The sequence below is a fragment of the Vigna umbellata genome, chromosome 11 (assembly GCF_029865625.1).
Source record: "Vigna umbellata cultivar VRB3 chromosome 11, Vumbellata_1.0, whole genome shotgun sequence".
In the NCBI taxonomy this organism is placed as follows: Eukaryota; Viridiplantae; Streptophyta; class Magnoliopsida; order Fabales; family Fabaceae; genus Vigna; species Vigna umbellata.
This window is the reverse complement of record NC_142175.1, coordinates 13440578-13584756: the sequence shown is the minus strand read 5'-3', so window position 1 is coordinate 13584756 and position 144179 is coordinate 13440578. Positions and strand designations below refer to the sequence as shown.

General features: G+C 36.5%; 1 protein-coding gene and 4 pseudogenes across 2 annotated transcripts; all 5 read left to right on the top strand.

The window, feature by feature from the left end:
* The first annotated feature begins 29814 nt into the window (after positions 1-29814).
* LOC148191012 (uncharacterized) lies at positions 29815-34898 on the top strand (annotated as a pseudogene).
* Positions 34899-64992: 30094 nt separating this feature from the next.
* Positions 64993-65595, top strand: LOC124847372 (gibberellin-regulated protein 12-like). The gene is made up of 3 exons (XM_047324853.1): positions 64993-65058; positions 65219-65249; positions 65414-65595. The coding sequence occupies exons 1-3, from the start codon at positions 64993-64995 to the stop codon at positions 65593-65595; spliced, it is 279 nt and encodes a 92-aa protein (XP_047180809.1).
* Positions 65596-68547: 2952 nt separating this feature from the next.
* On the top strand, positions 68548-71495 carry LOC124847370 (uncharacterized; annotated as a pseudogene).
* A 15151-nt stretch (positions 71496-86646) lies between these two features.
* On the top strand, positions 86647-127448 carry LOC148191011 (uncharacterized; annotated as a pseudogene). The gene is made up of 4 exons (XR_015782849.1): positions 86647-87311; positions 87485-87535; positions 89640-92349; positions 126950-127448. The product of XR_015782849.1 is annotated as an uncharacterized LOC148191011 (transcript).
* Positions 127449-128594: 1146 nt separating this feature from the next.
* Positions 128595-131671, top strand: LOC148191010 (uncharacterized; annotated as a pseudogene).
* Positions 131672-144179: the final 12508 nt, after the last annotated feature.

Genomic DNA, 144179 nt, shown 5'->3' with positions numbered 1-144179 from the left:
GACCTGTTGTATTTCCTGTGGTATTTGAGAAAGTTTCATAGTTACCTCTTCAAGCTGTTGAGAGATAATTCTATTTTGAATAAGCAAAGCCTCATTTGATTGTAACAACTCCTTCTGACTAAGATCTCCTTTTTCAATGTTGAGTTCGTTGTCACTAGTAGCCATATTTTCAATAATTTCAGTTGCTTCCTCTAGAGTTTTCCATTTAATGTTTCCTCCTACTGAGGCATGAAGCATGATCTTAGTTTGTGAACCAAGACCTCCAAGGAAAGTTAGGACTACTTCTTCTTCTTTGAAACCATGCATAGGAGTTTTTCGTAACAGGCTTTTGTATCTATCCCATGTATGCCCCAGTGATTCTTCCATGCTCTGCTTAAATGAAGATATCTCTTGCTTGCCTTTTGTCACCTTTGATTGTGGAAAGTACTTGTTTAAAAACTTTGTTACCACCGCTTCCCACTTTGTGAAACTTCCTTCTGGGAAAGAATTTAACCAAAGTTTACCATTGCCTCCCAATGAGAAAGGAAACAAACTAAGTTTGATCGCTTCATCTGGCACCCCATTAATTTTGACTGTGTTGCAAATTTCATTGAATGTAGTAAGGTGCTCATATGGGCTTTCATGAGATAACCCATTAAATTGGTTACTTTTCACCAGTTGGATCAGTGCTGGTTTGACCTCCATGTTAGTTGCATTGACTCTTGGTCTAGCTATGCTGTTAAAGTGCTGAGGTCCAGCTATATTGGTGTAATCAGCAAGAGTTCTTCTAACATTGTTATTCTCCATATTTTCTGTGCTATTGTCAGAACCTTGTGGTGATGGTTGTAACAGAGTTTCCGGAGGAGGGAAAAGTTCTCTAGATGTTCGGATTCTTCTCCTCCGTCTACTGTCTTCTAATCCTTCAAGAAGAGGTTCTGTTGTTTTCTTGCTCCTAGTTCGAATTGCCTCCTGCATACACAAGAACACAAAACCCTAGAATATTTGGTTAGCACAAAAAGATATAGGAGAAGATAAAAACAGAAAATAGAAAATAAAATAAAATAAAATAAAATAAAATAAAAAAATCGAAAAAATAAAAACAGAAAATAAAAACAGAAATTCAAAATTAAAGTCAAAGATAATCAATAATCACACAAATTAACCAGTTAAACCACGAGTCCCCGGCAACGGGGCCAAAAACTTGATGGACAAATTTATGAACACCAAAATATGATGTCACAAACTTGTTTTTCAATCGGCAAGTGTGACCGAATCGTTCAAGTAATAAACTTGGTAAGACCAAGTATCGTTCTTCCCAAAGGACTCACGGCCTAGTTTAGTTGTGTGGTTTGTTGATTAGCTAAGACTTAAAGACGAAATATTTGGATTTTATATGCAAAAGACGAAAATTAAATATGTATGCATGAAATTTTGATCAATGGCAAAAAAAACAAAAGATAAACACTTTCAATGAAATATATGTATGAATATGTTGTTGGGGGTCAATTTCATCTTATCCACTCTCATATATTTTAGGAATTCAACATTCAAATCATCATTGTTAATGCCACTCTCTAAAGTACCTTTCAAGAAGGCTTCTCCCTAATCACGAGTTCATACAATTCCTAGCATTCCTAATGATCAGTTCATAAGTGCAGGAGCTTAACGACAACCAATATAATATTGGGAGAAATTCCCCGGATCTAGACTTCCCCGTACGTGCCCGTATCGACAAAACCAATAATCATGCATCGAATGAGTTAAACAATGCAAGCATTAAGCAAAGAGGAAAAACCCTAACTAATGATGAAAGGAAAGCATAAGTCTTAATTAAAAGATGTAAAAACAGATTCCATATATTAGAGTTTCACAAGATTACATTGATTCCCCAACAAACATACAGAGTTTAGTTCACCATATTCATGGTGAACCTAGATGAATTACAATGAAAGAATGAAAGAATAAACCCTAAAAAGGTGAAGAGGAAGCCTCAGCATCCAAGATCCTCCTTCAAAGGGGTGGAAGAGAGAGTGTTTGCTTCGTTCCAGCCAAAGATACCTAACCCTAGGAAACCCTAAAGCTTAAATACCATTCGTAAATTACAAAAACTTAGGTCCAAGCCCATTAAAGTGCCGCTCAGCGGTAAAATACCGCTCAGCGATAAGTGCGTGTCTTGCTTTCTCCCCTCAGCGGCCATTTTGCCCCTCAGCAGATCTCCCGTGAGTGCCTGAGTGCCGCTCAGCGGTAAACTGCCGCTGAGCGGTGACTTCGGCTTCTCCTTTTGCACTTTTTGATGTCTTTTCTAATTTCATCTCTCTCCTTCTTCACTTCTTTCACCAAATTCATCTTAAAACCTGCACAAAAACACTGAAATCAAGCATAAACCTGTCCAGCTCTCTTATTTCCAAAAATATGAAGAAAAGCATGATTTCAAGCTAGTTTCTAAGTATAAAGGTTGCTTTTAGTGTCAATTTTTATCATAAAAATAACAGTTTTTCAACTGTTATCACAACCCCAAACTTAAAACTTTGCTTGTCCTCAAGCAAATAAAATGTAACTCAATCTTCAACCAATTCATATGATGGTTCACTCATTCAAAAATCTTCTTTTTCAAGATAAGTAACAACTTCACTCAAACTTATGACCCAGAGTTTAATCAAGATGTGTACTTGCTTTAGTGTTCACAAAGTCATTTAAATTCCAACAAATGCTATTTTCATGAATGATCAATCAATTAAGCATGGATGTTCATGTGTTCATGTAATATTTCCTCACTAAGTCAAGTGTTTCACTCACACTCAAGTGTATAAGAGATGATCACTCATTCACTCTACTATCACAATGTCATATGAATCAACTTTGCCTTTCATTTTACCACAATCAAAAACATTCACAAGCATGCATCATCACAAGGACTTTTCTATTACTTATAATGTGGCTGGGCTAACAAGAAAATTGGTTTTTCTGGATCACAAAATCCTTGAGTTAAGAGAATCATAACAACACAATCATCTTATTCATTCCCAACTTTCTTTTGCCTTTGCATTGAGCTTTGCTTCTTTTTCTTTTCTTTTCTTTTTCTATGCATATTCTTACTTTTTAGCTCTTAGCTCAATGCTTTTCATGTTTTCCCAACAACCCCAAACTTGAACATTTAACAATACCACACAAGATCTTCTACTTAACTCAAGGTAAAGATTTTTCAATCAAAGGTTTCAGTGTATGTTCAAGGCTAAGGGTTCAAAAGGATTGAACACAAAGTGTTCTCTTTTAGTGGGCTAATTTTTACAAATTTGGCCAATAAAAAGGTTTCCAACAAACGACCTTGATCATATGATGCAAAACAAGCAATTGATTCAATCATAGAAAACCTGGGCAAAACCATTCATGCTTTCAAAGTAATAACATTCAACAATAACAACTCTGGAGCTCAAAATCTCACATATAAGCTCATTCAAATTTGACATACACATCCTGCTTAATTTCACAATCACAATCATGATATCATGCATTTGTTCACAAAGCTTGTGAATCACCTGTATAAGCATTTTAATGTGCACATCATCTCAACATCAATTAATCATAAGCATCATTCAGTATTACTTATCACACAATCACAGTTAATAGCAAACCATCACAAGAAACCAGGTTTCAAATAGAGTACATCAAACCCTAATCTAAAAACAAAAACAAATAAGTTCAGAAAACTTAAACCACAAAAGCATAATCATATGATAGCATTTATCAGTAAATGCTATCTCAACTCCTCATCAGTCTGAGCTGTCCTCTGTATCTTCCTCTTCCTCTTCATCTTCATCATCTTCAAATGCATCATCATCATCAGCTTCATCTTCTTCCATCTCTCTAGCTGAAGCTTCAGCTGCTCCAGCTCCTCCTCCATGCACTGGCTCCTCTGGCCAAGCTACCACATTATGGAATTCATCCATAGTCCACCTGTGGGCTGGAGGTGTATCATACATCCCCACAATCATCTCAGCAGTGGCCACCTGCCCTCTGTGAATGGACTGCAACTGAGCACCTATAAGAGACATGTACATGTCCCTCATCTGGAATGGTTGTGCTTCATGTGTATCAGCAGATGTCTGGCTCTGTGCTGGCCCTCTCTCTCTACGAGCCTGGCGTGGTGGAACTGGCTGAGCTGCATCATCACCTCCACAGTACTGTCTATAATAGGCCTCATCAATAGCTTTTCTTGGCCTCTCAAATGGTGGAGCAGAAGTGTCCACCCCAGCTATCTTGCAAAGGTGTGTGATCAAAGAAGGATGTCCCAATGGTGCTTTGTTGTTTGAAGTATTGGCGCACACACTAATCTCATCAGCTTTCACCTGCCCAATATTAACATTCAAGTTTCTGATAGCACAGTAGATGAAGAATGCCCTGCTGAGAGTAATATCTGACACATGTGAACATAGCTGAATGTTGGCATGAGAAAACGCCATCCAATACTTTGCAAGAGGAGTCAAATCTGTCCTCCTAATGTTAACCACTGAGCCAGATCGATTCCTTTGGAAGTGTCCTCCAGGTATACACAGTACTCTCTCCACATCCTCATAAGCAGCACCTTCCTCCATGCAAAGAGCAAACTGGCACTGCTCACCAGCCCATACAGTGTCCAGAAAGTTATTAATTGAATCAGGATCATACCTGATAGCATGGCCTCTGACATAGCCCAAATAATTCTCAGCTGGATAATCACCAATCTTCTTTGCATTGGTGTAAAATTCCTTAACCACAGCTATGTTGGCAGGTGCAGGATAAGTGGCTAGCTTTCCCCAGTCATTCCCTAAAACTTGCTCTCCAAATTGAGGAGCAAGGTTAGGTATCATTCCAACCTTTCTCTCCATCAGAAGTCTCCTGTCCTGAACCACTTTAAAGTGCTTCTCATGTTTCCTAGAGAGGAACCTGCTAGAGTGGGGTTGCTCTGGTTCCTTTTCCTTTCTCTTGGTTGCCATGGTTTTCAATCTTTTTCCTGAAGAGGATGCCATTCCTACATTCAGAACACAAACAAAACCACATAACATGATGTTAATCATTAGTAAAACACAGAACACAACTCCTTTCGAAGCTAAACCACCGCTGAGCGCCAGAATTCCCCCTCAGCGCCACCAGTACCACATTCCATATCACAAAAAACCAGAAAAATCAAATCTGGCAGAGTGCCGCTCAGCGGCAGTTTACCCCTCAGCGGTAACTCTGCAGATTTTTGAAAAACCTATTTTAAAGCTTTCCTAACTACACCCAAATGCAATTTTCAGTTTTCCAGTTCATAATCATGCAGTTTAATCGGTTCAAACATCAAATATATCATCAAATCATGCAAAGAAATCAAAACCCCTAAATCTTCATGCTTTGACAATCATATTCAAAATCAAAAACCCTAGAATGAACAAAATGCATGTTACTTACTTGGGTGGAGATACTAGATGCAATGAGAATGCTTCCAAGCTAGAATGCTCTCTTCCAACCCCAAACTTTGATGGCACACTAGTGAAAAAGTGAGTGGAAGAGAAATTTTCTTAAGAGGGAAGAGTGAAAAGATGTGGAAAACCTTGGAGAAGGTATGTGGGAGTGTTTGTGCAGAGAAAAATATGAAAGTATGAAAGAATACGCAGCTTAGGGTTTAAAAATACCCTAATGGGCTCAGGTCCCGCTAAGGGGAACTAAAACCCAATCTGCGAGAGTACCGCTCAGTGATTGACAAATTTGTAAGCACCAAAATATGATGTCACAAACTTGTTTCACAATCGGCAAGTATGACCGAATCGTTTCAAGTAATAAACTTGGTAAGACCAAGTATCGTTCTCCCAAAGGACTCACGGCCTAGTTTAGTTATGTGATTTGTTGATTAGCTAAGACTTAAGAACACAATAATTGAAGTTTAATATGCAAAGACGAAAATTAAATATGTATGCATGAATTGATCAATGACAAAGACAAGAGATAAACACTTTCAAGGAAATATATGAATGAATATGTTGTTGGGGGTCAATTTCATCTCATCCACTCTCATATATTTTAGGAATTCAACATTCAAATCATCATTGTTAATGCCACTCTCTAATGTACCATTCTAGATGGCTTCTCCCTAATCAAATAGTTCATACAATTCCTAGCATTCCTAATGATTAGTTCATGAGTGCAGGAGCTTAAAGGCAACCAATATAATATTGTCAGTATAATATTGGGAGAAATTCCCCGGATCTAGATTTCCCCGTACGTGTCCGTATCAACAAAACCAATAATCATGCATTAGAATGAGTTAAACAATGCAAGCATTGAGCAAAGAGGAAAAACCCTAACTAATGATGAAAGAAAGCATATGTCTTAATTCAAAGATGTACTCAACAAATCCATATATGAGAGCTTCAAGAGATTACTTTGATTCCCCAACAAACATACAAGGTTTAGTTCACCATATTCATGGTGAACCTAGATGAATAACAATGAAAGTATGAAAGAATAAACCCAATAAAGGTGAAGAGGTAGCCTGAGCATCCAAGATCCTCCTTCAAAGGGGTGAAAGAGAGAGTGTTTGCCTCGTTTCTGCCAAAGATCTCTAACTAAAGGACGTGCAAGCCCTTATATACTAATCTAGAGTTACAAAAGATTACAAAAGCCCAAGCCCAAAAAGTGCCGCTCAGCGCCATTTACCGCTCAGCGGTGGTTACGCGTCTTCTTTCTTCCCCTCAGCGGCCATTTGCCCCTCAGCGGTTCCAACGCCACCTCTTGAGTGCCGCTCAGCGGTAGTTTGCCGCTGAGCGGTGCCTTCGACTTCTCTTTTTACACTCTTTCTTGTCTTTTCTAATGTCCTCTCTCTCATTCTTCACTTCTTTCACTAAATTCACCTCAAAACCTGCACAAAAACACTCAAATCAAGCATAAACCTGTCCAGCTCTCTTATTTCTGAAAATATAAACAAAATGCATGATTTCAAGCTAGTTTCTAAGTCTAAAGGTTGCTTTTAGTATCACTTTTAAGCATGAAAATAACAGTTTTTCAACTGTTATCACAACCCCAAACTTAGAACTTTGCTTGTCCTCAAGCAAACAAAATGTAACTCCATCTCCAACCAATTCATATGATGGTTCACTCATTCAAAATCCTCTTTTCAAGATAAGTAATAACTTCACTCAAACTTATGACCAAGAGTTAATTCAAGATGTGCACATGCTTTAGTGTTCACAAAGTCATTTAAGTTCCAACAAATGCTATTTTTCATGAATGATCAATCAATTAATCATGGATGTTCATGTGCTTATGGAATCTTTCCTCACTAGGTAAAGTGTTTCACTCAACACACAAGTGTATAAGAGGTAAAGTGTTTCACTCATTCACTCCACTATCACAATGTCACATGAATCAACTTTGCCTTTCATTTTACCACAATCAAAAACATTCACAAGCATGCATCATCACAAGGACTTTTCAATGGCTTATAATGTGGCTGGGCTAACAAGAAAATTGGTTTTTCTGGATCACAAAATCCTTGAGTTAAGAGAATCATAACAACACAATTATTCTTATTCATTCCCAACTTTCTTTTGCCCTTTTTTTTTTGCATTTGCATTGAGCTTTGCTTCTTTTTCTTTTCTTTTCTTTGCATATTCTTACTTTTTAGCTGTTAGCTCAATGCTTTTTCCTTTTTCATGTTTCCCCAATAACCCCAAACTTGAACATTTAACAATACCACACAAGATCTTCTACTTAACTCAAGGTAAAGATTTTCAATCAAGGGTGTTCAGTGTATATTTAAGGCTAAGGGTTCAAAGGATAGAACACAACGTGTTCTCTTTTAGAAGGCTAACTTTATGAATTTGGCCAATAAAAAGGGTTTCAAAAACACGGCCTTTGATCATATGATGCAAAACAAGCAATTGATTCAATCATAGAAAACCTGGGCAAAGTCATTCATGCTTTCAAAGTAATAGCATTCAACAATAACAACTCTGGAGCTCAAAACCTCACATATAAGCTCATTCACATTTGACATGCACATCCTGTTTAATTTCACAATCACAATCATGATATTATGCATTTGTTCACAAAGCTTGTGAATCACCTGTATAAGCATTTGAATGTGCACATCATCTCAACATCAATCAATCATAAGCATCATTCAGCATTACTTATCACACAATCACAGTTAATAGCAAACCATCACAAGAAACCAGGTTTCAAATAGAGTACATCAAACCCTAATCTAAAAACAAAAACAAAAACAACTTACAAGGTACTGGGTTGCCTCCCAGTAAGCGCTTGTTTAACGTCCCGAGCCTGACCCAAACTTTCAAGGATCCACTAACAACATCATGGTGGACAATTGTTGCACCTCTCCCCCTAGATAAGGCTTGAGACGTTGACCATTTACCACCCAACTTCTCTGCGGATCATCAGATGGATTAAAGATTTCAATTGCTCCATGCGGATGCACTTCTTTTATCACAAATGGTCCTGTCCATTTTGACTTCAGCTTCCCAGGAAATATCTTCAATCTTGAATTGAACAATAATACCTGTTGTCCTGGATTGAAGACTCTATTCACCAACTTCCTGTCATGATAAAATTTCATTTTGTCTTTGTAAGCCTTGGATGAATCATATGCATGTAAGCGCATTTCTTCAAGCTCCAAAATCTGCCGTCTGCGGGTGCATTGAGTGTCATAAGGATCAAAATTCAAGAATTTCAAAGCCCATAATGCTCTATGCTCCAGTTCAACTGGCAAATGGCATGCTTTCCCATAGACTAGTTGAAATGGTGATAATCCCATAGACGTCTTCATTGCTGTCCTATAAGCCCAAAGAGCATCATCCAATTTGAGAGACCAATCCTTTCTGGATGAAGTCACAGTCTTTTCCAGGATTCTTTTTATCTCCCGGTTAGACACCTCAGCTTGGCCATTGGTTTGTGGATGATAAGGTGCAGCTACCTTATGCTTTACTCCATAGTGTTTGAGTACTTTCTCTAGCTGATAATTGCAAAAATGAGATCCTCCATCACTGATCAACACTCTTGGAGTGCCAAAACGTGAGAATATCTGCCTCTTCAGGAATTTAATTACCGTGCTAGCATCATTTTTAGGACAAGCCAATGCTTCCACCCATTTACTCACATAATCCACTGCTACCAGAATATATTCATTGTTGAAAGATGGAGGGAAGGGTCCAACAAAGTCAATACCCCAACAATCAAAGACCTCAACCTCTAAAATACCTTGTAAAGGCATCTCATGACGTTTAGTGATTGTCCCTGCTCTTTGACATTTGTCACAATTCCTTAAATAAAGTTGGCCAATAGAATCCTGATTGAAGGACTTTTGCTGCTGTTCTTTCTCCATTAAAATGTCCTCCATAAGGTGAATCATGACAATGCCAGAGAATTCCTTCTGCTTCTTCATTTGTAACACATCTCCTTAGAAGATTATCCGCTCCAATTTTGAACAAATATGGATCATCCCATACAAACTGCTTGGCATCATGTAGAAATTTCTTTCTCTGTTGCCAAGTTAAATCTTCTGGCATGACTCTTGCAGCTTTGAAATTGGCCATATCAGCAAACCAGGGCCTCTGCTGAATATACATGAGTGATTCATCTGAAAAAGATTCCCAGATTGCAGACTCCTTGCTAGTGACCTCATTGTTGACTAACCGTGACAAATGATCAGCAATTAAGTTCTCACTTCCTTTCTTATCACGGATTTCTACATCAAATTCTTGTAATAGTAGTACCCATCTAATCAGACGTGGCTTAGAATCTGGTTTTGTCAACAAATATTTGATAGCTGCATGATCTGTATAGACAATCACCTTAGACCCAATAAGATAGGGTCTAAATTTCTCTAGAGCATATACAATGGCAAGAAACTCTTTCTCTGTAGTAGCATAATTCAATTGAGCATCATTCAGCACCTTGCTAGCATAATAGATTGGATGAAACTTTTGTTCCTTCCTTTGGCCGAGAACAACTCCCAATGCATAATCACTTGCATCACACATTAATTCAAAATTTTGATTCCAATCTGGTGCTACAATTACTGGAGCTGACACTAGCTTCTTCTTCAATATATCAAAAGCTTTCAGACAATCTTCGTTCATCACAAAAGGCGCATCCTTCATCAAAAGATTACTCAATGGTTTAGCAATTTTTGAGAAATCTTTGATGAATCTTCTATAGAACCCAGCATGACCAAGAAAACTCCTAATCCCCCTTACATCTGTTGGGGGAGGCAGTTTCTCAATGACTTCTACTTTGGCTTTATCTACCTCAATTCCTTTAGCAGAGATTTTATGCCCCAGTACAATCCCTTCAGTTACCATGAAATGACATTTCTCCCAATTCAGAACCAGATTTGTCTGAACACATCTTTTGAGGACAGTGTTCAAATTAGCTAAACATCTTTGGAAAGAATTTCCAAAAACTGAGAAGTCATCCATGAATACTTCAATGCATTTTTCTAAAAGATCAGAAAAGATTGCCTGCATACACCTCTGAAACGTAGCTGGAGCATTACATAATCCAAAAGGCATCTTTTTATATGCAAAGATACCAAAAGGACAAGTAAAAGCCGTCTTCTCCTGGTCTTTTGGATCTACCACAATTTGATTATATCCAGAATATCCATCCAGAAAACAATAGAAAGCCTGCCCTGATAACCTTTCTAGCATCTGATCCATGAAGGGAAGAGGAAAATGATCTTTCCTGGTAGCTTTATTCAGCTTCCTGTAATCAATGCACATGCGCCAGCCAGTAACTGTCCGAGTAGGAATAAGTTCATTCTTATCATTATAAATTACTGTCATCCCTCCTTTCTTTGGAACCACCTGTACTGGACTCACCCATTCACTGTCAGAGATTGGATAGATGATACCAGCTTCTAGCAGTTTCAACACTTCTTTTCTGACCACCTCCTTCATGATAGGATTTAACCTTCTCTGCGGTTGAGCACTTGGTTTATAGTCCTCTTCCATAAAAATCCTGTGCATACAATAAGTTGGGCTAATACCTTTGAGATCTGATATTGACCACCCAATTGCTTCTTTGTTGGCTTTCAGAATTTCTATCAACTGCTCTTCTTCTTGTAAAGATAAAGAGTTGTTGATGATGACTGGCTTTGTTCCACCCTCTTCTAGAAACACATATTTCAAATGTGATGGCAATCTTTTCAATTCTGGCGACTGTGCTTTGATTGTTTCTTCCTTATCAATTGTTTCAAATATTGGATCTTCCTCTGGACCCTTTTTCAATGTTTCCAAGTCCATCAGACATTCATCGATCAATTTCTCTTCTTCTTCATCCAAATCTTCACATGCATCAATGAGCGTTTTTTCCAATGGTGAAATATTACGCACCATTCTTTCTTGAACCATACAAACTTCATCAAGTTCATCAAATTGAAAGCATGCTTTGTCATCATTTGGATACGTCATGGCCTTGGATACATCAAAAGTAACTTCCTCATCATCAACTCTCAGTTTAAGCTTACCATTCTCCACATCAATCAAAACTCTAGCAGTCTTCATAAAAGGTCTCCCCAGAATAAGAGGAACATCACTAGCTCCTTCCATCTGCATCACAATGAAATCTACTGGGAATACAAATTTGTCAACCTTCACTAGAACATCTTCAACCACTCCATATGGATATTTAAGAGACCTGTCTGCCAATTGAAGAGCCATTCTGGTTGGTTTAATTTCCAACCCCTGAATTGTTCTGCACATGGATAGCGGCATTAGATTAATGCTAGCTCCCAAATCAATCAATGCTCTTCCAACTTTCACATCTCCTATGGTACATGGAATGGTGAAGCTTCCTGGGTCTTTAAGTTTAGGAGGTAGTTTCTGTATGATTGCACTGCAATTGCCCTGTATATTGATAGTTTCCTTCTCAATGTACTTGTGTTTCTTTGTGAGAAGTTCCTTCAAAAATTTTGCATATGCTGGCATCTGTTGCAATGCTTCAGAGAATGGTATAGTGATCTCCAACTTCTTAAACAGTTCCATGAATCTTTCCAACTGCTTTTCTTTCTCCTTCCTTGAATAACTCTTTGGATAAGGAAGTGGCTTTTCATACTCTTTTTCTTTCTGTCTCTCTTCTCTCTCATTTTTTTCTCTCCTCTCCTCTTCTTCTTTTCTCTTTTTCTCTCTCTCACATGTTTCTTTTTCACTCTCACTCTCATTTTGTCTCTCCTCTCTCTCTTTTTGTCTCTCCTCTAACACTCTACCACTTCTAGTCACAACAGTTTTGCACTCCTTTCCAAGATTATCCTGTTTAATTTCGTCAACTATTCTCTCAACATGAACCTCCATTTTTTTAAATGCAACATCCACATTATGACAATAGGACGCATTTGTCTTCAAGAATCTCTAGAAAGTCTCTTCAAGCTTTGTTGTTTTCTCAACTGGAGTAACTTGCATCTGCCATTTTTGTCGTTCTTGAACCATTGAGACCTGTTGTATTCCCTGTGGTATTCGAGAAAGTTTCATGGTTACTTCCTCAAGCTGTTGAAAGAGAGTTTTATTTTGTTCTAGCAGAGCATCATGTAATGGTAACAACTCCCTCTGATGAAAGTCTCCTTTTTCAATATTGAGTTCGTTGTCACTAGTAGCCATATTTTCAATAATTTCAGTTGCTTCCTCTGGAGTCTTCCATTTGATATTGCCTCCAGCTGAAGCATTCAGTATCATCTTGGTTTGTGAACCAAGCCCTCCAAGGAAAGTTAGGACTACTTCTTCTTCTCTGAAACCATGCATAGGAGTTTTACGTAACAATCCTTTGTATCTGTCCCATGCATGTCCAAGTGATTCTTCCATGCCCTGCTTGAATGAAGATATCTCTTGCTTGCCCTTAGTCACCTTAGATTGTGGGAAGTATTTGTTTAAAAACTTTGTAACCACTGCTTCCCACTCTGTGAAACTTTCTGCTGGAAAAGAGTTCAACCAAAGCTTAGCATTGCCTCCCAATGAAAAAGGAAACAAGCTAAGTTTGATAGCTTCGTCTGGCATCCCATTAATCTTGACCGTATTGCAGATCTCATTAAAGGTTGTAAGGTGCTCATATGGGTTTTCATGTGATAACCCATTAAATTGATTACTCTTCACCAGTTGAATTAATGCTGGTTTGACCTCCATGTTGGCTGCATTGACTCTAGGCCGAGCTATGCTATTGAAGTGCTGAGGTCCAGCAAGATTAGTGTAATCTGCAAGAGTTCTTCTAGCATTATTATTGTTCTCCATACTCCCTGTGCTATGAACAAAACCTTGTGGTGATGATTGTAGGAGAGTTTCAGGAGAAGGGAAAAGTTCTCTGGACGTTCTGATTCTTCTCCTCCTTCTACTCTCGTCTAGCCCTTCAAGTAGTGGTTCTGTTGTTTTCTTACTTCTAGTTCGAATTGCCTTCTGCATGCACAAGAAAACAAAACCCTAGAACAGATTTGTTAGCACAAAAAGATATAGAAGAAAATAAAGATTGAAAAGATATAAGAAGATAAAAGATTTAGAAGATAGAATCAAATAAAATAGAATAAAACCTAATCTAAAAAATAAAATCTAATCTAAAAGATAAAATAAAATAAAATCTAACCTAACCTAAAAGATAGAATAAGAATAAAATAAAATCTAACCTAAAAAGATAAAAAAAATAAAATCTAATAAAATAAAATAAAATCTATCCTAAAAAGATAAAAAAAAAAAAATCTAATAAAATAAAATCTAATCTAAAAAGATAAAATAAAATCAAATAAAAACCGAAAAATAAAAAACAGAAAACAGAAAAACAGAAAACAGAAAAATAAAATAAAAATTCGAAATTAAAATAAAATCTAATCTAAAAAGATAAAAATAAAATCTAACCTAAAAGATAAAAATCAAATCTAAAAAGATAAAAAAATAAAAACAGAAAAAATAAAAACAGAAATTCAAAATTAAAGTCAAAGGTAATCAATAATCACACAAATTAACCAGTTAAACCATGAATCCCCGGCAACGGCGCCAAAAACTTGATTGACAAATTTGTAAGCACCAAAATATGATGTCACAAACTTGTTTCACAATCGGCAAGTATGACCGAATCGTTTCAAGTAATAAACTTGGTAAGACCAAGTATCGTTCTCCCAAAGGACTCACGGCCTAGTTTAGTTATGTGATTTGTTGATTAGCTAAGACTTAAGAACACAATAATTGAAGTTTAATATGCAAAGACGAAAATTAAATATGTATGCATGAATTGATCAATGACAAAGACAAGAGATAAACACTTTCAAGGAAATATATGAATGAATATGTTGTTGGGGGTCAATTTCATCTCATCCACTCTCATATATTTTAGGAATTCAACATTCAAATCATCATTGTTAATGCCACTCTCTAATGTACCATTCTAGATGGCTTCTCCCTAATCAAATAGTTCATACAATTCCTAGCATTCCTAATGATTAGTTCATGAGTGCAGGAGCTTAAAGGCAACCAATATAATATTGTCAGTATAATATTGGGAGAAATTCCCCGGATCTAGATTTCCCCGTACGTGTCCGTATCAACAAAACCAATAATCATGCATTAGAATGAGTTAAACAATGCAAGCATTGAGCAAAGAGGAAAAACCCTAACTAATGATGAAAGAAAGCATATGTCTTAATTCAAAGATGTACTCAACAAATCCATATATGAGAGCTTCAAGAGATTACTTTGATTCCCCAACAAACATACAAGGTTTAGTTCACCATATTCATGGTGAACCTAGATGAATAACAATGAAAGTATGAAAGAATAAACCCAATAAAGGTGAAGAGGTAGCCTGAGCATCCAAGATCCTCCTTCAAAGGGGTGAAAGAGAGAGTGTTTGCCTCGTTTCTGCCAAAGATCTCTAACTAAAGGACGTGCAAGCCCTTATATACTAATCTAGAGTTACAAAAGATTACAAAAGCCCAAGCCCAAAAAGTGCCGCTCAGCGCCATTTACCGCTCAGCGGTGGTTACGCGTCTTCTTTCTTCCCCTCAGCGGCCATTTGCCCCTCAGCGGTTCCAACGCCACCTCTTGAGTGCCGCTCAGCGGTAGTTTGCCGCTGAGCGGTGCCTTCGACTTCTCTTTTTACACTCTTTCTTGTCTTTTCTAATGTCCTCTCTCTCATTCTTCACTTCTTTCACTAAATTCACCTCAAAACCTGCACAAAAACACTCAAATCAAGCATAAACCTGTCCAGCTCTCTTATTTCTGAAAATATAAACAAAATGCATGATTTCAAGCTAGTTTCTAAGTCTAAAGGTTGCTTTTAGTATCACTTTTAAGCATGAAAATAACAGTTTTTCAACTGTTATCACTCAGCGGTAAAGGACCGCTCAGCGGCACTTTCGTGATGTGTTCTTCTCCTTCTTTTCTTAACCTACGTGCCTCCTAGACATGCCCCTCACTGGCTCCCTGCAATTCAATGTTCAAAATGCTTATGCAAACCCTAACTAAAACAAATCAACAAAAATATTCAATCAACTGGGTTGCCTCCAAGGTAGCGCTTGTTTAACGTCACGAGCCTGACCCAAAATCCACCAACACCCTTCAGTAGGTGCAAAATTTTCTTACCAACACCCATCAGTAGGTGTTACAAACTTAGTATCCTTCAGTAGATACTTAACCACCTAGCATCCTTCAGTAGATGCTATTTCCAACAAAATAATTACAAAAATAATGTCCACAAATTAAAAATTACAAAACCAAAATAAAATCAAAAGTTCTTAAATCAACTGGGTTGCCTCCCAGCAAGCGCTCTTTTAACGTCATTAGCTTGACCCAAGCTCAAGTTCCTTCTTCTTTTTCTTCTTTCTACTAAACTTCTTCAAAAATTTGATCAAACCAGGAACCTGTTGCAATGTCTCAATCATAGGAACTTTAATCTCCAATTTCTTGAAGATTTCCATAAAGCACTTGAATTTCTTTTCCTTCCTATGATTCTTCTTTAGATGAGGATGGGATTTTTCATATGATTCCTTCTTCTTTCCTCTCATCTTCTTTTTCTTCCTTTTTCTCTCCCTAAATTTTCTCTTTTTCTTTTCTTTTATTTTTTTCTTCCCTTTTCTTTTTCTCCTCAACTTCTTTATTTTCACACAAATTTTCTTTCTCTCTTCTCTCTCAACCACTTCTTTTTCTTTTTCTTCATCTTTATCTTTCTCACTCAACTCTTCTTTCTCTTTTCTCTCTACCCTTTCCTCATCTCCCTCTAATTTTTCCTCATCAAGAATCTTGTCACTTTCAGTGATAATGACTTGCCCTTCCTCCTTAAGGTTAACTTCAGTATTAACATCATCATTCAATCTTTGATTGATGTAACGAAGTTGCATCTCCATTCTTTTACATGATTCTTCAATGCTTTTCTGAGTAGAGTCGGAATTTTTCAAAAATCGTTGAAGGGTGTCCTCCAACCTATCCAAACTTCCTGATATAAAGGGTTGTTGCTGCCATTGTTGTTGTGGTTGGTTCTCAAATTGTCCAGCAGCTTGCCAAAATTGGCTTTGATCCATGCTTGAGTGAGGTTCCCACCAGTGGTTGAGATTACTTTGGTGGAATTGAGTGCCCATATAGTTAAATTCTTGACCAAATTGCATTCTGCAGACATTAGGCACAAAACCCTAAAAACAATTGTTAGCACAAAAAGATAGAGAAAAAAAAAATAAAATAAAAAATCAAAGGATATAATTGAAAAGATAAGAAGATAGGAAATAAAAACAGAAAAATAAAATAAAATAAAATAAAATACAAACAGAAAATAAAATAAAATAAAATAAAATCTAATCTAATCAAATAAAATAAAATCAAATAAAAACCGAAAAATAAAAAAACAGAAAATAAAAACAGAAAACAGAAAAAATAAAATAAAATAAAATCAAATAAATAGAAAACAGAAAAACAGAAAACAGAAAAATAAAATAAAATAAAAAAAATTCGAAATTTAAATTAAAAATAAAAAAAATAAGGCGAAGATAATCAATAATCACACAAATTAACCAGTTAAACCACGAGTCCCCGGCAACGGCGCCAAAAACTTGATGGACAAATTTATGAACACCAAATTATGATGTCACAAACTTGTTTCCAATCGGCAAGTATGACCGAATCGTTCAAGTAATAAACTTGGTTAGACCAAGTATCGTTCTTCCCAAAGGACTCACGGCCTAGTTTAGTTCTGTGGTTTCTTGATTAACTAAGACTTACAAACGAAATATTTGGGGTTTAAGATGCAAGACAGAAAATAAACATGTATGCATGAATTTTGATCAATGGCAAAAAGCAAAAGATAAACACTTTCAATGAAATATAGATATGAATATGTTGTTGGGGGTCAATTTCATCTTATCCACTCTCATATATTTTAGGAATTCAACATTCAAATCATCATTGTTAATGTCACTCTCTAATGTACCTTTCTAGAAGGCTTCTCCCTAATCACGAGTTCATACAATTCCTAGCATTCCTAATGATCAGTTCATAAGTGCAGGAGCTTAACGACAACCAATATCATATTGGGAGAAATTCCCCGGATCTAGACTTCCCCGTACGTGCTCGTATCGACAAAACCAATAATCATGCATCGAATGAGTTAAACAATGCAAGCATTAAGCAAAGAGGAAAAACCCTAACTAATGATGAAAAGAAAGCATAAGTCTTAATTAAAAGATGTAAAAACAGATTCCATATATGAGAGTTTCACAAGATTACATTGATTCCCCAACAAACATACAGAGTTTAGTTCACCATATTCATGGTGAACCTAGATTAATTACAATGAAAGAATGAAAGAATAAACCCTAAAAAGGTGAAGAGGAAGCCTCAGCATCCAAGATCCTCCTTCAAAGGGGTGGAAGAGAGAGTGTTTGCTTCGTTCCAGCCAAAGATACCTAACCCTAGGAAACCCTAAAGCTTAAATACCATTCGTAAATTACAAAAACTTAGGTCCAAGCCCATTAAAGTGCCGCTCAGCGGTAAAATACCGCTCAGCGGTAAGTGCGTGTCTTGCTTTCTCCCCTCAGCGGCCATTTTGCCCCTCAGCGGATCTCCCGTGAGTGCCTGAGTGCCGCTCAGCGGTAAACTGCCGTTGAGCGGTGACTTCGGCTTCTCCTTTTGCACTTTTTGATGTCTTTTTTGATTTCATCTCGCTCCTTCTTCACTTCTTTCACCAAATTCACCTTAAAACCTGCACAAAAACACTGAAATCAAGCATAAACCTGTCCAGCTCTCTTATTTCCAAAAATATGAAGAAAAGCATGATTTCAAGCTAGTTTCTAAGTATAAAGGTTGCTTTTAGTGTCAATTTTTATCATAAAAATAACAGTTTTTCAACTGTTATCACAATCCAATGGCTCTGATTTCATGACTTTTTACCTACCCCAGAGGCGGGAAACCCTAAAGCCTTACACCAAAACGGTGCGTAGCGCTATTCCCGTAAATATACACTCACCGTCCTACAGTAAATTCTCGTGCTCAAACCGCGCTCGTTTACTCGGACTCGGGGGGCATTATGTATGGTAGATTACCTGAGCCGATCGACTAATAACACAGGCGACCACTAAAGATAAGCAGTTTACGGACGACTCCAAACGATCGTCTACTTATTAAGAGGAACGATCGTTTAGAGATATCTCATGTGGCTCGTCATTGCCCTTGACATCAATCATTATAAGCGATCATTGTCTAACGATTGTCTAATAATTGAACTTAAGGGTGCTCGGTCAATGTTATCATAAATCATCATAAACGATCGTTGTATTACGATCGTCTAATGATTGAACTAAAAGGCACTCGGTCAATTTTAGTCAAAACTGACACCGTAATCCTGAGAAGTTAAGAAGCAAGCGGTTGGATGTATCCGGTTATAACGCCGCGGATCACGGAGTCAACTAACCCATTATCAAGTACGACTTAACGGTTGTATTTTCCAGAAAGTCAGATTCTCAACCAACCGGATTTTAAGGTAAACGATTTATTTTTGATTACTAGGATAAATATGAAAAGACTGAAAGAAGAAAGGTACGTTTTTCCCATAGAAAGAAATTAAGAAAGAGAATATTAATCTTCTTCTTCCTTTTTGAACTGAAAGAGGTTCGATCCACCATTTTCTAACTTGAGCGTCGGAGTGCCTTTGCAGGTACCCAGCCCATTTTCCTTCAAAGAGCTTCATACAAGAAGGATAGGCGACAACAACAGCACAACTGGAAGGAGCGGTGAAGATTCAGTACGCTCGTATCTCGGCCTCAAATAATTTACCGAAACAATATCCTTATCATAAGTAAATGTGTTAAATACTATTATATATTTGTATTATGTATTTTGTAAAAACTATCCTTAAATATTTAATGGACTTATGAAAAATTGGTGTAGAACTCTTCAATTTTTAAATAAAAGACAATAATTTCATGTAGTATATAAAAAGACAAAGTTGTAAAAGATTTGATTCAACGCAATTATTACAGTTTTTCAACTTGTTATAATACAAGCACAAATAATGATTGTGATAATAGTTGAAAAACTGTTATTTTTATACTTGAAATTTACCTTAAAGACAACCTTTATGACTTAGAAACTAGCTTGGAATCGTGCTTTTGTTTATGTTTTGGAAAAAAGAGAGTTGGATGGGTTTTATGCTTGGTTTTCCTTGTTTTTGCAGGTTTTAAGATGAATTGGAAGAAATAAGTGAACTAGGAAGAAGTTGGAATCAGAAAAGGAAGTGAAAAGTGCACAAAAAGAGAAGACGCAAGTACCACTCAGCGGAAATTACCGCTGAGCGGCAGTCTTGATCCCGTAGTCACCGCTGAGGGGAAAATGTAGCTGAGCGTCAAATCTAAAGTGTCGCGCTTATCGCTGAGCGGTATTTACCGCTGAGCATCATTTTTATGGGCTTGAGCTTACTTTTTTGTAATTTTTAGAATACTATATAAGGTCTTAGTCGACCTAGGTCAGTCATCTTTGTCTAGAACGAAGTAGAAACACATTCTTTCACCCCTTGGAGGAGGATTTTAGATGCTACAGCTCCTTTCTCACCTTTCTAGGGTTTTATCTTTCACTCTTTCATTGCATTTCATCTAGTTTCACCATGAATATGGTGAACTAAGCTTCTTTTGTTGTTGAGGAATCAATGTAATCCTTTTAAAACTCTCATGTATTGAATTTGTTCTTTAATATATATGCTTTTTTCATTAATTGTTAGGGTTTTTCTCCTTTACTTAATGCTTGCATTGTTTAACTCATTCATAGCATGATAATTGATTTTGTCGATATGGACACATACGGGGAAATCTAGATCTGGAGAATCTCTCCCAATAGTAGCATAAACCTAGACATAGGAATATGATGGTTGGTTGCCTTTAAGCTCTTGTGCTTTATAATGCAGGAATAATTGCTAGGGAGACAAGACATTGTAAACTAGTGATAATGAGTAGGCTCTCTTCGTCGATACATCGGGTTTAAGGTAAATTAGAAAGTGACATTAACATTAATGAAGAAAGGTGAATTCTTGAATACATGAGATTGGATAGGATGAATTGATAAACCCCAACAACATAATCATTCATATATTTCAAATCACGTGTTTTGCTTCTTCTTTTCCATTGATAAATACATGCATTCATATTTACTTTTCAGTAATTTGCATTTAAAATATCAAAGAATTGGTTTTATAAGTCTTAGATAATCAACAAATCACATAATTGTCTAGGCCGTGAGTCCTTTGGGAGAACGGTACTTGGTCTTACCAGTTTTATTACTTGATACGATTCGGTTACACTTGTCGAGGGTTAACAAGTTTTTGGCGCCGTTGCTGGGGATCAAAATTTTTTTTATCAGATTGTCATTCAACTAGTTATCGACGACCAGATTACCGTCGGTAAATTCCTTGTCGCTAACATTTATCGACGACCTTTGCCTTTCGGTAAATCTTTCGGTATGATCTAGGCAAAACTAAGTCATATTTGTATTTCTTATCCAACCAAATAAACCTGCATAAAATGTTCACAACACAGACAAAACTGCATAAAATGTTCACAACACAGACAGACTTGCATAATATTTTCAAACCACAAATAGACCTCCTTAATATGCATCCCAAAATCATCCAATCATTAATGACAAAAACAACAATATAACATCATTTGTAGTCTTCAAATTTAAGAACTTCTATTTATAAATGAAACGTGAAACATAAAACAATATCATCTAGACATGAAACATAATGTTCTAACTACTATGTTCAATAACAAAATAAATCTAATAATCTACAGAGTCATCATCAGAATGATCTTCATCATCTTGCTCTCTATAGATGGCTGGACTGGTGTGGGCTGGACTGGTGTGGGTTGGACTGATGTGGGTTGGACTGATGTGGGCTGTTGAGGGACGACGGGTGACGGGAAGGGTCGTGGCTGGGTCGGAGGGATGGTGGAATGAATGTCTAAAGCATCAAGCAACGCTCTCATGACTAGGAACCGTAAGTTTGTAAACTCGTTTCTCAAGTCACTGTAATTTTCTCTCAAATCACGATTTTCCTGGTCACGTTGTTGTAGTAGCTGTGTCAAGCGCTCGATGACCTCGTCAGCAGTAGTGGTGGAAGAAGAAGGTTGGTGCTTTGATAACAGTTGAGAAACTGTTATTTTTATACTTAAAATTGACTTCAATTACAACCTTTATGACTTAGAAATTAGCTTGAACTCATGATTTTGTTGAATTGTTGGAAATAATAGAGATGGACAGGTTTTATGCTTGATTTCCTTGTTTTTGCAGGTTTTTAGATGAAATTGATGAAAAGAGTGAAAAGGGATAGATATGGAATCAGAAAAGGACACAAAAAGTGCAAAAGAAGAGAAACCGCAAGTACCGCTTAGCGCCAATTACCGCTGAGCAGCACTCTCAAAGACCCGTTGGCACCGCTGAAGGGAGAAATGTCGTTGAGGGGAAGAATGGACCACGCGCTACTACCGCTAAGCGACACTTTTCTGGGCTTGGGCTTACATTTCTGTATTTTTTAGAATATTATATAAGGTTTTAGTTAACCTAAGTCAGTCATCTTTGCCTGGGACAAAGAAAAACGCACTCTTTCACCCCTTGGAGGAGGATTTTGGATGCTAAGGCTCCTTTCTCAACTTTCTAAGGTTCTATCTTTCACTTTTCCATTGTATTTCATCTAGTTTCACCATGAATATGGTGAACTAAACTTTTATTGTTGTTAGGGAATCAATGTAAATCCTTTGAAACTCTCTTGTATGGAATTTGTTCTTCAAGATCATTTTTATGATACATGCTTTCTTTCATTCGATGTCATGATTATTGGTTTTGTCGATATGAGCACATACGGGGAAATCTAGATCTGGGGAATCTCTCCCAGCAGTATATTAAGAACCTAGACATAGGAGTATGATGGTTGATTGCCTTTAAGCTTCTGTTCACTATAATGCATGATTAATTGCTAGGGAAACAAGACATTGTAAACTAGTGATTATGATTAGGCTTTCTTCGCCGAGACATCGAGTTTAAAGTAATTTAGAAAGTGGCATTAACATTAATGAAAAGAATGATGAATTCCTAAACGCAAGAGAGTGGATAGGATGCAATTGATAAACCCCAACAACATATTTATCCATATATGTCACTTCACGTGTTTTATTTCTTCTTGCCCATTGATCATCAATGCATACATATTTACTTTTCAGTCTTTTGCATTTGAAACTTACAACAATTTGTTCTCAAGTCTTAATTAATCAATAAATCACATAACTCTCTAGGTCGTGAGTCTCTTGGGAAACGATACTTGGTCTTACCAGGATTATTACTTGATACGATTCGGTTATACTTGCCGAGGGGTAAATAAGTTTTTGGCGCCGTTGTTGGGGACTCGTGGTTTAACTAGTCTATTTGTGTGATTTTGGATTACTTTTGACTTGATTTTTGAATTTTATATTTTCTGTTTTTATTTTTTTGTTTTTCAATTTTTTTGTTATTATTTTCGGTTTTTATTTTCTATCTTCTTATCTTTTCAATTATATCCTTTGATTATTTCTTCTCTTTTCTATCTTTTTGTGCTAACAAAATTTTTCTAGGGTTTTGTTTCCTTGTGTATGCAGGGTAATATTCGGACTAGAAGCAAAAAGATTTATGAACCTCTTCTTGAAGGCCTGGACGAAAGTAGAAGGAGGAGGAGAGTTCGAACTTCAAGAGAACTATTCCCTTCTCCTTAGACACTCTTACAACCTTCACCACCAAGGTCTTACCATAGCACTGAAAATATGGTAGAGGAGAATAATGGTAGACGAACTCTTGCAGATTATACCACTGTGGTTGGCCCTCAACATTTTAACAGTTTAGCAAGGCCGAGGGTCAACGCTGCAAACATGGAGGTGAAACCGGCACTGATACAATTGGTGAAAAGCAATCAGTTTAATGGGCTATCACATGAAAGCCCGTATGAACATCTCACCACCATTAATGAAATTTGTAACACCGTGAAGATAAATGGAGTGTCGGATGAAGCAATCAAGCTTAGCTTGTTTCCTTCTCATTGGGAGGTGATGACAATATTTTTAACACCGAACGGCGCCAAAAACTTGTTAAACCTCGGCAAGTGTGACCGAATCGTATCAAGTAATAAACTTGGTAAGACCAAGTATCGTTCTCCCAAAGGACTCACGGCCTAGTTAGTTATATGATTTGTTTGATTATTTAAGACTTGTAAAAACAATTACTTTAGGGTTTCTAATGCAAAATACAAAAAGTAAACATATATGCATGAATTTGATCAATAGAAAAGAAGAACAAAACACTTGGAATGAATTATATGGATGAGTATGTTGTTGGGGTTTATCAATTTCATCTTACCCACTCTCATATATTTAGGAATTCATCATTATTTTCATCAATGTTAATGCCACTCTCTAAATTAGCTTAAACCCGATGTCTCGGCGAAGAAAGCCTAATCATAATCACTAGTTTAGAATGTCTTGTCTCCCTAGTAATTAATCATGCATTATAATGAACAGAAGCTTAAAGGCAACCAACCATCATACTCCTATGTCTAGGTTTATACTACTGTTGGGAGAGTTTCCCCGGATCTATATTTCCCCGTATGTGTCCATATCGACAAAACCAATAATCATGACATCGAATGAGTTAAACAATGCATGCTTTGAGCAAAGAGGAAAAACCCTAACTATTAATGAAAGAAAACATGTATCTCAAATAAGATGTTTAAACACAAATTCCATATATGAGAGCTTCAAAAGATTACATTGATTCCCCAACAACAATACAAGTTTAGTTCACCATATTGATGGTGAAACTAGATAAAAAATAATGAAAGAGTGAAGGATAGAACCCTAGAAAGTTGAGTAGGTAGCCTTAGCATCCATAATCTTCCTCCAAGGGGTGGAGAGGTGTGTGTTTGCTTCGTTCTCTACCAAAGATACTAACCCTAGGTCACCTAAAATCTTATATAGAGTTCTAAAAATTACAGAAAAGTAGGCCCAGGCCCAAAATAATGGCGCTCAGCAGTAAATACCGCTCAGCGGCACTAGTGCATCATCAATTCTTCCCCTCAGCTGCATTTTTACCCCTCAGCGGTGCCAACGGGTCTTCAGAAGTGCCGCTTAGCGGTAAATGGCGCTGAGTGGTACTCGCGGCTTCTCTTCTTTTGCACTTTTTGAGTTCTTTTTTGATTCCATCTTTGTCCTATTTCACTTCTTTCATCAAAACCTGCATAAAACAAGGAAATGAAGCATAAACCTGTCGAACTCTCTTATTTCCAAAAATATAAGCAAAAGCATGATTCCAAGCTAGTTTCTAAGTCTTAAAGGTTTCTTTTGGTATCCATTTTAAGCATAAAAAAGACAGTTTTTCAACTGTTATCAGGAGGCAATGCTAAGTTGTGGTTAAATTCTTTTCTAGAAGGTAGTTTTACACAATGGGAAGCTGTGGTTGCAAAGTTTTTGAACAAATACTTCCCATAATCTAAAGTCAACAAAGTGAAGCAAAAGATCTCTTCTTTCAGACAATGCATGGAGGAGACATTAGGTCAAGCATGGGACAAGTACAAAAGCTTATTAAGAAAGACTCCCATGCATGGTTTTGATGAAGCAGTTGTAGTTCTACTTTTCCTTGGAGGTCTTGGTTCACAAACCAAGATTATGCTAGATGCCTCAGCTAGAGGTGATATTAAATGTAAGACTCCAGAGGAAGCAACAAAATTGATAGAGAACATGGCTACTAATGACAATGAAATGTATAGTGAAAGAGGAGCTCCTATTCAGCAAAAAGGGGTTCTACAATTGCAGTCAAATGATGCCTTGCTTGCTCAGAATAAGATAATAACTCAACAGTTAGAGAATCTAACAAAGACACTTGCTCAATTGCCGAAAGAATTAAAAACTATTGCTCAAGTTCAACAAAAGATGTGTGAACTATGTGGTGGTGACCATATTAATGGTCAATGTGCTTTTCCAGTGGAGGCCCTAGAAGATGTAAATTTCATGAACAATCGATTTCCATACTGCCAAGGTAATTTTAACCAAGGGTGGAAACCTCACCCAAGCATGGGTCAAGGTCAAGGACAATTTGGACAAGCTGGGAAATCAGGACAATTTAATAGGTCACAACAACAACCATCATTATGGCAACAGATGTCTACACTCACTGAAAAACATACTAAGTTGGAAGAAACTCTTCACCAGTTTATGCAGGTAACCATCTCCAATCATAACAACACTCAAGAATCCCTTAGAAATATGGAGATGCAAATCAGACAATTAACTAAGCAGTTGGAAGAAAGGCCTGATTAGAGTTTTAGGGCTAATACTGAGGTTAACCCTAGAGAAGAGTGTAAAGTTTTAGTGAGTGTAAATGTTGAGAAAGTTGAGTTAGAGAGAAAAGAAGAAAAAGAAGAGAGAGTAGAGGTAAAAGAAAAGAGAGTAGAGAGAAAAGAGAAAGAAGAGAGAGAAGAGATAAAAATTGAAGATATTCTTCCTTTTCCAACAGATTATGAGAGATTAGAGAAAGAGAGACAATTTCGGCATTTTACAGAAATATTCAAACAATTGGAGGGTGATTTACCTTTGAAGGAGATATTGCAACAAATTGCAAATTATACAAAACCCATGGAACAAGTCTCCACAAAGAAAAGACATAGAGAAGAGGAGACAAATGATTACAAAGCAGTCAAGAAGAAACTACTCCCTCCAAAAGAGAAAGATCCAGGAAGTTTCACTATTCCATGTGTCATAGAAAAGAAAAAGGTAAATAAAGCCCTACTTGATTTAGGGTCAAGTGTTAATTTAATGCCTTATTCTTTACTTGAACAAATGGGTGATCTTAAAATCAAGCCTATAAAGATGAACTTTTTAATGGCGATGGCTCTTCAAAGAATTTGTATGGTATAGTAGAGGATGTTATGGTTTGTGTTGGAGAACTAAAATTCTTGGTGGACTTTGTGGTGATGGAGATAAATGATGAAAGAGTTCCTATTATTCTTAGAAGACCGTTTATGAAAATGGCTAAAGTCATCATTGATGTAGATGAAGGAATAATGGTGTTTCAAGACCGAGAAAAAAATATGGTTATTGATGTCTTCAAAGAGTAACAACAGACAGAGACTAGTTATAAAGCTACATATCAAGTTGTACTCATGACTAGTCCTCAAGATGCAAAGCTGAGCTGTACAGGTAAAAATTGTTTTTTGTTTCAGGATAGGGAAGAAGAACAAGATAGCAAAGGAAGGATGGTTGGTGTCCACGGCCACGTAAGAAAACCAAAGAAGCACAAATGGATGGTTGGTGTCCACGGCCTTTGCACTACGTCAACGCCCAAAGACAACAACTCCATCTTCTTCATATGCTTTGTTGAGTTGGCAACTATAGCTTGCCCCCCAAGCTTCCTCCATCTGTTTTACAGCATGTGCATCTTTAAAATAACTTGCACAATACGTTTTAGAAGCTCTCCTTCTATATATAGAGAGTTTCATCACTTGTAAATGTAACTTGATTTGAAGTAAGGAAATGCTGCCAATTTTCAGCTTTTACTCTTAAGTTCACCCTTGTGCATTGTTATCTTGCACCTCCTCTAGCTTCTTTCCCCTTTGGAAAGCTTGCTGAGCTAGAACTCTACCAAACAGCCACTCCAAAACACTTCCAGCATATTCACGAATACCTTGCATGCGTCCATAAACTCCACTGCATTTCATTCAATCCGCTGCTAGTTCTCTACTTCAGGAAGCTTCTTCTGCATTTCCTGGAGTTGCTTCCATCATTTGGCATCAAGAGCCAGCCGTTGCATTCACGCTCCAAGAGCTAAGTCACTCTCATCTTCATTTTTTTTCATTTCCGTGTTGTTTTGTTGTGCATCTGTCATTGTTTCATTGTGTTTCATTTTGATTTCGTGTTTTGCTATGGATGTTTGATTCCATTCACTGTTCCTTAGTTTTTAATCATCATTTTAATCGGTGCAACTTCTTTAATTTTCGTTTGAAGTCAGCTCAATCATAATTCTAGTTTTGTCTAGTTTTGTGCAAGTCATTGCCGTGTTTTTACTGTTTCATTGGAGTACATCTGTTCCAGCAGTATTTCTTTGTTGTTTAAGTGTGTCTAGTGCAGTGATAGCACTTTCTTGATCATATAAAGCATCCAGACATTGTCTAGCTTTGATCCTATGAGCTAAAGCATTGACACAAGTTCATTCTGTTTTGCAATTCTGCATAAAACGTGATTTCTGCTTGGATTTGGTATATTCTGTTTTGTCCAGATTTATTGATTCTAATGACTTTAGACAAGTTTATTTGATGATTTTATACATGTTTCAAGTACTGGCAATCTGTATTCATCATTAAAATTCAAAAACAGTAGTTGAGTTGCTCAAAAGTCTGGATTCCAAAACTGTCTCAGTTTTTCATCAGCTTTGCACCGTGCTGATTTCTTTGGTTTGTCTTAGGCCATTTAAGATCTGCTAGCTTAATTTTTCCAGCTAGATTTAGTTGCTCAGGACCTTTCCTACATGTTTCTTGATCTAGCCATCTTTGCTTATGCTCCTTTAGTCATTTAAAGGGATCTTTTACCACTTTTTACTGCATAATTAGCAACTACAACAATGATTTTGGAATTCTGAGTGTTTTGGTGCAGTTTGCATGTTTGAGCAAGTATATTTGGTGAATTGAAATCTGTTTCTACTGTTCATTTGGTAAATTTTCAGTCTATGTGCAAAAACACTATCCAAACCATTGAATTTGCTTGAATTTTGCAAGTGGATCATTGATTTTCTGCTGTGGTTCCTTTCTTTGCTGTTTTATTGTTTGCACATCTTCAAATCCTTGATACAATGTTGCTCCAAACATCAAATTTTGTTTCCAAAGGTGTCGATGCAGATTCACCCATTCATCTATCAAATTTTGGTCAATTTTGGAAGTGAAACAGTGAAATTCTGCTAAGCCTTTGTCTTTGCTGTCTAAGTGTTTGTACACATCAAAATTGATGACATAAACTTGTTTGAAATATCATTGGAGCCTTAGATACATTTCCATTCTTTTTGCACACCGCTGTTCCATTTTTTCCAGCCACATTTTTGGTGTAGTATGCATTTCTTTGTTGTTTTCTACACTTAAAAGTTTCAATTTGCAATTTTGATTGGCAAAAGCTAGGGGATTCTGTTCCAACCATTTGTGAATCATTATACTAGTGAATTCAAATCATCAAAAAGCACATAACCCCTGCAATCCAGTTTTCACGACTCCAAACCAGAAAATACAACAATCTGCTGTTCTTTGTGTCATTTCATCAAACAGTTTTGCATTATCATCAAACACTTACATTGCACAGAATTCCATCACTGTTTTTGGGTTTTTCTTGCTTTTTTAATATGTTCTAGACCCTATCTTAAGTTCCTTTTGTGTGCTAGCCTTTATTCCAGCCCCAAAGTGTTTAGAAATCACCTTTTCCTGACTTCCATATTCTGCTGTCATATTACTTCTGCATTCAACTTGGATGCACCATTCTTTTGATCACTCACGGGTTTTTGTGATTCTTGTTTGCTGGAACATCATATTTTGGTGGAGTTTTAACATCCAGCTAGGCCTTATCAAAGGGGTAGCATCTTAAGGAGTGGAGGTCTTGCTAACATTGCTTCAAGTGGACTTCAAGAGGAATTTACATTGGCTGTCTAGCACCTCCTTGCAGCAGAAAAACACCATTCTAAAGTTCCATTTTAGCTCATTTACTTTGCCTTTGCAGCCATACCTGGCTTTGTTTAAATAGTCTACATTTCATTGTATATTTGGCTTTCTATCACGGAACCTTTGTAGTATATTCTTCTTTGCTTTTGAAACTTGAGTTACTTGGGGAAAGTGCTTATCAAGCAATTCCAAGTGGAAGTGTGTCAAGTGGCTCCCAGTGTCATTTGCACTTTCACTTAGGGTCGTTTTTTCTTTTTCCATTCATTTCATACTTTCTTTCTTTTGCTTGTTGAATATTTGTGTTCTACGTCTCCGTGATAGCTTGGTGCGCTACCATATAGACAAACCTTCGTTTGGTTTATTAGGGGCACAACATCGTTACATTCCAAAAAAGGTTTTGAAAGACTTCTATCTAGAAACTTGGGTAAGAAACGTCAGGAGACACTCTGGCTAAGGAAGGACAAGGTTTATAAGCTTGTCCATTGTGACTCACCTCTCCTTCCTGGGAGCTATTCGGTTTCTTCACCTTTAGAATCTCTATAGAAGTCATTCACCAAAAACAAGCAAATCCTCTTTTCCAAAAGTTTTGATTCATACTTGTGCAAGGCTTTCAAATATTTGTGAAAACACTTTCTCTACTTCACAAGCATGAGTCACTCTAGTGTTCAAGGTAACACCAATCATGATCAGGACAACATAGAGTTGAGAGAAGAGCTCAATAGAACCAAGGCTGAGTTACATGAACTAAGGCAAATGGTCGCCAATCTTGCTCTCATTCAAAGAGGGCATTCACAAGGGGATCACTCTCATAGGCAAAACCATGATCATGATGATCATTCCCAACATAATGGTCACCATAGTTATCACCCTTGTGATCACTATCAACGCCCTCCTAGGCGTCATCATACCCATAGAGACCATCATGTGGAACCTAAACTTGACCTTCCACCCTTCTATGGAAGAGACAATGTAGAAGAATACTTTGAGTGTGAGATGAAGGTCGAACAAATTTTTGAGTGCTACCACATAGATGATAGGAGGCGAGTGACCTTAGCTACTTTGACCTTTCAAGGAGCAGCCCTCTATTGGTGGACATCCATCATAAGAGATCAAGATGCATGGCGACTACACCATCCAATACTGGAATGAATTGAAAGCAGCCTTACACAGAAGGCATGTCCCAGCCTATTATGCTAGAGAATTCATGGACAAGCTGCATCGACTTCAACAAAGAAACATGAGTGTTGAGGAATACCGACAAAAGTTAGAATTACTCATGTTAAGAGCTAGGCTAAAAGAGGAAGAGAGATTCACCATAGCTAGGTTCCAAAGCGGTCTTAACTATGAGATAAGAGATAAGGTAGAACTTTTACCTTATTTAGATCTCAATGATTTTGTGCAGCTATGTGTGAGAGTGGAAGAACAAATTAGAAGAAAAGCTTCCACTAAAAGGAACTACCCTACCACCTCCAACAATAGGACAGATACTAAGAGGGAGGGTAGTCCAAAGAGGTATGAAAAGCCTTAAGAAAAAGAAAAAGAAAAAGAGAAAGTGAGAGGTAAAGAAAAAGAGAGAGAGCGAGAAAGAAATACCTTTCACAAAGAATCTTCAAAAGAAACAAGGGGTAGAGAGACCAAATGCTTTAAGTGTGGAGAGAGAGGACATTATTCTTCTGAGTGTCCTCACAAACAGTCTACTTGTCTCTTAGACCATCAAAGTCAAAATGAAGATTCTTCTAGTGACTCAGATACTTCTATATATGAGGAAGAAGCCTTACCTTGTGAAGGTGAGTTATTATTGGTAAGACGACTTCTTGGAAGTCAAACCCATGAACTAGAACAATCATAAAGGGAAAACCTATTCAGAACAAGATGCAAAATCTTTGAAAACACTTGTTCATTGATTGTGGATAGTGGTTCCTCTTGCAATTGTTGTAGTTCTAGAGTGGTGCACAAATTGGCCTTACCTACTATTTCTCATCCCAAGCCTTATAAGTTTCAGTGGATAACAGAGGATGAAGAAATAGTAGTGAACACACAGGTAACCATACCAATATCCATTGGCAACTATGAAGAAAATGTTTTATGTGATGTTGTTCCAATGGATGTTGTGAATGTATTACTTGGTAGGCCATGGAAATTTGATCATAATTCCACTCATGATGGCTATATGATGGACAAATTTATGATCACCAAAATATGATGTCACAAACTTGTTTAACAATCGGCAAGTATGACCGAATCGTTTCAAGGAATAAACTCGGTAAGACCAAGTATCGTTCTTCCAAAGGACTCACGGCCTAGTTTAGTTATGTGATTTGTTGATTAGCTAAGACTTAAGAACAAAATAAGTGGAGTTTAATATGCAAAAGACGAAAATAAACATGTATGCATGAGGTTGATCAATGGCTAAAACAAAAGACAAGCACTTTCAATGAAATATATTGATGAATATGTTGTTGGGGGTCAATTTCATCTTATCCACTCTCATATATTTTAGGAATTCAACATTCAAGTCATCATTGTTAATGCCACTATCTAAATTACCTTTCAAGAAGGCTTCTCCCTAATTACGAGTTCATACGATTCCTAGCATTCCTAATAATTAGTTTATTTAGTGCAGGAGCTTAAGGCAACCAATATACTATTGGGAGAAATTCCCCGAATCTAGACTTCCCCATACGTTCCCGTATCGATAAAATCAATAATCATGCATTGAATGAGTTAAACAAAGCAAGCATTGAGCAAAGAGCAAAAACCCTAACTAATGATGAAAGAAAGCGTAAGTCTTAGATTAAGATGCAAGCATAAATTCCATATATGAGAGCTTCAAAAGATTACATTGATTCCCCAACAAACATACAAGGTTTAGTTCACCATATTCATTGTGAACCTAGATGAACAATAATGAAAGAATGAAAGAGATAGAAAAACCCGAGAAAGAGAAGAGGAGAGCTGTCACCATCTCCCAATCTACCCCAAGGGATGGAAGAGAGAGTGTTTGCTTCGTTTCTGCCAAAGATACCAACCCTAAGACATCTAGGTCTTTAAATAGGACATAAAAATAATAGAAAACAGGTCCAGGCCCAAACAGATCATAAAATCGCATAAAACTGGCCCAAAACTCGTCTGGTTGACTTTTTTTCGTATTCTGGTTGACTGGTTGACTTTTCTGGTTGACTGGTTGACTTTCCTGGTTGACTGGTTGACTTTTCTGGTTTCTGGTTGACTTTTTTGATTCCATCTCTCTCCTTCTTCACTTCTTTCACTAAATTCACCTTAAAACCTGCACAAAAACACTGAAATCAAGCATAAACCTGTCCAGCTCTCTTATTTCTGAAAATATGGATAAAAGCATGATTTCAAGCTAGTTTCTAAGTGTAAAGGTTGCTTTTTGTGTCAATTTTAAGCATGAAAATAACAGTTTTTCAACTGTTATCACTATACCAACAAAATAACTTTCTTCCATAAAGGAATTAAAATCACATTGATTCCTCTTACAGCTGAACAAGTGAAAGAGGATGAGATAATAATCAAAGAAAAAATTGAAAAAGAAAGAAAACAAGAAAATAGGTTGGCCAAGCAACATTCTCAAGAAAAGAAGAAGGAGACAAAGGTATGCATGTTGTTAACTTCTTCATTAAAAGGTAAATACCTTGAATCTTCTTCTCAAAAACATCACTTTGTTTCTTCATTTTATCATGGGGAATGTTCAAAACTAAGTGAATTCAAAAAAATATTAAAGGCCAATACTTCTTCTAAAACCATTTTTGTCAAAAGGCCTTCATTTTATCTTCTTATCTTTGCATATACTTCATTCATCATACTAATTTCTGCTATTTTTTGTAGATATATTTTTGACCCCGGTGGCCAATAACACCCAAAGTTATGCTTCTTTCTTTCTTCCCGATTTGAGGACAAATCGTTTTAAAGAGGGAGGGAATGATGGCAACCCCTTTAGGGACTTACCATCCAAAGAAGTATCAACTTCTCTTTAAGACCAAGAAAGGGAAGTTGAATAAAGGACTTAATCTTTTCTTTCTAAAGTCTTAGAATGTTCTCTTTGCTAAATACTTTTACATTGCTTTTGTAGAATATTAATAAAAGGGAGGAACCATGTCTATGCAACTCCAAAAGGCTGCGACGTAAGAAAACCAAAGAAGCACAAGTGGATGGTTGGTGTCCACGGCCTTTGCACTACGTCAACGCCCAAAGACAACAACTCCATCTTCTTGAAATGCTTTGCTGAGTTGGCAACTATAGCTTGCTCCCCAAGCTTCCTCCATCTGTTTTACTCATCTAGCATCTCCACCCAAGTAAGTCAAGCATATTTTCATTCTAGGGTTCTTGAAAGCATGAATTGGTATGAATATGGATGATTCAAAGCATGAGTCTTTAGGGATTTTGATTTCTATGCATGATTTGATGAATTAATTGATTTTTGAACCGATTAAAATGCTTGATTTTGGTCTGGAAGTATGAAAATTCCATGTGGGTGGAGTTAGGAAGTGTTGAAAGTGAATTTTTCAAAATCTGCAGAATCGCCGCTCAGCAGAAATTTCCCCTGAGCGCGATTCTAACAGACTTGGTTTTTGGCTTCTTTTTCTTGTTGGCTTGGTGCACTGGTTGCGCTGAGGGGTTGTTTTGACCCTCAGCGGTGGTTTAGCATGGATTTAAGGTGTTGTTTATGGTTTACTAATGATTAACAACATGTTTTGTGGTTTTGTAATTTGTGTTTGATGTAGGGATGGCATCCTCTTCAGGCAAAAGATTGAAGACCACAACCTCCAAAGAGGAAAGACAAGGAACCTAAACAACCTCATTCTAGTAGATTCCTATCTCGCAAACATGAGAAGCAGTTTAGGATTGTTCAAGATAGGAGACTCCTGATGGAGAGGAAAGTTAGGATTGTTCAATATAGGAGACTCCTGATGGAGAGGAAAGCTGGAATGATACCTAACTTTGCTCCTCAATTTATAGAGCAACTGATGAGAAGAAATTGGAGGAGGCTAGCTACATACCCTGCACCAGCCAATATAGCTGTGGTAAAGAAATTTTACACCAACGGAAGGAGGTTGGGTGACTATCCAGCTGAGGATTACCTAAGCTATGTTAGAGGCCAAGCTATTAGGTATGATCCTAACTTTATCAACAACTTTTTGGATACTGAATGGGTTGGAGAGTAGTGCCAGTTTGCTCTTTGTGTGGAGGACGACACTGATTTTAATGATGTGGAAAGTGTTCTATGTGTACTTGGAGGACGCTTCCAGAGGAACAGAAATGGTGCAGTAGTGAATATCAGGAGGACTGATTTGACTCCTCTTGCTAAGTATTGGATGGCATTCTCCCATGCCAACATTCAACCATGTTCTCATGTTTCAGACATCACTCTCAGCAGGGCACTTCTCCTCTATTGTGTGCTCAAAAATATGAGCATTAACATTGGCCAAGTATTTGCCAATGAAATACAAATGTGTTCCAACACGATGAACAACAAGGCACCTTTAGGGCATCCTTCCTTGATTACACACCTACGCAAGATAGCTGGGGTGGATACTTCTGCTCCATCATTGGAGAGAATGAGGAAATCCATTGATGGGCCTATTATAGGCAGTATTGTGGAGGAGAGGAGGCAACTCAACCAGTCCCACCACAACGTCCTCGTAGAGAAAGAAGACCAACATAGAGTCAGGCATCTGCAGAGACTTATGAGGAAGAGCCATTCCAGATGAGAGACATGTACATGTCTCTTATAGGTGCACAGATGCAATCCATCCACAAAGGACAGGTGGCAACTGCTGAGATGATTATTGGGTTATATGACACACCCCCAACAGACAGGTGGACTATGGATGAGTTCCATAGTGTGGTGGATTGGCTAGAGGAGCAAATCCAAGGCAACAGACCAGGAGCAGCTGAAGCTTCAGCTATGGAGGAATATGAAGATGATGATGATGATGACGCATTTGAGGATGCTGAAGATAATGAAGAGGAGGAAGATACAGATGACAACACAGGCTGATGAGGACCTGAGATAGAATCTACTGATGGAGGCTATCAGCACTAGAGCAGGTGATAACAATTGAAAAACTGTTATTTTCATGCTTAAAATTCATACTAAAAGCAACCTTTAACACTTAGAAACTAGCATGGAATCATATTTTTGTTTATATTTTTGGAAATAAGAGAGCTGGACAGGTTTATGCTTGATTTCAGTGTTTTATGCAGGTTTTAAGGTGAATTTGGTGAAAGAAGTGAAGAAGGATAGAGATGGAATCAGAAAAGAACTCAAAAAGTGCAAAAGGAGAAGTCGCAAGTATCGCTCAGTAGCAGTTTACCGCTGAGCGACACTCAGGAAATCACGTTGGCTTCGCTGAGCGGAAGAATCAACTCACGCACTTACCGTTGAGCGGCACTATTTTGGGCTTGGGCCTAATTTTCTGTATATTTTAGAATAGTATATAAGCTTTAGGACGTCCTAGGGTTTGTATCTTTGGCTGGAGACGAAGCAAACACTCTCTTTTCCACCCCTTGGAGGAAGATCATGGATGCTCAAGCTACCTACTCCTCTTTCTAGGGTTCTATCTTTCATTGTTACATTATTTTTCATCTAATTTCACCATGAATATGGTGAACTAAACCTTGTATTATTGTTGGGGAATCAATGTAATCTTGTGAAACTCTCATGTATGGAATTTGTGTTTAAACATCTTATTTTAAGATACATGCTTTCTTTCATCATTAGTTAGGGATTTTCCTCTTTGCTCAAAGCATGCAATGTTTAACTCATTCGCTGCCATGAATATTGATTTTGTCGATATGGGAACGTACGGGGAAATCTAGATCCGGGGAAAATCTCCCAATAGCATATTGGTTGCCTTTAAGCTTCTGTGCTTCAGAATTAATTATTAGGGATGCTAGGGATCAACCTCATGCATACATGTTTAGTTATTGTCTTTTGCATTAAAACCTATAATCAATTTGTTCTTAAGTCTTAAATAATCAACAAATCATATAGCTAACTAGGCCGTGAGTCCTTTGGGAAAACGATACTTGGTCTTACCCAGTTTTATTACTTGATATGATTCGGTCACACTTGCCGAGGGTTAAACAAGTTTGTGGCGTCATTTTTCGGTGTTCATAAATTTGTCATCAAGTTTTTGGCGCCGCTGCCGGGGACTCGTGGTTTAACTAGTTCATTTGTGTGATTATTGATTATCTTTGACTTGAATTTTGAAATTTGTATTTCTGTTTTTATTTTTCGGTTTTTATTTTATTTTATTTTATTTTATTTTCTGTTTTTATTTTATCTTCTTATCTCTGATCTTATATCTTCTTCTATATCTTTTTGTGCTAACCAATTTTTCTAGGGATTTGTTTTCTTGTGTATGCAGGGAGCAATCCGAACTGGGAGCAAGAAAACTTCAGAACCTCTTCTTGAAGGCCTAGACGAGAGTAGACGGAGGAGAATAATCCGTACATCTAGAGAACTTTTTCCTCCTCCGGAAACTCTGTTACAACCATCACCACAAAGCTCTAACCATAGCACTAAGGAGATGGAGAATAATAATGCCAGAAGAACGCTTGCAGATTATACTAATATAGCTGAACCTCAGCATTTCAATAGCATAACAAGACCAAGAGTCAATGCAGCTAATATGGAGGTGAAACCAACATTAATCCAACTGGTGAAGAGTAACCAATTTAATGGGTTGTCTCACGAAAGCCCATATGAGCACCTCACAACTTTTAATGAGATTTGCAACACAGTAAAGATAAATGGGGTGCCGGACGAAGCTATCAAACTTAGCCTGTTTCCATTCTCATTAGGAGGCAACGCTAAGCTTTGGTTGAATTCTTTTCCAGAAGGAAGCTTTACAGAGTGGGAAGCAGTGGTGACAAAGTTTTTAAACAAATACTTTCCACAATCAAAAGTAAATAAAGGAAAGCAAGAGATTTCATCATTCAGGCAAGGCATGGAGGAATCACTAGGTCATGCATGGGACAAATATAAAAGCTTATTAAGAAAGACTCCCACGCATGGATTTGACGAAGTGGAAGTAGTCCTAATCTTCCTTGGAGGTCTTGGTTCATAAACCAAGATGATGCTTGACGCCTCAGCAGGAGGAAATATCAAATGGAAAACTCTAGAGGAAGCTACAGAAATAATTGAAAATATGGCTACTAGTGATAATGAACTTGATAACAGTTGAAAAACTGTTATTTTTATGCTTAAAATTGATACTAAAAGCAACCTTTAACACTTAGAAACTAGCTTGGAATCATGTTTTTGTTCATATTTTTGGAAATAAGAGAGTTGGACAGGTTTATGCTTGATTTCAGTGTTTTATGCAGGTTTTAAGGTGAATTTGGTGAAAGAAGTGAAGAAGGATAGATATGGAATTAGAAAAGAACTCAAAAAGTGCAAAAGGAGAAGTCGCAACTACCGCTCAGCGGTAGTTTACCGCTGAGCGGCAATCATGAACACCCGTTGGTTCCGCTAAGGGGTGAAAATGCAGTTGAGGGGAAGAATCAACTTCACGCACTTACCGCTGAGCGGTAGTTTACCGCTGAGCGACACTAGTTTGGGCTTGGGCCTAATTTTCTATAATATTACGAACAATATATAAGCTTTAGGTCTTCCTAGGGTCTGTATCTTTGGCTGGAGACAAAGCAAACACTCTCTTTTCCAACCCTTGGAGGAAGATCTTGGATGCTGAGGCTACCTACTCATCCTTCTAGGGTTCTATTTTTCATTCTTTCATTATTGTTCATCTAGTTTCACCATGAATATGGTGAACTAAACCTTGTATGGTTGTTGGGGAATCAATGTAGTCTTGTGAAACTCTCATATATGGAATTTGTGTTTTAACATCTTATTTTAAGATACATGCTTTCTTTCATCATTAGTTAGGGTTTTTCCTCTTTGCTTAAAGCTTGCATTGTTTAACTTATTCAATGCCATGATTATTGATTTTGTCGATATGGGAACGTGCGGGGAAATCTAGATCCGGGGAATTTCTCCCAATAGCATATTGCTTAGACATAGGAATATGAGGGTTGGTTGTCGTTAAGCTTCTGCACTTCAGAATTAATTATTAGGGATGCTAGGAATTATATGAACTCGTAATTAAGGATAGGCCTTCTTGCAAGGTGATTTAGAGAGTGGCATTAGCAATTGATAAAAAGAATGATGAATTCCTAAAAGTATATGAGAGTGGATAAGATGAAATTGATAACCCCAACAACATACTCATCCATCTAATTCATTAAAGTGTTTGTATTCCTCTTTTCCATTGGTCAAACTCATGCATACATGTTTACTAATTTTCTTTTACATTTAAAACCTAAAATCAATTGTTCTCAAGTCTTAAATAATCAACAAATCATAAGCTAACTAGGCCGTGAGTCCTTTGGGAGAACGATACTTGGTCTTACCGAGTTTTATTACTTAATACGATTCGGTCACACTTGCCGAGGGTTAAACAAGTTTGTGGCGCCGTTTTTCGGTGTTCATAAATTTGTCATCAGTAGGATCTTTTCTATCTTTTGTTTTGTAATATTGAACTTATTTGCTGCTGTTTTTAGAATAGGGCTGATGTACTCAATTTGAAACTTGTCTGTTATGATGGTTTGCTTATGACTTATTGCATGATGAGTATTGCTTAATGATGTTTGGATCTTGATTGATGATTGAGAATGTGCACATTATATGCTTATACAGGTGGTTCACAAGCCTTGTGAACAAATGCATGATGTTATGATTGTGATTATGATGATAAGCAGGATGTGTATGTGGAATATGAATGAGCCTATATGTGAGATTTTGAGCTCCAGAGTTGTTGTTAAATGTTATCACTTTGAAAGCATGAATGACTTTGCCTAGGTTTTCTATTATTGAATCACTTGCTTGTTTGCATCATATGATCAAGGCCATTTGTTGGTAACCCTTTTGTTAGCCAGATGCATGAATTTAGCCCACTAAAAGAGAGCACTAAGTGTGTTATCCTTTGAACCCTTAGCCTTGAACATGATTTGAAAAACCTTTTTGAAAAGCTTTACCTTGAATTAAGTTGAAAATATTCTGTGGTATTGATAAATGTTCAGGTTTGGGGTTGTTGAAAAATAGAAAGGGAAAATAAAAAGCATTGAGCCAAAAGTTAAGCATGTAAAAAGCAGAAGAAAATGAAAAGAAAAGCTCAATGCAAAAGAAAGTTGGGGATAATTAAGAATGGTTGTGTTTAGATGATTCTCTTAACTCAAGGGTTTTGTGATCCAGAAAAACCAATTGTTATTGTTAGCCAAGCCACATTATAAGCCATTGAAAAGTCCTAGTGATGATGCTTGCTTGTAAGTGTTTTTTATTGTGGTTAAATGAAAGGAAAAGTTGATTCATGTGATATTGTCATAGTAAAGTGAATGAGTGAATATCTCCTATACACTTGTGTGTTTGAGTGAAACACTTTATCTAGTGAGGATAGATTCCATGAACACATAAGAGCATCTTTGCTTAGTTGATTTATCATTCATAAAAATAACATTTGTTGGATATTATGTGATTGAGTGAACACTGAAAGCATGTGCACATCTTGATTATAGTCTTGTTGATAAGCTAAATTGAGTATTTACTTATCTTGAAAGAAGGATTTTTTGAATGTGGTGAACCATTGAATGGATTGGTAGAAAAGATTGAGTTACATCTTATTTGCTTGAGGACAAGCAAAGTTCTAAGTTTGGGGTTGTGATAACAGTTGAAAAACTGTTATTTTTATACTTAAAATTGACTTCAATTACAACCTTTATGACTTAGAAATTAGCTTGAACTCATGATTTTGTTGAATTGTTGGAAATAATAGAGTTGGACAGGCTTTATGCTTGATTTCCTTGTTTTTGTAGGTTTTTAGATGAAATTGATGAAAAGAGTGAAAAGGGATAGAGATGGAATCAGAAAAGGACACAAAAAGTGCAAAAGAAGAGAAACCGCAAGTACCCCTCAGCACCAATTACCGCTGAGCGACACTCTCAAAGACCCGTTGGCATCGCTGAGGGGAGAAATGCGCTGAGGGGAAGAATGGAGCATGCGCTACTACCACTGAGCGACACTTTTCTGGGCTTGGGCTTACTTTTTTGTATTTTTTAGAATATTATGTAAGGATTTAGTTAACCTAAGTCAGTCATCTTTGGCTGGGACGAAGCAAAACACACTATTTCACCCCTTGGAGGAGGATTTTGGATGCTAAGGCTCCTTTCTCAACTTTCTAGGGTTCTATCTTTCACTTTTCCATTGTATTTCATCTAGTTTCACCATGAATATGGTGAACTAAACTTTTTTTGTTGTTGGGGAATCAATGTAAATCCTTTGAAACTCTCTTGTATGGAATTTGTTCTTCAAGATCATTTTTATGATACATGCTTTCTTTTATTAATAGTTAGGGTTTTTCCTCTTTGCTGAAAGAATGCATTGTTTAACTCATTCGATGTCATGATTATTGGTTTTGTCGATATGGGCACATACGGGGAAATCTATATCTGGGGAATCTCTCCCAACAGTATATTACAAACCAAGACATAGGAGTATGATGGTTGGTTGCCTTTAAGCTTCTGTTCACTATAATGCATGATTAATTGCTAGGGAAACAAGACATTGTAAACTAGTGATTATGATTAGGCTTTCTTCGCCAAGACATCGGGTTTAAAGTAATTTAGAAAATGGCATTAACATTACTGAAAACAATGATGAATTCCTAAATACAAGAGAGTGGATAGGATGAAATTGATAAACCCCAACAACATATTTATCCATATATCTCAATTCACGTGTTTTATTTCTTCTTGCCCATTGATCATCACATGCATACATATTTACTTTTCAGTCTTTTGCATTCGAAACTTACAACAATTTGTTCTCAAGGCTTAATTAATCAATAAATTGCATAATTGTCTAGGTCGTGAGTCTCTTGGGAAACGATACTTGGTCTTACCAGGATTATTACTTGATACGATTCGGTTATACTTGCCGAAGGGTAAACATGCTTCAGAGTACCTCCTCTTAATGTTGTATTGTTTGCAACAAGTTGTCCTACATCGTACACTCGTCCCTCTTTCTTTCCACCAACGACATCGACCCAACACTGTGTCCTACGGATGTCGTCGTCCTCATTACTCGCATCATCCGGTGTAGGAGCTAACCCATGTTCGGATCTAACCTGTGATAGTCTCGTAGAAAATTCTTCTTGTTCAAACATTAAAAGCAATGTTAGGGAATGATACAATAACATAATGAGAAATTAATATTAGTAGCATTGTTATTTGCTTACATGAGTCTTCTGAGATCTTTCATCAACGAATTGATTAGTGCCCTTCTGGACATGAGTCTGTGCAAAGAACTCATCAACATGGACCAACCGTCCTAAAGCTTGTGCTTGTAACATAATTTAGAGTTAGAAGTGTACATGAAATAGAAAATCCATAAGTTATATATGAAAGAAACAAAAAAGTATTGAAAGTTTACCATACGAATGACATGCTCATGAACCGTGATCGACCCACCAGTATGCAGGGTGCCACCCTTTTCAGAAGCTCTATTCCTCTGGGCTGTAGCACACTTATTGCGAAACTCTACTGAATTCCAATGAGCGAGTAAAGAGTTTCAAATGTACTCGCCCAACCAGTAAGGGTGCTCCCCTACATTGCATCCCTAAATATCTCTAACAGTCGATGAGATGCTTTCATGTGGAAATTTCTTTGTATTTGAGTTTGATGTTCAGGTTTCCACTGCACCTTCATCTGTAACAATAAATAAAACAAACATTGATTAATGAACATACTAAACAATGACAATTAGTTTAATTGGTTGTTCACCATAAAACGCTACCATAATGACTTTTTTTCATCTATAGGTATTGCTCCCCAAGTAGGCCATGGACTCAAATATTGTTGCTTAATTGATCATGTGATGGTCTGGGAAGCAACCCTGGATGGAATAAACCTCCATATAAAGAAATAAAAGTCATTTGAAGTAAGACAAACTTTAAACATCAAAATTGTTTAAAAAGGGATTAAAGTCTTACCCTTTACCATATGGCTCAATCCATGGTCGATCATGGAAGGGTGGGTCAACACCATCACCATCACAAGCTGAATCTGGATCAGCAGATGATGTGGCAGTCTCAGAAGGCGGTATACAACATGAGAAAGGTATAGAAGTAGGGTCAGGGGAAGCAATGAGGGTAATAATCATAGGGGAGGAGTGGGGGTAATAATCACAGGAGAAGGAAGAGGGTCTGCTATAGGAGTAGAACGAGGGTGTACTGCATGGGTAGGAGGAGGTGATAACGGTTGAAAAACCGCTATTTTTATACTTAATTTTGATATTAAAAACACCCTTTCTGACTTAGAAACTTGCTTTAACTCATGTTTTTGCTTTAGTTTTGTGAATAAGAGAGTTGAAGGTGAATTTAATGGTTTTGTGCTAGATTCCCTTCATTTTGTAGGCTATTGGAATGATTTGAAAGAAGAGTTAAAGTATCGAATGGTTGGAATGCAGAAAAGTCAACCGCAATGCAGAAAAGTCAACCAGAGTGCAAAAAAAGTTGCGTTGAGCGCCAAAGTTGCGCTGAGCGCCTGTTTTGAGTGTCGCAGCTACCGCTGAGCGCTGACGACGTGGGCTTGGACCCGTTTTCTATTATTTTTATGGGCTTGAACCTGTTTTCTGTTATTTTTATGTTCTATTTAAGGACTTGGACGTCCTAGGGATCCTATTTTTTGATGGCTTGAGCATAGAAACAAACTTTTCACCCCTTGGGGGTAGATTTGGAGATGGTGATAGCTCTCCTCTTCTCTTTCTAGGGTTTTTCTATCTCTTCCATTCTTTCATTCCATTGTTCATCTAATTCTTCCATGACGATGGAGAACTAAACCTTATTTGTTGCTAGGAAAGATGTAACCTCTAAACTCTCTTGTATTTGAATTGATTCTTATTATTGATATATGGTTCTTTCATTAATTGTTAGAGATATTCTTCTTTGCTCAAATGCTTGTGATTTTGTATTCATGTATGGCATAAATCTTATGATTTGTAAGATCGGGAGATTTCGTAATCCTAGGGTTGGACGATTTGGGGATGTGACAACTCTCCTCTTCTCTCCCTAGGATTGTTATTGAGAGATATCTTACAAATCACGATCTGGGGAATTCTCCCGGAAGCAATATTACCTAGACATAGGAATAGGAGGATCGGTTGTCTTTAAGCTTTTGTGCGAATGTAATGCATGATTAATTGCTAGGGAGACAAGATATTGTGAACTAGTAATTAGGAGTAGGCTTTCTTCACCGAGACATCGGGTTTAAGGTAAATTAGAAAGTGTCATTAATGTTAAAGAAGAAGATGAATTCATATATGCATGCGAGTAAATTAGGTGAAATCTAACCCCAACAACAATATCATCAACTTCATCCATTCATTCTTGTGTTTAGCCTCAATTGGTCAAATTGCATTCATGTTTATTTTATTGCATTTGCATCCAAAAACCTTAAAATTTGTTGTACTGAACTGTTTGGATGATTCTTTGAGTATCTGTTGTCATTGACTCTATGTGGGATTCTTCCTATACCTTTTAAATGATACTTGGTCTTACCATTTATTATTACTTGATACGATTCGGTACACTTGTCGAGGTCTTAACAGGTTTTTGATCCTGTTTTCGGGGATTAAAAATTTGTTTATCACGTTTTTGGCACCGTTGTCGGGGACTCGTGGTATAACTATTCTTTTTGTGTGATTCTTAACCTATTAGACTTTATCTTTTCTTTTTATTCTTTTTATCTTTTTATCTTTTACTTTTTTTTATTTTTTTATCTTTTTATCTTTCTATCTTTTTATCTTTTTATCTTTTTTATCTTTTTATCGTTTTATCTTTTATCTTTTTCTCTTTTCATCTTTTCATCTTTTTATCTTTTCATCTTTTTATCTTTTTACCTTTTTCTTTATCTTTCTATTTTGTTATCTTTTTATCTTGTTTTTCTCTTCATCTGTTTATCTTTTTAATTTTTTATCTTTTTGTGCTAATTGGGTGCTCTAGTGTAGTGTTCTTTAGTGTTTGCAGGATAAAATTCGAAAATCTATACTAGGAGTACACGATCATAAAGAGAAGAAGGACAAAGAAGGTCGCAGGTGTTAACCCTCGGCAAGTGTAACTGAATCATATCAAGTAATAAAACTGGTAAGACCAAGTACCGTTTCCCAAAGGACTCACGGCCTAAACAGTTATGTGATTTTTTTATTATCTAAGACTTGTAAAACCAATTCTTTGAGATTTTAAATGCAAATTACTGAAAAGTAAATATCAATGCATGTATTGATCAATGGAAAAGAAGAAGCAAAACACGTGATTTGAAATATATGAATGATTATGTTGTTGGGGTTTATCAATTTCATCCTATCCATTTTCATGTATTCAAGAATTCACCTTTCTTCATTAATGTTAATGTCACTTTCTAATTTACCTTAAACCCGATGTCTCGGCGAAGAAAGCCTAATCCTAATCACTAGTTTACAATGTCTTCTCTCCCTAGCAATTATTCATGCATTATAAAGCACAGAAGCTTAAAGGCAACCAACCATCATATTCCTATGTCTAGGTTTATACTACTATTGGGAGAGATTCCCCATATCTAGATTTCTCCGTATGTGTCCATATCGACAAAATCAATAATCGTGCAATAGAATAATTTAAACAAAGCATGCATTAAGCAAAGAGGAAAAATCCTAACAATTAATGAAAGAAAGCATATATTATAAAGAACAAATTCAATACATGAGAGTTTCAAAGGATTACATTGATTCCCCAACAACAATAAAGGTTTAGTTCACAATATTCATGGTGAAACTAGATGAAAAACAATGAAAGAATGAAACATAGAACCCTAGAATTTGAAGAGTGGAGCATGAGCATCCAAAATCCTCCTCCAAAGGGTGAAAAAGTGTGTTTCTGCTTCGTTCCAGCCAAAAATCCCTGACCTAGGTCGACTAAAACCTTATATATTATTCCAAAAATTACAGAAAAGTAAGCCCACGCCCATAAAAATGGCACTCAGCTGTAAATACCGCTCAGCGGTAAGCGCAACACTTCAGATTAACACTCAACTGCATTTGCCCCTCAGTGGTGACTACGGGATCAAGAACGCCACTCAGCGGTAATTTTCGCTGAGCGGTACTCGCGTCTTCTCTTTTTGTGCACTTTTCACTTCCTTTTCACTAGTAATTAGGAGTAGGCATTCTTAATCGAGACATCGGGTTTAAGGTAAATTAGAAAGTGGCATTAACGTTAATGAAGAAGATGAATTGATATATGCATGAGAGTAAATTAGGTGAAATTTAAACCCAACAACAATATCATCAACTTCATTCATTCATTCATGTGTTTAGCCTCAATTGATCAAATTGCATTCATGTTTATTTTATTGCTTTTGCATCCAAAAACCTCAAAATTTGTTCTTTAGAGTCTTAATTAGTTGAGTAATCACACAACTGTTTAGTGTCGTGAGTCTCTTGGGAAACGATACTTGGTCTTACCATTTATTATTACTTGATACGATTCGGTACACTTGCCGAGGTCTTAACAAGTTTTTGACTCTGTTTTCAGGCATTAAAAATTTGTTTATCAAGTTTTTGGCGCCGTTGGCGGGTTCTCGTGGTATAACATATCTATTTGTGTGATTCTTAACCTATTAGACTTTATCTTTTCTTTTTATTTTTTTTTATCTTTTTATCTTTTTATTTTTTTTATTTTTTTTATTTTTTTTTATCTTTTTATCTTTTTATTTTTTTATCTTTCTATCTTTTTATCTTTTTTATCTTTTTATCTTTTTCTCTTTTATCTTTTTCTCTTTTATCTTTTTCTCTTTTTAACTTTTCATCTTTTTATCTTTTCATCTTTTCATCTTTTTATCTTTTTACCTTTTTATTTTTTTTATCTTTCTATCTTTCTATCTTTCTATCTTTCTATCTTTTTATCTTTTTATCTTTCTATCTTTCTATCTCTTCATGTTTTTTTCTTTGTAATTTTTTTCAACATTCTATCTTTCTATCTTTCTATCTTTCTATCTTTCTATCTTTCTATCTTTCTATCTTTTTATCTTTTTACCTTTCTATCTCTTCATTTTTTTTCTTTTTAATTTTTTTTATGATTCTATCTTTCTATCTTTCTATCTTTCTATCGTTTTATCTTTTTATCTTGTTTTTCTCTTCATCTTTTTATCTTTTTAATTTTTTATTTGTTTGTGCTAATTGGGTGCTCTAGTGTAGTGTTCTTTAGTGTTTGCAGGATAAAATTTGAAAATTTGTACTAGGAGTACACGATCATTGGGAGAAGAAGGACAAAGAAGGTCGTAGGGCGCGCCTGGGCGCCTCATTAACGGCGTTGATGGATCAAATTTCTTTTTACCCTTATTTTTATGTAAAGGATCTAGTAGGTTGGGTAGCTTTTGCTATCTTTTTTTCCATTTGGATTTTTTATGCTCCTAATGTTTTGGGCCACCAATCCTTCAGGTCTCATGTTCCCCAAGTTCTATGCATGAAGTGGTTAAAAATATCAAAGACAATGGAGTTATTGAGATTGAGGCTCCTTATTCAAGGAGGGTAAAGATGGTGAACAAGAAGATGTTGCAGATAAGTTGGTGTGATCAAAGTAAAAAGGAACACCAACATCAAGGGCATTCCCACATTCATTACAAGAAGCAGCAAGGGATTGGCTGTATTGTCTTCCTCCAGGATCTATCACTTCTTGGGAAGATCTTAAGCATATGTTCTTGGATGAATTCTTCCCCGCTCAGTATGGTTACAACAACGATCCTGGATGGAATGACCCTAGTTTGGGATGGTATGATGCTCCACAACAATATCAGGAAGCACCATCTCAGAATGCTTGTATGCCTCCGCCAGTCCAACAACAACAACAGCTGCAACTTTATGAGTCTGCCCAGATAGCTCCTCAACCTTCTACTTCTGAGCTTACATTGCAGGAGTTGTTGGAGTAGATGACCATGCAGAACCTTCAGTTTCAGCAAGAGAACAAAGCACACCTTAAATGTTTGAGCAATCAGATAGGGCAGATGACCACTCAACTCAATCAGGAACAGTCTCAAGATTTAGAGGAATCACCATTTCAAACTGTTCTAATTCCTGATGATGTTAGTGTCATCCACATAAAAGATGGGGAGCAGAGTTATAAGCTTACTACTGCGCCACATATTTTCCCACCTTCAGATGTCCCTACTCTTGCACTTGAGGAGACTGATGAATATTTTGAAGAGCAGGCAGACCACCTTCATTTTCCCACACTCTACCAATCTTCCAGGAAGTGGAGCTAAACATACCTAATTTTGACTATGCTGTTGATGATTATGCTTTTAATGATTATGCTGTTGATAGGTATGTTGGTGATTGTATTGTTGATGAGTCTGTTTTTAATTCTTCCTCTCTACATGATGAGAATCAATTTTTGATATCAAATTCGTATGTTTATTCTCCATGCACTGAACATGAATCTGAGTCTGTGGTTGATATTGTTTTTGAATTTGAAATTGATTCATGTTCTGAGAGTTTATCTGTTGTTCAGCCTGTTACACTGGGATTGGGTGTTATACCCCTGTGTGTCAATTCTTTGGAGCCATAATGTACTAACCATGCTGCAGGAGGTACATATGAATTTGACCAACATGCACCCCCAGTGGAAGACAAGGGTGCTTACATACACAATAGTTTGAAGATCAATAGGCACCAGCTGAACCCGCTCATCAACAATCACTTCTTAGATCCAGCTGTGGAAGACATTTCCCTGCTCGATCAAATTTGGAGGATGAAGCAGTTCTTCCTCAAAACTCCCTTGTTGGATCCTGTGGTGGACGACATCTCCCTGATAGTCCAAAATTGGCAACTGCCACCATGACCAGGGGAGTTTTCTTTCTCTCTTCTCCCCCTTTTCCTACTTTTATTGCACTTTTCCATGATCTATTCACTGTTTTGATTTCTAATCTTATGCTTATGACACATTGAGGACACTGTGTAGTTTAAGTGTGGTCTATTGGGGGAGATTTTTATTTTTCTTTGTTAGTTTTTGTTTTCTTGGTTAAATTTTTTCTTTTCTAGGTTATTTTTGTCGTGTCTTATGTACAGTTTTGCATGTTTCTCTTGCTTGCTGGATTTTGTTTAAGTTGTAGACTTATCTTTCACTTCACTTGATTGATACTTATTGGTTTGAAATCCTTGCTTTTCTTTGCTTGGGAAGATGATTATGATGTTTGAGAGGTTGAATTGATTGTGACAATTACCCTGTGTGAGATTTGAGCCACTTTATGTTCTTTCTTGTGCATGATATGTCTCTTGATTGCTTGCGCATATGCCTTGGCTTGACTCTTGTTGATAATTCTTGATTGATATGCATGTTTGGAAGTGATAAAGGCAGTTTTGTTTTTGAGCCTCTCTAGCCAAATAAGCTTACCTTGTTCTGATTCTTTGAAAACCCTTTTTGAGCCTATACTTTCCTCATTTCTTTGTTTTGAAGCTCATACACTAGCCCTAAGTGAAAAACCACGATTACCTTAACCTTAGGGAATTTTGGAGCTTTGAAAGTGTTTTGGGAACAAGTGTGGTCTCCTTGGGGACTTTGATGAATTGGCTAGTTGGTTACTCATCTTGTGTTGTTTTTGGAAATATGATCCTGTTGAGTGATAAAGAAAGAAAAGAAAAGAGACAGGATAGAAAAAAAAATGATGAAAAAAAAACGAAAAAAAAAACAATTTTGTGAATAATGGAGTCGAGTAAAGGATTGAATTAGAGGTGTGGGTGATGTTTGACTGTACTTATACTTGTTCCCCATTGCTCCTCTATTTCTTCTGGGTTGTAGCTACTTATCCATATTTTATCCTCCCTTGTCCTTGGCCCCATTACAACCATGAAAAGACCTTTTGATTTGAACATGCATATGTTTTGAGTGTTGATATTAGAGGCTTGCCAAGTCTGTTGTTGCTTGCTTTCTTGAGTGCATTGAGTTGACATTGCTTACCTTAGACACTTGAGAGAAACACTGATAGTGCATCTGTGAGGTTTTGTTACTTTTGATTCACCTCTTGAGCTGATTGACTGTTTTCCTTGTACTGAACTGTTTGGATGATTCTTTGAGTATCTGCTGTCATTGACTCTGTGTGGGATTCTTCCTATACCTTTTACTGTCCAGATTTTGTGAGAATTGTGCAACTGTGTTCCTATTTTGGAGTCTTTGTTGTCTGTCTGTTGAGTCTGTGTCACTTCCCTGGATGTCCTCTGAACTATTCCTTGATTTGCGTCTTGATTTTGCCCAGGAGTGCAAAAGACTAAGTGTGGTCTATTTTGATGAGTCAATATTTTATTCACTTCACTTAGTTTATTGTACCAGATTTAATCAGGGAATTGTGCTTAAATGTCCGATATTTTTTCGTTTTTGCTAATTGTGCTTAATTTGACCAAAAATTCTTATTTTAATTAATTTGAATTATTTGAGCTAATTATTTTCATTATTAATTGTAGGAAAATTGTTGGATAATATTTTGGGACATAAAGAGGGCACTATGGTGATTTTAATCTTTGGGCTTATGAGAAAGGGGTGCTTCATTATTGGAAAGGGGAGTGACGTTCAGAAAAACATTTGGCACTCAACAAGGAGCTTCTAAAAGCAAAAGAGTTGATTCACTTTTAATGGTCACGGCCTGGTCCAACAAGAGGAGAGCTCCAAATGCTTGATTCAATTGGGCTGAAATAGCTGCCACGTCCTTGGGGAGCTGTATGCTTGATTCATTAGAAAGAAGGAGGTGCTCCACGGTCCATCAGCTTTTGAAAGTCCAGCAGTGATGCACAAATTTATGATCACCAAAATATGATGTCACAAACTTGTTTAACAATCGGCAAGTATGACCGAATCGTTTCAAGTAATAAACTCGGTAAGACCAAGTATCGTTCTCCCAAAGGACTCACGGCCTAGTTTAGTTATGTGATTTGTTGATTAGCTAAGACTTAAGAACAAAATAAGTGGAGTTTAATATGCAAAAGACGAAAATAAACATGTATGCATGAGGTTGATCAATGGCTAAAACAAAAGACAAGCACTTTCAATGAAATATATTGATGAATATGTTGTTGGGGGTCAATTTCATCTTATCCACTCTCATATATTTTAGGAATTCAACATTCAAGTCATCATTGTTAATGCCACTCTCTAAATTACCTTTCAAGAAGGCTTCTCCCTAATTACGAGTTCATACGATTCCTAGCATTCCTAATAATTAGTTTTTTTAGCACAGGAGCTTAAGGCAACCAATATACTATTGGGAGAAATTCCCCGAATCTAGACTTCCCCGTACGTTCCCGTATCAACAAAACCAATAATCATGCATTGAATGAGTTAAACAAAGCAAGCATTGAGCAAAGAGGAAAAACCCTAACTAATGATGAAAGAAAGCATAAGTCTTAGATTAAGATGCAAGCACAAATTCCATATATGAGAGCTTCAAAAGATTACATTAATTCCCCCACAAACATACAAGGTTTAGTTCACCATATTCATGGTGAACCTAGATGAACAATAATGAAAGAATGAAAGATAAAACCCTAGAAAGGTGAAGAGGTAGCCTGAGCATCCAAGATCCTCCTTCAAAGGGGTGGAAGAGAGAGAGTGTTTGCTTCGTTTCTGCCAAAGATACAAACCCTAGGACGTCCTAAAGCTTATATACTATTCTAAAATTACAGAAAATCTAGGTCCAAGCCCATAAGTGTGCCGCTCAGCGGTAAAGTGCCGCTCAGCGGTAAGTGCGTGAGTAGTTTCTTCCCCTCAGCGGCCATTTTGCCCTTCAGCGGTTCCAACGTGAACTCCTGAGTGCCGCTCAGCGGTAAACTGCCGCTGAGCGGCAGTTGCGGCTTCTCCTTTTGCACTTTTTGATATCTTTTCTAATTCCATCTCTCTCCTTCTTCACTTCTTTCACCAAATTCACCTTAAAACCTGCACAAAAACACTGAAATCAAGCATAAACCTGTCCAGCTCTCTTATTTCTGAAAATATGAATAAAAGCATGATTTCAAGCCAGTTTCTAAGTGTTAAAGGTTGCTTTTAGTATCAATTTAAGCATGAAAATAATAGTTTTTCAACTGTTATCAAGCAGCAACACCACACGGTTTTTATCCAGCATGAACGTGCACAAAGTGGAAGCATCCAGCAAGCGTGGGAGCTTCATTATGAAAGAGCACATGGCCCACACCTTCTTCCATCCAGCAACAACACGCACAAGGGGCCCACGAACAAATTAATTAGGAGGTGCAGCAGCTGGTCCATGGGGGTTTGAATCCAGCAGAGGAAGTGGCTTTCATTTTCCAGCAGCAGCGGGTGGTGTAAAAGGAAAGCAGCACGTGTAGTCCAGCACGTCCAAGGCAGGGAGGATGGGATTTGGAGTCCTCGGTCCAGCAAGCGTCTAGCAAAAAGCAGCACAGGGAGTGTCCAAAGAAGAATCATTTTTTTCACGCGGATAGCAGCTTGGACTTGGCATGTACACGTTCTTTTAGCGTGGGAGAGATGCACACGTAGTGGGAAAGGGCCATCAATTTGTTTGGGACGGTCCAGCAAGCGAAGAGGTCTATTTTCAGAGCATCCAGCAGGGATTAAAAAAGAGTCGTGACCTTGAATGGGGGCATCATCTTTCACTTAGAAAAAGCCACGCACATCGAGGGTTACGGCTAGAGGGAGAGTGTGCTGGAAGGGGGGATCTCGGCCTGGAGCAGGAAGCAGCTGCCACTTACGCTCGCTGCAGCGGGTGGTACAGCTGCCAGGGAGGCTCTCATTTTCTTTCTTCTCTAGTACCTCTTGGGTTGAATTTTAATTTTGGAAAAAGGAAGAAGTGGGTGCACGGTGATGAAGGAAGGAAGAAAGTAGTGTGCACGTGATGTGGAGCTGGAAACGGTGATTTCATTTGGATGGAGTGCAAGCCGTGAGGTATCTCGGGGCAACAGCACGTTAGGAAGAAAGTGGTGTGCATAGTTACGTTCTGAAAGAGAAAGCTCCAAAGGGTTTCATTTTACTAGCTTCAAGCCTGCACCTAACTCAATGGGATATTAATTATATTGGAGTACATTTCTATTTTAGGCAAAACCATATTTTCTTATTAATTTATTGCATTTAAGTTCATCACGGTATGTTGGTTCTCGCTACATTTTAATTGCTCCAGCACCTTTGCATTGCTTCTTTAATTCCAGCCACATAGTAATTATGCTGAAATATTGTTTTAAATTAATGGAAGATGCGTGTGATGATTTGTCTGCTGCAATTTAATTGATTCACGCTCCTTTGGCATTTCATTTTACTTCCAAGTTACATTTCAATTGATTCATTAGCATAAAGCGATGCATTTAATAGCATTGGATGCATTGTTTCTCAAGCAGTGACACGTTGCTTTTCAAAGGAATTATATGTGTTTTTCCTTGAATGCGTTTTCAGATTTCTCTTGCAGCTCATTGCATTTAAATTAATTCTAGCAATTGAAATTCAACCCCAGTTGTACTGTGTTTTTAAGCTACAATGCACATACTATGTTTTAGTTTAAGCGAAGCAATTTCCTTTTTCTAAGTAGTTCACACATCTTGTTTTAGAAACCGTTCAGTCTCAATGTAGAACCGTTCGGTCATCTGCTGGACAGTTCGGTCCTCATGCTTTGTTTATTTATTCCAGTGTTTTCAATTATGTTTGGTTGTATTTAATTTCCAGTTTTAATGTAGTTCATTTCTAATCGCAAAAACACTTTCAAAACCCCCCACTTCGTGTTGACCTGAGACTGAACCACAATTTGGTCCTTGAGAGACGACCTAGGAGTCACTTCCTAGTACTATACTGCATTCTTTTATGCAATCAACTTTTGTGTGAGGTTTGACCCTCTCATCAATTCACATCTCACTACAAAAAATAAGGGCATTACCGAAGGCCACAAGCCCTCGGAAACAGCCAGAAGCCGTCGAAAAAGGGTATTTACAGATGGCTTATCGACGGCCAAAGAGCCCTCGCTAAATCCCTTGTCGCTAACATTTACCGAGGGCTTCCGCCCTTCGGTAATTTCCGAAGGGCAAAAGCCTTCGGTAATTACCGAAGACCAAAAGCCTTCTGTAATTTCCGAAGGCTAAAAGCCTTCGGTTATTACCGAAGGGCTGAAGCCTTCGGTAATTCCCTAACGCGGGTAGTTACGGAAGGGAAAAAGCCTTCGGTAAGTTGGACGGAAATATAAGGGACAATTGTATTACCGTATGAAACCAACAACACAAACAGACCTGTATAACAGTTTTCAAGCCTAAACAAACCTGCATAACAGTTTTCAAGCACATACAGACCTGCATAATGTGCATCTCAAAGATGCAATCATTGATCAAAATCCATAGAACATGTATTTATAGTTAAAACATAAAACAATGTAACATAATGATGTACTAACATCCAAATCATCCAATTGATCTAACATCCAAATGATCTAAACTCCAAATATTCTAATATCCAAATGTTTCTATAACAACTAATAACAAAATGAAACTAATAATGTACATAGTTATCATTAGAATGATCTTCATCATCCTGCTCCTCTATTGATGGTTGGACTGGTGTGGGTTGGACTGATGTGGGCTGCTAAGGGACAGCGGGTGACGAGGAGGGTCGTGGCTGGGTCGGAGGGATATTGAATTCATCCTGTGAAGTTTCAGGCAAGACTCTCATGATCAGGGCCTTAAAGTTTGTAAACTCTGCTCTCAAATCAGTGATTTCCTGGTCACGTTGCTCTAGTGCCTGTGTGAGGCGGAGAACGACCTCGTCAGCATTAGTGGTGGAAGAAGAAGGTTGGTGCTTCAGAGTACCTCCTCTCGATGTTGTATAGTTTTCAGCAAGTTGTCCTGCACCGTACACTCGCCCCTTTTTTTTCCACCAACGATCTCGACCCAGCACTGTGTCCTACGTATGTCGTCTTCTGCATTACTGCCATCATCCGGTGTAGGAGCTGACTCATGTTTAGATCTAACCTGTGAAAGTCTCGTAGAAAGTTCTTCCTATTGAAACATTAAAAGCAATGTTAGGGAATGCTAGAATAACATAAATGAAAAATTAGTAATAGTAATAGTGTTATTTGCTTACATGAGTCTTCCGAGATCTTTCATCAACGAATTGATTAGTGCCCTTCCTTACATGAGTCTGTGCAAAGACCTCATCAACATGGACCGCCCGTCCCAAAGCTTGTGCCTGTAACATAATTTAGAATTAGAAGTGTACATATCAAATAGAAAATACATAACTTATATATGAAAGAAAAAGTTATGTAATGAAATTTTACCATACGAATGGCATGCTCATGAATGGTTATCGACCTACCAGTATGCAGGGTACCACCCTTTTCAGATGCTCTGTTTCTATGGGCTTTGGCACACTTATTACGAAACTCAATGAGCCAGTAAAGAGTTCCAAATTTGTTCGCCCAGCCAGTATGGGCGCTCTCTTGCATTGCGGGCATCCCTAAACATCTTTGACAGCCGATGAGATGCTTTCATGTGGAAATTTCTTTGTATCTGTGTTTCATGTTCAGGTTTCTACTACACCTTCATCTGCAACATTAAAGAGAACAAACATTGATTAATGAACATACTAAAATAAGAGGGACAATTAGTTTAATGGATTGTTCACCTGAAAGCGATCCCAGGCTTTTTGTCGTCAACAGGTATTGCTCCCCAAGTAGGCCATGGACTTAAAAACTGTTGCTTAATTGAACGTGTGATGGCCTGGGAAGCAACCCTAGATGGAATAAACCTGCATAATAAAAGTCATTTCAATTACAGTAGGGTTTAAACATCAAATTATGTCAAGAGATTAAAATCTTACCCTTTACCATACGGATCAATCCATGGTTGATCATGGAGGGGCGGGTCAAGACCTTTACCATCACCACTTGAATCTGGATCAGCAGATGGTGTGACAGTCTCAGAAGGCAGTATACAAGATGAGGAAGGTATAGAAGTAGGGTCAGGGAGAGGAGTTGGGGTAATAACCACAGGGGGAGGAGTGGGGGTTATAATCACAAGAGGAGGAAGAGGGTCTGTTGGAGGGGTAGTAGAAGGGTGTGTTGCAACGGTAGGAGAAGGGTGTACTACAGGGGTAGGAGGCTGTATTGTAGGGTAGGAGGAGGCCCCACAGATGATGTACCGCGGGCAACAATGGTAGGTAGTGTAGCAGGCACCCTAAGTACATACTTTGGTGCCTGTCGTTGCCTCTTTTTAGGCCTTGCTACCCCCTTTCCTTTATCAGGACGTTCTGAACCTTGTCCTGTCATTACTGCATTTAAATGGTTACAAATAAAGGGAAAAAAGAAAATGAATAAGGAAGGATCAATGGTTTTGAAAGTCAATGTATAAATAATTGCATACAACTTTTAAGATGGTATTTTAGATAACTCTATTCAAATGATAGTTTAATTTGCTACAATAGATGTCAAACATTCAATCGTCGTCATCATGATCTTCATCTTCTTCTTCTTCATCATCGTCATTATCATCATCATCTTCTTCTTCTTCTTCGTCGTCGTCATCATCATCATCATCATCATCATATTCTTCTTCTTCTTCTTCTTCTTCCTCTTCTTCTTGTTCTTCATGACCTTGTATTGTTGCTTCTAATTCATCTCCATCACCATCAGGATCGACCAATGCGGTTATACGTTAAACTTCAATAATTTCTTGTGGTTGTGACATTTGGTCAAGTTGGTAGGCAACATCTTCCTCAACCTCATTAGAGTCAATGCGACCTCTAGGCTTGGTTTGTATTGCTACGGCCCAACCATGCTTATCAATATTGCATAATGGTGGATATGGCACATAATAAACATGTCTGACATTAGTTGGTAGAATGAAAGGATCAAACGGTCCATATCTTAATCTCTGCTTGAGTTCGACAATATTAAAGCGTGGATCCACTCTAGTACCAGCTCTAGAAGGATCAAACCATTCACAATAAAAAAGTACTACTCTGTTTCGAGAAGTAGTGTTGTTGTACTCTAGCTCATATATTTTATGAATGATGTCGTAGAAATCATCATAACAACCCTCTGTTAGGCCCTTGACATACACACAACAATTTGATGTTTTCTTTCCTTTAGACCATTCATGAGTATGGAATTTGTAACCATTGGTGAAGTAAGTGTGCCATTCTTTGACACATCTCATTGGCCAATTCGAGAGATGTCTTAACTCTTTAACTGTAGGAGTTAATGCCTGATTAAAAACCTACAAAGATACTAAAAAAATTATAAGAGCAAGAGTCAAATTAACCGATTTCTAAACGTAGGAAAAAGTACGGACCTGATTTCTAAACCAGTGGGGAAACTCTGAGTGTATTCTAGCAGAAGTATTTCCTTCCGCGACTTGCTCAGCCACAACAAATGAGCTGGTACAAATGAAATTCATTAGTGTATAACAATTGTGTCGTTGGAAAGATAAGAATTGGATGATGACATACTCAAGGTACGACTTAACTTCACTACAATTGATTAAGACATGGAAATGAGCATAATTGAATTCAGCATCAATTAACCAATGGGTGAATTCTTTCCCTGCGTGACGGCCTGATTGTCGGAAAACTGATAATGCACCTTCACGTGGTTCAACTTTCCATTGCATTTCATTTCTGACATTAGTGGGGGACAACATGGAGTTTTTGAAATAATGTGAACAAAAATACATTGTCTCTCTGTTCAATTAAGCTGCACAAATTGAGCCTTCTACTCTAGCTTTATTTTTAACTGAACGTTTGGATTCTCCCATAAACCTTTCAAATGGATACATCCACCTGTATTGCACAGGTCCCCCAAGCCAAGCTTCATATGCAAGATGAATTGGAATATGCTCCATTGAATCAAAGAATGCAGGAGGGAATATTCTTTCTAATTTGCAGAAAATAATTGGGATATTTTCATCCATCTTTTTAAGGGAATTCTCCTTTAGTGTCGTGCAACACAAATCTTTAAAGAAGTTACTGATTTCTATCAGTGGATGTAACACGTGCATTGGCAAACAACTGAACGCAAGAGGGATGAAAGTCTCCATGAATACATGACAATCAGGACTCTTCAACCCTTGAATAGTACCGTTCTGAACATTGGCACATCTGGATAAGTTAGAAGCATATCCATCTGGCATTCTAAGCTCCTTGATCCATCCACACACTATTCTTGCCTCGTCTTTTGACATGGTGTAATTTGCTTTTGGTTTAAATAATCGGCCGTTACCTTGCGCCTTCAACTCTAAGTCTTTTCGTCCACAATACAAAGGTAAATCTTTTCTTGCTTTCTCATTATCTTTTGTCTTACCTATAACATTCATAACTGTGTTGAAGCCATTGTCAAAGAAATTTTTTTTTGTGTGCATGACATCGAGGTTGTGTCTTAGCAAGTTGTCTTTCCAATAGGGAAGTTCCCAAAATATGCTTCTTTTAGTCCAATTATGCCATTCTCCAAACCCTTCTATCCTATTCTGACCAGATTCAGGGACTTTTGGATAGTCTTTAACTCTTCTCCAAACGTGTGATCCAATCAACTTTGGCGGGGGCAAATCCGTTTCAACTTGCCCTTGCGAAATGCCTTTTTGTTTCTTCTAAAGGGGTGATCAATGGGCAAGAACCATCGATGACAGTCAAACCAACTACTTTTCCGACCATAACTCAATTGGAATGACTTTGTATGCTCCATGCAATGTGGACAAGCTAATCGACCATGGGTGCTCCAACCAGATAACATATCGTACGCTGGGAAGTCATTAATAGTCCACATCAAGGCTGCCCTCATAAGGAAATTTTGCTTCCTTGAAACGTCATACGTCCAAACACCATTCCATAACTTCTTCAAATCATCAATCAAAGGCTCCAAATAAATATCAATCAATGATTTGCGATTAGATGGACCTGGTATTATGCACGATAAAAATATGTAAGGCTTTGTCATACACATCTCAGGTGGTAGATTGTATGGGGTAACTATCACGGGCCAGCATGAATATGGTGATGCAGACGCCTGAATCTACGGAGTAAACCCATCAGAGCATAGACCAAGTCTGACGTTACGCGGTTCACTAGCAAAGGATGGATGTTTACGATTGAAGTGCTTCCAAGCTTCACCATCAGAAGGATGATGCAAAAATCCTTCAGTTTTGTTACCATCATGCCATGTCATGTGTTCTGATGTTTGCATTGAAGTAAACATTCTTTGTAATCTTGGAATTATAGGCAAGTAGAACATGGACTTTAAGGGAATTGGTTTTTTTTTGCCTCCTTCCAGCATGCATTGTATGATATCGAGGTGAGCCACAAAACTTGCATTCAACCAACAATGCATCATTTTTGCCACTGTCATTGTCATAGAATAACATACATCCATTAACACAACAATCAATCTTCTTGACTTCCAATCCCAACTTTGAAACACATTTTTTGGCTTGGTAATAATTCTTCGGCATAAAATTGATTGGTGGTGTCAAATCTAACATCAATTTTGTATGGAATTCCATTGCTTGAATGGGAACGTTCCAATTAGATTTGCCAACCATGAGTCTAATGCACACTGACAATTTGGGTTGAACCTTCAAATACAGGTAGATTTGCCTCTGTCAGTAAATTGTAAAACCTCTGAGTGGTTTCATTTGGAGACTCTTCATCATGACTATCGTTTGCTTCTTGTTCAGCATGGCAACGAAGAGCATTGTCGACCATCTCTTGCATATAGGCAAATTGATCTATCTCAGATGTATGTACAATAGTATTCGAACCTGATGCAAGCCGCTTTTTAGGTGCAGTGGAGGTCGAAGGAACTTCTTCACCATGAAATGTCCAAACCGTGTAATTAGGCATGAACTCTTTTTGGTATAGGTGAAGTTTGACGACTTCATCTTTCAAAATCCTTGTACATTCGCACTTGATGCATGGACATCGAATCCCTCCATCAAGAGCATAATATTGATATCGTCGGGCCGTCTCCACAAACTCTTCAACTCCGATGACAAAAGATTCCTTCAAACCTCTCCTTCCACTATAACAACGGTCGTACATCCATCCACGATGGTTGGGAAAATGGGCCATGTTCTGTGACAAGCCAAACAAATAAAAACTTAGCCAAACAGCAACACTCCATGTGACATAAGTAATAAACCTATTACTACTCAAGTCAAACATTGAGGGCAATTTGAACACTACTGTCACAGGCATACAATAAGGGCATGCAAAGACAAGTCCCCAGTATTGAAATGCCTTAGACATCCTAAGGGGCCATGTATTAAATTTGGGGGAGACAACTTGTTATTACAAAAGTTCTCTAAGAACTTCCACATATTTTGTAGGTTCTAATTGTTTATACTACTTTTACCCTTCTCTTTCTATTGAGAATGTGTGTAGTACCATAGGATTTTAAATGACTACTTAACTTAAAAATCAAGTTGTAGCCTAATAAATGAACATACCCTATATAGGAACATAGAATATATACATCAACATACAATATATACACTTTTTAGAACCTAAATACTCAAACTTTGATTTTTGGGTTATTCTTTGCATTTCACTACTTTCCTAACTTGATTTCAATACTTTAGACTTGTTAGGATGTTTACATTACTTAAAAGTAGTGTAGTTTAGGTAAATTAGTCTTGTTGTCACCTTTTATGTACACTTTTTAGAACCTAAATACTCAAACTTTGAGTTTTGGGTTATTCTTTGCATTTCACTACTTTCCTAAGTTGATTTCAATACTTTAGACTTGTTAGGATCTTTACATTACTTAAAAGTAGTGGAGTTTAGGTAAATTGGTCTTGTTGTCACCTTTTATGTACACTTTTTAGAACCTAAATACTCAAACTTTGAGTTTTGGGTTGTTCTTTGCATTTCACTACTTTCCTAACTTGATTTCAATACTTTAGACTTTTTAGGATCTTTACATTACTTAAAAGTAGTCCAATTTAGGTAAATTGGTCTTGTTGTCACCTATTTAGTACACTTATTATGTTTTAAGTAGTGTACTTTTAGGTTCTCAATAGTGAAATCTTGTATTTCTTTATATTTTTGAATTGTGCCCTCATTTTTATCTTTCTTTATGTTTTAAAACTTGTGTAGATATTTTATTAACTCTTTTGGTAAGTACTTTAATACGCTATGCATTATGACCACTTTTAGCCTATTCTAGTAACTAGTTTTAGGTTCTAGGATGTCATATTTTGAGTTCTAGGTTGTTGTTGTAGTGTGAGTTTCTAGTTAGCTAGGTTTTACCATTCAAAACTTGTTAAGACAGTTTCTTTGAAGTTTCTTAGGCTAGTTTAGTGCAGTTTGCAAATTTTGACCATTCTAGTACATTTTTAGTACTTATTTTGAGGTTTTAGTAGTGGTTTACTCAAACAAGTTTAATTATCATAACTAACCACTTCAACAACTTAGTTTGATGAATGGAAACATGTTCAAATGGAATTTTTGCTCAAATTTAAACTTAGTGCAGTTTTTTATCGTTTACTCTTACTAGTTTAAGTGCTTTAATTTTAACGTCCATAGTTAGATTTTGTTTTCTTAGTCATTTGTAGTGGTTAGTTAAGTTTTTATTAGTATTTTAGCATTGTGAACTTGTCTACATACTTACATTCCAGTTTTGACTTGGTTCAGATAGCATTTTTTGGGTTTGTTTGGGTGAATTTCGCAATTCTGGTTGTTTGTACCGATTATATTAGTTTTGACATTCTTTTACCATTTAAAAATTGTTTACATTCTTTTAATTGTGTAACATTTGTATTCATCTACGACCAACATATTCAGCCCACTAAAACAGCCACCAAAACATGAAATAAGCATATAGAATCAAGAATTAATTCAATACATGAGAGTTTACAAAGCTTACATCATCCCCAACAACAAATAGAGTTTATTTCACCATTGACATGGTGAAATTAGATGAACAATGGAAAAAGAATGAAAAATAAAACCCTAAGAATTGAAGATAGGAGCTTTCGCATCCAAATCTGCTTCCGAGGGAGCAAAACATGTGTTTCTGAGACTATTCCGTCCAAAGATGTGAACCCTAGAACGTCCAAGTCCTTAAATAGAACATAAAAATAACATAAAACGGGTCCAAGCCTACAAGACTTGCGCTCAACGCCCCACTTAGGGCGCCCAACGGTGTGCGGGTTAGAATTGGCACTCAACGCCCCTAGAAGGGCGCCTAGAAGGGCGATCAATGCCCTTTTTCTGCACTCTAATTGACTTTTCTGCACTCTAGTTGACTTTTATGCATTCTGGTTGACTTTTCTGCACTCTGGTTGACTTTTCTGCATTCTGGTTGACTTTTCTGCATTCCAACTATTTGGTACTTTAACTCTTCTTTCAAATCATTCCAATTCCTGTTGAAAACACTAAAATCTAGCACAAAGCCATTAAATTCACCTTTAACTCTCTTATTCATCAAAACTATGATAAAAAAGGGTAACTCGACCTACTACCCATTTGGTAAATCTTCCACTCCTAAAACCAGAGGGTTACGGTAAAGACCTCCTGCATTCTCTCCAGCACCCCAATTTAACTCTACATGAGTTAGTAGTTGGTAGAATATCAGGATTACCCTCTTACTGCAGCCTCTCTATCAAGCATTCATCACAACTTACTTGAAATAGAATCTCTTCTTGAGATCCTTATCATAACAAACTTTTCTCATTCTCATATCACATTTCGCATATATATATAAAGTACAAAGACTCTAAAAATAGAAAGAAAACAGGTTAATATAACTCATAAACAAAGAAAAAAGAAAGCACTTTAAAATCACAACTTTAGAAGAAATGATGTCAAAGATGCAAAGTTGAAACCAGAGAGTTTCATAACCTAGCTGTGAACGTTTTCACAACTTGTGGATTTGTCTCAAGAGAAACATATTGAAAACCAGCAAGTTCAACAACTAAGTTGTGGCTTTTTCGACAACTTGTGTATTTCCTTTATGGAGTGGGAATTTGAAAACAAAGAAGTGCACAAGCAGATTGTAGATTTTTCCATGAGTAGTGGAATTGTGCAAAGTAGATACTACCCTCTCTCTGAACTGCATAACCAAGTCTCAAATAACTCAACAACAGACCCTACATCATCCAATTCAATACATACCTACTCCTTATAAGATTCACAACTCAAACCCCCTTAATTGTACCCAAATTCATGCAACACAACCTTACCAACTCTCTACTGCATTACAAACCAGATTTTACTGGTTTGACAACTCTCACAAGTCTTAAATGACTTCAAAATAGTCCCTAAACTTTTGTTTTACCCAACCAACGTATAACTTAACCATCTAAAAAAGTAAATCAATCATAAAACACCCCCTAACACTTACCAAATTGTAGGTTCCACTTTAAACTCGATACTCCAAGAAATTGTATACCAATACCCCTTAATTCAGACCATCAAGTGATATATTAACCTCCCCTTTTTACCAATAACATCATCAACATAGTTTTACAATTCAATCATTTCATTTCAGCATACATACACTCTCATAACATTCATATATTCATACAATCTCAAGGCACATCTTTAATCACACACAAATACTATTTTTATCAGAAATCACATTTCACTTCATCATTCATTAGTTTTCACATCAATACACAACATATACAAACAACTCAACATACTATATTTCTCAAACCAATACAATTTCACAATTAAATCAATAATTCACCATACAAACATTAATTAAAACCCATTTATCAAATAAATCAAGTAAAACTAGCTTCCCTTAACTTACACCGATTATACAATGCTCTAAGAACACCCCAATTACTTCTCGCACAAGGAATTTCTAGAAACACCTGTGAATCACCAAATTGAAAAAGGGGAAAGTGCTTAGGACCTTGGATTTACCAAGAAGCTCAAAGAACAGCACAAGACACACATGCAATGAAAACTTCCATGCATTGACTCGATTAAAGAACAAAGAGAAAACAGGAGCTGAAACTTACTTGCTTTATTGTAGAAACTGATCAGATAAGAATGTAGATCTTAGTGTTGTGGTCGATTAGACACCTCCTGATCGTCAAAGAGATGACTTAGGAGTTAGAACTCTTAGAGAGAAAGTAGAAAACTCTAGAAAAGTGGTTTCTAGAGAGATGATACATTTTAAAATAATGAGACTCGTTTATAACAAAACTATTTATAATTAAACTATTTAATTTTGAATTATCCGAGTCTCACTATTTTTAAATTATCACCACTTCTAAAATATCATTTTCTAGAGTTTTACAAAAATAAATTATATGAAATTAAAAAGTAAAATTAAAATGAAATTTATGAAATAATATATTTTACTTATAATATACATATATCAACTTTATTTTCTTATAATAAAATAAGAACATTTAAATTTACTTCATCATGAATGTTTCATAGCATATTTTTTATGGAAAAAAAATAGTCAAAAATACTTTATGCATAATTAATACATGTTAAAAGGAATTATTATCTTTCAAAATAAACATGTTTGTTGTATCTAAGATTTTGTTATGAATGAATATCGATACTCAATTAAGCAACATGCTAAGAATAATTTCTTAATACACATTCTTGATTTAGAATATTTTTTTATAATACACATTCTTGATTTAGAATATTTATTATAAGTGGATTGTGTTATTTTAAAAAATTTATCTACATTATTAATATTCATTCATTTATAAAATTACTTATGTTTTAAATTTTAAGTTAAATTTAGAGAATTATTGGATATAAAAACAATGATAATGAAAATATTTATTATTTTTTGTAGTTAAAATTTATAATTTTTTGTAGATATAATAATTAACTTTAATATATATATATATATATATTATTGGAAACAATAATAAAATGATAATAAATATATAAATATAAATAATAATATATCATAATAAATATAAAGCAAAAATATATAAATAATTATAATAAATAATAACAAAATTATTTGTAACAAATAATAACTAATGATAATAACATTTATATCTATTCTTTAATAATATTTTTAATTTCTATCAATCAAGAGATACAATTTTTTTCATTGTGATTATAAAATTGAAAAATAAATTGTATGAACTTAAAAAGCAAAGTTTAAATTTGATTTATTAAATAATATATTCTACTTATGGTATACCAATAAAATTTATTTTCTTATAATAAAATAAGAATATTTAAATTTACTTCATCATGAATATTTTATGGCATCATTTTTATGTCGAAAAGTGAAAAATATTTTTTGTAATTAATATATTTTAAGAGCAATTATTATCTTTCAAAATAAACATGTTTATTCTATCTAAGATTGTGTTGTAAATGAGTATCAATAGGAAGAATTTCTAAATACATGACACCTTTCTTAATATTCATTCATATATATTTTATAATTCTTCAAATTTAAATTTAATTATGGAATTATTTTTTTACATGATTGAAATGTCTTAAGGGGGACTTTCTCTTCAAGTGTAATATGCACAAATGGTTAATTATATAAGATTGTATCTAAATTAAAAATAAAAAAAAAACATACTTTGTTTTATATATAGATTTTTTTTGGTGTGTCAATCCAAATTATTTTATTGGTCTTCCAAACTCTTTGATAAAAATATCTATTTGAAATTACTCGGTAATTTCTTGTATCTATATATAAATCCTTCACTTCCATAGCTTTTCCACATTTAATCTTTGCTCCACTCCAAAAAGAAGAAACATTATAGAAATCGAGAAAGTAATTAACGTCATGACTAAATTTGTGTGTGCATTTCTTCTCATCTTTCTTATGGCTTTTGTAACTCAACTTGCTTATGTGAGTCTCTTCTCTCCTACACATGTTTTTTCTTACATCTTTATTATTTACATTTTTTCTTATTTATCTAGATTCATTTGAACAAGCTTAAGATGCTAAGTATATGATAGTTTCAATTGCCTTCTTCAATACTAAAGTTTTTGTTCTTCTACATGTTTAGGCTGGTGGTGAACGATCTCTTACAGTTCAAGGTATTATTTCTATATATTTGAAAATTATCACGCTTAATTAAATTTTAAGTGCTTCATAAATTTGAATAATTTTAATGGTGTGTTTGTTAAAAAATTGTATTTTATATTTGTTTTTTAATTTCAATTTTAATATATTATCATAATGGTTATATGTATTATTTCAGGGTGTCCTGAAGCATGTGACTATCGTTGTTCAAAGACTAGGGTTCGAAAGGCATGTTTGTTTTTTTGTAACATGTGTTGTGAGAAATGTTTATGTGTTCCATCAGGTACATATGGTAACAAGGAAGAATGTCCATGCTATAATAACTGGAAAACTAAGTCAGGAACACCCAAGTGTCCTTAATTGACTTTCAATTTTTATTTTTATTAATTTTAAGTCTATGTTTCACTTATCATCAAGTATATCATATTCATATATACTTGGTACACTTTAAGAAATAAATAAATATGTATGATTTCTTATTTCTCGTACATTTTTTTTAAAGATTTAATCATTTAGAACATCCCTATTTCTGGTGGATTTTCTCAATTAGGACCTCGTAGTGTTTTTTCTCTCAATTAAGTTCCTCACTATGAAAAATTAGATCAATTTAGACCTTGCCATTAATTTGGGTGAACGGCGTTTAAAATTGTTGTACGTGGCAGGGTGAAATTAACAAGTTTTACTAACGTGACAGAGTATGGTGTACTGAGTTGGATAACTTCCATGACATATTAAATTTTATTGAAATAAAATTATTGAATCATTGAAAACGCAACGTTTAAATTAAAAAACATAAAATGAATGAAACACAACGTTTGATTGAGTGAGGACGTTAATTGAGTGATAACTTATTAGAGGAAAGAGAATTTTAATTTCATTGTGGGTGGGTGCAAAATTGGGATTTTGGGCAAAGTAGGGTTTTATCGAGGCAAGAAATTGTTGACTGGGTGCGAAAATTCGTATACGTGGTGAGAAAGTAGGCTTCGTGTGAAGATTTTGGAGTGATCTATCGGTTCTAAATTGGTGAAATCAGTGAAGATTTTGGAGTGATCTATCGGTTCTAAATTGGTGAAATCAGGAAGCTCTTAGCGGTAAATCACGTGGAAGGTGATGACAAATTTATGAACACCGAAAAACGGCGCCACAAACTTGTTTAACCCTCGACAAGTGTGACCGAATCGTATCAAGTAATAAAACTCGGTAAGACCAAGTATCTTTCTCCCAAAGGACACACGGTATAGTTAGCTATATGATTTGTTGATTATTTAAGACTTGTGAACAATTGATTTTAGGTTTTAAATGCAAAAGACAATAATTAAACATGTATGCATGAATTTGATCAATGGAAAAGAGGAATACAAACACTTTAATGAATTAGATGGATGAGTATGTTGTTGGGGTTATCAATTTCATCTTATCCACTCTCATATACTTTTAGGAATTCATCATTCTATTCATCAATGCTAATGCCACTCTCTAAATCACCTTGCAAGAAGATTCATCCTTAATTACGACTTCATACAATTCCTAGCATCCCTAATAATTAATTCTGAAGCACAGAAGCTTAAAGGCAACCAATATGCTATTGGGAGATTTTCCCCGGATCTAGATTTCCCCGTACGTTCCCATATCGACAAAATCAATAATCATGGCATCGAATGAGTTAAACAATGCATGCTTTGAGCAAAGAGGAAAAACCCTAACTAATGATGAAAGAAAGCATATATCTCAAGTAAGATGTTTAAACACAAATTCCATATATGAGAGTTTCACAAGATTACATTGATTCCCCAACAACAATACAAGGTTTAGTTCACCATATTCATGGTGAAACTAGATGAACAATAATGAAAGAATGAAAGATAGAACCCTAGAAAGAGGAGTAGGTAGCTTGAGCATCCAAGATCTTCCTCTAGGGGGTGGAAAAGAGAGTGTTTGCTTCGTCTGCAGCCAAAGATACAAACCCTAGGACATCCTAAAGCTTATATACTATTCTAAAATATACAGAAAATTAGGCCCAAGCGCAAAATAGTGCCGCTCAGCGGTAAGTGCGTGAGTTGATTCTTCCCCTCAGCGGCATTTTCACCCCTCAGCGGAGCCATCCTGATTTCCTGAGTGTCGCACAGCGGTAAACTACCGCTGAGCAGTAGTTGCGACTTCTCATTTTGCACTTTTTGAGTTCTTTTCTGATTCCATATCTATCCTTCTTCACTTCTTTCACCAAATTCACCTTAAAACCTGCATAAAACACTGAAATCAAGCATAAACCTATCCAGCTCTCTTATTTCCAAAAATATGAACAAAAGCATGATTCCAAGCTAGTTTCTAAGTGTTAAAGGTTGCTTTTAGTATCAATTTTAAGCATGAAAATAACAGTTTCTCAACTATTATCAGAAGGCAGTGCCGAAAGTGTGTGAGGTGAATCACGTGTTCAGATTAGTAAATGCGTTTTTCATTGAATTGTTTGATGATGTTTTCCTTTTATGGTTGTCCCACAATGTTGAATGGTCTATCTTGTTTCAATTTTGAGTGCAATGTGGTCCCCTGATATTAAAGTGTTGTTGAATTATCTTTTTTAGTGGGTTGTGGTTTGCATATATTCTTACTAAACATTGTTGTCCTCCATTTTTTATTACTTTATAGGTTAAATATAATTTTATTTTGTACGTCATGGAGGAAAATTTCCAAGTTGTTTTCCACCACGGTGGAAAGTTCATAAATGAAGGGAAACTTAACTATGAGGGCGAGAGTACAACTTTGTCGTTTGACCCAGACATGTGGAGCTATTTCCTTGTAGTGAGTGTAGTGAAAGGGCTAGGTTATGAGGGGTTTAAGGAGTTGTGGTACTGCGTAGGTGGTGGTTCTGTGTTAGAAAATAGGTTGGAGCATTTGTTGGATGACATAGGAGCCATGCACATGATTACCTTAGCTAGGCTTAATGGTGAGGTGCATCTTTTTGTTGTTCACACAGTTTCTGAACCTGAGGTCATACATATGTTAGAATATGTTACTCAGAATACAACTGAAGTAGAAACTGTTCAGGCTAAATGTCAACAGGATATTGGGGGTGAATGTCAAAAGGATCGTGAAAGACAATGTGAGGTGTTTGCCAATGAAAGTGAGATAGGTCAATGTGATGGTATGACTGAAACTGTTGTTGTTTCAGAAGAAAAATATGAGGGTGATCATGTTGCTGAAGGTCAAATTGAGTGTGAAGGGGATGTTAATGATGATGGTGTTGATGGTCGTAGTTAGACTTCTATTGGTGAGGATGTTAATGATGATGCCAATGATGAGGTTAATTATGATTGTATGGAAGGTCTGGTTGATGTAAATGTTGATTGTGATATAGAAGAGGAGGTAGGAGATGGAGTTGGTAATGTTCAAGTTGATGTGGTTGATGTAAATGTTGACTGTGATATAGAAGAGGAGGTATGAGATGGAGTTGGTAATGTTGAAGTTGATGTTCAATGTGATGGACCATCATGGACTCAATTGTCGGATAGTGATGTTGATGATGGAATAAATAGTGATGATGATAAAGGTTTGTCTGATGATGAATGGGAATCCGATGAATTAGACAGTGGAGTAGAAAGTGATGGTGAAGATGATGAAGAGGAGGGTTATGGGAAGTTCGTAACATTCTCTATGCCTAAGATAATGGTAAATTATAAATGGGATCTGGACACTTATTTTGCTGAGAAGCAAGACTTTGTGGATGCCATAAAAACGTATGCAGTACAAAATGGCAGAAATATTACATGTGTTAAAAATGATAAGAAGAGAATTAGGGTAAAATGTATAGGTGGTAAAGGAGCATGCCCTTGGATGGCATATTGTGCTTATATGGAAGCCATTAAAACTTGGCAACTAAGGACTATTGTTGACAACCACAGCTGTAGTAGAGATCACAAAGTAAGATTACTTAATTCAAAATGGCTCAGTAAGAGGTTGGAAAAAACTGTTAGAGAAAATCCCAAAGTAAAGGGAGTGGAAATTCGTGAGAAGATAAATAGAAAATGAAATGTAAGTGTATCTAGATGCATGGCTTATAAGGCAAAGGCCATTGCTTCAGACAATGTTGATGGGTCTTTCAAAGACCAATATAAAAAGATTTATGATTATGCGAATGAGCTCCTAGGTCGTAATGAAGGATCCACAGTGAAAGTCAAAGTTGAAGATACTGGCAGTGGACCCGCATTTAAAAGGTTTTATACTTGTTTGAAGGCCTGCAAGGATAATTTTGTGTCCTACAGGCCAATTATTGGGCTAGATGGTGCTATTTTGAAAGAAAAATATGGTGGTGAATTATTAATTGTTGTTGGTAGAGATGCAAATGATCAAATGTTACCTCTTGCGTATGCCGTGGTGGAAGTAGAGAACAAGGATACTTGGAAATGGTTCCTTGAACTTCTGGTTGAAGATCTTGGTGGGGAGGCAATCAGTTCATCATTTACATTCATGTCCCACCAGCAAAAGGTAATGCACATGACCTTTTCCCCATTATGTTCATTAACATTCTTATTCAAATAATATTTCTAACAACACTGTCATTATTCTGATTAAACAGGGACTACTGCAAGCTGTACAAGAAGTGGTTCATGGAGTTGATCAACGTTTCTGTGTTAGGCACCTATACGCAAATTTCAGAAAAAAATTCCCTGCAAAACATCTCGAGCGTTTGATGTGGAAGGTAGCATCAACAACCCATCCACAAACATGGGAATCAGAAATGAGAAATATAAAACAACTCAATGATGAGGCTTTCAAATACTTGTTAAAAATTCCTCCTAGGTTTGTATTTATACTTCTTTTCTTTAATATTTGAACATGGTTATGTGACTTGGGTTAATACTGGCAGACTTACATGTTCATTATACTTAAACAATGTAGATACTGGTTAAGATCAAGATTTAGCAGCACACCCCAATGTGATACTTTGGTCAACAACATGTCAGAGGCTTTCAAAGTGTTTTGGTGCATACAAGGTCTAAGCCAATCATAAGCATGTTGGAGGACATCCGCCTTTACTTGATGAAGAGATGGGCAACTAACAGGAGTAAAATACAATCATTGTCTGGGGACATTTGTCCTAAAATCAAGAGTAGGCTAAACAAGGAGTCTCAGTTAACTAAACAATGGATTTCGAGGTAACCTTTACTAAATTTTCTTTATCATTTGTGTTAGTATGTGAACTTTTTATACTTTATTAATTTCCTTCTTTTTACTTTACAGTTGGTCAGCAAACAAGGTTTTTGAAGTTCGCTATGTGTCCCAAGTTGGGGACAAGTTTGTAGTGAATTTAGATAAAAATTTGTGTACATGCAGGAAGTGCGCTATAACTGGCGTACCATGTTGCCACTCCTTGGCTGCTATGAAATTCCTAAATCTAGATGCAGAGGACTTCATACCATGTTGCTTTAGGAAGTCAACGTATGAACAAATCTACTCTTCAATTGTGCATCAAATAAATGGTAACAAGATGTGAGAGATTACCCCATATGTTGATGTCCTCCCTCCACCAAAAAGAATATTGCCTGGGAGACCAAAGAAGAAGCGAAGGTTGGAGCAATGGGAGTTGGTCAAGGACGACAAAAGAATGAGGAAGGGTGGTTTAAAGAAAAGATGTGGCATTTGTAAGGACTTGGGCCACAACAGAACCTCTTGCACCAAAGCAACCCAGACACGTGATGTGAACTCTCTCCAAACACAAGATACTAACCCATCAACTCAACCAATGATGCCATCATCAAATCAGGATGAAGTTGTAGGTCAAGGGGATAAATGATGAATTGTAATGTTTAGACAATTATTTAAGTCCTATGACCAACATTTTGATGCGTGTGAGATAATTTTGTATAACTCAACACTTTGTTAATCTTTAGACAATGTTTGTGCCCATTTATCACTGCTTATTATATCCTCTGAACAAGTGCAAACTCTGGCTTGTGCCATGAAATATTTTGGATTCATTGCATATTGAATCTTTCTTGTTGCTTATGACAATGACTATTTATGTCTCACTTGTTATTAACCATTTATGTACAGATTGTGACTATGTACAACTTATGACAATGATTTATTTCAGAAATAGGAAACCAAAAGTGAGTGATTAACCAATATGAAAGTGAGTGATTAACCAATATGAAAGTGAGTGAAGTCTACTGCTTATAGTTTTATTTCACAAACAGGGAACCAAAAGGACAGTAATGACAAATGACAAATATGAGAAACAGGAAACCAAATATGAAAATGACTAAATCTAAAGCCTGACAAATCACAATTGCGTATTGGTGACTTTTTTAAGTTCAATTTGTAAAGTGAAACAAGGTATCTAAAGCCATGCGAACATATCAGATTCTTACTCAAACACAACTCTCTTTAGTCATATCAAATTCCTACTCAAACACAACTCTCTTTAATCATAACCAGAATTCAATTTCTTGCTCAAACACATCAAACAACTCTCATTTTCATTAAAATGGAATAAAGGTACATCATTCAAAGACATCATCCCATTCTCATCATCATTGAAACTAAAATCGTGTTTATTACACATAAAACACAAACCAAAATGATGAACACCTTCATCCATTTTTCAACAATGAAGACATATTTCTGTAACTTAACTAACATTTTCCTAATACTATCCATTTCTTCATTGTTCAGCAAACTTTGTTTGTTTTTCTTCACACTTCAAGCACATCCCCATTTCGTGTTCCGCAACATCACTGCAGCATTTGAAGAAGGAGCAACCAATGTCTTTAGTACCACTCTGTAAACACAACAATCTATTCTCAGAAACAGTTCCACATAATACATAGCTGAAATCGATCATACCTTATACTTCGAGCATCCCCAAAATTGCTTCCCACAATTCTTCATAGTTTTAGCAGTTCTCAACGCACATCTTTCTCCAGAATGACAAATTGGTGAACACACATTAGGGTTCTCCTTCCGCCACACATTGCAGCTCGACGAACACCATGAATGATCCTTGGACATCGTCTTAGAACAAGTTCGTTCAGCACCCACCTACGTCGCACAAAAACACCCTCCAACAATAAACTAAACAACGTCCAACATCAACCTCGCTCTCCTCAGGCACACATTTAAATTAAGGATTTCAGTGTTCCAATTTAGGGATTTATTGAAATCCCAATTAATTTCCCAAATTTCAAAACGTTGCGTTTTGAATGATTCAGTAATTCAATGGAAGTTATCCAACTCAGTGCACCATACTCTGCCACGTCAGTAATGCCACGTCAGTAAAACTTGTTAATTTCACCCTGCCACGTTACAACAATTTTAAACGCCATTCACCTAAATTAACGGCAAGGTCTAAATTGATCTAATTTTACATATTTAGGGACCTAATTGAGAAAAAAAACACTACGAAGACATAATTGAGAAAATCCACGAGAAATAGGGATGTTCTAAATAATTAAACCTTTCTTTTAATATGTTATAATCTTTTATATTTTTTATTAGTTTGTATATGTCATTATTACTTTAAATAAATTGTGCTAAATTTAATTATATATTTAAAATTATTTTTAAAATGTGTTTTCGTAAGATGTATTTTTAAATTATCAAACTAAAATAAATAAATTAATGATATGTAATTGATGTAAAATTTAAACCCAATGTTAAGATTGTAATTACTTGGTAAGGTAAAACACTAAATGGTTATTAATGGAACATTAGTTAAGACTTTCTTCTCCTTTTTAATAGTCAATTGTTTTTTAAAAAAATGTTTTGATTTTTTAAAGTTCAATACAATATCAATTTTTTTTAATTATTCTTACTCTTCATTTAATTTTTAATTAATTTTCATACGTAAACTTACTTTTATGTGAAAAAAAAATAGTGAAATAAACAATTATAGCTATTTTCGTAAAATGAAGCAACCGATTGCTTTTCTTAGATTTTATAAAATAATGTAATAAAATTAGACCTACATCAATGTGATGGTAAATAAATTTGTTGACGTATTTCAATTTGATGGAAAGTTCTTAAATATTGATAGAGTGAATGATATGTATGTTTTATTAAATTGAATATAAAAATGTAGATTAAGATGAGAATATATATATATTGAAACATGTTTATTTACTATAACTTTCCTTATTTTTAATTTTTTAAATAATTTAATACACAAATACTTATTACCCGCTTAAATAGATGAGACCATCAAAATATCATTATTATATCTTGACTAATCTTTCTATGATGAGCATTCATGAGTGATTTACTTGTCCTAAGAGAAAAATGCTTTTTGGTGTGCTAGACCATTGTAGTATGAGTATTTTGTTTCAGCCAAGTTACATTTTGCTTGAGGACAAGCAAAGTTTCAAGTTTGGGGTTGTGATAACGGTTGAAAAATCGTTATTTTTATACTTAATTTTGATATTAAAAACACCCTTTTTGACTTAGAAGCTTGCTTGAACTCATGTTTTTGCTTTAGTTTTGTGAATAAGAGAGTTGAAGATGAATTTAATGGTTTTGTGCTAGATTCCCTTGATTTTGTAGGCTATTGGAAATATTTGAAAGAAGATTTAAAGTACCAAATGGTTGGAATGCAGAAACGTCAACCAGAGTACAGAAAAATCAACCAGAATCTAGAAAAGTCAACCACGGTGCATAAAAAGTTGCACTGAGCGACAGGGGGCGTTGAGCGCCAATTTTTGCTTTCACACGCTTGCCAAAATTGCCGTTGAGCGTCATTTTGAAGAGCGGCACTTACCCCTGAGCGCCAAAAGTGCCGCTGAGCACCATTTAAGTGGACTTTGACCTGTTTTCTATTATTTTTATGGGCTTGGACCTGTTTTCTGTTATTTTTTTGTTCTATTTAAGGACTTACACGTCCTAGGGATTGTATCTTTTGATGGCTTGAGCACAGAAACACACTTTTCACCCCTTGGGGGTAGATTTGCAGATGGTGATGGATCTCCTCTTCTCTTTCTAGGGTTTTTCTATCTCTTTCATTCTTTCATTCCATTGTTCATCTAGTTTCTCCATGATAATATAACCTCTTAAACTCTCATGTATTGAATCGATTCTTGATTATATATGCTTTACTTCATTAATTGTTAGGGTTTTTCCTCTTTACTCTATGCATGCTTTGTTTAACTCATTCAATTGCATGATCTTTAAGCTTTTGTCGAATGTAATGCATGATTAATTGCTAGGGAGACAAGACATTATGAACTAGTAATTAGGAGTAGGCTTTCTTCACCGAGACATCGGGTTTAAGGTAAATTAGAAAGTGACATTAACATTAATGAAGAAGATGAATTCATATATGCATGAGAGTAAATTAGGTGAAATCTAAACCCAACAACAATATCATCAACTTCATACATTCATTCTTATGTTTAACCTCAATTGATCAAATTGCATTCATGTTTATTTTGTTCCATTTGCATTGAAAAACCCCAAAATTTGTTTTTTAGAGTCTTAATTAGTTGAGTAATCACATAACTGTTTAGTGTCGTGAGTCTGTTGGGAAACGATACTTGGTCTTACCATTTATTATTACTTGATACGATTCGGTACATTTGCCGAGGTTTTAACAAGTTTTTGACTCCATTTTTGGGGATTAAAAATATGTTTATCATATGCTCAATCTCATTTACACTAAAAGGTATTGATAACAGTTGAAAAACTGTTATTTTCATGCTTAAAATTGATACCAAAAGCAACCTTTAACACTTAGAAACTAGCTTGAAATCATGTTTTTGTTCATATTTTTAGAAATAAGAGAGTTGGATAGGTTTATGCTTGATTTCAGTATTTTATGCAGGTTTTAAGGTGAATTTGGTGAAAGAAGTGAAGAAGGATAGAGATGGAATCAGAAAAGAACTCAAAAAGTGCAAAAGAAGAGAAGCCGCAAGTACCGCTCAACGCCAGTTTACCGCTGAGCGGCACTCAGGAACACCTGTTGGCTCCGCTGAGGAGTGAAAGTGCAGCTGAGGGGAGAATTGACTAAGCGCTGGTACCGCTGAGCGGCAGTTTACCGCTGAGCGTTGGTCTTTTGGGCTTAGGCCCACTTTTCTGTAATATTTCGAATAGTATATAAGCTTTAGGACTTCCTAGGGTTTGTATCTTTGGCTAGAGAAGACGCAAAACACACTTTTCACCCCTTGGGGGTAGAATTGGAGATGGTGACGGCTCTCCTCTTCTCTTTCTAGGGTTTTTCTATCTCATCCATTCTTTCATTATTGTTCATCTAGTTTCACCATGAATATGGTGAACTAAACTCTTCTTGTTGTTGGGGAATCGATGTAATCTTTTGAAGCTCTCATATATGGAATTTTGTGTTTAAACATCATATTTAATATACATGCTTTCTTTCATCATTATTTAGGGTTTTTCCTCTTTGCTCAAAGCATGCATTGTTTAACTCATTCGACGTCATGATTATTGGTTTTGTCGATATGGACACATACGGGGAAATCTAGATCCGGGGAAATTCTCCCAATATCATATTTCCTAGACATAGGGATATGAGGGTTGCTTGCCTTTAAGCTTCTATGCTTCACAATTAATTATTAGGGATGCTAGGAATTGTATGAACTCGTAATTAAGGATAAACTTTATTTTCTGTTTTTATTTTTCGGTTTTTATTTTATTTTATTTTCTGTTTTTATTTTTTTTTCGGTTATTATTTTATTTTATTGGTTTGTTTTTATTTTTTCTTTTTTTATCTTCTTATCTCTTATTTTATATCTTCTTCTATACCTTTTTGTGCTAACAAATTTTTCTAGGGACTTGTTTTCTTGTGTATGCAGGAAATAGTTTGAACTAGAAGCAAGAAAACATTGGAACCCCTTCTTGAAGGCTTAGACGAGAGTAGACAAAGGAGAAGAATTCGTACATCTAGAGAACTTTTCCCTCCTTCGGAAGATCTCTTACAACCATCACCACAAGGTTCTTACCATAGCACTGAGGAGATGGAGAATAATAATGTCAGAAGGACTCTTGCAGATTATTCTAATGTAGCTGGGCCTCAGCATTTCAATAGCATAGCAAGACCAAGGGTCAATGCAGCTAATATGGAGGTGAAACCAGCATTAATCCAACAGGTTAAGAGTAACCAATTTAATGGGTTGTCTCACGAAAGCCCATATGAGTACCTCACAACTTTTAATGAGATTTGCAATACAATGAAGATAAATGGGGTTCCTGACGAAGCAATCAAACTTAGCCTGTTTCCATTCTCATTAGGACGCAACCCTAAGCTTTGGTTGAACTCTTTTCTAAAAGGGAGCTTTACAGAGTAGGAAGCTGTGGTGACAAACTTCTTGAACAAATACTTCCTACAATCCAAGGTAAATAAAGGAAAGCAAGAGATTTCATCTTTCAAGCAAGGCATGGAGGAATCACTAGGTCATGCATGGGACAGATATAAAAGCCTATTAAGAAAGACTCCCACGCATGGATTTGATGAAGTAGAAGTAGTCCTAATCTTCCTTGGAGGTCTTGGTTCACAAACCAAGATGATGCTTGACGCCTCAGCTGGAGGCAATATCAAATGGAAAACTCCAGAGGAAGCCACGAAAATAATTGAAAACATGGCTACTAATGATAATGAGCTGAACAGTGAAAGAGGAGCTCCTAGTCAGAAGGAGTTGCTACAATCAAATGATGCTCTGCTTATTCAAAATAAAATTATTTCTCAGCAGTTGGAAGAAGTAATTACGAAACTTTCTCAATTACCACAAGAAATACAAAATGTTTCAATGGTTCAATGGCAGCAGCAAAAATGGCAAACGCAACCTACTCTATCTGAGAAGACAACAAAACTTGACGAGACTTTCCAAGAATTCTTGAAGATAAATGCATCTTATTGTAAGAATGTGGAAGTTGCATTTAAAAATATGAAGATCCATAGCGAGCGAATAGTTGACATGATGAAAAATGGTAATCTTAGAAAGGAGTGTAAGACTATTGTGACCAGAAGTGGTAAGGTGTTAGAGGAGAGAAAAATAGAAAGAGAGGAGAAAGAAAATGAGAGTGAAAAAGAAACATGTGAGTGGAAAGAAAGAGTTGAGAGAGAGAAAAAGAAAGAAGAAGAAGATGAAAAGAAAGAAAAAAAAGAGAGAGAAGAGAGAGATGAGAGACAAAAAGAAAGAGAGTTTGAAAAACCATTTCCTTATCCAAAGAACTATTCAAGGAAGGAGAAAGAAAAACAGTTGGAAAGATTCATGGAGTTGTTTAAGAAGCTGGAGATTACTATACCATTCTCTGAAGCATTGCAACAGATGCCATCATATGCAAAATTTTTGAAGGAACTCCTTACAAAGAAAAACAAGTACATTGAGAAGGAAACTATGAAAGTATAAGGTAACTACAGTGCAATCATACAGAAATTACCTCCTAAGCTTAAAGATCCAGGAAGCTTCACTATTCCGTGCACCATAGGAGACTTGGAAGTTGGAAGAGCATTGTAAGGATTTGGAAATCAAACCTACCAGAATGGCTCTTCAACTGGCAGATAGGTCTCTTAAATATCCATATGGAGTGGTTGAAGACATTTTAGTGAAGGTTGACAAGTTTGTATTCCTAGTAGATTTTATTGTAATGGAAATGGAAGGGAATAGTGATGTACCTCTCATTATTGGGAGACCTTTTATGAAGACTGCTAGAGTTTTAATTGATGTAGAGAATGGTAAGCTTAAAGTGAGACTTCATGATGAAGAAGTCACCTTTGACGTATTCAAAGCCATGACATATCCAAATGATGATAAAGCATGTTTTCAATTTGACGAACTTGATGAAGTTTGTATGATGCAAGAAAGGATGGTGTGTTATGTTTATCCATTAGAGAAAACTCTTATTGATGCTTGTGAAGATTTAGATGAAGGAGAAGAGAAATTAATTGAAGAATGTCTAATGGCCTTGGAAACATTGAAGAATATTCCAGTGGAGGATACAAAGTTTGAGATAATTGATAAGGAAGAAGAAGTCAAAGCAAAGAAGTTAGAATTAAAAATACTACCAGCACATCTGAAGTATGTTTTTCTAGAAGAAGATGAACAAAGCCAGTTATCATCAGTAACTCTTTGTCTCCACAAGAAGAAGAACAGTTGATAGAAATTCTGAAAGCTAACAAAGAAGCGATTGGGGTGGTCAATCTCAGATCTTAAAGGTATCAGCCCAACTTATTGTATGCATAAGATCTTTATGGAAGATGATTATAGACCGAATGCTCAACCACAGAGAAGGTTAAATCCTGTAATGAAGGAGGTGGTTAGAAAAGAAGTGTTGAAACTTTTGGAAGCTGGTATCATCTATCCAATCTGAGACAGTGAATGGGTAAGTCCAGTACAGGTGGTTCCAAAGAAAGGCGGTATGACAGTAATTCATAATGATAAGAATGAACTTATTCCCACTGATAGGCTGTCGTTGAAGCTATCAAATTAATACTACTTTTCAAGACAACTTCAGTATTGCCAAGTAGTATTCAAGAAAGTAGACAGGGTTGAAGTAACCCTGAGTCGTCTCCCAACGAACACGGAATTGCTTTTGAATATCTGTGACTCTTACGAATGCTATGCAATGCTTATGAATAAAAGTAATGGTTGAAGAGTGTTTAAAGAATAAATAAGAAACTTAAAAACAGTTACGATGAAATAGGCTAATTCCACTGCTTTTCCAAGATAGATTCATCATCGGTTATTCACGGATAATTGTTCAATTGATTATTGTTTAAGTTTCAAATTAATTAAAGTACATTCTTAATTAATTTGAGGGCGATCATGCATTTAACCAAAGTAAATTCTCAATCAAATGCAAAACCTTTCTAGATTATTCACAATAAATTCAACCAAAGTACATTCTCAATCAAATTCTATTGTGTTTAATCATGTCTATTCTTAAATCTCCTAACCAAATTAAAAGCTAATCAATCAAAGTAAATTCTCAATTGATTATAGTTGAAATTATTACTAATCAATCAAAGTACATTCTCAATTGATAGTAAAAACATTTAATCATATGAAAGTTTCTAAATTAAATCAAAGTAGATTCTCAATTAAACCTAGAAACCCTAGAACTCATATAATCAATATGCATGTAGATTAAACACATTATGATGCAAAAATCTTTGCTTTTAACAAGATAGAGAGATGAAAGACATAGAGAGAACAACTTAAATCAATAATCAAAGTAAACAATTGCATTAACTGAACGTAACCTCAGAATCCGTCATGGAATTACAGCAGAATAGCCCTAGATGCTTAGCTCTCCATGAATGGAGTTGAATACAAGATGAAAGAAAAGTGAGAGGAGTATGAGAGAATGAATTAAGTGAAGTGAAGTCCTCTGGGTCTCTTTAAATAGGCTTGATTGGGCTTGGACTCTGAATATTCAGTTGATAGAATCTTTTATCTTATATCTTCCAAATAACTAAAAGATTTAAATAATTATAACATTATTTGGAAGATATTTTTTGTTGATATTCCCAATTTAAATTAATTCAACAACTGAATTTTATTTTTTTATCTTTTCTGACTTTCTAAAATTACACAAATGCCCTGAAATTTCCTCTATCTACATTTTAGCCCCAACTGAATTATTCAAAATTGCACCAGAACCCCTGTTGACCAGCTTTGACCAGACTTAAGCAGTGTTGACCAGCTTTGACTGAGGAAGGGCGCGACCAATGAGAGCTTGCCACGTGTCAGCCCTTTCCCACCCAAAATTAGGGTTTTGCAAATTGGGGAAAAGGGCTTCCCCCTCCACCTCTGCCGCGAATCTGATGCACGTCCGGTGACGAAGCGGATGGCTCTCGTTGATGATGGAGGCGCGACATTGGCGATGCGGCATTGATGCGAAGAAGATGATGGATGGTGGTGAAAGTCGCTGTTTTGATGTGCGCAACGTTCACGATTCGAACTCGCGATTTTTGAGTTGGTGATGTTTCTCTGCATTTCAGGTTTGATGGCGGACACGGTTGAAGTCTCGCGGTGGCTTGCGAGAAAGAAGATGTTGGCCGCCATGGAGGAAGGTGGAATCGCGACTCTGGGTTCTGTGATTTTTCTGAGTGCAGGTGGTGAACATTAACGGAGGTCGTGCGGCGTGGTGGCGCCATGGAGAAGAAGACTTGTGCGATGGTTGATGGTGGCCTGTAGTGTCGCGGCGGCAACACGGTGAGGAGCGTGAATCGTGGTGGCAAGGTGCGAGAATGATGGAACGACGTGATGAAGATGACTGTGCCGTGTGAGAAACGTTGTATCGCGACAGCCATGGAGATGCGGAGAAGATGAACAGAGGTTGGGGATGATGCGGGATGGAGGCGGAGCGGCGCGGCAAGGTTGCGGCAGCGGAACGGCGGCTAGGGTTTCAGTGGGTGGAAGATGATGCTCATGTGTTAGGGCTGATGTGGCGACATGTGGTTGGCTAGGTCTGTGTGGGTAGGATTTGGACACGTGGCATGATCTGGTGGACTCTAGCTTAGGAGGGGTATATGTAAGGAAATTGGGAGGTGCAAGGGTAAAAGTTGCCTGTTTGGCCCATCTGTACATTATTTTCCAAATAAAACCTGATTTTGGGCCTTAAATTGCCATTTGGACCAATAAAACTTATATTCTCAACTGCACAAATAAACATTAGAACATCCAAGAATAATTTATGCGCTAAAACTTACTTTTTACCTCTCTTTATTTCCCAAACCCAATAATTTCAATCATCACAAATTCACTTAAAATCAACCATTTAAACACAATTATCCCATCAAAATTTTAATTTTCAAACATAAATGTGGGCATAAATATGCACTCATCACCCACTCGGACAGTTACTGGATGGAGAATGTGCATTGATTACAGGAAGCTAAATAAAGCCACTAGGAAGGATCATTTTCCTCTTCCTTTCATGGACCAGATGTTGGAGAGATTAGCAGGTCAAGCTTTTTATTGCTTTCTAGATGGATATTCCGGATACAATCAAATTGTGGTAGATCCAAAAGACCAAGAGAAGACGACCTTTACTTGTCCTTTTGGTATCTTTGCCTATAGAAAGATGCCATTTGGATTATGTAATGCTCCAAATACATTTCAAAGGTGTATGCAGGCGATTTTTGCATATCTCCTAGAAAAGTGCATTGAAGTCTTCATGGATGATTTTTCAGTCTTTAGAAATTCTTTCCAAAGGTGTTTGGCTAATTTGGATGTTGTTCTTAAAAGATGTGTTCAGACAAATCTTGTTCTTAACTGGGAGAAATGTCATTTCATGGTAATAGGAGGAATTGTGTTGGGACATAAAATTTCTGCTAAAGGGATTGAGGTAGATAAAGACAAAGTAAAAGTCATTAAGAAACTGCCTACACCAACAAATGTAAAGGGGATCAGGAGTTTTCTAGGTCATGCTGGATTTTGCAGAAGATTCATCAAAGATTTCTCAAAAATTGCTAAACCATTGAGTAATCTTCTTATGAAGGATGCCCCTTTTGTGATGAATGAAGAATGTTTGAAAGCTTTTGACACATTGAAGAGTAAATTAATGTTAGCTCCAGTAATTAAAGCTCTAGATTGGAATAAAAATTTTGAGCTAATGTGTGATGCTAGTGATTATGCAATAGGAGTTGTTCTTGGCCAGCAAAAAGAGCAGATTTTTCATCCAATTTATTATGCCAGCAAAGTTCTGAATGATGCTCAGTTGATTATGCTACTACGGAGAAAGAATTCCTAGCTATAGTGTATGCTCTAGAGAAATTTAGACCTTATCTTATTGGGTCTAAGGTGATTATTTATACAGATCATGCAGCTATCAAATATTTGTTGACAAAGCCAGATTCTAAGCCACGTCTGAATAGATGTGTACTACTCTTGCAAGAATTTGATGTGGAGATCCGTGATAAGAAAGGGAGTGAGAACTTGATTGCTGATCATTTGTCACGGTTAGTTAACAAGGAGGTCACTAGCAAGGAATCAGAGATCTGGGAATCTTTTTCAGACGAAGCACTCATGTATATTCAGCAAAGGCCATGGTTTGCTGATATGGCTAATTTCAAAGCTGCAAAGGTTATGCCAGAAGATTTAACTTGGCAACAAAGAAAGAAATTTTTGCATGATGCCAAGCAGTTTGTCTGTGATGATCCTTATTTGTTCAAGATTGGAGCAGATAATCTTTTGAGGAGATGTGTGACAAATGAAGAAGCAGAAGGAATTCTTTGGCATTGTCATGATTCACCTTATGTGGACACTTTAATGGAGAAACAACAACAACAAAAGTTCTCCAATCAGGGTTTTATTGGCCAACTCTATTTAAAGATGCTCATAATCATGCTAGAAACTGTGATAAGTGTCAAAGAGCAGGGACGATTACTAGACGTCATGAGATGCACTTACAAGGCATTTTAGTGGTTGAGGTTTTTGATTGCTGGGGTATTGACTTTGTGGGACCCTTTCCTCCATCTTTCAACAATGAATATATATTGGTAGCAGTGGATTATGTGAGTAAATGGGTGGAAGCATTAGCTTATCCTAAAAATGATGCTAGCACGATGGTTAAATTTTTGAAAAAGCCGATATTTTCACGTTTTGGAACTCCAAGAGTGCTAATTAGTGATGGGGGATCTCACTTTTGCAATTATCAGCTAGGAAAAGTACTCAAACATTATGGAGTGAAACATAAGGTAGATGCACCTTATCATCCACAAACCAATGGACAAGTTGAGGTATCTAACAAAGAGATAAAAAGGATCCTGGAAAAAGCTGGTACTTCATCAAGAAAGGGTTGGTCACTCAAATTGGATAATGCTCTTTGGGCTTATAGGACGACAATGAAGACATCCATGGGATTATCACCTTTTCAATTAGTTTATGGAAAAGCATGTCATTTGCCAGTAGAGTTGGAGCATAAAGCTTTGTGGGCTTTAAAATTCTTGAATTCTGATCCTTATGAAACTCAGAGCACACGCAGAAGGCAGATTCTGAAGCTTGAAGAAATGCGGTTACATGCATATGACTCATCTAAGGCTTATAAAGATAAGATTAAGTTTTATCATGACAGGAAGTTGGTGAATAAAGTCTTTAATCCAGGGCAGCAGGTGCTACTATTCAACTCAAGATTGAAGATATTCCCTGGGAAATTGAAGACAAAATGGTCAGGACCCTTCGTAGTAAAAGGAGTGCATCCACATGGAGCAATTGAGTTAATTAATCCAGCTGCTGATTATCCTCAAAAAAGTTGGGTGGTGAATGGTCAACGTCTCAAGCCTTATCTAGGGGGAGAAGTGCAACATTTGTCCACAATGATGTAGTTGGTTGATCCTTGAGATTTTGGGTCAGGCTCGTGACGTTAAACAAGCGCTTACTGGGAGGCAACCCAGTGTTCTGAACTTATTTACTTCTGTTTTTAGAATAGGGTTTGATGTACTCAATTGAAAACTTTGTCTGTTATGATGGTTTGCTTATGATTGTTGTTTGATAAGTAATGCTTGATGATGATTTGATGTTGATTGAAGTTGAGATTGTGCACATTATATGCTTATACAGGTGGTTCACAAACATTGTGAACAAATGCAAGATGTTGTTATTGTGATTATGATTCTAAGCAGGATGTTATATGTGGAATGTAAATGAGCTTACATGTGAGGTTTGAACTCCAGAGTCGTTATTGTTGAATATTATTACTTTGAAAGCATGAATGATTTTGCCCAAGTTTTCTTTGATTGAATTAACTGCTTGTTTGCATCATATGATCAAGGCCATTTGTTGGTAACCCTTTTATTAGCCAAATGGATGTTTAGCCCACAAAAGAGAGCACTATGTGTTCTATCCTTTGAACCCTTAGCCTTGAATATAAGTTGAAAACCCTTTGTGAAAAGCTTTACCTTGAGTTAAGTAGAAAATATTTTGTGGTATTGATAAATATTCAAGTTTGGGGTTGTTGGGAAGTTATGAAAGGGAAATTGAAAGCATTGAGCTAAGAGCTTAGACCTGTGAAAAAGAAAAAAAAAGAATAAAGAAAGAAAAGAAGAAAAAGCAAAGCTCAATGCAAAAGAAAGTTGGGAATAAATAAGAATGATTGTGTCTATATGATTCTCTTAACTCAAGGGTTTTGTGATCTAGAAAAACCAATTTTCTTGTTAGCCCAGCCACATTATAAGCCATTGAAAAGTCCTTGTGATGATGCATGCTTGTGAATGTTTTTGATTATGGTTAAATGAAAGGCAAAGTCAATTCATGTGACATTGTGATAGTAGAGTGAATGAGTAATTACCTCTTATACACTTGTGTTTGAGTGAAACACTTTACCTAGTGAGGAAAGATTCCATGAGCACATGAACATCCATGCTTAGACTTCATGAAAAATAGCAATTGTGTGATATTAGGTGATTTTCTGAACACTAAAGCATGTGCATGTCTTGATTGAAGTCTTTGTCATGAGCTTAATTGAAGTACTTACTTATCTTGAAAAGAGGATTTTTGAATGGAGTGAACCATTGTATTCATTGGTAGAAGATTCAGTTACATCTTGTTTGCTTGAGGACAAGCAAAGTTCTAAGTTTGGGGTTGTGATAACAGTTGAAAAACTGTTATTTTCATGCTTAAAATTGATACCAAAAGCAACCTTTAACACTTAGAAACTAGCTTGAAATCATGCTTTTGTTCATATTTTTAGAAATAAGAGAGCTGGACAGGTTTATGCTTGATTTCAGTGTTTTATGCAGGTTTTAAGGTGAATTTGGTGAAAGAAGTGAAGAAGGATAGAGATGGAGTCAGAAAAGAACTCAAAAAGAGAAAAAGAAGAGAAGCCGCAAGTACCGCTCAGCGCCAGTTTACCGTTGAGCGACACTCAAGAACACCTGTTGGCTCCGCTGAGGGGTGAAAGTGCAGCTGAGGGGAGAATTGACTAAGCGCTAGTACCGCTGAGCAGCAATTTACCGCTGAGCAGCAATTTACCGCTGAGCGGCAGTGTACCGCTAAGCGGTGGTCTTTTGGGCTTAGGCCCACTTTTCTGTAATATTTTGAATGATATATAAGCTTTAGGACTTCCTAAGGTTTGTATCTTTGGCTAGAGAAGACGAAAAACATACTTTTCACCCCTTGGGGGTAGAATTGGAGATGGTGACGACTCTCCTCTTCTCTTTCTAGGGTTTTTCTATCTCTTCCATTCTTTCATTATTGTTCATCTAGCTTCACGATGAATATGGTGAACTAAACTCTTCTTGTTGTTGGGGAATCAATGTAATGTTTTGAAGCTCTCATATATGGAATTTTGTGTTTAAACATCATATTTATGATACATGTTTTCTTTCATCATTAGTTAGGGTTTTTCCTCTTTGCTCAAAGCATGCATTGTTTAACTCATTCGATGTCATGATTATTAGTTTTGTCGATATGGACACATACGGGGAAATCTAGATCCGGGGAAATTCTCCCAATAGCATATTGCCTAGACATAGGGATATGACGGTTGGTTGCCTTTAAGCTTCTGTGCTTCAGAATTAATTATTAGGGATGCTAAGAATTGTATGAACTCGTAATTAAGGATAGACTTTCTTCGCAAGGTGATTTAGAGAGTGGCATTAACATTGATGAAAAGAATGATGAATATCTTAAATATGAGAGTGGATAAGATGAAATTGATTACCCCAACAATATACTTATCCATATAATTCGTCCAGTGTTTGTGTTCTTCTTTCCCATTGATCATCACATGCATACATGTTTAATTCTTGTCTTTTGCATTTGAAACTTATACCAAATTGTTCACAAGTCTTAAATAATCAAGAAATCATATAACTAACTAGGCCGTGAGTCCTTTGGGAGATTGATACTTGGTCTTACCGAGTTTATTACTTGATACAATTCGGTCACACTTGTCGAGGGTTAAACAAGTTTTTGGCGCCATTTTTCGGTGTTCATAAATTTATCATCAGGTATACTACTTGTTCATGTGTCTGATATGTAACGGACACTAAAAGGTATACTACTCGTTAATAAGGATAATTACATTGATTTTCTATAAGCTCATAAATTTATAGTATAAGTTTCTATTATGATTATAGAAATAAAAAACAAATCCTATATAATCACAAATATGTTAAATAATATATGTCTTATTGAGAATGTTTTTATTAAATCTCCTATCACACACTAGTGGAAAAATACCTTTTTATGACAAACTTATTATAACGGATAAAAATTATCCATCATAATAGGTTGATCGGTGGCAAAATCGTAATAAAATTAATATATATTATGACGTAGTTTTCTACATCAGTCATAATATAAAATACGATGGCAAACTTGTAAATAAGTTGAAAACATATTATTACGTAGTTTTGTATATATATTATAATATAAAATGCGGTGACAAGTAAATAACTTCAAAATCTATTATATCGTATATATAGATATCTCTTATAGTGTCTGAAAATTTTTAGTGTATTATGACTGACTTTTAGAAATCTGTCATAATATCTATCAAGTCTCTCTAATTTTCACATCTCCCTTCTCGTTATTTCTAATTTCATACTCCCTCTCACTCTCTTCCTCTCTAAACGCGCAAGGGAGCTCGTTTCTTGACGTTCTTTGCTACGAGCTTGGCACCCCCGAACACCACTGCGTGACATCATTCTGTCGCTAGGGTAAGTGTAAATTAAAGTGTCGTCGGTTTCGGTTTCGGTTGTGGTTTAGGCTATAGAGACAAAGAGAGCTAGGTTAGGAGAAAGCGAAGGCCACTGAACTGAAAGCCCTGCTTCTGCCTCCACTGAAAGCTCCGAAGTCTGCCGGAGTTAAGCTTCGTACACCTCTGAAAGCGGCGACGCCCACCGCGACGCAGAGTCGTTGGAAATCATGTTTCTGGAAGCTTCCGGAGATCGACGAAGAATCGAGGGCGAAGATTGTTGGGAGAGTGAAGAAGAAAGAGGAAAGTTTAGTGGTTCAGGGTTAGATTCAAGCGAGGAAGATGTTTGAGAGGGAGAAGGTGAAATCGGTGTGTGAGAGTAACAAGAAGACGGTGAAGTAGGGTAGGATGGTGGCGAGTAGGTATAATGGCGGTGGTGATGTGAGGAAGAGGTTGTTGCCAGAAGGAGGGAGTGAGATTAGGGTTAAGAAGAGGTGGGAGATCCCTTCACTGCCTATTTTCCACTTAATGGCATAATCTTATCACTTTTCTTATTGACAATTGCCTTAAATTATATATCTACCTTTTAATCTTTAGCTTCCTATTTGCTTTTTGTTTCTCCTTCCTGCTAACATACACATTCTAACTAAAAAGTGTGGCTTTTCAGGCACTTGGTGTTCCAGTGAACAGGCTTGTCCAAGCTGCTGATTCAGTTTGCGTATGCTTTCTGTTCTTCTTCCCGTTTGCCTACAATTCATTATATTTCTTAGCCTTTATCTAACTTATTGATGAAAGTTCTAGAGGACTGATTTTATGGTCTCTTTCGTATGAAATTTATTGCGTCTATAATACCTCATTGAATAATAGTAAAGCAAACCTTTGTGCTGGAGCACTTGTTGCCTTGTAGGAAAATATTGGAAAGCTAGAAATTGATCATAATAAAGCTAGATTTTTAGCTGGTAAATGTCACAGTTTTAGATGACTCCATGTGGAGTTCTGGTCTATTTCATGAATTCTAATTTTCTTAAACTTACTATTGTACTGTAAATTTTCTTAAGCCTCTAGAGAATGATCTGAAGGTTTCCTATGATCAGTTTATTCAAAAGTGTGTTCTGTCCTGTTTTTTGTTGCAATCAGAAGGTCTTTTAACTTTGAGGGGGCTCAGTTATTTGAATTATGGGCCTCTTGTTATATCAAATCCTTTTTAATTATTAAATTTTTTAGATACTGATTAACATAGTCTCCCATGAACCAAGGTTCCAGAGGTATTCATTGTATTGAAGATGTATGATGTTAGTCTAAATCTGGGAGGGTACACAACCCTCAAACCTTGAGCCAACTCTGAAAAGACCGAATAAGAATAACAAAACTAACATGAGATCTAGTTCTCAACTAAGAGGGCACAATTACAAACCAGTAATTTTTCATTTGTTCTCTGCAACTAGATTGATTTAATTGTTAATTTTTCTGTGTTTTATTTGTCTTGCTTTTGGGGTAGTAGGAAAAGGAAATTTTCAGACTTTGTGAACAGAAGCCAGAAGTTAGAAAGGATGTAGCACATTGATAACTCTTTTAGGGCTTGATTGATTTTTTTTTAAGTTATATGCTAATCAATTTAAGTTAGTAGATGTTTAACAATAATACCATCCACCACCACCAAACATAAAGTCACAATTCAACAATCTGAACTTTTGCTATATACAATGACAAAAAACATTCAGGTGGACCTATAACTATTGTAACTGTCAAAAACAAAAATAAAATGTGAAAAACAAGCATTTAAGTATCTTCCAAAAAATTCAAAATTAGCAAGAAATTAGAATGGAAATTAGGAAATGGTATTTCCATATGTATACTATTAAGTGTCGCAAAGATAGAATTGTAAAAACTTGCATCCTTCACTTCCTACCATTTATTTAGCAAAAAGAAACAAAAGAATTAAATAATAAGTACCTAAAGGATATTAAAAACTAAAACGACCCAATGTCAGACCCATATAATATGGGTGTGACGTAGCTACAGTAAAAAATGCTACACTAAGACAAACAAACAGAAAGATGGTATTTTAATGACAAAGGAGAATAATTTAACATTTACAATAAATAAAACGCTAAAAAGTTAATCATATGTTAATTAAAACTAGATCACATTTTACTAGGTTCATTATAGATTTGTTGATACAAACATATTGACCATTAATTCAAATAATATATATATATATATATATATATATATATATATATATATATATATATATATCAGATTAACTAAATATTTTTATTTGATACAGAGCAATACTAGAAAAGCCCTTTATAAAATTTATCATAGGTTTCTGTTATTAAATTAAGCCTAAAATTTAAAAATATCTTAATAAAAAACTTTTTTATTTCAATGTTTAAAATATCTCTATTTAAGTTTGACTAGAAAAATAAAACTTTTGAAAGTGCATCTAAATTAGTATTTTACATTTTTTTCAAACCAATTTTCTATTTATTTTAATTCAATGGTCAATTGCTCTATATTTACCTATATACCCTTCTCATTCATTTTCATGCTTTATTTTTTGCTTTCCACCGGTGTCCTTAGTGAAGAAAAGAGAAAACCCAACATCCTTTGTTTTTTCATCATGAAGAGGGTAATTTCATACATCACGTATTCTGGATGAAATCAAGGCATAGAATTAGTATGTTGTTTAAAGATGTCATCCCATAATTTAACAATAAATTTTCTTATTTGTAGCTTTATAGTGTTGTTGCGTTGTAGCTTTCTACAAAGCCTAACGTTAAATAAACGTTAAAGTGTCACCACTTTCTTGGTTTCAGTTCATTGGCACAGAACGTTAATATGGATCGAAGTTGGATAAATTCTAAACGAACAACCGAAGAATATGAGAGGATAGTGGAACAATTTATTGAATTTGCTACGAGGAATGTAGTAGATAATAATGGAAGATTTTATTGTCCATGTGTGAATTGTTTGAACGAGCGGAGACTACCCATTGCAGTGATACGAGAGCATGTTTTGTGTGATGGGTTCCTAAGGAGCTACACCAAGTGGACATGGCATGGCGAATTAGTAGAAGTGCCAATAACACATGTGTCTCAAACTGAAGCAGAAGAAGTGGATTTTGTTATGGAAGATGGTTTGGAGCAAATGATTCGTGATGTTGGAGATGATGTCTTTGCAAGATCACATATGTATGAAACTTTGTATAGTGATGCAGAAATGCCTTTGTATTCGGGGTGCATTAAATACAGTCGATTATCGGTAATATTAAAACTGTTTAATGTGAAGGCAAGAAATAGGTGGAGTGATAAGAGTTTCACCGAATTGCTTGAGTTAGTGAGTGACATTCTTCCTGAAGGTAACACAATGCCAACATCTAATTATGATGCGAAAAAGATATTATGTCCAATGGGTATGCAGTATAAAAAGATTCATGCTTGTCCGAACGATTGTGTTGTATAGGAAGGAATATGAAAAGTTACATCAATGTCCACATTGTGGGTTGTCAAGATACAAGCAAAAAGATGGTGACTTCGAAGATGATGTGAGGAAGGGTGTTCCAGCAAAGGTGTTGTGGTATCTTCCTATAATTCCAAGGTTTAAAAGATTATTTGCTAATGTCAAAGATGCAAAACTCATTAGATGGCATGCAGATGAATGTAAAAGAGATGGTCAAATAAGGCATCCAGCTGATTGTAGTCAATGGCAGACAATAGATTCTATGTTTCCATATTTTGGAAATGATCCAAGAAACCTTAGGCTTGGACTTGCTACAGATGGAATGAACCCGTACGGTAACTTGAGTAGTAGACATAGCTCATGGCCTGTCATGTTAGTGATCTACAACTTACCTCCTTGGTTGTGCATGAAACGTAAATACGTCATGTTGTCTTTAATGGTTTCTGGTCCACGACAACTAGGAAACGACATTGATGTTTATTTAAGCCCGCTAGTTGAAGATTTAAAAATGTTGTGGGAGGAAGGCGTTCATGTGTTTGACGGGTACACAGGCTCCACTTTTAAGTTGCATGCCATGTTACTTTGTACAATCAATGACTTTCCAGCATATGGTAATTTGAGTGGGTATAGCACAAAGGGTCACAAAGCATGCCCTATATGTGAAGAAGGCACATGTCACCATCAACTAAAGCATGGAAAGAAAACGATTTACATTGGACATCGAAGATTTCTTAGTGCAAACCATCCTTTTCGTAAATTAAAAAAAGCATTTAATGGATGTCAAGAAAATGAAATAGCTCCAACACCTTTAAGTGGATTAGAAGTATATGAACGTGTAAAGGACATCGATGTTATGCTTGGCAAGACAAAAAAGAAAGCCATAACAACAAGCATATGGAAGAAAAGATCAATCTTCTTTGATCTCCCATATTGGAGGATGCTTGATGTGAGACATTGTATAGATGTCATGCATGTAGAGAAAAATATTTGTGACAGTATTATTGAAACACTCCTTAATATTCAAGGCAAGACAAAAGATGGTATGAAGAGTCGCTTAGACTTGGTTGAAATGGGAATAAGAGAACAATTAGCTCCCCAATCACATGGCAAACGAACATACTTGCCTCCGGCATGTCACACATTATCTAAACAAGAAAAGAGAAGTTTCTGTGAGTTTTTACGTGGTGTGAAAGTTTCGCATGGTTACTCTTCCAATGTGAAACGACTTGTATGTCTGAAAGATTTGAAATTACTTGGGTTAAAATCTCATGATTGTCATGTTTTAATGCAACAACTCCTACCAGTGGCGATTCGGGGAATATTGCCTAAGAATATTAGATATGCATTAACTAGATTATGCTTCTTTTTTAATGCCATTTGTAGTAAAGTTATTGAGCCTGCATGGTTGGATCATTTGGAGAATAAGGCTAACGTTATATTGTGTGAGTTGGAGATGTATTTCCCTCCATCATTTTTTGATATCATGGTTCACTTGATTGTACACTTAGTAAGGGAAATTAGACTTTGTGGACCTGTGTTCTTGCGATGGGTGTACCCAATTGAGCGATACATGAAGATATTGAAAGGGTACGTCAAGAACCAATATTGCCCTGAAGCATCAATTGTTGAAAGATATATTGCAGAGGAAGCTATTGAGTTTTGTACATAATACATCTCAAAAATTGAAGCTATAGGGGTACCTAAAACTCGCCACCTTGGAAGAATTGCTGGTAAAGGTACTCGAAGTGCAAAAGTGGTGACATTGGCACGAGATGAAGTTATCCAAGCACATTTTTATATCTTGAATAACACTGATATTGTTCAACCCTACCTAAGTGCTCACAAAGACATTGTAAAGAGAGATAATCCACAAATGCCTGAGAAGTGGTTGATTAATGAGCATAACAAGACTTTCTTAAAGTGGTTCAAAGAAAAAGTTCAAATTGATAATACTAGTTGTGATACATTGAAATGGTTAGCATGCGAGCCAAACTTTGATGTCATATGTTGGAGTGGGTATGATATTAATAATTGTTCATTTTATACAAAATCTGAAGATGATAAAAGTACTATGTGATAACAGTTGAAAAACTGTTATTTTCATGCTTGAAATTGATACTAAAAGCAACCTTTAACACTTAGAAACTAGCTTGAAATCATGCTTTTATTCATATTTTCAGAAATAAGAGAGCTGGACAGGTTTATGCTTGAATTTAGTGTTTTTGTGCAGGTTTTAAGGTGAATTTGGTGAAAGAAGTGAAGAAGTAGAGAGATGAAATCAGAAAAGACATCAAAAAGTGCAAAAGGAGAAGCCGCAACTGCCGCTCAGCGACAGTTTACCGCTGAGCGGCACTCAGAAGCTCACGGGGGATCCGCTGAGGGGCAAAATGGCCGCTGAGGGGAAGAAACCAACACTCACGCACTTACCACTGAGCGGTACTTTACCGCTGAGCGGCACACTTATGGGCTTGGGCCTAAATTTTCTGTAATTTTAGAATAGTATATAAGCTTTAGGACGTCCTAGGGTTTGTATCTATGGCAGAAACGAAGCAAACACTCTCTCTTCCACCCCTTTGAAGGAGGGTCTTGGATGCTCAGGCTACCTCTTCACCTTTCTAGGGTTTTATATTTCATTCTTTCATTATTATTCATCTAGTTTCACCATGAATATGGTGAACTAAATCTTGTATTGTTGTTGGGGAATCAATGTAGTCTTGTGAAACTCTCATATATGGAATTTGTTTTTACATCTTATATTTAAGACCTATGCTTTCTTTCATCATTAGTTAGGGTTTTTCCTCTTTGCTCAATGCTTGCTTTGTTTAACTCATTCAATGCATGATTATTGATTTTGTCGATACGGGAACGTACGGGGAAGTCTAGATCCGGGGAATTTCTCCCAATAGTATATTGGTTGTCGTTAAGCTCCTGTACTAATAGAACTAATTATTAGGAATGTGATGGACAAATTTATGAACACCAAAATATGATGTTACAAACTTGTTTTTCAATCGGCAAGTATGACCGAATCGTTCAAGTAATAAACTTGGTAAGACCAAGTATCGTTCTTCCCAAAGGACTCACGGCCTAGTTTAGTTATGTGGTTTCTTGATTAGCTAAGACTTACAGACGAAATATTTGGAGTTTAAGATGCAAGACAGAAAATAAACATGTATGCATGAATTTTGATCAATGGCAAAAAGCAAAAGATAAACACTTTCAATGAAATATAGATATGAATATGTTGTTGGGGGTCAATTTCATCTTATCCACTCTCATATATTTTTAGGAATTCAACAGTCAAATCATCATTGTTAATGCCACTCTCTAATGTACCTTTCCAGAAGGCTTCTCCCTAATCACGAGTTCATACAATTCCTAGCATTCCTAATGATCAGTTCATAAGTGCAGGAGCTTAATGACAACCAATATAAAATTGGGAGAAATTCCCCGGATCTAGACTTCCCCGTACGTGCCCGTATCGACAAAACCAATAATCATGCATCGAATGAGTTAAACAATGCAAGCATTAAGCAAAGAGGAAAAACCCTAACTAATGATGAAAAGAAAGCATAAGTCTTAATTAAAAGATGTAAAAACAGATTCCATATATGAGAGTTTCACAAGATTACATTGATTCCCCAACAAACATACAGAGTTTAGTTCACCATATTCATGGTGAACCTAGATGAATTACAATGAAAGAATGAAAGAATAAACCCTAAAAAGGTGAAGAGGAAGCCTCAGCATCCAAGATCCTCCTTCAAAGGGGTGGAAGAGAGAGTGTTTGCTTCGTTCCAGCCAAAGATGCCTAACCCTAGGAAACCCTAAAGCTTATATATCATTCGTAAATTACAAAAAATCAAGTCCAAGCCCATTAAAGTGCCGCTCAGCGGTAAAATACCGCTCAGCGGTGAGTGCGTGACTTGTTTTCTCCCCTCAGCGGCCATTTTGCCCCTCAGCGGACCTCACGTGACTTCCAGAGTGCCGCTCAGATTTTGCACTTTTTGTTGTCTTTTCTGATTTCAACTCTCTCCTTCTTCACTTCTTTCACCAAATTCACCTTAAAACCTGCACAAAAACACTGAAATCAAGCATAAACCTGTCCAGCTCTCTTATTTCCAAAAATATAAAGAAAAGCATGATTTCAAGCTAGTTTCTAAGTGTAAAGGTTGCTTTTAGTGTCAATTTTAATCATAAAAATAACAGTTTTTCAACTGTTATCACAATCCCAAACTTAAAACTTTGCTTGTCCTCAAGCAAATAAGATGTAACTCAATCTTCAACCAATTCATATGATGGTTCACTCATTAAAAAATCCTCTTTTTCAAGATAAGTAACAACTTCACTCAAACTTATGACCAAGAGTTTTGTACCAGGGAGTGTCGGGTGCCGTACAAAGGACGCCCGAAGTGCCGGGCGCCGTACAAAGAACGCCGAAGTGCCAGGCGCCGTATGAAGAACGCCGAAGTGCCAGGCGCCGTACGAAGGATGCCCGAAATACCGGGCGCCGTACGAAGGACGCCCGAAGTGCCGGGCGCCGTACGAAGGACGCCCGAAGTGCCGGGCGCCGTACGAAGGACGCTCCTCAGAAAGGCCGTCCGCTTAGCTCGGCGCCCATGCCACACCCGGAGGGATAAATGCTCGACCACCCAAGTAGGCACGGATTGAACCTAGACTCCGTATAAACTCTCCTACACCAGCAGGTGCCGGGCGCCACGAACAAGGCCGTCCGCCGATCTCGATGCCTACGTCGCCCGAATGGGCGGAACCTCTGTTTGTAAGAAAAACTTTGAAGAACTCACTTGGAATTCCATCACCACAAGATAGCCCCGTACTCTCTATACTCACAAAGAGTGTTCCACAGGAAAGTGCCGAGAGAGACGAAAACGTCTGGTACCAGGGAGGGCCGGACGACCTCGTAGAGGATCGTCTGCCCAATTTAGTGCCCGAGTCATCCATAGGTAAGGCGGACGCCCGTATCGTTTGGACGGACGCCCGTTTCACTGGGGCGGACGCCCACATCATGATGACCGGCCAAACCACTGATCACTGCGACCTAAGCAAATTAACCTGGTTTAGAGGTAAGTAAAAATTAGAAGCTATTGGGCTGATTGGGCCGTGATTAACTTTTCACTAATCCCAAGCCCGTAGCGAAAACTATAAATACAGGTTCACGGTGAGTGGTAGATAGGTCACATTGAATGCACATTTATTACTACTACTGAAAATAGCCACTGCTCTGAAACTGACTTTGGCATCGGAGAATCTTTTGTAGGTCTCCACCCCTCCGGATCAAGAGGAAAGATAAAGTTCGAGAAGAGGATCCGCCACTGAGACAAGATCGCAGGAAGACCCGGAGACTCGGAACAACACAGCCCCACACATCCGAAACAAGTTTAATCAAGATATGCACATGCTTTAGTGTTCACAAAGTCATTTAAATTCCAACAAATGCTATTATCATGAATGATCAATCAATTAAGCATGGATGTTCATGTGTTCATGTAATATTTCCTCACTAAGTCAAGTGTTTCAGTCACACTCAAGTGTATAAGAGATGATCACTCATTCACTCTACTATCACAATGTCACATGAATCAAATTTGCCTTTCATTTTACCACAATCAAAAACATTCACAAGCATGCATCATCACAAGGACTTTTTTATGGCTTATAATGTGGCTGGGCTAACAAGAAAATTGGTTTTTCTGGATCACAAAATCCTTGAGTTAAAAGAATCATACAACACAATCATCTTATTCTTTCCCAACTTTCTTTTGCCTTTGCATTGAGCTTTGCTTCTTTTTCTTTTCTTTTCTTTTTCTATGCATATTCTTACTTTTTAGCTCTTAGCTCAATGCTTTTCATGTTTTCCCAACAACCCCAAACTTGAACATTTGTCAATACCACAAAATATTTTCTACTTAACTCAAGGTAAAGCTTTTCAACAAGGGTTTTCAAATCATGTTCAAGGCTAGAGGTTCAAAGGATATAACACATAGTGTTCTCTTTTAGTCGGCTCAATTTATGAATTTGGCTAATAGAAGGGTTATCAACAAATGACCTTGATCATATGATGCAAACAAGCAAGTAATTCAATCATAGAAAACCTGGGCAAAGTCATTCATGCTTTCACAGTAATAGTATTCAACAGTAACAACTCTGGAGCTCAAAACCTCACATATAAGCTCATTCACATTCCACATATAACATCCTGCTTAGAATCATAATCACAATCATAACATCTTGCATTTGTTCACAAAGCTTGTGAATCACCTGTATAAGCATTTTAATGTGCACATCATCTCAACATCAATCAATCATAAGCATCATTCCGCATTTTTTATCACACAATCACAGTTAATAGCAAACCATCACAAGAAACCAGGTTTCAAATAGAGTACATCAAACCCTAATCTAAAAACAAAAACAAATAAGTTCAGAAAACTTAAACCACAAAAGCATAATCATATGATAGCATTTATCAGTAAATGCTATCTCAGCTCCTCATCAGTCTAAGCTGTCCTCTGTATCTTCCTCTTCCTCTTCATCTTCATCATCTTCAAATGCATCATCATCATCAGCTTCATCTTCTTCCATCTCTCTAGCTGAAGCTTCAGCTGCTCCAGCTCCTCCTCCATGCACTGGCTCCTCTGGCCAAGCTACCACATTATGGAATTCATCCATAGTCCACCTGTGGGCTGGAGGTGTATCATACATCCCCACAATCATCTCAGCAGTGGCCACCTGCCCTCTGTGAATGGACTGCAACTGAGCACCTATAAGAGACATGTACATGTCCCTCATCTGGAATGGTTCTGCTTCATGTGTATCAGCAGATGTCTGGCTCTGTGCTGGCCCTCTCTCTCTACGAGCCCGGCGTGGTGGAACTGGCTGAGCTGCATCATCACCTCCACAGTACTGTCTATAATAGGCCTCATCAATAGCTTGTCTTGGCCTCTCAAATGGTGGAGCAGAAGTGTCCACCCCAGCTATCTTGCAAAGGTGCGTGATCAAAGAAGGATGTCCCAATGGTGCTTTGTTGTTTGAAGTATTGGCGCACACACTAATCTCATCAGCTATCACCTGCCCAATATTAACATTCAAGTTTCTGATAGCACAGTAGATGAAGAATGCCCTGCTGAGAGTAATATCTGACACATGTGAACATGACTGAATGTTGGCATGAGAAAACGCCATCCAATACTTTGCAAGAGGAGTCAAATCTGTCCTCCTAATGTTAACCACTGAGCCAGATCGATTCCTTTGGAAGTGTCCTCCAGATATACACAGTACTCTCTCCACATCCTCATAATCAGCACCTTCCTCCATGCAAAGAGCAAACTGGCACTGCTCACCAGCCCATACAGTGTCCAGAAAGTTATTAATTGAATCAGGATCATACCTGATAGCATGGCCTCTAACATAGCCCAAATAATTCTCAGCTGGATAATCACCAATCTTCTTTGCATTGGTGTAAAATTCCTTAACCACAGGTATGTTGGCAGGTGCAGGATAAGTGGCTAGCTTTCCCCAGTCATTCCCTAAAACTTGCTCTCCAAATTGAGGAGCAAGGTTAGGTATCATTCCAACCTTTCTCTCCATCAGAAGTCTCCTGTCCTGAACCACTTTAAAGTGCTTCTCATGTTTCCTAGAGAGGAACCTGCTAGAGTGGGGTTGCTCTGGTTCCTTTTCCTTTCTCTTGGTTGCCATGGTTTTCAATCTTTTTCCTGAAGATGATGCCATTCCTACATTCAAAACACAAATACAAAACCACAGAACATGATGTTAATCATTAGTAAAACAAAGAACACAACTCCTTTCGAAGCTAAACCATCGATGAGGGCCAGAATTTCCCCTCAGCGCCACCAGTACCACATTCCAGATCACAAAAAACCAGAAAAACCAAATCTGGCAGAGTGCCGCTCAGCGGCATTTTACCCCTCAGCGGTAACTCTGCAGATTTTTGAAAATCTTGTTTTAAAGCTTTCCCAGCTCCACCCAAATGCAATTTTCAGTTTTCCAGTTCATAATCATGCAGTTTAATCGGTTCAAACATCAAATATATCATCAAATCATGCCAAGAAATCAAAACCCCTAAATCTTCATGCTTTGACAATCATATTCAAAATCAAAACCCTAGAATGAACAAAATGCATTTTACTTACTTGGGTGGAGATACTAGATGCAATGAGAATGCTTCCAAGCTAGAGTGCTCTCTTCCAACCCCAAACTTTGATGGCACACTAGTGAAAAAGTGAGTGGAAGAGAAATTTTCTTAAGAGGGAAGAGTGAAAAGATGTGGAAAACCATGGAGAAGGTATGTGGGAGTGTTTGTGCAGAGAAAAATCTGAAAGTGTGAAAAAATACGCAGCTTAGGGTTTAAAAATACCCTAATGGGCTCGGGTCCCGCTAAGGGGAACTAAAACCCAATCTGCGAGAGTACCGCTCAGCGGTAAAGTACCGCTCAGCGGCACTTTCGTGATGTGTTCTTCTCCTTCTTTTCTTAACCTACGTGCCTCCTAGACATGCCCCTCACTGGCTCCCTACAATTCAATGTTCAGAATGCTTATGCAAACCCTAACTAAAACAAATCAACAAAAATATTCAATCAACTGGGTTGCCTCCCAAGTAGCGCTTGTTTAACGTCACAAGCCTGACCCAAAATCCACCAACACCCATCAGTAGGTGCAAAATTTTCTTACCAACACCCATCAGTAGGTGTTACAACCATTGTATCCTTCAGTAGATACTTAACCACCTAGCATCCTTCAGTAGATGCTATATTCAACAAAATAAATACAAAAATAATGTTCACAAATTAAAAATTACAAAATCAAATCAAAAATTCACTGGGTTGCCTCCCAGCAAGCGCTCTTTTAATGTCATTAGCTTGACCCAATAAAATTCAAGTTCCTTCTTCTTTTTCTTCTTTCTACTGAACTTCTTCAGAAATTTGATCAAACCAGGAACCTGTTGCAGTGTCTCAATCATAGGAACTTTAATCTCCAATTTCTTGAAGATTTCCATAAAGCACTTAAATTTCTTTTCCTTCCTATGATTCTTCTTTAGATGAGGATGTGATTTTTCATATGATTTCTTCTTCTTTCCTCTCATCTTCTTTTTCTTCCTTTTTCTCTCCCTAAATTTTCTCTTTTTCTTTTCTTTTATTTTTTTCTTCCCTTTTCTTTTTCTCCTCAACTTCTTTATTTTCACACAAATTTTCTTTCTCTCTTCTCTCTCAACCACTTCTTTTTCTTTTTCTTCATCTTTATCTTTCTCACTCAACTCTTCTTTCTCTTTTCTCTCTACCCTTTCCTCATCTCCCTTTAATTTTTCCTCATCAAGAATCTTGTCACTTTCAGTGATAATGACTTGCCCTTCCTCCTTAAGGTTAACTTCAGTATTAACATCATCATTTAATCTCTGACTAATGTGACGAAGTTGCATCTCCATTCTTTTACATGATTCTTCAATGCTTTTCTGAGTAGAGTCGGAATTTTTCAAAAATCGTTGAAGGGTGTCCTCCAACCTATCCAAACTTCCTGATAGAAAGGGTTGTTGCTGCCATTGTTGTTGTGGTTGGTTCTCAAATTGTCCAGCAGCTTGCCAAAATTGGCTTTGATCCATGCTTGAGTGAGGTTCCCACCAGTGGTTGAGATTACTTTGGTGGAATTGAGTGCCCATATAGTTAAATTCTTGACCAAATTGCATTCTGCAGACATTAGGCACAAAAAGATAGAGAAAAAAAAAATCAAAGGATATAATTGAAAAGATAAGAAGATAGGAAATAAAAACAAAAAAATAAAAACAGAAAAATAAAATAAAATAAAATAAAATACAAACAGAAAATAAAATAAAATAAAATAAAATCTAATCTAATCAAATAAAATAAAATCAAATCAAATAAAAACCGAAAAATAAAAAACAGAAAATAAAAACAGAAAACAGAAAAACAGAAAACAGAAAAATAAAATAAAATCAAATAAAATACAAACTGAAAAATATAAACAAAAAAATAAAATAAAATAAAATAAATTCGAAATTTAAAATAAAAAAAAAAAAATAAGTCAATGATAATCAATAATCACACAAATTAACCAGTTAAACCACGAGTCCCCGGCAACGGCGCCAAAAACTTGATGGACAAATTTATGAACACCAAAATATGATGTCACAAACTTGTTTTTCAATCGGCAAGTATGACCGAATCGTTCAAGTAATAAACTTGGTAAGACCAAGTATCGTTCTTCCCAAAGGACTCACGGCCTAGTTTAGTTATGTGGTTTCTTGATTAGCTAAGACTTACAGACGAAATATTTGGAGTTTAAGATGCAAGACAGAAAATAAACATGTATGCATGAATTTTGATCAATGGCAAAAAGCAAAAGATAAACACTTTCAATGAAATATAGATATGAATATGTTGTTGGGGGTCAATTTCATCTTATCCACTCTCATATATTTTTAGGAATTCAACAGTCAAATCATCATTGTTAATGCCACTCTCTAATGTACCTTTCCAGAAGGCTTCTCCCTAATCACGAGTTCATACAATTCCTAGCATTCCTAATGATCAGTTCATAAGTGCAGGAGCTTAATGACAACCAATATAAAATTGGGAGAAATTCCCCGGATCTAGACTTCCCCGTACGTGCCCGTATCGACAAAACCAATAATCATGCATCGAATGAGTTAAACAATGCAAGCATTAAGCAAAGAGGAAAAACCCTAACTAATGATGAAAAGAAAGCATAAGTCTTAATTAAAAGATATAAAAACAGATTTCATATATGAGAGTTTCACAAGATTACATTGATTCCCCAACAAAGATACAGAGTTTAGTTCACCATATTCATGGTGAACCTAGATGAATTACAATGAAAGAATGAAAGAATAAACCCTAAAAATGTGAAGAGGAAGCCTCAGCATCCAAGATCCTCCTTCAAAGGGGTGGAAGAGAGAGTGTTTGCTTCGTTCCAACCAAAGATGCCTAACCCTAGGAAACCCTAAAGCTTATATATCATTCGTAAATTACAAAAAATCAAGTCCAAGCCCATTAAAGTGCCGCTCAGCGGTAAAATACCACTCAGCGGTGAGTGCGTGACTTGTTTTCTCCCCTCAGCGGCCATTTTGCCCCTCAGCGGACCTCACGTGACTTCCAGAGTGCCGCTCAGCGGTAAACTGTCGCTGAGCGGTGACTTCGGCTTCTCCTTTTTGCACTTTTTGTTGTCTTTTCTGATTTCAACTCTCTCCTTCTTCACTTCTTTCACCAAATTCACCTTAAAACCTGCACAAAAACACTGAAATCAAGCATAAACCTGTCCAGCTCTCTTATTTCCAAAAATATAAAGAAAAGCATGATTTCAAGCTAGTTTCTAAGTGTAAAGGTTGCTTTTAGTGTCAATTTTAATCATAAAAATAACAGTTTTTCAACTGTTATCAGAATGTTAGGAATCGTATGAACTCGTAATTAGGGATAGGCTTTCTTGCAAGGTAATTTAGAGAGTGGCATTAACAATGATGAAAAGAATGTTGAATTCCTAAAGTATATGAGAGTGGATAAGATGAAATTGATAACCCCAACAACATACTCATCCATATATTCCATTGAAGTGTTTGTATTTTGTTTTAGCCATTGATCAAATTCATGCATACATGTTTATTTTCTGTTTTTGCATATTAAACTCCACTTATTTCGTTCTTAAGTCTTAAATAATCAACGAATCACATAACTAAACCAGGCCGTGAGTCCTTTGGGAGAACGATACTTGGACTTACCGAGTTTATTACTTGAAACGATTCGGTCACACTTGCCGATTGTTAAACAAGTTTGTGGCGCCGTTTTTCGGTGTTCATAAATTTGTCATCAAGTTTTTGACGCCGTTGCCGGGGACTCGTGGTTTAACTGGTTAATTTGTATGATTATTGAATATCTTTGACTTTAATTTTGAATTTCTGTTTTTATTTTTCTGTTTTTATTTTTTCTGTTTTTATTTTATTTTATTTTATTCTCTGAATCTTATATCTTCTCCTATATCTTTTTGTGCTAACCAAATATTCTAGGGTTTTGTGTTCTTGTGTATGCAGGAGACAATTCGAACTAGGAGCAAGATAACTGCAGAACCTCTTCTTGAAGGTTTAGACGAGAGTAGACGGAGGAGAAGAATCCGAACATCTAGAGAACTTTTCCCTCCTCCGGAAACTCTGTTGCAACCATCACCACAAGGTTCTGACCATAGCACAGAAAATATGGAGAACAATAATATCAGAAGAACTCTTGCTGATTACACCAATACAGCTGGACCTTAGCACTTTAACAGTATAGCTAGACCTAGAGTCAATGCAGCTAACATGGAGGTCAAACCAGCATTGATCCAACTGGTGAAGAGCAATCAATTCAATGGGTTATCTCATGAAAGCTCATATGAGCACCTCACTACATTTAATGAGATCTGCAACACAGTGAAAATCAATGGGGTGCTAGATGAAGCGATCAAACTTAGCTTGTTTCCTTTCTCATTAGGAGGCAATGCTAAGCTTTGGTTAAATTCTTTTCCAGAGGGAAGTTTCATAGAGTGGGAAGCAGTGGTAACCAAGTTTCTAAATAAATACTTCCCACAATCAAAGGTGAACAAAGGCAAGCAAGAGATTTCTTCATTCAGGCAGGGCATGGAAGAATCACTGGGTCATGCTTGGGATAGATACAAAAGCTTGCTACGAAAAACACCCACGCATGGATTCGATGAAGTGGAAGTAGTCCTTACCTTCCTTGGAGGTCTTGGTGCACAAACCAAGATGATGCTTGATGCCTCAGCAAGAGGAAACATTAAATGGAAAACTCCAGAGGAAGCAACAGAAATTATTGAAAATATGGCTACTAGTGATAATGAGCTCAACAGTGAAAGAGGAGCTCCTACGCAACAGAAAGGAGTTCTACAATTACAGACACATGATGCCTTGCTAGCACAAAATAAAATTCTAACTCAACAGCTGGAGACTCTTACTAAAACACTTGCACAATTGCCTAAAGAGTTGAAAACTGCTGCACAGGTAGAATCTCAGTTGTGTGAATTATGTGGAGGCGACCATATCAATGGTCGATGTGCCTTTCCAGCAGAAGCCGTGGAGGATGTGAATTACATGACCAATCAATACCGTCAAGGGTGGAAACCACACCCAAGCATTGGTCAAGGGCAAACTGGGCAACCTGGTCAATTTAATAAGCAGCAGCAGCAACCCACCTTATGGAAGCAAATTTCTATGCTTAATGAAAGGTCCATGAGGATGGAAGACACTCTTAATAATTTCATACAGAAAACTGAGTCTACCCAAAAGAGCGTTGAAGTTGCTATCAAGAATTTGGAGATTCAGATGGGGCAGATCACCAAGCAGGTGGAAGAAAGGCCAAATAGAAATTTTGGGGCTAATACTGAGGTTAACCCCAGAGAAGAATGCAAGGTGGTAGAGAGTGCTAAAAATGAGATAGTTGAGTTAGACAAAGGAGAAACAGAAGAGAAAAGAGAAATAGAGAGCAAAAATACTTCTCCTTTTCCAATACATCAAGGGAAACAACTGGATTTCACAGAATTATTCAAGATGGTGGATAATGATGCACCTTGGGAGCAGATTCTACAACAAATTACGGTTTACACTAAATCTGATGAAGACGTCTCTACAAAGAAAAGACGTAGAGATGATGAGGCAAAGAAGTGTAAAACTGTTAAAAAGGAGCCATTCCCTCCAAAAGCAACAAATCCAGGAGGCTTTTCTATCCCTTGTACCATAGGGAAGAAAAGGATTAAAAAAGCTCTTCTTGATTTAGGTTCAAGTGTTAACTTGATACCTTACTCTTTACTGAAGCAAATCGGCGATGTTAATATGAAACCTGTAAAGGTTAATTTAGTAATGGCCAATGGATCTTCAAAGGAACCATGTGGGATTGCAGAGGACATCATAGTTTGTGTTGGAAAACTCCAGTTCTTGGTAGACTTTGTGGTGATGAAGATGGAGACAGAAAAGATACCTATCATTCTTGGAAGACCGTTTATGAAAACGGCCAAAGCTATCATTGATGTAAACGAAGGTATAGTGGTGCTCCAGGACCGAGAGGAGAGAGTTGTTGTAGATGTCTTTAAAGATGAGACGCAAACACAGGAGGAAGAAGCTAGTTATAAAGCTGCATTTCAAGATGCACACCTGACTAGCCATAAAGATGAAAAGCCCAAGGTTACAGGTAACCATTGTTTGTTGTTTCAGGTGCATAAAGGAGAACAGATTGGAAGAGGAGGAAAAGTTCCTGATGACTGGAATAAAGGAAGACCCCAACTTGGTACACCTGTGAGAATCAAAAACAAGTTGTGGGTTGTGAAAGGCTATAAAGAGAAGGAGATGATAGAGATATAGTCTCCACATTCTAGAAAAATCAAAGGAGTACACAGGAAACAACTGATGAGTTGGTGGGACAAGAACATCAACTATGAAGAAGGAATTTGAACTTTACTGGGTCAAGCTAATGACGTTAAAAGAGCGCTTGCTGGGAGGCAACCCAGTGATTTAAAAACTTTTAATTTTGTTTTGTAACTTTTAATTTGTGGACATTATTTGTGTAAATACTTTGTTGGATATAACATCTACTGAAGGATGCTAGGTGGTTAAGTATCTACTGAAGGATACTAAGTTTGTAACACCTATTGATGGGTGTTGGTGAGAAAATTTTGCACCTACTGATGGGTGTTGGTAAGTTTGTAACACCTACTGATGGGTGTTGGTAAGATTGTAACCCCTACTAATGGGTGTTGGTAGATTTTGGGTCAGGCTCATGACGTTAAACAAGCGCTACCTGGGAGGCAACCCAGTTGATTGAATGTTTCTGTTTGTTCATTTTAGTTGCATAATAGGTTTTGCATAAGTATTCTGAAGATTGAATTGCAAGTAACCAGTGAGGGGCATGTTTAGGAGGCACGTAGGTTAAGAAAAGAAGGAGAAGAACACTTCACGAAAGTGCCGTTGAGCGGCAAGTTACCGCTGAGCGGCATTATCGCAGAGTGGGTTTAGTTTCCCCTTAGCGGGACCCGAGCCCATTAGGGTATTTTTATACCCTAAGCTGCGCATAAGCTTCTATTTTCAAGCTCTTCTCTGCACACTCACTCACACATACCTTTTCCAAGGTTCTCCACATCTTTTCCCTCTTCCCTCTTGAGAAAATCTCTCTTTCACTCACTTGCTCACTAGTTTTGCATCTAAGTTTGGGGTTGGGAGAGAGCATCATTAAAGGGGATGATTTCTTCATTGTGGTACTAATGCTTAACAATGTATCTTTTGATTTTGTGAATTATGTTTGATGCAGGGATGGCCTCCTCATCAGGCAAAGAGAATCAAGACTATAAGATCCAAGAAGAAGGAGGATACAGAGGACAACTCAGATTGAGGAGGAGCTGAGATAGCATTTACTGATGAATACTGTCATGAACTTATGCTTTTGTTGGTTTAAGTGTTCTGAACTTATTTACTTTTGTTTTAGATTAAGGTTGATGTACTCTATTGGAAACCTGGTTTGTTATGATGGTTTGCTATTGACTGTGATTGTGTGATAAGTAATGCTTGATGATGATTATTGATTGATTGATGTTGAGATAGATGTGCACATTAAATGCTTATACAGGTGATTCACAAGCTTTGTGAACAAATGCAGGATATTATGATTGTGATTGTGAGATTAAGCAGGATCTGTATGTCAAATGTGAATGAGCCTATTTGTGAGGTTTTGAGCTCCAGAGTTTTTATTGATTGAATGTTATTACTTTGAAAGCATGAATGATTTTGCCCAGGTTTTCTATGATTGAATCAATTTCTTGTTTTGCATCATATGATCAAGGCCGTTTGTTGGAACCCTTTTTATTGGCCAAATTTATGAAGTTATCCCACTAAAAGAGAACACTTTGTGTTCTATCCTTTGAACCCTTAGCCTTGAACATAAATTGAAAACCCTTGTTGAAAAGCTTTACCTTGAGTTAAGTAGAAAATTTTTTGTGGTATTGTTAAATGTTCAAGTTTGGGGTTGTTGGGAAAGCATGAAAAAGAAAAAGGAAAAGCATTGAGCTAAAAGTTAAGAATAAGAATGTGAAAAGAAAAGAAAAAGAGAAAGAAAAGAAAAGAAAAAGCAAAGCTCAATGTAAAGACAAGTTGTGAAAAATAAGAATAATTGTGTTGTTATGATTCTCTTAACTCAAGGATTTTGTGATCCAGAAAAACCAATTTTCTTGATTAGCCCAGCCACGTTATAAGCCATTGAAAAGTCCTTGTGATGATGCATGCTTGTAAATGTTTTGATTGTGGTTAAATGAAAGGCAAAGTTGATTCATGTGACATTGTGGTAGTGGAGTGAATGAGTGATTACCTCTTATACACTTGTGTGTGAGTGAAACACTTTACCTCGTGAGGAAGTATTCCATGAGCACATGAACATCCATGCTTAATTGATTGATAATTCATGAAAAATAGCATTTGTTTGATATTAACTGACTTTGTGAACACTAAAGCATGTGCACATCTTGATTAAAATATTGGTCAAAAGTTTGATTGAAGTCTTTGCTTATCTTGAAAAGAAATTTTTGAATGAGTGAACCATCATATGAATTCGTAGAAAATTGAGTTACATCTTGTTTGCTTGAGTACAAGCAAAGTTCTAAGTTTGGGGTTGTGATAACAGTTGAAAAACTATTATTTCCATGCTTGAAATTGATACTAAAAGCAACCTTTAACACTTAGAAACTAGCTTGAAATCATGCTTTTATTAATATTTTCATAAATAAGAGAGCTGGACAGGTTTATGCTTGATTTCAGTGTTTTTGTGCAGGTTTTAAGGTGAATTTGGTGAAAGAAGTGAAGACGGAGAGAGATGAAATCAGAAAAGACATCAAAAAGTGCAAAAGGAGAAGCCGCAACTGCCGCTGAGCGGCAGTTTACCGCTGAGCGGCACTCAGAACCTCACGGGGGATCCGTTGAGGGGCAAAATGGCCGCTGAGGGGAAGAAACCAACACTCACGCACTTACCGCTGAGCGGCACACTTATGGGCTTGGGCCTAAATTTTCTAGACTTCCCCGTACGCGCCCGTATCGACAAAACCAATAATCATGCATCGAATGAGTTAAACAATGCAAGCATTAAGCAAAGAGGAAAAACCATAACTAATGATGAAAGAAAGCATAGGTCTTAATTAAAAGATGTAAAAACAGATTCCATATATGAGAGCTTCAAAAGATTACATGGATTCCCCAACAAACATACAGAGTTTAGTTCACCATATTCATGGTGAACCTAGATGAATAACAATGAAAGAATGAAAGATAAAACCCTAAAAAGGTGAAGAGGAAGCCTCAGCATCCAAGATCCTCCTTCAAAGGGGTGGAAGAGCGAGTGTTTGCTTCGTTCCAGCCAGAGATACCTAACCCTAGGAAACCCTAAAGCTTATATATTATTCGTAAATTACAGAAAATTAGGTCCAAGCCCATAAAAGTGCCACTCAGCGGTAAAGTACCGCTCAGCGGTAAGTGCGTGAGACGTTTCTTCCCCTCAGTAGCCATTTTGCCCCTCAGCAGATCTCCCGTGACTTCCTGAATGCCGCTCAGCGGTAAACTGCCGCTGAGTGATAACAGTTGAAAAACTGTTATTTTTATGATTAAAATTGACACTAAAAGCAACCTTTACACTTAGAAACTAGCTTGAAATCATGTTTTTCTTTATATTTTTGGAAATAAGAGAGCTAGACAGGTTTATGCTTGATTTCAGTGTTTTTGTGCAGGTTTTAAGGTGAATTTGGTGAAAGAAGTGAAGAAGGAGAGAGTTGAAATCAGAAAAGACAACAAAAAGTGAAAAAAGGAGAAGCCGAAGTCACCGCTCAGCAGCAGTTTATCGTTGAGCGGCACTCTAGAAGTCACGTGAGGTCCGCTGAGGGGCAAAATGGCCGCTGAGGGGAGAAAACAAGTCACGCACTCACCGCTGAGCGGTATTTTACCGCTGAGCGGCACTTTAATGGGCTTGGACTTGACTTTTTGTAACTTACGAATGATATATAAGCTTTAGGGTTTCCTAGGGTTAGGCATCTTTGGCAGAAACGAAGCAAACACTCTCTCTTCCACCCCTTGGGGTAGATTGGGAGATGGTGACAGCTCTCCTCTTCTCTTTCACGGGTTTTTCTATCTCTTTCATTCTTTCATTATTGTTCATCTAGGTTCACCATGAATATGGTGAACTAAACTCTGTATGTTTGTTGGGGAATCAATGTAATCTTGTGAAACTCTCATATATGGAATCTGTTTTTACATCTTTTAATTAAGACTTATGCTTTCTTTTCATCATTAGTTAGGGTTTTTCCTCTTTGCTTAATGCTTGCATTGTTTAACTCATTCGATGCATGATTATTGGTTTTGTCGATACGGGCACGTACGGGGAAGTCTAGATCCGGGGAATTTCTCCCAATATGATATTGGTTGTCGTTAAGCTCCTGCACTTATGAACTGATCATTAGGAATGCTAGGAATTGTATGAACTCGTGATTAGGGAGAAGCCTTCTAGAAAGGTATTTTAGAGAGTGGCATTAACAATGATGATTTGATTGTTGAATTCCTAAAATATATGAGAGTGGATAAGATGAAATTGACCCCCAACAACATATTCATACATTAATATCATTGAAAGTGTTTATCTTTTGCTTTTTGCCATTGATCAAAACTTCATGCATACATGTTTATTTTCTGTCTTGCATATTAAACTCCAAATAGTTCGTTTGTAAGTCTTAGTTAATCAAGAAACCACATAACTAAACTAGGCCGTGAGTCCTTTGGGAAGAACAATACTTGGTCTAACCAAGTTTATTACTTGAACGATTCGGTCATACTTGCCGATTGAAAACAAGTTTGTGACATCATAATTTGGTGTTCATAAATTTGTTCATCACTGAGCGGTGACTTCGACTTCTCCTTTTGCACTTTTTGATGTCTTTTCTGATTCCATCTCTCACCTTCTTCACTTCTTTCACCAAATTCACCTTAAAACCTGCACAAAAACACTTCAAGCATAAACCTGTCCAGCTCTCTTATTTCTAAAAATATGAAGAAAAGCATGATTTCAAGCTAGTTTCTAAGTGTAAAGGTTGCTTTTAGTGTCAATTTTAATCATGAAAATAACAGTTTTTCAACTGTTATCACAACCCCAAACTTAGAACTTTGCTTGTCCTCAAGCAAACAAGATGTAACTCAATCTCCAACCAATTCATATGATGGTTCACTCATTCAAAAATCCTCTTTTTAGATAAGTAAAAACTTCAATCAAACTTATGACTAAGAGTTCAATCAAGATGTGCACATGCTTTAGTGTTTCACAAAGTCAGTTAATTACCAAGAAATGCTCTTTTTCATGAATGACCAATCAATTAAGCATGGATGTTCATGTGCTAATGGAATATTTCCTCACTAGGTAAAGTATTTCACTCAACACACAAGTGTATAAAAGGTGATCACTCATTCACTCTACTATCACAATGTCACATGAATCAACTTTGCCTTTCATTTTACCACAATCAAAAACATTCACAAGCATGCATCATCACAAGGACTTTTCAATGGCTTATAATGTGGCTGGGCTAACAAGAAAATTGGTTTTTCTGGATCGCAAAATCCTTAAGTTAAGAGAATCATAACACACAATTATTCTTATTTTTCGCAACTTGCCTTTGCATTTGCATTGAGCTTTACTTCTTTTTCTTTTCTTTTCTTTTTCTTTGCCTATACTTCCTTTTTGGCTCTTAGCTCAATGCTTTTCCTTTATCATGTTTTCCTAACAACCCCAAACTTGAACATTTAACAATACCACAAATTATTTTCTACTTAACTCAAGGTAAAGATTTTCAATCAAGGGTTTAAGTGTATGTTCAAGGCTAAGGGTTCAAAGGATAGAACAATAAGTGTTCTCTTTTAGTGGGCTAACTTTATGAATTTGGCCAATAAAAAGGGTTCCAACAAACAGCCTTGATCATATGATGCAAAACAAGCAATTGATTCAATCATAGAAAACCTGGGCAAAGTCATTCATGCTTCCAAAGTAATAGCATTTAACAATAACAACTCTGGAGCTCAAAACCTCACATATAAGCTCATTCACATTTGACATACACATCTTGCTTAATTTCACAATCACAATCATAATATCATGCATTTGTTCACAAAGTTTGTGAATCACCTGTATAAGCATTTTAATGTGCACATCATCTCAACATCAATCAATCAATAAGCATCATTCAGCATTACTTATCACACAATCACAGTTAATAGCAAACCATCATAATAAACCAGGTGTTCAATAGAGTACATCAAACCCTAATCTAAAAACAAAAACAAATAAGTTCAGAAAACTTAAACCACAAAAGCATAATCATATGATAGCATTTATCAGTAAATGTTATCTCAGCTCCTTCTTTAGTCTGAGCTGTCCTTTGTATCTTCCTCTTCCTCCTCATCTTCATCCTCTTCAAATGCATCATCATCATCAACTTCATCTTCTTCCATCTCTCTAGCTGAAGCTTCAGCTGCTCCAGCTCCTCCTCCATGCACTGGTTCCTCTGGCCAAGCTACCACATTATGGAATTCATCCATAGTCCACCTGTGGGCTGGAGGTGTATCATACATACCCACAATCATTTCAGCAGTAGCCACCTGCTCTTTGTGAATGGACTGCAACTGAGCACCTATAAGAGACATATACATGTCCCTCATCTGGAATGGTTCTGCTTCATGTGTCTCAGCAGATGTCTGGCTCTGTGCTGGCCCTCTCTCTCTACGAGCACGGCGTGGTGGAACTGGCTGAGCTGCTTTCTCACCTCCACAGTACTGCCTGTAATAAGCCTCATTAATAGCTTTTCTTGGCCTCTCAAATGGTGGAGCAGAAGTGTCCACCCCAGCTATCTTGCAAAGGTGCGTGATCAAAGAGGGATGTCCTAGTGGTGCTTTGTTGTTTGAGGTATTGGCACACACACTAATCTCATCAGCTATCACCTGCCCAATATTAACATTCAAGTTTCTGATAGCACAGTAGATGAAGAATGCCCTGCTGAGAGTAATATCTGACACATGTGAACATGGCTGAATGTTGGCATGAGAAAACGCCATCCAATACTTTGCAAGAGGAGTCAAATCCGTCCTCCTAATGTTAACCACTGAGCCAGATCTATTCCTTTGGAAGTGTCCTCCAGGTATGCATAATACTCTCTCCACATCCTTATAATCAGCACCTTCCTCCATGCAAAGAGCAAACTGGCACTGCTCACCAGCCCACACAGTGTCCAGGAAGTTATTGATAGAATCAGGATCATACCTGATAGCATGGCCTCTGACATAGCCCAAATAATTTTCAGCTGGATAATCACCAATCTTCGTTGCATTGGTGTAGAATTCCTTCACCACAGCTATGTTAGCAGGTGCAGGATAGGTGGCTAGCTTTCCCTAGTCATTCCCTAACACTTGTTCTCCAAATTGAGGAGCAAAGTTAGGTATCATTCCAACCTTTCTCTCCATCAGAAGTCTCCTGTCCTGAACCACCCTAAAGTGCTTCTCATGTTTTCTAGAGAGGAACCTGCTAGAGTGGGGTTGCTCTGGTTCCTTTTCCTTTCTCTTGGTTGCCATCGTTTTCAATCTTTTTCCTGAAGAGGATGCCATTCCTGCATTCAAACACAAATACAAAGCCACAGAACATGATGTTAATCATTAGTAAAACACAGAACACAACTCCTTTCGAAGCTAAACCACCGCTGAGGGCCAGAATTTCCCAGAATTTCCCCTCCGCGCCACCAGTGCCACATTCCAACACGCAAAAATTCAGAAAAACCAAATCTGGCAGAGTGCCGCTTAGCGGCAGTTTACCCCTCAGCGGTAACTCTGCAGATTTTTGAAAATCTTGTTTTAAAGCTGTCCTAACTCCACCCAAATGCAATTTTCAGTTTTCCAGTTCATAATCATGCAGTTTAATCGATTCAAACATCAAATATATCATCAAATCATGCATAGAAATCAAAACCCCTAAATTTTCATGCTTTGACAATCACATTCAAAATCAAAAACCCTAGAATGAACAAAATGCATTTTACTTACTTGGGTGGAGATACTAGATGCAATGAGAATGTTTCCAATCTAAGATACTCTCTTCCAACCCCAAACTTGAATGGAACACTAGTGAGCAAGTGAGTGAAAGAGAAATTTTCAAGAGGAAAGAATGAAAAGATGTGGAAAACCTTGGAAAAGGTATGTGGAAGTATTTGTACAGAGAAGAGCTTGGATAGAAAACCTAAAACGTAGTTTGGGGTATAAAAATACCCTAATGGGCTCGGGTCCCGCTAAGGGGAAACTAAAGCCCATCTGCGAGAGTACCGCTCAGCGGTAAATTGCCGCTCAGCGGCACTTTCGTGATGTGCTCTTCTCCTTCTTTTCTTAACCTACGTGCCTCCCATACATGCCCCTCACTGGTTCCCTGCAAGTCAATGTTCAAAATTTATGCAAACCCTAACTAAAATAAACAAACAGAAATATTCAATCAACTGGGTTGCCTCCCAGGTAGCGCTTGTTTAACGTCACGAGCCTGACCCAAAATCCACCAACACCCATCAGTAGGTGCAAAATTTTCTTACCAACACCCATCAGTAGGTGTTACAAACATAGTATCCTTCAGTAGATACTTAACCACCTAGCATCCTTCAGTAGATGCTATCTCCAACAAAATAATTACAAAAATAATGTTCACAAATTAAAAATTACAAAACCAAATCAAAAGTCTTTAAATCCACTGGGTTGCCTCCCAACAAGCGCTCTTTTAACGTCATTAGGTTGACCCAATAAAGTTCAAGTTCCATCTTCTTTATATTTGATGTTATCATTCCACCAACTCCTCAGCTGTTTCCTCTGGACTGTCTTGGTTCTTCTAGAATATGGAGACTCTATCTCTATCATCTCCTTCTCTTTAAAGCCCTTCACAACCCACAACTTGTTCTTGATTCTTACAGGTGAGCCAAGTTGGAGTTTTCTTTTCTCACAATCACTAGGAATTTCTCCTTCTCTTCCAATATTTTCTTCCTTGGGTACCTGAAACAACAAACAATGGTTACTTGAAATCTTGAGATTTTCATCTTTACGGCTAGTCATGGGTGCATCTCGAAATGCAGCTTTATAACTAGCTTCTTCCTCCCTTGCTTGCGTCTCATCTTTGAAGACGTCTACCACCACTCTCTCCTCTCTGTCCTGGAGCACCACTATACCTTCATTTACATCAATAATAACTCTGGCCGTTTTCATAAACGGTCTTCCAAGTATGATAGGTATCTTCTCTGTCTCCATCTTCATCACCACAAAGTATGCCAAGAATTGAAGTTTGCCAACACAAACTATAATATCCTCTACAATCCCACATGGCTCCTTTGAAGATTCATCGGCCATTACTATTTTAACCTTTGCAGGTTTCACTTTAACATTGCCGATTTGCTCCAGTAAAGAATAAGGTATCAAGTTAACACTTGAACCTAAATCAAGGAGAGATTTCTTTACCTTTTTCTTCCCTATGGTACAAGGGATAGAAAAACTGCCTGGATCTGATGCTTTAACAGTTATACACTCTTTTGCCTCATCATCTCTACGTCTCTTCTTTGTAGAGATTTCTTCATCAGATTTTGTGTAAACTGCGATTTGCTGTAGAATTTGTTCCCAAGGTGCTTCATTATCCATCATTCTGAATAATTCTGTGAAGTCCATTTGTTTCCCTTGATGGATTGGAAAAGGAAAAGTACTTTTGCTTTCTATGTCTCTTCTCTCTTCTGTATCTAACTCAACTTTATCATCATCAACACTCTTTACCACCTTGCAGTCTTCTCTGGGGTTAACCTCAGTATTAGCCCCAAAATTTCTATTTGGCCTTTCTTCCAATTGCTTGGTAATCTGACCCATTTGAATCTCCAAGTTCTTTATAGCAGCTTCAGTGCTCTTTTGAGAAGATTCAGTTTTCTGTATGAATTGCTGAAGAGTTTCTTCCAACCTTGTTGATCTTTCATTAAGCATAGATAACTGTTGCCAAAAGGTTGGTTGCTGCTGCTGCTTATTATATTGACTAGCTTGCCCAGTTTGTCCTTGACCAATGCTTGGGTGTGGTTTCCACCCTTGATTGTAATTCCCTTGACGGTATGGAAATTGATTGGCCATGAAATTAACGTCCTCTACAGCTTCAACTGGAAAGGCACATTGACCATTGATATGGTCACCTCCACATAATTCGCACAACTGGGTTTGTACCTGTGCAGCAGTTTTCAACTCTTTAGGTAATTGTGCAAGAGTTTTAGTCAGAGTTTCCAGCTGTTGAGTTTGAATTTTATTTTGAGCTAGCAAGGCATCATGTGTCTGTAATTGGAGAACCCCTTTTTGTTGCATAGGAGCTCCTCTCTCACTGTGCAGCTCATTATCACTAGTAGCCATGTTTTCTATAATATCTGTGGCTTCCTCTGGAGTTTTCCATTTAATATTGCCTCCTGCTGAGGCGTCCAGCATCATCTTGGTTTGTGAACCAAGCCCTCCAAGGAAAGTTAAGACTACTTCCTGTTCTTCAAAGCCATGTGATAACAGTTGAAAAACTGTTATTTTCATGATTAAAATTGACACTAAAAGCAACCTTTACACTTAGAAACTAGCTTGAAATCATGCTTTTATCCATATTTTTAGAAATAAGAGAGCTGGACAGGTTTATGCTTGATTTCAGTGTTTTTGTGCAGGTTTTAAGGTGAATTTGGTGAAAGAAGTGAAGAAGGAGAGAGATGAAATCAGAAAAGACAATAAAAAGTGCAAAAGGAGAAGCCGAAGTCACCGCTCAGCGGCAGTTTACCGCTGAGCGGCACTCAGGAGCTTGCGGGAGGTCTGCTGAGGGGCAAAATGGCCGCTGAGGGGAGCAAACAAGTCACGCACTCACCGCTGAGCGGTATTTTACCGCTGAGCGGCACTCTGGAAGTCACGTAAGGTCTGCTGAGGGGCAAAATGGCTGCTGAGGGGAGAAAACAAGTCATGCACTCACCGCTGAGCGGTATTTTACCGCTGAGCGGCACTTTAATGGGCTTGGACTTGACTTTTTGTAATTTACGAATGATATATAAGCTTTAGGGTTTCCTAGGGTTAGGATCTTTGGCTGGAACGAAGAAAACACTCTCTCTTCCACCCCTTTGAAGGAGGATCTTGGATGCTGAGGCTTCCTCTTCACCTTTTTAGGGTTTATTCTTTCATTCTTTCTTTGTAATTCATCTAGGTTCACCATGAATATGGTGAACTAAACTCTGTATGTTTGTTGGGGAATCAATGTAATCTTGTGAAACTCTCATATATGGAATATGTTTTTACATCTTTTAATTAAGACTTATGCTTTCTTTCATCATTAGTTAGGGTTTTTCCTCTTTGCTTAATGCTTGCATTGTTTAACTCATTCGATGCATGATTATTGGTTTTGTCGATACGGGCACGTACGAGGAAGTCTAGATCCGGGGAATTTCTCCCAATTTTATATTGGTTGTCGTTAAGCTCCTGCACTTATGAACTGATCATTAGGAATGCTAGGAATTGTATGAACTCGTGATTAGGGAGAAGCCTTCTGGAAAGGTACATTAGAGAGTGGCATTAACAATGATGATTTGATTGTTGAATTCCTAAAATATATGAGAGTGGATAAGATGAAATTGACCCCCAACAACATATCCATACATAAATTTCATTGAAAGTGTTTATCTTTTGCTTTTTGCCATTGATCAAAATTCATGCATACATATTTATTTTCTGTCTTGCATTTTAAACCCCAATTAATTCGTTTGTAAGTCTTAGTTAATTAAGAAACCACATAACTAAACTAGGCCGTGAGTCCTTTGGGAAGAACGATACTTGGTCTAACTAAGTTTATTACTTGAACGATTCGGTCATACTTGCCGATTGAAAACAAGTTTGTGAGATCATATTTTGGTGTTCATAAATTTGTCCATCAAGTTTTTGGCGCCGTTGCCGGGGACTCGTGGTTTAACTGGTTAATTTGTGTGATTATTGATTATCTTTGACTTATTTTTTTATTTTATTTTTAAATTTCGAATTTTTATTTTATTTTTCTGTTTTTTATTTTTTTTATTTTCTTAATATTATATCTTCTCTTATATCTTTTTGTGCTAACCAAATCTTTTCTAGGGTTTTGTGTTCTTGTGTATGCAGGAGGCAATTCGAACTAGGAGCAAGAAAACAACAGAACCTCTGCTTGAAGGATTAGAAGACAGTAGACGGAGGAGAAGAATCAGAACATCTAGAGAACTTTTCCCTCCTCCGGAAACTCTGTTGCAACCATCACCACAAGGTTCTGACAATAGCACAGAAAATATGGAGAATAATAATATCAGAAGAACTCTTGCTGATTACACCAACATAGCTGGACCTCAACACTTTAACAGCATAGCTAGACCTAGAGTCAATGCAGCCAATATGGAGGTCAAACCAGCACTAATCCAACTGGTGAAGAGTAATCAATTTAATGGGTTATCTCATGAAAGCCCATATGAGCACCTTACTACATTTAATGAAATTTGCAACACAGTGAAAATCAATGGGGTGCCAGACGAAGCAATCAAACTTAGTTTGTTTCCTTTCTCATTGGGAGGCAATGCTAAGCTTTGGTTGAACTCTTTTCCAGAAGGAAGTTTCACAGAGTGGGAAGCAGTGGTAACAAAGTTTTTGAACAAGTACTTTCCACAATCAAAGGTGACAAAAGGCAAGCAAGAGATATCTTCATTTAAGCAGGGCATGGAAGAATCACTGGGGCATGCATGGGATAGATACAAAAGTCTTCTAAGAAAAACACCCACGCATGGCTTTGAAGAACAGGAAGTAGTCTTAACTTTCCTTGGAGGGCTTGGTTCACAAACCAAGATGATGCTTGATGCCTCAGCAGGAGGCAATATTAAATGGAAAACTCCAGAGGAAGCTATAGAAATCATTGACAACATGGCTACTAGTGATAATGAGCTCAACAGTGAAAGAGGAGCTCCTATGCAACAAAAAGGGGTTCTCCAATTACAGACACATGATGCCTTGCTAGCTCAAAATAAAATTCTAACTCAACAGCTGGAGACTCTGACTAAAACTCTTGCACAATTACCTAAAGAGTTGAAAACTGCTGCACAGGTACAAACCCAGTTGTGCGAATTATGTGGAGGTGATCATATCAATGGTCAATGTGCTTTTCCAGTGGAAGCCTTGGAGGATGTTAATTTCATGGCTAATCAATTTCCATACCGTCAAGGGAATTACAATCAAGGGTGGAAACCACATCCAAGCATTGGTCAAGGACAAACTGGGCAAGCAAATCAATATAATAAGCAGCAGCAACCAACCTTTTGGCAACAGTTATCTATGCTCAATGAAAAATCAACAAGGTTGGAAGAAACTCTTCAGCAATTCATACAGAAAACCGAATCTTCTCAAAAGAGCACTGAAGCTGCTATAAAGAATTTGGAGATTCAAATGGGTCAGATTACCAAGCAATTGGAAGAAAGGCCAAATAGAAATTTTGGGGCTAATACTGAGGTTAACCCTAGAGAAGAGTGCAAAGTGGTAAAGAGTGTGAATGAAGAGATAATTGAGTTAGAAGAAGGAGAAACAGAAGAAAGAAGAGAAATAGAGAGCAAAAACAATTTTCCTTTTCCAATAAATCAAGAGAAACAAATGGATTTCACAGAATTATTCAGAATGGTGGATAATAAAGCACCTTGGGAACAGATTTTACAGAAAATTGCAGTTTACACAAAATCTGATGAAGAAATTTCTACAAAGAAGAGACGTAGAGATGATGAGGCAAAAGAGTGTATAACTGTTAAGAAAGAGTCATTCCCTCCTAAAGCGTCAGATCCAGGCAGTTTTTCTATCCCTTGTACTATAGGGAAGAAAAAGGTAAAGAAAGCTCTCCTTGATTTAGGTTCAAGTGTTAACTTGATACCTTATTCTTTACTGGAGCAAATCGGCAATGTTAAAATGAAACCTGCAAAGATTAAGATAGTAATGGCCGATGGATCTTCAAAGGAGCCATGTGGGATTGTAGAGGACATTATAGTTTGTGTTGGCAAACTTCAGTTCTTGGCAGACTTTGTGGTGATGAAGATGGAGACCAAGAAGATACCTATCATACTTGGAAGACCGTTTATGAAAACGGCCAGGGCTATCATAGATGTAAATGAAGGGATAGTGGTGCTCCAGGATAGAGAGGAGAGAGTGGTGGTAGATGTCTTCAAAGATGAGATGCAAGCAAAGGAGGAAGAAGTTAGTTATAAAGCTGCATTTCGAGATGCACCCATGACTAGCCGTAAAGAAGAAAATCTTGAGGTTTCAGGTAACCATTGTTTGTTGTTTCAGGTACCCCAGGAAGAAGAGATTGGAAGAGGAGAAGAAATTCCTAGAGACTGGAAGAAAAGAAGACTCCTACTTGGCACACCTGTTAGAATCAAAAACAAGTTGTGGGTTGTGAAGGGCTTTAAAGAGAAGGAGATGATAGAGATAGAGTCTCCATATTCTAGAAGAACCAAAACAGTTCAAAGGAAACAGCTGAGGAGTTGGTGGAATGACAACATCAACTACAAAGAAGATGGAACTTGAACTTTATTGGGTCAAGCTAATGACATTAAAAGAGCGCTTGTTGGGAGGCAACCCAGTGAATTTAAAAACTTTTGATTTGGTTTTGTAATTTTTAATTTGTGAACATTATTTTTGTATTTATTTTGTTGGATATAGCATCTACTGAAGGATGCTAGGTGGTTAAGTATCTACTGAAGGATACAATGGCTGTAACACCTACTGATGGGTGTTGGTAAGAAAATTTTGCACCTACTGAAGGGTGCTGGAGGATTTTGGGTCAGGCTCGTGACGTTAAACAAGCGCTACCTGGGAGGCAACCCAGTTGATTGAATATTTCTGTTTGTTTATTTTTAGGGTTTGCATAAGCATTGTGAACATTGAATTGCAGGGAACCAGTGAGGGGCACATATGGGAGGCACGTAGGTTAAGAAAAGAAGGAAAAGAGCACTTCACGAAAGTGCCGCTGAGCGATACTTTACCGCTGAGCGGTACTCTCGCAGAATAGGGTTTTAGTTCCCCTTAGCGGGACCCGAGCCCATTAGGGTATTTTTAAACCCTAAGCTGCGCATTCTTTCACACTTTCAGACTTTTCTTTGCACAAACACTCCCACATACCTTCTCCAAGGTTTTCCACATCTTTTCACTCTTCCCTCTTAAGAAAATTTCTCTTCCACTCACTTTTTCACTAGTGTGCCATCAAAGTTTGGGGTTGGAAGAGAGCATTCTAGCTTGGAAGCATTCTCATTGCATCTAGTATCTCCACCCAAGTAAGTAAAATGCATTTTGTTCATCCTAGGGTTTTGATTTTGAATATGATGGTTAAAGCATGAAGATTTAGGGGTTTTGATTTCTTGGCATGATTTGATGATATATTTGATGTTTGAACCGATTAAACTGCATGATTATGAACTGGAAAACTGAAAATTGCATTTGGGTGGAGTTAGGAAAGCTTTAAAACAGGTTTTTCAAAAATCTGCAGAGTTACCGCTGAGGGGTAAACTGCCGCTGAGCGGCACTCTGCCAAATTTGATTTTTTTTGTTTTTGTGTGATCTGGAATGTGGTACTGGTGGCGCTGAGGGGAAATTCTGTCCCTCAGCGATGGTTTAGCTTCGAAAGGAGTTGTGTTCTTTGTTTTACTAATGATTAATATCATGTTCTGTGGTTTTGTATTTGTTTTGAATGTAGGAATGGCATCATCTTCAGGAAAAAGATTGAAAACCATGGCAACCAAGAGAAAGGAAAAGGAACCAGAGCAACCCCACTCTAGCAGGTTCCTCTCTAGGAAACATGAAAAGCACTTTAAAGTGGTTCAGGACAGGAGACTTCTGATGGAGAGAAAGGTTGGAATGATACCTAACCTTGCTCCTCAATTTGGAGAGCAAGTTTTAGGGAATGACTGGGGAAAGCTAGCCACTTATCCTGCACCTGCCAACATAGCTGTGGTTAAGGAATTTTACACCAATGCAAAGAAGATTGGTGATTATCCAGCTGAGAATTATTTGGGCTATGTCAGAGGACATGCTATCAGGTATGATCCTGATTCAGTTAATAACTTTCTAGACACTGTATGGGCTGGTGAGCAGTGCTAGTTTGCTCTTTGCATGGATGAAGGTGCTGATTATGAGGATGTGGAGAGAGTACTGTGTATACCTGGAGGACACTTCCAAAGGAATCGATCTGGCTTAGTGGTTAACATTAGGAGGACAGATTTGACTCCTCTTGCAAAGTATTGGATGGCGTTTTCTCATGCCAACATTCAGCCATGTTCACATGTGTCAGATATTACTCTCAGCAGGGCATTCTTCATCTACTGTGCTATCAGAAACTTGAATGTTAATATTGGGCAGGTGATAGCTGATGAGATTAGTGTGTGCGCCAATACTTCAAACAACAAAGCACCACTAGGACATCCTTCTTTGATCACGCACCTTCGCAAGATAACTGGGGTGGACACTTCTGCTCCACCTTTTGAGAGGCCAAGAAAAGCTATTGATGAGGCCTACTATAGACAGTACTGTGGAGGTGATGATGCAGCTCAGCCAGTTCCACCACGCCGTGCTCGTAGAGAGAGAGGGCCAGCACAGAGCCAGACATCTGCTGAGACACATGAAGCAGAGCCATTCCAGATGAGGGACATGTATATGTCTCTTATAGGGGCTCAGTTGCAGTCCATTCACAGAGGGCAGGTGGCTACTGCTGAGATGATTGTGGGGATGTATGATACAGCTCCAGCCCACAGGTGGACTATGGATGAATTCCATAATGTGGTAGCATGGCCAGAGGAACCAGTGCATGGAGGAGGAACTGAAGCAGCTGAAGCTTCAGCTAGAGATATGGAAGAAGATGAAGCTGATGAGGATGATGCATTTGAAGATGATGAAGATGAGGAGGAAGAGGAAGATACAGAGGACAACTCAGATTGATGAGGAGCTGAGATAGCATTTACTGATGAATGCTATCATGTGCTTATGTTTTGTGGTTTAAGTTTTCTGAACTTATTTGTTTCTGTTTTTTAGATTAGGGTTTGATGTACTCTATTTGAAACCTGGTTTCTTGTGATGGTTTGCTATTAACTGTGATTGTGTGATAAGTAATACTGAATGATGCTTATGATTAATTGATGTTGAGATGATGTGCACATTAAAATGCTTATACAGGTGATTCACAAGCTTTGTGAACAAATGCATGATATCATGATTGTGATTGTGAAATTAAGCAGGATGTGTATGTCAAATGTGAATGAGCTTATATGTGAGATTTTGAGCTCCAGAGTTGTTATTGTTGAATGCTATTACTTTGAAAGCATGAATGATTTTGCCCAGGTTTTCTATGAGTGAATCAATTGCTTGTTTTGCATCATATGATCAAGGTCGTTTGTTGGAAACCTTTTTATTGGCCAAATTTGTAGAAGTTAGCCCACTAAAAGAGAACACTTTGTGTTCAATCCTTTTGAACCCTTAGCCTTGAATATACACTGAAACCTTTGATTGAAAAATCTTTACCTTGAGTTAAGTAGAAAATCTTGTGTGGTATTGTTAAATATTCAAGTTTGGGGTTGTTAGGAAAACATGAAAAGCATTGAGCTAAGAGCTAAAAAGTAAGGATATGCAAAGAAAAAGAAAAGAAAAGAAAAAGAAGCAAAGCTCAATGCAAAGGCAAAAGAAAGTTGGGAAAGAATAAGATGATTGTGTTGTTATGATTCTATTAACTCAAGGATTTTGTGATCCAGAAAAACCAATTTTCTTGTTAGCCCAGCCACATTATAAGCCATAGAAAAGTCCTTGTGATGATGCATGCTTGTGAATGTTTTTGATTGTGGTAAAATGAAAGGCAAAGTTGATTCATGTAACATTGTGATAGTAGAGTGAATGAGTGATCATCTCTTATACACTTGAGTGTGAGTGAAACACTTGACTTAGTGAGGAAATATCACATGAACACATGAACATCCATGCTTAATTGATTGATCATTCATGAAAATAGCATTTGTTGGAATTTAAATGACTTTGTGAACACTAAAGCATGTGCACATCTTGATTGAACTCTTGGTCATAAGTTTGAGTGAAGTTTTTACTTATCTTGAAAAGAAGATTTTTGAATGAAGTGAACCATCATATGAATTGGTTTAAAGATGGAGTTACATCTTATTTGCTTGAGGACAAGCAAAGTTTTAAGTTTGGGGTTGTGATAACAGTTGAAAAACTGTTATTTTCATGATTAAAATTGACACTAAAAGCAACCTTTACACTTAGAAACTAGCTTGAAATCATGCTTTTATCCATATTTTTAGAAATAAGAGAGCTGGACAGGTTTATGCTTGATTTCAGTGTTTTTGTGCAGGTTTTAAGGTGAATTTGGTGAAAGAAGTGAAGAAGGAGAGAGATGAAATCAGAAAAGACAATAAAAAGTGCAAAAGGAGAAGCCGAAGTCACCGCTCAGCGGCAGTTTACCGCTGAGCGGCACTCAGGAGCTTGCGGGAGGTCTGCTGAGGGGCAAAATGGCCGCTGAGGGGAGCAAACAAGTCACGCACTCACCGCTGAGCGGTATTTTACCGCTGAGCGGCACTCTAGAAGTCACGTAAGGTCCGCTGAGGGGCAAAATGGTTGCTGAGGGGAGAAAACAAGTCACGCACTCACCGCTGAGCGGTATTTTACCGCTGAGCGGCACTTTAATGGGCTTGGACTTGACTTTTTGTAATTTACGAATGATATATAAGCTTTAGGGTTTCCTAAGGTTAGGATCTTTGGCTGGAACGAAGAAAACACTCTCTCTTCCACCCCTTTGAAGGAGGATCTTGGATGCTGAGGCTTCCTCTTCACCTTTTTAGGGTTTATTCTTTCATTCTTTCATTGTAATTCATCTAGGTTCACCATGAATATGGTGAACTAAACTCTGTATGTTTGTTGGGGAATCAATGTAATCTTGTGAAACTCTCATATATGGAATCTGTTTTTACATCTTTTAATTAAGACTTATGCTTTCTTTCATCATTAGTTAGGGTTTTTCCTCTTTGCTTAATGCTTGCATTGTTTAACTCATTCGATGCATGATTATTGGTTTTGTCGATACGGGCACGTACGGGGAAGTCTAGATCCGGGGAATTTCTCCCAATTTTATATTGGTTGTCGTTAAGCTCCTGCACTTATGAACTGATCATTAGGAATGCTAGGAATTGTATGAACTCGTGATTAGGGAGAAGCCTTCTGGAAAGGTACATTAGAGAGTGGCATTAACAATGATGATTTGATTGTTGAATTCCTAAAATATATGAGAGTGGATAAGATGAAATTGACCCCCAACAACATATCCATACATAAATTTCATTGAAAGTGTTTATCTTTTGCTTTTTGCCATTGATCAAAATTCATGCATACATATTTATTTTCTGTCTTGCATTTTAAACCCCAATTAATTCGTTTGTAAGTCTTAGTTAATTAAGAAACCACATAACTAAACTAGGCCGTGAGTCCTTTGGGAAGAACGATACTTGGTCTAACTAAGTTTATTACTTGAACGATTCGGTCATACTTGCCGATTGAAAACAAGTTTGTGACATCATATTTTGGTGTTCATAAATTTGTCCATCACCATGCGTGGGTGTTTTTCTTAGAAGACTTTTGTATCTATCCCATGCATGCCCCAGTGATTCTTCCATGCCCTGCTTAAATGAAGATATCTCTTGCTTGCCTTTTGTCACCTTTGATTGTGGAAAGTACTTGTTTAAAAACTTTGTTACCACTACTTCCCACTCTGTGAAACTTCCTTCTGGAAAAGAATTCAACCAAAGCTTAGCATTGCCTCCAAATGAGAAAGGAAACAAACTAAGTTTGATCGCTTCATCTGGCACCCCATTAATTTTGACTGTGTTGCAAATCTCAGTGAAAGTAGTGAGGTGATCATATGGGCTTTCATGAGATAACCCATTAAATTGGTTACTTTTCACCAGTTGGATCAGTGCTGGTTTGACCTCCATGTTAGCTGCATTGACTCTAGGTCTAGCTATACTGTTAAAGTGCTGAGGTCTAGCTATATTGGTGTAGTCAGCAAGAGTTCTTCTGATATTATTGTTCTCCATATTTTCTGTGCTATGAACAGAACCTTGTGGTGATGGTTGTAACAGAGTTTCCGGAAGAGGGAAAAGTTATCTAGATGTTCGGATTCTTCTCCTCCGTCTACTCTCTTCTAGACCTTCAAGAAGAGGTTCTGCTGTTTTCTTGCTCCTAGTTCGAATTGCCTCCTGCATACACAAGAACACAAAACCCTAGAATATTTGGTTAGCACAAAAAGATATAGGAGAAGATAAAAACAGAAAACAGAAAATAAAATAAAATAAAATAAAATAAAATAAAATAAAAACCGAAAAAAAAATAAAAACAGAAAATAAAAACAGAAATTCAAAATTAACGTCAAAGATAATCAACAATCACACAAATTAAACAGTTAAACCACGAGTCCCCGGCAACGGCGCCAAAAACTTGATGGAAAATTTATGAACACCAAAATATGATGTCACAAACTTGTTTTTCAATCGGCAAGTATGACCGAATCGTTCAAGTAATAAACTTGGTAAGACCAAGTATCGTTCTTCCCAAAGGACTCACGGCCTAGTTTAGTTGTGTGGTTTATTGATTAGCTAAGACTTAAAGACGAAAAATTTGGATTTTTTATATGCAAAAGACGAAAATTAAATATGTATGCATGAAGTTTTGATCAATGGCAAAAGCAAAAGATAAACACTTTCAATGAAATATATGTATGAATATGTTGTTGGGGGTCAATTTCATCTTATCCACTCTCATATATTTTAGGAATTCAACATTCAAATCATCATTGTTAATGCCACTCTCTAAAGTACCTTTCAAGAAGGCTTCTCCCTAATCACGAGTTCATACAATTCCTAGCATTCCTAATGATCAGTTCATAAGTGCAGGAGCTTAACGACAACCAATATGATATTGGGAGAAATTCCCCGGATCTAGACTTCCCCGTACGTGCCCGTATCGACAAAACCAATAATCATGCATCGAATGAGTTAAACAATGCAAGCATTAAGCAAAGAGGAAAAACCCTAACTAATGATGAAAGAAAGCATAGGTCTTAATTAAAAGATGTAAAAACAGATTCCATATATGAGAGCTTCAAAAGATTACATTAATTCCCCAACAAACATACAGTGTTTAGTTCACCATATTCATGGTGAACCTAGATGAATAACAATGAAAGAATGAAAGATAAAACCCTAAAAAGGTGAAGAGGAAGCCTCAGCATCCAAGATCCTCCTTCAAAGGGGTGGAAGAGAGAGTGTTTGCTTCGTTCCAGCCAGAGATACCTAACCCTAGGAAACCCTAAAGCTTATATATTATTCGTAAATTATAGAAAATTAGGTCCAAGCCCATAAAAGTGCCGCTCAGCGGTAAAGTACCGCTCAGCGGTAAGTGCGTGAGACGTTTCTTCCCCTCAGCGGCCATTTTGCCCCTCAACAGATCTCCCGTGACTTCCTGAATGCCGCTCAGCGGTAAACTGCCGCTGAGCGGTGACTTCGGCTTCTCCTTTTGCACTTTTTGATGTCTTTTCTGATTCCATCTCTCACCTTCTTCACTTCTTTCACCAAATTCACCTTAAATCCTGCACAAAAACACTGAAATCAAGCATAAACCTGTCCAGCTCTCTTATTTCTAAAAATATGAAGAAAAACATGATTTCAAGCTAGTTTCTAAGTGTAAAGGTTGCTTTTAGTGTCAATTTTAATCATGAAAATACCAGTTTTTCAACTGTTATCAATTATTCATCTAGTTTCACCGTGAATATGGTGAACTAAACCTTGTATTGTTGTTGGGGAATCAATGTAGTATTGTGAAACTCTCATATATGGAATTTGTTTTTACATCTTATATTTAAGACCTATGCTTTCTTTCATCATTAGTTAGGGTTTTTCCTCTTTGCTCAATGCTTGCTTTGTTTAACTCATTCAATGCATGATTATTGATTTTGTCGATACAGGAACGTACGGGGAAGTCTAGATCCGGGGAATTTCTCCCAATAGTATATTGGTTGCCGTTAAGCTCCTGCACTAAAAGAACTAATTATTAGGAATGCTAGGAATCGTATGAACTCGTAATTAGGGATAGGCCTTCTTGCAAGGTAATTTAGAGAGTGGCATTAACAATGATGAAAAGAATGTTGAATTCCTAAAGTATATGAGAGTGGATAAGATGAAATTGATAACCCCAACAACATACTCATCCATATATTCCATTGAAGTGTTTGTATTTTGTTTTAGCCATTGATCAAATTCATGCATACATGTTTAAACTCCACTTATTTCGTTCTTAAGTCTTAAATAATCAACGAATCACATAACTAAACTAGGTCGTGAGTCCTTTGGGAGAACGATACTTGGTCTTACCGAGTTTATTACTTGAAACGATTCGGTCACACTTGCCGATTGTTAAACAAGTTTGTGGCGCCGTTTTTCGGTGTTCATAAATTTGTCATCACTATGCAAAATAGTGGAGTTATGGTTATGGCCGAATCAATGCATTTTTCTAGCTCAAAGGATAAACATCTTATTATGGCTTCAATGTGTTACTTTCGTATAATTGAAGATATATGGATGATTGATTATACAAATTTTAGAGTTCCTGTTTTTAAATGTAAATGGGTTGATAGTAATAATGGTGTTAAAACTGATGATTTGGGTTTTACCTTGGTTGATTTACATAAGACCAAATATACAGATGAGTCATTCATCATGGCATCTCAAGCAAAACAAGTTTTTTATGTCAATGATCCTTCTAACAAAAGATGGTCAATTGTTCTCCAAGGAAGAACCACACATGGTACCCATCCAAATGATGATTCAACACTTGATATTTATGAGACACCATCTTTCTCCACAAATATACCAACATTGGATGTTGATACCGAAGTTGATGATGTCCATGCCACACGTGATGACCATCACGAAAGGTTATGGGAGAATATTCCAACATAACATCACGAAGGGTCCTTTTACACCAAGCTAAAACATTTAATTCAGCAGCTTGTACATTTAATTCAACAACCTACACATTCAATTCAGCAGGTAGATATTTATTTATTTATTCGTGTGTTCACACACTACAACATTAAAGAGAAATGTTTTGAAATATTGAAATTTACTCTAACCAAATGCTAATTTTTAATATAATCAAATTAAATCCATTAGGTAGGAAATGAATTCTTTAAATCTATTTGAATATAATTGATATTAAATCTAACAACTCATAAAATTAGACTATTGGAGTGACCTTTTGTATGATAACGGCCTAAATATAATCAAATGATAGTAAATATCCTAACAAACATATTAACTAGTCCCGATGGTGATATTGCAAATATTATATATATATATATATATATATATATATATATATATATATATATATATATGTGTGTGAATGGTTAAGTGCTTATTTTAATTAGTCCTTTATGTCAAAATATTTTAACTTGTTCCTGTTTTATTTAAGCTTCAATTCAGTAAATCTCAATTTATTCAATTCCATGAACTAGTCAAAAAAATTGCATTTACAACCTTTCACATTTACTATCAATAACTTCTAAAAAGTAGTATTTTCATATATTTGTAAGATTTTACACACACCGATAGAAACTGGTGTCTGAACTAAAGACAGAATAGGGACGAAAAGTCTACAGGAAAGAGCACACACTGCACAACAGTTTAAAGTCTGCAGTTCCTAATTCCCAAAGGACTTTATGCTCTTAAACCTCTTCCTATTTATATACAGCTATCGGTCTGCTAACATAAAATCACTCTTAAAGGGACTAATCAATTACAGGGCCACTCCCATTCTTTCTAACATAACCCCTGGTATTTTTTTACCAACTAACCTAACTAACTGCACACACACCTGCATACTCATGCAAACCAAACAGTTAGGCCTTTAATGCTTCTTTCTTCTTTAAAAACTTACTCAAGCTAAGTGATATAAAAGTTAATTATTTATTATAGTGATTTGGTACTCTTTGTATCTTCTTTAATTGCTAAAACTTCTTTTTTTTTCTGCTTCAATTGACCACTAATTGTTGTTTTGGTGTATTCAATTAAATTTCATTTTCAATATTTTGTTTAAACAGGTTTATGGCTGATCCATCTATACCTACACCACATACTAAGGACCAAAGTCAATCATCTACCCAACCCAAGTGTAGACGTGCGACTAGGCTAAGAGACTTGATTGTTAGTCGTAATGCTGATCAAAGATTGCCCATTCAATTTGATATGAGTACAGGAAAAGTTATTGGAGACAACCGTGTAAGATTCACTAGCTTTGTGGCCTTACTTGGTAGAAGTAAGGTTAGTATTCTTATTGACAATTGGGACCATGTTCCTGAAGAAGTGAAGAACCAAATATGGCAAACTATCATGGTATGAAAATCTTAACTTAACTTCCACAATTATTAGCAAAATTGTAAATATAACATTCATGTACCTATTATGTAGCTAACATATGACGTCCCAAACAACAACTTGTTGAGAAGGAAATGGATATCATATGCTGGACAACGGTGTAGGGGTTTTAAGAGTGACCTTACTAGTCGGTATATTTATGGTAAGTTAAGTCACAAGAATCCTTGTGACATATACAATTTCCTGGATGAGGAAACATGGCAGGCTTTTCGGGACAAACGATTAGAACCTGCCTTTCAGGTAAATTTAATGTTTTATTTATGATTTGATATTCATTTTTTCTATTTCATAATTTGTTATTAATTGTTTGTCACATGTTTGAAATAGGAAAAGAGAAAAGTTGCACAAGACCTTCAGAAAAATAATCTCCACCCACACAGATTGTCTCGTGGGGGATATGATAGGTTAGAGGAGATTATGATCCGTGAGGCCTCTTCCTCAGCTACCGATGATCGTTCAGATTTAAGTTTGATTTCTCCACCTCCACGTCATGAGAAATGGAAGAGAGCTCGCATTAAGCCATCAGGAGAATACACTTCTGAAGAAACTCGACTTATAGCGGAGAAGATTGTTAGAAACTCATGCTAAGCCTAATTTTAACTTTAATGTCTTCAGATATAATTTTTGGCATGTATTCTGTAATAGATGGACTAAAACACTATTTTTTCAGAATGACTTAGTGGAAAAAAGCTCTCAAGGGTCATTCACTCAAGAAGGCCGAGATGACATATTAGCTGTTGCCATTGGACGTCCAGAGCATCCAGGATATATCCGTGGTGTTGGACGAGGGGTAGGACTCAAGCAATTCTTTGGTGGTCCTACTCGAAAGGTTACTTTAGCACATCTTAGTGAATCTGATAAAAAGGTGCTAAAAAATGAGTTTAAGAAAGAATTGTTCCCAGAATTGAGAGATGAATTATTGTCAGAAATCAAATCAGTGATAACATCCTTAGGATTGGCTATTCAAGGTCCACCAAAGGGGGCTTCCCATGTTGCTAGCACAAAGGGGAGTTGTCCTCCTACTAAAGAATCAGGGGATGGTGTTGATGTCCCTGTTGATTGTGAATTGTATGTTGATGATCCCCACTGGCATTTGGTTGCTTTAGGTAAATTCAATTTTGTTTAGTTATGTATGTTGAATATGTGATTTGTATGTGGTTTAAATCTTTTTTGTCTTAGGTAAAATATATAATTTAGGAAGCACCATCCACCACGAGGCTATTAAAGATGATATGTTGCGAGTGGTGATTGTAGATATTAAAGATTCTTCTACTCGTGTTCCTTTGCCTAATGAGGAGATTCAAACAGTGGGAGAAGCTCTAGGAAATTTTATCATTTGGCCAGCCAAATTGGCAAAGCCAATTTTAGTAAGTATTTTTATCCATATTTGCCTTAGTTACTTATGTATTTGTTGTATTTGGATGCATATATCATTAGCCTTATTTTGTGGTCAAATGTAGGACATTTCTAAGAAGACAAACATTGTTACACCTCCACAATCACAATTGTCGCCTCTCCAACAACTTGGTGCAGCGGTAGTCACAATGGGAAATAAAACTATTGAGATAAATATGCCTCCTGAACTCACATGCAAGACTACTACCACCACTTTATTTGTATGTCATAGGGATATTTGTGAAATTGTCATTGGTAATGATCTCCTCTCTACAACAGTTCTACAAGTTTGGAATTTGTAAGTACACCTTCATAAACCATGAAAATACTATGATATTGCCTTCATGTACTTTTTCTAACATTATTTGTTCATATTGAACGTATTTGCATCACCTCTGCATCGAGAGAAGGAATGCTACTATCTATGGATTTCTTGATCCTGTTATCATTCAAAGTGTAGGAAATAAATCAGAGGATGTGCAAAAATACTTGATAGAAATGTTTGAAAAAGCTGGTAAAGAGGTCTATTTAGCACCTTACTTGCATAAGTAAGTACACAATTTTTGAATTCTTCATGACTAGTTTAAAAGTTTCTTTTAATTAATATTATTCTAACTTGTAAGGGTCATTGGCAATTGCTAGTTATTGTTCCTGATCGTTCTCTTGTAGTTCTCTTATGTTCCTTGAATAAGAAAGCTAACACATTGTCCATCAAAAATATATTAGAGGCGTAAGTTTTCCTTTCTATTTTGATTCCTTCTTACATTATTATTATTATGATGTATTGAATGTCTACCTTTTGTAGGTCTTTGGAAGCTTATTCAAGGTTGCGGGGTGTTCCATCTGTCTCTAGGAAGAAGATGCAAATAACCACACCTAATGTAAGAGAAGTTAACCTTTGTTTTGTGTTTTGTGATTACTATTTTTATGAGGAATTGGTTGTGTTGTGGGTTTTGTGAAATTTGGTTTAGAAAAATTGATCAAAGCTACATGGTGCAAAGGCTAGCTAGAGTATAATCTGATATTTTATGTCTTTGGCTTGAATGAGTCTTGATTATTTGTATTTAATTTGCAGTGTCGACTTCAATTGGGCAGCTATGGGTGTGGGTATTATGTAATGAAACACATGCATACCATTATTTGTACAAACATAACTGAATCATGGAATAAGGTATTAAAAAACTAACTAAATAATTTAACTATTGATTACAATATTGTTTTAACTCTATTATTTTTTTTTGTAGATATTTAATGATTCATCTTCCATGGAAGTTGCAGACATTGAAGACATTAGAAGGAATTGGGCTTCTTTTATTTTAAGTGTTAGTAGAAACTTAGCTACACTTCAATAGTGTAGGTACATTAATGTAATATTTGGATTTAATATATAGTTTTATGTATAAATGATGTATTAAATATTATTAGACAATTTAATATTTTAAATGATCTCTATTTTGTTAGTTTCATTTATTTTGTTAATTTGAAACTATATTGATTATAAATTGATTGGATGAACAGGAATATGATTATAATTTCATTGGATGAACACGAATATGATTATAATTTCATTGGATGTCAATTTTTGAAAATCAATTTTTTTTAAAAAACATATATTATGACGTATTAAATAATGTACGTCATAATGCATTGATTTTGAAAACAATTTATTATGATAGGTGAAAAATTGTACGTCATAATACATTCAACATATTATGATTGATAAAAATATCTACATCATAATACATCACATATTATAACGTACTAGTACATCTACGTCATAATACATTTCGCCATATTATGACGTACAAATGAAAATTTGTCATAATAAACTGTGCATATTATGACTGATTTAAGAAACTACGTCATAATATGTTCAAGCTATTATGACGTAAATTTCTGATACGTTATAAAATGTGCAGACATATTATAACGCCCAGAACTATGTCCCCAAGAACTACGTCATAATATGTGATTTTTCTACGTCATAAAATGTGATTTTTCCATTAGTGATATCTTTATAATGGGAAAATTTTCAAAGTTTTGTCTTTAAAAGTTTAATTATTGAAATTATTGACATGGGCTCACCTCAAAATACTGGATCAGATGGGAAGAGTTGCTAGTAATTGGACCAGAATATATCTGCTCCCCTCCCAATTTCAGAAGTAACAGCTGCAAAGCTGGATAATAAAAAGTACTTAATTCTTATTTCATATATGTAACATGGTAAGAACCTTTGAAGAATCAAATCACTCTTAGAATGCAATTGATCCAAACAGTAAGGCTTCTTACCTCATCAAAGGCGTCAAATATATCAATACGTGGCTGGTGGATGGTGCAGACTACAGTTCGACCTATGTCCATAATGTTCCTCACAGTTCTCATCACAATTGCAGATGCTCTAGCATTAAGGCCTGAGGTTGGCTCATCCGTGAAAATTATTGATGGGTTTGGCTAAGTGTTCAACTGCAATTGTAAGCCTCTTGCGTTGTTCAGTTGAAAATCATGTCTGTCCTGGCAATCGAACAAGTGCTTCTCTTAATAAATTAAGTTCTACAAGTTCAATAACTTCCTCAATGAACATCTACATAAGTGAAATTAGACCTGTTGTTATTGTTGAACAATATTATGATATTTGAATCAGTTTTCAATCATGGAACTCATGCCTCTTTTGAAAACAAAATTGTAAAGCTACCTTTATAGTTTCTTTATCAACTTTTGAAGATAAGCGAAGCCATGCTGAGTATAGAAAGGACTCAAAAACTGTAACATTGGGTGAGTGGATATCAAGTTGTTCACAATATCCTGATATGCGAGCAAATGTTTCTTGTTTCTTTGGGTATCCAGATATTGTGATGCTTCATTCGATGTATCCACTTGTTTTCCTTCCCGATAGAACATCCAGTAGAGTAGTCTTTCCAGCACCACTTACACCTATCAGACCTGTTAGCACCCCTGGCCTAAAAGCACCATTAATACCTTTCAGAAGTTCAAGACGATTCTACATGATTTATTGCAAAACTTGAACTCTTATCTATTGAGGAAGTTTCCTTTTGAATTTTTTTTGCAGGTAAATTGACTGAAAGTGAAGTATATGCTTTTGGATTTGTTCTGTTGAAGCTTCTCTTGGGAAAGAAGCCTGTGGAAAAACTAGCACCAGTTCAATGCCATGTAGCTATTTATGAAATTTAACTAGGTTGGTATTGGAAATAACATGTAGCTATTTACTTGTAGGGATATAGATTCATGCATCATGTATTGATGTTTTCTATAATGTTTTTCTGGTTGTGATCATTGTAAGGCCGTCATTTTTTGGCCTTTGTTTACATTTCCTTCTTGATATTTTCTGGTTGTGATCATTGTAAGGTTGTGTTACTTGTAGGAATATAGCTTTACTCTTTTTCGTCATTGTCATTAATTTTCTACATTTCTGTGATTGTGTTTGTTAGTGATAAAACACCCCTCAAGTTAGGATTTTAATGATTTGATGTAAATTTACTGTTAAAGGAAGATAGTTGATTCTCGTATTGCTATAATATTATTAAAAAACTTGATGATTTCAATATATAACTCCAGGCTATTAATATGGCTGCAAGGAAGCTTACTATCAACAAACAATGTGTAAGAAAACTTGAACCCAACATTAAACAATTTTTGCTATCATTAATGTTTGGAGATAACAAACTGCTGAACAATCAAGTGGAATACCTATATGATCTATATTGTTGTGCTCCATAGATCTTGTCTAGAGTACTATCCTAAGTGACTATGTGATTAGAGAGCTACTGGTAAATAGTAATTTAGTTTTCTTTCTTGGTTAAGGTTAAAGTGATAGAAACTGGTTCAAAGAATTGGGATTAACAAAAGAAAATTAGATTTTTATTCAACAGATTTCTTCAAGAAAAACCCAAAATACAAAGTAAACTTTTGGCTGAAAATTATGAGGATTTTAGAGCCTAGTTTCTTCCCACAACAAGATAACCTACTAGCTGCCTTCCTCTTCTTTGTTATTTCTCTATAACAGCCTAATTAATTGACTTATTACTAAACTACTGAATAATCAAGTGGAATACCTATATGATCTATATTGTTGTGCCCCATAGATCTTGTCTAGAGTACTATCCTAAGTGACTATGTGATTGAAGAGCTAATTGTTACCAATAAGGAGTATTGGTAAATCTTGAAGAAATTTGTTTTGATGATGCTACAAGAAGTTTTAGTTGCAGAAGATATTAGAATTAGTTAAAAGCAATTTGTAGAAATTAAATGTAGTAGGAAATTCTTGTAAACCTTGTAAACTTGCATTTTTAACTAAAATAATCGATTATGATTAAGCAATAATCGATTATCACAAGTCATACTTGAATAATCGATTATGACTTCATATAATCGATTATCACTTTTTTGAAAACCTATAACGGACTTGAATAATCGATTATCACTTACAATAATCGATTATTCATGGCAGTTGGGAGCTGACCTTTGGCACTCAGTGTACTTGGCTATATATTTTGTTTTGGAGAAATTAGAAAGCAACGTTGTTTTTGAACTGAGAAAGCTTAGAACACTGTGTGTCAGAGGAACGTTCTCAGAAAGCTTTTTGTTCATTGTTCCCTTGCTTGGTCTTGTGAAAGGAGAGGCTCGCGTATCGTGTGTCGATTGTCGGAGCAGACTCTCTTCAAGTTAGCAAGGTGCTCTGCCTGGTCTTGTGAAAGGAGAAGCTTGTGAATCGTTGGTCGATTGCTGAAGCGGTTCTCTTCAAGTTGGTAGAGTGGTTCTATTCATTTTTTATTGTTCATTATCTTGTAATCTGTTAAACAATTTTTTAGTGAAAAAGGTTAATCACTATTTACAGTGATTAACAACTGGATGTAGAATCTTTTGATTCGAACCAGGATAAAAATTCTGTGTTGTTCTTCTTATTCCCTATACTCATTTTATTGTACGTACATCAACTGTTTGATTAATTTTCTGAAAGAAAATTATTTTTACTAAAAGGACCAAATTAAGTTTAATTGTTATCAAATACGCTTTCCGCTCTTTGAGTTTTTAATTCCGCTGCGCTATACTCTTCGAAAAATACCCCCTCCGATACCATCAATTGGTATCAAATTGTTACCAATAAGGAGTATTGGTAAATCTTGAAGAAATTTGTTTTGATGATGCTACAAGAAGTTTTAGTTGCAGAAGATATTAGAATTAGTTAAAAGCAATTTGTAGGAAATTAAATGTAGTAGGAAATTCTTGTAAACCTTGTAAACTTGCATTTTTAACTAAAATAATCGATTATGATTAAGCAATAATCGATTATCACAAGTCATACTTGAATAATCGATTATGACTTCATATAATCGATTATCACTTTTTTGAAAACCTATAACGGACTTGAATAATCGATTATCACTTACAATAATCGATTATTCATGGCAGTTGGGAGCTGACCTTTGGCACTCAGTGTACTTGGCTATATATTTTGTTTTGGAGAAATTAGAAAGCAACGTTGTTTTTGAACTGAGAAAGCTTAGAACACTGTGTGTCAGAGGAACGTTCTCAGAAAGCTTTTTGTTCATTGTTCCCTTGCTTGGTCTTGTGAAAGGAGAGGCTCGCGTATCGTGTGTCGATTGTCGGAGCAGACTCTCTTCAAGTTAGCAAGGTGCTCTGCCTGGTCTTGTGAAAGGAGAAGCTTGTGAATCGTTGGTCGATTGCTGAAGCGGTTCTCTTCAAGTTGGTAGAGTGGTTCTATTCATTTTTTATTGTTCATTATCTTGTAATCTGTTAAACAATTTTTTAGTGAAAAAGGTTAATCACTATTTACAGTGATTAACAACTGGACGTAGAATCTTTTGATTCGAACCAGGATAAAAATTCTGTGTTGTTCTTCTTATTCCCTATACTCATTTTATTGTACGTACATCAACTGTTTGATTAATTTTCTGAAAGAAAATTATTTTTACTAAAAGGACCAAATTAAGTTTAATTGTTATCAAATACGCTTTCCGCTCTCTGAGTTTTTAATTCCGCTGCGCTATACTCTTCGAAAAATACCCCCTCCGATACCATCAATTGGTATCAAATTGTTACCAATAAGGAGTATTGGTAAATCTTGAAGAAATTTGTTTTGATGATGCTACAAGAAGTTTTAGTTGCAGAAGATATTAGAATTAGTTAAAAGCAATTTGTAGGAATTAAATGTAGTAGGAAATTCTTGTAAACCTTGTAAACTTGCATTTTTAACTAAAATAATCGATTATGATTAAGCAATAATCGATTATCACAAGTCATACTTGAATAATCGATTATCACTTCATATAATCGATTATCACTTTTTTGAAAACCTATAACGGACTTGAATAATCGATTATCACTTACAATAATCGATTATTCATGGCAGTTGGGAGCTGACCTTTGGCACTCAGTGTACTTGGCTATATATTTTGTTTTGGAGAAATTAGAAAGCAACGTTGTTTTTGAACTGAGAAAGCTTAGAACACTGTGTGTCAGAGGAACGTTCTCAGAAAGCTTTTTGTTCATTGTTCCCTTGCTTGGTCTTGTGAAAGGAGAGGCTCGCGTATCGTGTGTCGATTGTCGGAGCAGACTCTCTTCAAGTTAGCAAGGTGCTCTGCCTGGTCTTGTGAAAGGAGAAGCTTGTGAATCGTTGGTCGATTGCTGAAGCGGTTCTCTTCAAGTTGGTAGAGTGGTTCTATTCATTTTTTATTGTTCATTATCTTGTAATCTGTTAAACAATTTTTTAGTGAAAAAGGTTAATCACTATTTACAGTGATTAACAACTGGACGTAGAATCTTTTGATTCGAACCAGGATAAAAATTCTGTGTTGTTCTTCTTATTCCCTATACTCATTTTATTGTACGTACATCAACTGTTTGATTAATTTTCTGAAAGAAAATTATTTTTACTAAAAGGACCAAATTAAGCTTAATTGTTATCAAATACGCTTTCCGCTCTCTGAGTTTTTAATTCCGCGGCGCTATACTCTTCGAAAAATACCCCCTCCGATACCATCAATTGGTATCAAATTGTTACCAATAAGGAGTATTGGTAAATCTTGAAGAAATTTGTTTTGATGATGCTACAAGAAGTTTTAGTTGCAGAAGATATTAGAATTAGTTAAAAGCAATTTGTAGAAATTAAATGTAGTAGGAAATTCTTGTAAACCTTGTAAACTTGCATTTTTAACTAAAATAATCGATTATGATTAAGCAATAATCGATTATCACAAGTCATACTTGAATAATCGATTATCACTTCATATAATCGATTATCACTTTTTTGAAAACCTATAACGGACTTGAATAATCGATTATCACTTACAATAATCGATTATTCATGGCAGTTGGGAGCTGACCTTTGGCACTCAGTGTACTTGGCTATATATTTTGTTTTGGAGAAATTAGAAAGCAACGTTGTTTTTGAACTGAGAAAGCTTAGAACACTGTGTGTCAGAGGAACGTTCTCAGAAAGCTTTTTGTTCATTGTTCCCTTGCTTGGTCTTGTGAAAGGAGAGGCTCGCGTATCGTGTGTCGATTGTCGGAGCAGACTCTCTTCAAGTTAGCAAGGTGCTCTGCCTGGTCTTGTGAAAGGAGAAGCTTGTGAATCGTTGGTCGATTGCTGAAGCGGTTCTCTTCAAGTTGGTAGAGTGGTTCTATTCATTTTTTATTGTTCATTATCTTGTAATCTGTTAAACAATTTTTTAGTGAAAAAGGTTAATCACTATTTACAGTGATTAACAACTGGACGTAGAATCTTTTGATTCGAACCAGGATAAAAATTCTGTGTTGTTCTTCTTATTCCCTATACTCATTTTATTGTACGTACATCAACTGTTTGATTAATTTTCTGAAAGAAAATTATTTTTACTAAAAGGACCAAATTAAGCTTAATTGTTATCAAATACGCTTTCCGCTCTCTGAGTTTTTAATTCCGCGGCGCTATACTCTTCGAAAAATACCCCCTCCGATACCATCAATTGGTATCAAATTGTTACCAATAAGGAGTATTGGTAAATCTTGAAGAAATTTGTTTTGATGATGCTACAAGAAGTTTTAGTTGCAGAAGATATTAGAATTAGTTAAAAGCAATTTGTAGGAATTAAATGTAGTAGGAAATTCTTGTAAACCTTGTAAACTTGCATTTTTAACTAAAATAATCGATTATGATTAAGCAATAATCGATTATCACAAGTCATACTTGAATAATCGATTATCACTTCATATAATCGATTATCACTTTTTTGAAAACCTATAACGGACTTGAATAATCGATTATCACTTACAATAATCGATTATTCATGGCAGTTGGGAGCTGACCTTTGGCACTCAGTGTACTTGGCTATATATTTTGTTTTGGAGAAATTAGAAAGCAACGTTGTTTTTGAACTGAGAAAGCTTAGAACACTGTGTGTCAGAGGAACGTTCTCAGAAAGCTTTTTGTTCATTGTTCCCTTGCTTGGTCTTGTGAAAGGAGAGGCTCGCGTATCGTGTGTCGATTGTCGGAGCAGACTCTCTTCAAGTTAGCAAGGTGCTCTGCCTGGTCTTGTGAAAGGAGAAGCTTGTGAATCGTTGGTCGATTGCTGAAGCGGTTCTCTTCAAGTTGGTAGAGTGGTTCTATTCATTTTTTATTGTTCATTATCTTGTAATCTGTTAAACAATTTTTTAGTGAAAAAGGTTAATCACTATTTACAGTGATTAACAACTGGACGTAGAATCTTTTGATTCGAACCAGGATAAAAATTCTGTGTTGTTCTTCTTATTCCCTATACTCATTTTATTGTACGTACATCAACTGTTTGATTAATTTTCTGAAAGAAAATTATTTTTACTAAAAGGACCAAATTAAGCTTAATTGTTATCAAATACGCTTTCCGCTCTCTGAGTTTTTAATTCCGCGGCGCTATACTCTTCGAAAAATACCCCCTCCGATACCATCAATTGGTATCAAATTGTTACCAATAAGGAGTATTGGTAAATCTTGAAGAAATTTGTTTTGATGATGCTACAAGAAGTTTTAGTTGCAGAAGATATTAGAATTAGTTAAAAGCAATTTGTAGAAATTAAATGTAGTAGGAAATTCTTGTAAACCTTGTAAACTTGCATTTTTAACTAAAATAATCGATTATGATTAAGCAATAATCGATTATCACAAGTCATACTTGAATAATCGATTATGACTTCATATAATCGATTATCACTTTTTTGAAAACCTATAACGGACTTGAATAATCGATTATCACTTACAATAATCGATTATTCATGGCAGTTGGGAGCTGACCTTTGGCACTCAGTGTACTTGGCTATATATTTTGTTTTGGAGAAATTAGAAAGCAACGTTGTTTTTGAACTGAGAAAGCTTAGAACACTGTGTGTCAGAGGAACGTTCTCAGAAAGCTTTTTGTTCATTGTTCCCTTGCTTGGTCTTGTGAAAGGAGAGGCTCGCGTATCGTGTGTCGATTGTCGGAGCAGACTCTCTTCAAGTTAGCAAGGTGCTCTGCCTGGTCTTGTGAAAGGAGAAGCTTGTGAATCGTTGGTCGATTGCTGAAGCGGTTCTCTTCAAGTTGGTAGAGTGGTTCTATTCATTTTTTATTGTTCATTATCTTGTAATCTGTTAAACAATTTTTTAGTGAAAAAGGTTAATCACTATTTACAGTGATTAACAACTGGACGTAGAATCTTTTGATTCGAACCAGGATAAAAATTCTGTGTTGTTCTTCTTATTCCCTATAGTCATTTTATTGTACGTACATCAACTGTTTGATTAATTTTCTGAAAGAAAATTATTTTTACTAAAAGGACCAAATTAAGCTTAATTGTTATCAAATACGCTTTCCGCTCTCTGAGTTTTTAATTCCGCTGCGCTATACTCTTTGAAAAATACCCCCTCCGATACCATCAATTGGTATCAAATTGTTACCAATAAGGAGTATTGGTAAATCTTGAAGAAATTTGTTTTGATGATGCTACAAGAAGTTTTAGTTGCAGAAGATATTAGAATTAGTTAAAAGCAATTTGTAGAAATTAAATGTAGTAGGAAATTCTTGTAAACCTTGTAAACTTGCATTTTTAACTAAAATAATCGATTATGATTAAGCAATAATCGATTATCACAAGTCATACTTGAATAATCGATTATGACTTCATATAATCGATTATCACTTTTTTGAAAACCTATAACGGACTTGAATAATCGATTATCACTTACAATAATCGATTATTCATGGCAGTTGGGAGCTGACCTTTGGCACTCAGTGTACTTGGCTATATATTTTGTTTTGGAGAAATTAGAAACCAACGTTGTTTTTGAACTGAGAAAGCTTAGAACATTGTGTGTCAGAGGAACGTTCTCAGAAAGCTTTTTGTTCATTGTTCCCTTGCTTGGTCTTGTGAAAGGAGAGGCTCGCGTATCGTGTGGGGATTGTCGGAGCAGACTCTCTTCAAGTTAGCAAGGTGCTCTGCCTGGTCTTGTGAAAGGAGAAGCTTGTGAATCGTTGGTCGATTGCTGAAGCGGTTCTCTTCAAGTTGGTAGAGTGGTTCTATTCATTTTTTATTGTTCATTATCTTGTAATCTGTTAAACAATTTTTTAGTGAAAAAGGTTAATCACTATTTACAGTGATTAACAACTGGACGTAGAATCTTTTGATTCGAACCAGGATAAAAATTCTGTGTTGTTCTTCTTATTCCCTATACTCATTTTATTGTACGTACATCAACTGTTTGATTAATTTTCTGAAAGAAAATTATTTTTACTAAAAGGACCAAATGAAGTTTAATTGTTATCAAATACGCTTTCCGCTCTCTGAGTTTTTAATTCCGCTGCGCTATACTCTTCGAAAAATACCCCCTCCGATACCATCAATTGGTATAAGAGCAATTGATGGTATCGGACAAAAGACTCACTTTGAGGAGATTTATGAGTGGCAACGATCTGTTGATGAGTACATGGTTGATCAATTTCTTGATCTTGATGTTCGTCTATCTAACATCGAGATTCATCTCAACATTCAACCTCCCGAGAGATCTCCTAGTCCTGAGTTTTAGATATAGGTTCTATGTTAGACTGTTTTGTTGTTTACTTGCCATTTCATCTATGTTATAATTCTGTCTGTTATGTGTCTTCTTATAATGTAATCTTTATTTTCATAAATAAAATGATCTCTTCATTATATGCATCCTTTGATTAATTGAGGGGGAGATCATATTTAGGGGGAGCCTATAACATCCGATCTTTTTGCTTCTGATCAAAAAGGGGGAGAAGAATAATACAAGGGGAGAAGTATAAATTATTACAGGTATTGCTAACCTTGTTGTTGTTTGTTAGCTTGTATGTTTTGCAGGTAAGCCAAACTTGCTTTTAAAATTGAATTTTTGATCATCATCAAAAAGGGGGAGATTGTTACCAATAAGGAGTATTGGTAAATCTTGAAGAAATTTGTTTTGATGATGCTACAAGAAGTTTTAGTTGCAGAAGATATTAGAATTAGTTAAAAGCAATTTGAAGAAATTAAATGTAGTAGGAAATTCTTGTAAACCTTGTAAACTTGCATTTTTAACTAAAATAATCGATTATGATTAAGCAATAATCGATTATCACAAGTCATACTTGAATAATCGATTATGACTTCATATAATCGATTATCACTTTTTTGAAAACCTATAACGGACTTGAATAATCGATTATCACTTACAATAATCGATTATTCATGGCAGTTGGGAGCTGACCTTTGGCACTCAGTGTACTTGGCTATATATTTTGTTTTGGAGAAATTAGAAAGCAACGTTGTTTTTGAACTGAGAAAGCTTAGAACACTGTGTGTCAGAGGAACGTTCTCAGAAAGCTTTTTGTTCATTGTTCCCTTGCTTGGTCTTGTGAAAGGAGAGGCTCGCGTATCGTGTGTCGATTGTCGGAGCAGACTCTCTTCAAGTTAGCAAGGTGCTCTGCCTGGTCTTGTGAAAGGAGAAGCTTGTGAATCGTTGGTCGATTGCTGAAGCGGTTCTCTTCAAGTTGGTAGAGTGGTTCTATTCATTTTTTATTGTTCATTATCTTGTAATCTGTTAAACAATTTTTTAGTGAAAAAGGTTAATCACTATTTACAGTGATTAACAACTGGACGTAGAATCTTTTGATTCGAACCAGGATAAAAATTTTGTGTTGTTCTTCTTATTCCCTATACTCATTTTATTGTACGTACATCAACTGTTTGATTAATTTTCTGAAAGAAAATTATTTTTACTAAAAGGACCAAATTAAGTTTAATTGTTATCAAATACGCTTTCCGCTCTCTGAGTTTTTAATTCCGCTGCGCTATACTCTTCGAAAAATACCCCCTCCGATACCATCACTACTGGTAAATAGTAATTTAGTTTTCTTTCTTGGTTAAGGTTAAAGTGATAGAAACTGGTTCAAAGAATTGGGATTAACAAAAGACAATTAGATTTTTATTCAACAGATTTCTTCAAGAAAAACCCAAAATACAAAGTAAACTTCTGGCTAAAAATTATGAGGATTTTAGAGCCTAGTTTATTCCCACAACAAGATAACCAACTAGCTGCCTTCCTCTTCTTTGTTATTTCTTCATAACAGCCTAATTAATTAACTTATTACTATATAACACGATAAGCATCGTTATGAAATTTATAGATGTAAATTAGATCATTAATTATGCATATATAATGTTCAAATAAAAATTATCTAAAAATAAAGTTATTCATGATTGATAATGGAAACTTATATTTTTTTCTTGAACATTTCTTTTAATTTGTATGGTTGAATAATATTTAGAGTACATTTTATATAATAATATTTTATTTTATTTTCAAATTATTTAATTGTATCTTTCATCATTAAAGTATTTTTTTTTATGAAAATCAAATAATATTTGGAATATAAAAAAAATGATTTCCATTCTCGACAGTTTTGGAAAAACCCCTACAATTGCCGGCGGTTTTGAAAATCTTCAGTAATTACCGGCGATTTTGAGAAAACCTCTGCAAGTACCGAGAGTGTTGGAAACCCATGGTAATTATAGGAGGTTTTTGTGAAAACCCCGGATAATTACCGGCGGTTTTGTGAAAACCCTAGCAAATACCGGCGATTTTTGAAAACCCCCGGAAATAGTAGCGATTTTTCAAAAAACCGCCAATAATTATTACCGACGTTGCTTTTCCTAGCCATTTTCAGAACCGCGGGAAATGTATTTAGGCGGGCTTAAAACCGACGGTAACGTGAAAAAAATCCCCGGTAAAATCAGACATTTTTGTAGTGTTTTACCATTTTCAACTACTAATATCACAATAAATTATAATTAACATAGTGATGGAAGAGCGGCTTCGAGAAGTGACCGAAGGCGCGATGCGGACTCCTCGAAGCTCCCTCCGATGAGTAAAGACGCACCGGAATGATGAGGAACACGAGATCGAGGAATGACTCGAATGAAATCTAAGGAAAACTGAAAGCGAACACAACAAAACCCTAGACCGAGGTTTAATCGGTGGAAAACCTTAGAAACACAAAGGAAACCCTAGAACGGTGAGGAATCACTAAACTGACCGATTAATCAGTGGAAATCGTGTTTTAAACGGTGGAAAGGGAAGAACGAAGGTTGGGGAGGTGTTTAATCGGTCAAAACTCAAAGAAAATGATGAAAGATGAAGAAACCCTAACGGAGGCTAGAGTTCGAAGAACTAATCGGTGTAAATGGAAGAAAATAGTGATAAGATGGAGGAAATATGAAGAAGATCATGAGTCTATGAGTGAAGGAGGCTTACCGTGATAAGTGGTGAAGAGAGCTTTCGAGAAAATGCAAATGACGCTATGGCGGAGGCGTGATGGAATGAAGAATGTGTTTCTGATG

Excerpts from the sequence above, each read along its gene's own strand:
- LOC124847372 (XM_047324853.1), top strand. The coding sequence starts at position 64,993 with ATGACTAAATTTGTGTGTGCATTTCTTCTCATCTTTCTTATGGCTTTT. Across the intron at positions 65,059-65,218 it reads TTGTAACTCAACTTGCTTAT|GCTGGTGGTGAACGATCTCT; the intron begins GTGAGTCTCTTC and ends CTACATGTTTAG. Across the intron at positions 65,250-65,413 it reads ACGATCTCTTACAGTTCAAG|GGTGTCCTGAAGCATGTGAC; the intron begins GTATTATTTCTA and ends GTATTATTTCAG.